The sequence below is a fragment of the Argiope bruennichi genome, chromosome 4 (assembly GCF_947563725.1).
Source record: "Argiope bruennichi chromosome 4, qqArgBrue1.1, whole genome shotgun sequence".
NCBI classification, from domain to species: Eukaryota; Metazoa; Arthropoda; class Arachnida; order Araneae; family Araneidae; genus Argiope; species Argiope bruennichi.
In genome coordinates, this window is record NC_079154.1 from 64,540,342 (window position 1) to 64,684,520 (window position 144,179).

Genomic DNA, 144,179 nt, shown 5'->3' on the forward strand with positions numbered 1-144,179 from the left:
ACAAATATTACTTTAAAACATAATAAAAGATTACCTTTAAATTGTTTTATTATAAGTAGGACTAAAAGAAAATTAAAGGTATGAAAAACAAAATTTATGTTTTTCTTATTAAAGAAAACAAAGTAAAACATGGAACTACTTATTTTCTGAAGGAAGGAAGGAATTTTATTTTAAACTGCTTTTAATTTTAATTCTTATAAAATGTAATCGGCGATGAATTTCATATATTTCAAGTTTGTCATTGTAAAGAATGCCTAGTAAATGTGTGAAATATTTTATTATTTCACACATTTGCCTAAAAAGGAGTAATAATTCTATAGATTGCCGGTAACAAATACAAAAAAAATATTATTTATTACTCTAAACTTGTACAATAATTTAAGTATATAAAAATTACCTACACACACATTTTTTCAGTCTTAATTTATAGACAGGTTTTGTAAAATAATGAGTTTTAAAAAACGTTAATATTGAATTATACTGATTAAAAACCTAACTGAAATCTTGGGAAAAAAACCTTCTTTAATAAGTACCTATTACTTAAGAAATAACTATGAACTAAATTGGGTTGTTCTAAGTTTAACGGGTTGCCCTTGCCTTTCAGACTTTTTTGTTCGTTTTTTTCAGATAAGGTGGTATTACATAATTTACAGATAATATCTAGCCTATATTACTATGTTAAAAATTCAATTTCAGGCGATGTTTAAAGAAATGTACCAAATCGTTTCAATTTTTTGAATATAAAAATTTTTTAATTCATATTTAAAAGCAAAGTTAAAGGAAATAATCAAAAGAAAACTTTTGAACGCAATTCAAATAGTATTTATATCTAGAATTCAACACTTTTATAAAAATTATAAAGCAATTATTTTCAAAAATTAATTAATCAACTATTTTTAGCTATCAAATAGATAATATAGAAATCTCATAAAAAAGATAGTCACTTAGGATTATTAGAATAATATTCTAACATTTAAATGATACTTGATTTCAATTTGAACGAATTCAAGTTCACGATTCTCTTTAATTAATTGAAAGGAAAAATTAATATCCTCAGATAAAGTTACAAGAAATAATTTTTCAGGCTTTTCTTAATGCTGTATCAAATAGCCACTGCCTGTTTGATAACCTGATCTTATTACGGGCTCATTATCAGCATCAATTAAGTAAGGAGGAAAATAAACAAGACTGAGCATTACAAATTTAATAAGATGCAAATTCAAAATACCACAACAATACAAGAATTTAGTATAAAAGTAGCCATTTAAAACGTACGCAGTAAAACAGAAGCAATGACAAACAAGAAAAGTATCAATAATAAACATTTGAAGCTATAAAAGTGTAAGCTCAAAGGACCCTCTGATGTATAACATGTAACAGGATAACATGTATATGATTATTGATATGTTATCTACATATCTTCCTTTTTTTAATTCATTTCACTGCCAAAATGCACATTGAAAAAAAAATTTAATCCCATGACGAACGATTTTTTCTACATTCCAATTCAGAAGACATATCCTAGATGGACATTTAATTCGATATATATCTATACATGCTGATATATCTATTTAGACTAAATAAGATATATGCTGATATATCTATTTAGACATGCTGATATATCTATTTAGACTCTCATTATTCTTCCTTATCTAAAAAATATGATAGATGATTCCCATGCAATATATTTATTACTTTTCAATCTTATCATTACGAAGCTTATAATTTTATAAATATTTATTACTTTTTGTCTTAAATTTCGTTAAAGTAATATGAAGATTCATAACTGGTAATTTATTATAGAGTAACTTGAATTATATTGTAAGGTAGAGAGTAGCTCAAGGGTCAAAAATGTGAGTTTTGTGAAATTTAAGAATATTGATATGTGATTGTGAAATTTAAAAATATTGATATGTGAATGTAAAATTTAAGAATATTGATATGTGATTGTGAAATTTAAAAATATTGATATGTGAATGTAAAATTTAAGAATATTGATATGTGATTGTAAAATTTAAAAATATTGATATGTGAATGTAAAATTTAAGAATATTGATATGTGAATGTGAAATTTAAAAATATTGATTGAAATTTATATATAGATATAAAAAAAGGAATGATTTTCCAAAATGCATGAATGCAAATTTTACTAATACAAAAAAAATGATATTTCGGTATCTAATAAATTTCAGTCGATTTCTTAGATTGTCATGTTTATTTTCTACACTGCTGCTCCATGGTTATCATATAAAAAACTAATTTTTCAGCACTTTAACAAATATCATAATCTTCAAATTCTTCATATCCATGATTGCTATTCAAAAATATTAAGTAGTAAATTTCAAAAGAATATTATTAATCAATATAGATAAATTAAGTACAACTTAAAAGTAAGTAAGACGAACATAAGTGCCATAATTAGAAGCTCTTCAAATTAAAATTTATTCGCTGATTTAAAAAATCTCGAATTCGCTTCTGCGTTTACTATAATTTTTTTAAAGAAAAATAATCAGAACTGTTTTAAGATGACTGATTTTTGTTCTGAATAATGATTAAAAAATTTAATTTACAACTTTAACTGCAAGGATATCCAGAAAAAATTCGGAACAGTTTCTCCAATTGAAAAAAAAAAATCATTATTCGAGAAAAATACTCAGAAACAGTAAACAAAAAAACTTCAGGAAAATATTATTATTCAAAATAATTGAAATTAAAATCCAATAATAACTAATATAAATGAAGACGGTACAGTAATAGTTAACTTACAATATTTAAAACTTTTAAAAATTGAAACATATTTTTCAATATAAAAAAATTAATTTTCTCCAAACTTTTTAACAATATTATCAGCAAAATAATACACAAATAAATCAAACTGTTAAAAAAAATTCTGAGCTAAATTATAGAAATGTTAAATTTGCTACAACTTTAACTGTAAAGGTATCCAGAAGATGTACGACAGAAGTGTAAAAAAAAATCCATGCATTCCACAAAGCACTTACCTTGTCAATCATTTTGTTAGTGTTTTGAGTTGCTGAGAGCACTGCCATACACCGAATGGTCCTCTGTTCAAGGAATGGTCATCTTTTCTTTGATGGTTAAAAAATTCTAAACTGCCATTTAGAGTGACCCCTTTAGTCCGGCGCATGCGCACATCTCCCTAACACCCCCCTTTTCTTTAACTCAAAACCTCTTCGAACACTGATCGCTTGAGTAAGTTTGCCATCTTGATTCTATTATCGCCAACAGTTCGCCAGAAAAAGAGTAAAAGTTTTATGGCTTTCTCTTTATTAACATAAACCGATAAGAAAATATCAATGGATGATTAACGGTTGGCAAAGATGGCCACCATGGATTATTGCAATTATCGCCACAATCAGAAATCTGCGGAAAAAGAATAGATCATTATGGGCTTCGATATGAAAATGAAAAAAAAAAAAATGATGTGGTAGAATGAATGACAATGAGCTATGTGCCTCGTGGAATTCTAAGTTGCGAATGTTGAACAAATGTTTGGCTAGCTCTTAATTATTTAATTGCTTTCTTAAGTTTACTAGCAATTTTTGTTCTAAGACAAACAAAGAAGGATTTTTTTTAATGAAAATTAGAGAAGTTATTTGTTTCTAGAATATAACACATCATCAAATGTCTTATCAGTATCACTTACCTCAAACATTTCTTAATAGTGGTGCTCGCGTTTAACAGTGTTGGCTTTAAAGTCACTTAATTCAAATAAAAGATATTCTAAGACATATTTTAAGTAATATTTAATCGAATCTTTTGTTCTATTTTTAACCGAAGCTTATCTTTATTTTTCGATTAATTCAAAACTGTATTCTTTTATTGGTCATTTATTTATTTTCATTTAGTCATTTATTTTTAAACATAAAAAAAAACTTACAAGAAACTTATCTGAAAGTATTATTTTTGAAAGCCTTTACGTATTTAAAATTGATATAAAATGATTGTTTAAGAATTCATTTACTTATTGTAGGTTAAATTTTCTAATTTGAAGACACTTAAACGAAGTATATTTAATCATCATTTAAGTTCCAATCTAAGGCTTAAAAATGTATTAATGCCGATCTTTTTTTAAAAGCATTATTACTGATATTCTTCCAGTTTGTTTAATTTATTATTTTTTGAAGCATATTTTTACAGTTAAAGTTATATATTATAGATCTTTTCTACTAACTGTTCAGAATACTTTCTAAACGGGTTAAAAAAAGTGGTTCAAAAATAATAAAACTTAAAAATGTTTATTAAAAATAGTAAACATAACTTTTCCTAGCAGAAATTCTATATTACCAGTATTGTATTATTGGGAATAAGGGTTCAAGTCTAACTTGTTATATGGGAGTATTCCACTATTTATGAAAACATTAAAGTATTAAATATATGTTTTCCAAAAATTGTTTCGCCTTTATAAGCAAAACGTATAATTTTGTTGCATATTTTTGTTAGAGATGCTGCTTCATTATTTATCTTTCAAAATGACAATTATGTTGTGTAATAAAATCGATAGATTTCTGTTACTCAAATTTAAGATGGAAATATATTTCAATTATAGTTATTTAATCTGAATAAATGTAAAAAACTTTTTGAGCTTCTATCTTATCAACAAGAGCATTAAAATTACTTGTTGGATTTAGTTTCAACAAAGTCTCAGGCTGAACTAGAACATGATGAACAATTTTTAAATTGCTTTCTTTTTTTCATAGCTACAGCACTGAATTATTCATACGAATTATCTTCAGGACAAAAAGTTTTAAGTTTCAACTTTTTGATATGCGACAAAGTTTCAGGATTGTTAAAAAATTTCTTGCGATGAAAGATACTGAATTTCTACGGTTCAGATTATTTATCGCCAAACCTCGCTTCCAAGATGTTTGAAATTTGTAAAACATGTCTGAAAAATTCTTAGATATTTGCATGCAATCCGTAAAAATTATACTAGTGACATAATATTTAAAATTTCAATTTACGAATTTTTTTAATTATCTTCTCGTGTGTTATTCCAGGTCGAATGTAGCAGCAGAGGTATTATAATGAATTGGTCAGTATACTTTCAATACTGAGAAACGATCTTTATTTATGATACACTGCGCCAATACCGCATGAATAATCAAATCAAATATTCAAAATTGTATCAGAAACATTTATAATTGACAACAATAAAGCAACGGTGCTAAAGAGGAAATAAATAACAGTTTAAAAGTCATGGGAAATTGCAGCATCTTTCAAGAATATAAATATATTCAAATGAGATTTATTTTTTAGAAAATACCAGTCAAAATCATTATAAGGAAAATATTTAAATAAGTTATGTTAAAGATGGCATAAGGAAGAATGAAATAGGATGATCTTACGGTGATTGCGGAATGGAAGTAGTTAATCAAACACCAAGAGTTTGGACTTAAAATGTTATTTATGTATATGCAAATGATATTAAAAATATAATGTCGTCGAATAGATCAAGTGGATCTGTTAGTAAAATCAGGCTTTACTGCTTAAAGTTTAACCACTGTGAATATGCATAAATACAATTAGTTTGTCTGTTCTTCAATAGTAATTTATGAAAAGAAGTCTTAACACTCTACCATTCGCTCGTCTAATCGGCATTCTTTTATATGGCACCGGTAGGAGTGGTTCAGATCGTTTTAATTATCATTATATCAGATAGTTTTCGCGGGTACCAACAAGATGTCACTATACAACATAATTTTAACATCGACTCTAAGAAAAATATGGGAAAATCTGCGATAGCATAACTTGTCCAACGCCATTGCGTGAGTGGGCTAGTAGAATATTGTCACGTAGGTTCTTTAGTGAGGAACGCAATGACACACATAAGAAGTAGAGCTAAACCAATTTATTAACTCAACTCTGAACTGAGAATACAGTGACAGACAAATCTTCTGCTTTTATACTAGCAGGGAAAGTTCCAGAATACTTTTCTGGAGACAGTAAGAAAAGTCCAGAACACTTGTCTGGTAACTTAAGAAATGTCTAGAATCTTCTGGAACATGAAATAAAGGGGAACATAAAATCAAGGAAATAAATATTTACACAAGCTGTGAATCACATTGTCTCTAGCTGGATTCGAACTTACAATCTCTTGATTACGAGATCAGCGCTATGACCATTCGGCCATGGAGAGTCGACTGCCTATTTTCAATGCGGCAGTATAAATGCCACGTCTACCAGTTTTTGGAGGAACACCACAATATTATTTTGCGATTATTTTATGTATTTAAATCCAGAAGAAAGCAAATGAAATAGGGTAAGGGCGAAATATAAATTCAATAGTGTCATTTACTCTTGTTATTTCATTGTTTCTGCCTATTCATCATCAAGTGTACCTAGATCATTTCATTATTTTAAGTATTTACATACAGAATTCAACGAATGAAACAGGGTGGGGACGATACATAAATTCAAATACAAGAGTATCATTTACCCTTGTTATGCCAGTGTTACTACCTATTCATTATCAAATAAACATAGATCACAGCACTATTTTAAGTATTTAAATACAGAAGGCAATGAATGAAGCAGGGTGGGGTCGATATATAAATTCAAATGCACCAGTATCATTTACCTTTGTTATGTTATTGTTTCTACCTATACATTATTACGTTAACATAGTTATGCAATTATAATACATGAAAATCTATGTTTTTCGGCATCAAGGCAGAAAGTCACTTATCACCGATTTTTAATTAATACGGATTTTGCTGGTCAATCCAAAATACGTCCCCTCAACGCCATTTTTCCATACTTTTGTTTTCTGAAAGAAAAGTAATGGTCTCAATTTCTGCATAAGCCAAAATTCAAATTTCGAATGTAATATTTATAAAGATATAATAATTATACAGATGACAATAGAAAATAGTTCTCCTTCTATAATTATCATTTTTTGAATATTTTTATTTAATTTTATTAGTTTTATGTTTGTAAAGATAGAATTTTGTAATCAATTTTTTAGTCATTCTCCGTTCAGCTAGACTTTTGAAATTTTATATATTTTTGTATACTCCATGACAATATACTATCTGAATATTTTTAAAGCATAATTATGTTTCACTCTGTTAATTTAATTAAGTTTGAATCCATAAAATTGATACTACTTGGTAGGAAATTTGAGAAAATTTGATATCAAGAATTTATAATATTCATGATAAAGAATTATAAAACTAAATTTAAAAAATGGAAAATAAATGAAATTTTAAAAAGTTTAATGTGTTAATAAAAATGTATTTTAGAGATTGATTTTATTAATTTATAAAATGGACCAATAATTCATACCTCGAAAAGAAATAAATTGTTCTGAATATCATATAAAAATAATTATTTTTTGAACAATTCTATAGAATCTAAAAATTTAATATTTTTGATGTTATACATACTTGAAAAAATTACACACTGGAAATATTTCCAATTTATATATTTCTTAGGCATTAAATACTAAATCCTTCCAAAATTAAGGATGATTAAGTTATTCTCGATCAGATTATTATAGAGAAATAATTGCTTTTCATAAAAAAGCTAAATCTTGGTGATATGCATTTCAGATTAGAAGAAATGAACAAAGTAAAAAAAGGGAAAAATCAAACATATTTTTTAAGCATTTTTAATTTAGTTTTTTTATATACTTTGGATCTTTTGTCTTTAGCATTGGATCATTTATTATTATGAAAATCGTTTGCATTTATTGCATACCTAAATCACTCACAATTCATCATTAATATTCCGATTTAGAATAGATTATGATACAATTGTTATCATATTATATGCAGGAGATATGCATTTCAAACTAGAAGAATTAAGTAGTCCAAAAAAGAGAAATAATTAAAGATATTTTTTTAATTTTTTTAAATTTAGCTATTTTTTTATATTTTGGATCTTTTGTCTTTAGTATTGAATCATTTTTTTCCAATATAAAAATCGTTTGCATTTATTGCATACCTAAATCGCTCACAATTCATCATTAATATTCCGATTTAGAATAGATTATGATACAATTGTTATCATATTATATGCAGGAGATATGCATTTCAAACTAGAAGAATTAAGTAGTCCAAAAAAGAGAAATAATTAAAGATATTTTTTTAATTTTTTTAAATTTAGCTATTTTTTTATATTTTGGATCTTTTGTCTTTAGTATTGAATCATTTTTTTCCAATATAAAAATCGCTTGCATTTATTGCATACTTAAACCGCTCACAATTCACCATTAATATTCCGATTTAGAATAGATTATGACACGGTTGTTACTATATTATTATCATCAGATATGACTGATGTTTGTCATATATAGGGCTGCTTCCTTTAAAACCAGAAAACCACAAATAAATTTTTTATTTCCTTGAAAATGATTTTTTTGTTTGAAGTTTATACCATCTATTTCCCCATATTTTGAAATGCATCCCATCGAAATATGGTATTTTTATAGCCATTGTTTTTTTATGTGCGTTTATAGAACTGTTTGTGGAAATATCAGCTTTAACTATCTTCTTCGGAAAAAAGTATTGCTATATACGTTTGCATTGAGTAATAAAAGAATTATAACATTTACATTTCTTCAAAGTATATTTACTTATACTATACACTTTAACTAAATAAATGTTTATATCAGTGGTGCAATTTTAGAGATTTAAGAGCAATTTTAGAGTTTAAAGGTAATTTATTTTTAGAGAAATTTGCGCGAGCTTCAAAAGGACTCAAAGTTATTGTCTATAATTTTAGAGAATGCTATTTATTATTGAATTAGATTAATGCTGTTATATACGTAAATTTAAAAATTCACAGTACAACGCAATGTATAATATTACAAATTCATCAAAAAGAATTCATAAAATTCAGCTTAAGATAGGTTATATATTTTTTGATAGTTAAGAATTGCTTTTTTTATCTATATTCATAGATATAAGATTACTTTTCCTGTTCTATTGAAATATTTCAATCTTTTTCTCTTTTTATGATATTTGTTACCTGTACCAAAGGTACTGAATATATCATATATCTGTGAAGAAATATGGATTTAGCTAGATACCTCTTCCTATTCTCCTCCTTCCAAAAAAGTAAATTATTTCAAAGTTTCTTTATTATCTCTTTTCACCTGTAAAATGGATGTAAAGGAATTTTGCTGCTATACTTTTGTAAATTTTTTTTTGATAATTTCACTTCAATGTTTTAGAAATGTTCAATGTTCTAGTTTCGCAAAATTATAGATGTTCTCCACTGAGTTTGTATTGCCACAATAGAACGTTTTTTTGCAAAATATTCTCAGATTATTTCCAAACAAATAGTTTTAAAGAGCTGAAGGATTGAATATCTCAAAGTTAAGCCCGGATAAAATGCGAGATCAGTGGTTGGGTGCCGGGTAATAACAGATAAAAATTTTCTTAACAGCTAGAAACACTTGCTCAAAAGAGGAAAAAAGGATAGGATAGGAGATTTGTAAAGGATTTAACAGAGTGTAAAATCCCTTACACACTTCCTAGTTAAGTTCCGTGACAACAGCAGTTATAGTCATGAAAATGGTGTCTTAAATTGACTATGCACTATATGATGAGATATAGAGACACATGGAGTTAGCGTTACTATCTCAAAGACAAGTACAAGGTAAGTGAGGCAATCAGTAACTAAAGCTGCAGAATGCTATCGATTTAGTACAAAAAGCACTTTTGTATATTAATGGTCAAAACAAAAAAATTCAAAGTCCACATTCTTTTGTGACATCACAGCATATTTTAAAAAGCGAAAAACAATAAATTATCACAAGGTAACTTTATTTCCGTAGTTCAAACTGCTCTACGTCACTTGAAATACAGATTTGGACCATTTTTTGAATTTGATTTTGGGCACTTTCTATTATATCGGAAGGTGCGCCATTACGCTACAGAACGCCATGACCTGCAACGTTGATAGAAGGGTCAAATAAACCTAATATTTAAATTGTTCCTAAACTAAAAAGTAAACTAGGGTCTTTTTTTAATCCAAAATTTTACATTTTCTCCTTTTATCCAATTTTTTATTTTTATTTTTGATGTCACAATTGCGGAAAATACGAATAAAAAAATAAGCATTCTGCTCTTAGTATTAATGAATACAAGGTATCTTTTTGTTCTTAATGATAACGTTCCATAACTTTGTACCTTCTATACCTTCTACTACTCTATACCTTCCACCTATCTTACATCGTTTTCGAGATAGAGGGACACTAACTTCAGAGTTTTCCGCTAGGTGGCTGTGTCACATTGCCAAATGCATAGCCATTTTACTGTAACCAGACATCATTTACATGATATAATTACAATTTGAAGTGTGTTATATTATATGTGTGTGTGTGTGTGTGTAATGATATCTCTTAATTTAATTTAAATCTTAATTAATTATGTAATTTCTATCTTAACTTAGTCCATGTTAACTTCATTCTAAAATGTGCTCTTATTTCTTGATGAAAATCCCACTTTTTATTTAATTGTTTCTAACACGCATTCTAAAAAATTGCTGACTGTTGTTTCCCACGCCATGAGAAAAAAAATTCTTAACATCTAAGCATTTCGCTCAAAGATACCTGATTTCCTTTCTTATGACGATACGTATCAAAGAAAACCCATCAGAATCTCATAGTAAAATCACTAAAGGGAAAAATTTCTGTTACTATATGTATATATATCTTTGATAAAACACACATTACCAAACTTGTGTCAGCTATTTATCTTTTAAAGAAATTTGGTTTCAATAAATGTTTGTTGGGTAAAAATATTTTCTGCTAAAGTATTTTTTCTTTTTCCGAAAAATGTGATATAAATGAGATAAAAAGCTTGATAGCAGAAAAAAAATTTAATTTTTTTGTTGTTATTGAAATATATCAGCTTTATAATAATAAAAATATTTTCTTCGCGCCTTTGGTGAGATGATACAATGCATGTAAAGTAAAATGGAGAAAAGAGAGAATTATTCCCTTATGTTTCTATCATTGTCTGGATTTCAAGAAACAATACAAAAATGTCTGCAAAAACGTAGTATTAAACCAAATCGGGAAGGAAACGATCATAAATTCGAATAATTTTTAAGAAAAATGGTTAAAAATTTGCTAATGATTTTTTTTAATTCTTAATAATTTTCAACGAAATGTTCATTTTTGTTTCTGAAACTTAATGGGTCCGGTCTCTAAACTGGATGGTTTACAACAGTTTTCTAAAATAGTAATTTATTTCTGATAACTGGTTCGCTTTCCTTTTTAAAAAATAACCGAATCGACGATGCTGATGCGGAAGACTCAATGACGTTGTAGCATTAAATGGTGCCAGGGACATAGTATTATTCTCGGGGTATTTGATTTCACAAGTCGGCTTCTAGTTTCATGTCCAAATAAATAAAAAAGTATTGTATTTGCGTATTATAACCTCACCGCTTAAAAAAAATTGTTCAGATTTTATTTTCAACTACACAAAACTGCTAGGCCCATTTCCAAATAGCTGTCGTATTGCTTCAAAGGCAGATGACGATGAAATTAATAAATATATATTGTTATCGATGGTTATTTTGGATTTTTTTCTGTCAATTTAGCTTTTAGAATAAAATTTTAAATTATTTTTTTAATAAAATCTTCTCTTATTTTCTTTTATCAATATCATTAAATTTGTTTTATTCTATACTGCTACAAAGCTGAATGGCAAATTTGATGCATTTTAAAAATTTAATTTTCTATTTTTAAAGGGAAAAATTCATCAGTTTTTAAAGATAAACCAGTAAATAATGTGAGAGCACTGGTTGAATTGCTGAATGTATTTTGAAATGAAATCTAAACTCTAATTTTATATAAATATTTCATAAATATTTTTCATTAATTTTTATAAATTTGGACGAATTATACGAACAATAAAAAAAAGAATAAAATGAATTTTGCTTCAGAAATCAGGAAATGAATATGATAATGAAACTGAAATATATTTAAGGTATTTTGCATAAAAGTTTCTCGTTGGCATTGTATTTTGCAAAATATTATTACGATTTATTTTATATTATTTTATTTATTTATTATTATTATTATTGAAATTTCGAAGAAAAAGTCTTCGAACTTTAATTATTTTCGTTCTTTTGCTCCATATCAGAAGTACGAAATTTAACTATTTAAAGATATGCTTTTTATATATTTTAAACATGGACTAATATTATTCTTAATTCCGCAGAAATGAATACGGAAACGCACATATAAATAAAAAAAATAAACAAAAATACAATTTAAATTTTCGGTGGAATTCTTCGAGTTCATTTACCTCATGTATGCAATTTTAAATATTTATTCAACAGGTTTATAATATTTTCATTTTAGTATAATGTCAGATATTTATAAGTTTAGAAATACTTTTTTGTTCAGCTGAAAGTACAATTAAAGAAATCGGGTGAATATTTACGTTACATGAATTATAAAATGAAACATAAGGACTGATAATCAAATATCAAGTTTAACACAAACAGATTTTTGAGATTTAATGAACAACAATAATTTATCATGTTCAAGTAAAATGAACAGAGAAAAAACACACTACATAGAAAATCGGAAAGATCTAGAACGAGCAGATTCAATCAAATTTCGGAAGCTTATTTTATGATTATAACACGTTCTCTATATATATTTAGTATGCAAGAAAGTTACATTATGAAATAAGTAATTAAATTTTATTTACAAAATTTACTATTTTATGATTATTATTTAATATTAGCTTCGAGAATTGTTTTCATTATATTAATTCATTAATTTTGTTAAAATATGTAAATAAAAATTCCTTTTTTAAATCTTATTCAAATGTAACGCGGGAATTATTTCTTTATCCGACTGCCCCCAAAAAATACCATGTTCATAAAAATTGAGTGATATTCCAAAATGGATATGGAATCATTTTTTTAAAGTAGCATTTATTATTATTTTTTTATGAAATGAGAACATTTAGGTTACATAGTGTGGTTTACTTTTCGGATGTTTTTGTTTAATCAGTAAAAAAAAAATCAAATTCATTTTTATTACTTCATATTCATTTTGAAATAATACTTAATATTCACGAGCAGTCTGTAACTTGTTTGAGTTAAAAAGTAAATAATTTCCTCTTAAATTGGTATAATTTGTAAAAGTTATACTGATCTTTTTCAAACTTTGCATGAAAAATATTCAACGATATTTATTCTTTCTCTTTGTCTATCATTCATTTTCTCAAAAAAAATTATGATTATAATAGCTGCTTTTAGAGATCAGTTGGTTCGTCAGGATTAATGGTTGCTAAAAATTTTAATTAAATATTTTATATAACAATTTTATTAGCTTCCTAAGCAAAATATTTACTTTCCTCTTGACTTTGATAAATATATAATTAATAATACTTTAGAAACTTTAAATCATTTTTTTCATTGTGCTATACATTTCTTTGTTTTCTATCTATATCTTTAACTAACCAATTGTGTAATAGGAAAGAGTGAAAGCGTTTAAAAATGGACACACTTTTATAAATTTTTCATCTTTGCTTGATTATGAAACCAAGTCTTAATTGTATGTACAAAAAAGGAAAGATTTTATTGAAAGCACGTTTTATACTGAAACTCTGTCAACATAGAAAAATAAGCAGAATGTTCATATTTTGATGAGTAATAATGGAAAAAAGTCAAAATGAAATATTAGTAGCAACAATTAAAATAGTTTGAGCTTTCATTCAACGGTGAAATATATTATTGGAAAACACGCTTAAAATAATTATATTTTAATGTAATTGAAAATAAAATTTTAATGTAATTAATGTAATTGAAAATAAAATTTTAATGTAATTGAAAATAAACTTTTAATGTAATTAATGTAATTGAAAATAAAATTTTAATGTAATTGAAAATAAACTTTTAATGTAATTAATGTAATTGAAAATAAACTTTTAATGTAATTAATGTAATTGAAAATAAAATTTTAATGTAATTGAAAATAAAATTTTAATGTAATTAATGTAATTGATAATAAAATTTTAATGTAATTAATGTAATTGAAAATAAAATTTTAATGCAATTAATGTAATTGAAAATAAATATAATTAAAAATAATATTTTTTATTTTAATGTAATTGAAAATAAAAGGAAAGGAAAAAAAAATCGGTTAGAAGAAAAAATGTGAGCTTTAAGAAGACTTAAAAATCATTTTTGTTCTGTAATGTTTTCTGAAATTTCATGATAAATTATTAAAATTCCAACTAATTTTTAATGAATTAAAATATCTATCGAAGATGCACATTTTTACCTTTCAAAGTATATATGTGTCCAGTTATGAATTCTAGATCAAACGTTCTGGCCTGTAAACCGCAACACACACACAAAAACATTTTTTTTTTGTTGTTGTTAATAATAGAGACAGCGGTACTCTTCCATGTTCTGCTTACCAAGAAAATTTATTATTTCTGTAAAATCAGTTTTCTTCTCTACAATATTCTAAATAGAATTATTTTAATTCTAACCATTCAGTATTAAAAAAAGTTTAATTCTTTCAATTTTATGACTTTTAAATAACAAAAAAAAACACCTATTGGGAGAATATTTGTCCAAATATTTAAGTCATAATTATTATAAGTTATAGTTATTATATCTTAATTTAAGCATAGTATTTATGTAGGACTCAGAAATCACTACTATTTTAGAACGCACATTTAATTACATTTAGGACGATTAGGACATTTAGGATATATATATACATTAACATAAAAGAATTGAACATTCAGTAGATTTCGTCGAATACGTCGCATCTCGTCTCGTCTTTACTTTCGTCCAGATCCGTCTGATCTGACACGTCTTCACTCTCGCCCAGATCCGTCTGATCTGACACGTCTTCACTCTCGTCCAGATCCGTCTGATCTGCCACGTCTTCACTCTCGCCCAGATCCGTCTGATCTGACACGTCTTCACTCTTGTCCAGATCCGTCTGATCTGACACGTCTTCACTCTTGTCCAGATCCGTCTGATCTGCTCTCCGTCTAACCAGCGTCAACTCCGTCTAACAACCAGCAGATGGCGCTCGCCAACAGGCGCTCGTCACTACATTTATTGATATAAAATTTAATATTATAATATTTATTTATTTCTCAAATATAAATTAATATTTACACTAATATGTTCGAAAGTAATGATCGTTTTGAGTTTCTGATTTGTACACTAGGTTTCGCCTTTCTACTCCAATGATTAAGAGATCAAGATAATAGAAGAAAGAGACAATCATAAGATTTTATCGCTGAATTAGACAATTTGTCCGAATTCAATACCAAATAATTAAACTGCTTTTGTTTACTCTATCAATCCTCCCCCTCAGTTTTTTTAGTTTCACTGTCAATTGTTTTCGATATTCTTTAATGTTTTCTGGTTCATCATCCGATTGTTTACCTTAATCTTTCACATATTTCAATCAATGAATGCTCCTGTTATTTAAACGTGGGTAAATAATTTTTGTTTCGTCATACCTAGAAATGTTCAGGAGTTTTTATCTTCTGAATTGGGATTCTATTCTTTGATAAAAGCAAATGAAATCATTTCAATGGGAATAAAATGTAGGAAATAAATTTCAAAGAATTGTTCTTGCAATTCGAAGAAAATTATTTTCAGTTCTCTTTGAATGTGCATTTAAAATTGTACTTGAAACATTTATATTAATTAATTTTTAAACTGTCATAACTTTTATTCGCAGTTTAACGGATTTCTAATAGGTTCAACAAATAATCTAATCCCTAATTAAAATCTCTATTTGACTTATGCCTTTCTGTCGTTAATTTAAAATTAATTAGAATGATATATAAAATTCGAATTCATATTTTATTACTTAATAGCGCAAAACATTTCACTTTTTTTATTTTCAAAGCGATAAAATAATATACTTTTATTCCTGGTAGAGCATGTCTAGATTGTCTGTTTTAAACAACATAACGTTTTTAGGCAGGTATATTACCTATAAGTTGTGTGGCATCAAAATAGTTAAAAACATCAAATTTTTATAAAGCAAACCATTTGCATCAGAGACTAAATTAGCAGACTAAAGTAGCAAATTTAGTATTTTCGGCATCGGTTTTTGGCTTTCCTCTAATAAATAGTGAGTAATATTTATATTAGAAATTGGGAATTAAGCTTTAGGAATAATTAAACTAATTGACATTAAATATTTATAAAGTAAACCATTTGCATTCCTGTAATAAATAGTGAGTAATATTTATATTAGTAATTGGGAATTATGCTTTAGGAATAATTAAAGTTTCATTTAATTAAAAAGCAATCAAAATTTTACCATTTTTTCTTTATTTGACAAAATTAGCATCACTTTAAAATTTAAAAAAAATTCAGTGCAATTTTTTCTTGGATTTAAAAAAAACCTTTTTGGATATTTGTCATGCAGCACACTTTTATAATTGACTTTATTGAAATGCTCTGTTAACTGCTAATGGAACACTCTATTTTCACAATATAATCTTTTATTCAACAGAACTTGTTAAATTTGTATTTCAGAAATATTTGATTTTCAGGATTTGCTTATGTACTTACGTTCAAATTTTTATAAGTATTTCATATTTTTTAATATTTTTTTATAATTTCATAAATTTGTAATTTATTTAGAAAGAATGCGAATCTGTATTATAAAAACGCAGTCGATAAAGTATGTTTTGTATCAAGATAACATTAACACATCACGATTCTTCGGACTAGAGATTTGATATTTTTTTTTTCTTTTCCTTTCCTTTTTTCTTTTCTTTTAATTTATTGCTAATGAATGTATGCGCAGAGAAAATGTATGCATTTTCTTTGGTTTGTTTTGTCTGCTTTAATTAATAAACATTCTCTTTCTTTCACGAACTTCAGCCATTATATTTTTCATTGATTTAATATATTATATAATATGCTATTTTAAACATTTTAATTATTAGATATAAATATTAGGTATTTCATTTATTTTAATAATTTGATCATTTAATTTCTTTATCTTTAGGTCAACCTTTAGTTTTTATTATTGGCTCAAATTTTTAAAAAGAGCAGTATATAAACAAAATATCAAAATAGTTTTTTAATTTGCCGTAAAAAAACTTTGTTTATTTCTTATAATAAAAAAAGCGCACTTTAAGTCGTTGCAAGCATTGAAACAGTTAAATGAAAAGTATTAAAAATCAAGCTAGCACTATTTAAAAAGTGTCTCAAAATCATTCAGATTGAATTATTTAAAACAATGTATTCTTCTTATGCAGTAAGAAAGGCTTGAGTATGGGCAACTAATTTTTCTTCATAAACTTGTTGATATGAGCAGAATATTATATATTTTAGAAAATGCTAATTGAAGTGACATCTTTTCTGGAAAAAAAAATTATTATCTTTAAAAAAATCCTTAAAAAGAAAAGCAATTGTTTGCTTATTTAATGGCAAAACTCTTAGAAAATCAATGAAAATTATAGAACTGGCGGTTCTACAACATCTATTAAAGATTATATTCCTCGAAATAAAAATACTTAAAAATTATAATATTCAATTTTTTTCCTTGTTATATTTATATGCGTGGTTTTGTTTATTATCAATAATGAAAAGCGTATGAAACAATAAAAAACATCTTTCGAAATCTGTTAGTCTATCCAGAAAAATCAGAAAATTATTACCAGAAATCAAAATTTTAAAAGAGCAAATTCTTCTTCTTCATTATTTATAATCCTTTTAATATCCTGAAATTTAAAGAAATTTCATTGAAAATTATCTAATTATTGATTTAAAAAATTTGCGAGTTTATTTAAAATATTTAATACGGAGAAGATTTGATGACAGCTGATAACATAATGCGTATCTATTTATATCATTAATACCAAATATTTATATATTTTTATTTCTCAGTTCTACACAAACAGCATATGATGGTGATCTACAAGTGATAGTAATTACTTATTTTAGAATATTTTTTTTTTATTTTGATTTAATAGAAAATATTTTTAATATAATATTATAGAATTTTTAATATAATTTAATAGAAAATATTTAAATTAGAAAATATTTTTTTTATTTTGATTTTAATAATCAGTGTATTTCCGTATCAGTGTATTGGTTTCTTATATTTTTCTGCTATCTTTTGTCCATAGGCCAAAGCTAATTCGCTTTTTTTATAATTATTATAAGTCTATTTGAAAGGCATGTCTCACAGATTGTAAAAAATAGCTTTGCCATTATTAGCAATCCCAATTTACCCATTAAAAAATAATTAATACAAGATGTTCATAGAATATTAAAAGGAATTCTTACTCTCCCGGTTTATTTTACTAATTATTCTTTGAACTATAAATAAATCATAAAACTTTCTACAAAGAGGCTTCAAAAATAGAAATTCATTCGATTTGGCGTCATCTTTGGCGCTGTTTACTTTTAGAGACACTTTCACTAATTGTCAGCAACCCTTGCTACAACTTTCCGCAATCAAGATACCTAAGTCTCAGCTGAACCATTTTCACACTCAAACAGAAAAGACAGCAAACAAAAGACCCTAATCCTTACGCGCTTTCTTCTGCAAAACAAAAGATGGAACTTTTTCCCCCGCCAATTCTCATCCAGATAGAGATCGAAATAATGTGACCACTGGGGCAAAAGTTCCCACACGTGTTTTGTTAAATACCCCCTTTTTCAGACCCGTGTTCCATTATGGCCGAATGCCATTGCATAATGCGGGTTTTTTTTATTTGTTGATTATTTTTCTCGCTGGCAAAAATCAGGCAGAGAAAAAAAGGGGGGTTCCGTTAATGATTGGCCATAAAAACCAGAAGCAAAACCCATTGGCAAGATTCCTAATAGCCGATGACTGATGGAAGTGGTGATTGTTTAGATTTCCTGCTATATACGGAAGATGTTACAGGAAGTAGCCTATCATTGTTGAGGTTCTAAATATACACACTAAAATCCAAAAGAGTGAAAGTATGTTTCTATTCTGCTCGCATTGTCTGTGTGTGGTAGCTTTTGCCTTTCCTTTTATTTCTGGTTGAATAGCAATTTCCGCAACTTTCAACTGGATCAGTTTCCTGTTAGGTCGCAAAATATATGATTGATGATTGAAACATGCATTTCATATGGATGATGAAGAAAACAAGAAAAAGAAAATAATGTCATTTGTTTGCGATAAATATCGTATAGGAACACGCAGGAATTTTAAAAGAAATCTTTTATCGGAAGGTGGATGGGTGTCAAAGCAGGCATTCCGAAACAATGAATGCAATGAACCTTGACTAATGGATTCTTGTTTCATGACATGGGATTTTGATTCAAATTCTAATTCGGGGAAAGGATGAAACCATCTACAGTGTGAAGAACCTTCAAGTTCTATAGGTATACCGATCAGATGACATTATGGAATTCTAATTTTCTAGTGCAGTTTTTGGTTGTCTAACTACGAAACTATTGTACAAAAACTATTTTGAGATTTCTAATATCTAGAAGAACCAAACTTCGTTTGGCAGGGTTGTGTGTGTGTGTGTGTGTGAAATTGTTTTTTTTTTTTTTGGTGAAAATATTTAGATACAAGTCACATGCTGATTGCATATAAACCTTTTCCAATCTTACATGCATGTAAACTGATCATTTAAATAAATAAAAATATGAATGTATTTAGTTTAACATGTTATTCGAAACCATCTGCTATATGACAATATTCATTTAGTTTATCTATCATATTTTTGAGCTTACATTCAGTTAGCATGCTAAAATCGAGTCCGAGATGGCACTTTACGACATTGCTAGCATGAGAGCAGATAGAAAAAGGCTGTAATAGTTAGTTATATTTTTTTTGGTACAAAATTGCGTTTTTTAGGAAATACACCTACTTATATAGATAAACTAAATACAAAAATATTAAATATAAATTACATAAGCAAAAAATAAAGCAAAAAGCGCAACCGAACCAGGACCTACGTCATTCATATTGTTCTGGCTACTATACGGCACTGCCCGCACTTCGAAGCAAAAGTTACTTATTCAAATATTGAGGAAGAGTTCTTTTTTTGTGTGTGTGTGTGTGTTTGTGTGTGTGTGTGTGTGTCTGCGTGTGTAAAATCGCGTTTTTTCAGGAAAATAGACAAACTTAAAAAGCAAAACTTTATCTAAATATAAAGTTTGATCCAAATCGTTAGATCTGTTCCCGATACACACGAAATAAACTTATATATATACAAGACTTACTCTTTTAAAGTTATAAGATAAATTGAAACTTGTATTTCTTTTTTTATTATTATTATGATTAGAACATTTTTTTTTATTCTTAAAAATTTAAGATAAGAAAAATTTGCTGTTTCTTATTAATTATTTTTGTTTCTATTTTTTCCTATTGAATATTTTTATAATGTTGCGCAACTTATAAGAACACATTAAAACTAAAAATATTTTAATTTTAATTATGGAAATCATTTAATTACAACCAATGCAACATTTAAATTAATTTAAAATATCGATGCATTTCGATATCACAGTCACGAACTTCGCATACAGTTAGTTCCCAATAATGTAAAATTTATAGAATATCAGTTCTACTCAAAATTCGGATGGAATAGTCAGGAACATGGATGATGTGCATTTCACTTCTGAGAGGGGGTAGGAGGTGACACAGTGAAAATGATAACTCTAGAGATGAACTTTCCCAAGTCATAAACTAATATACAACGCTGTAAACACAAGTTTGGCGAATTTTGCAGAGTAAATAATTTTTTTTTCTTTCAAAAAAATTTTATTTTGAATAAACGCCAACAAATATCCTTAAAAATACATTCTTGGAGTTAAAAAAAAAATTGTTCTTCTTTTTAATACTGCGTTTATATTCATGAAAACATCCTCGGTGAGTAGGGAAAAAAAAGAAGAAGAAAACCGTTTGATTATGTCCGTTAATTTTAACTGAATGGTGAATAAAATATCGGCTTGGGAAAAGGAGGAGTACTCCTCCCCCCCTCTCATTCACCACATCTTTGAGAATTATCTATTACTTTAGGATTTATAACCAATTTTAACATCTCATAGCCATTTGCACAGATATAGTTTCTAAAAAATTTGTTTTGGATTTAAAAAAGTATAAAAACCATAAAAAGGATACTTTCTGAATCCGAAATAAAAGTTTAGAAACTACATACATACAAATCCTTATAGAATTTTCTTTTTTAATACATTCTCTATACATTCTTTTCTCAATACATTCTCTCTTCAATACGTTCTTTATGTACACTTCGTATATGAGAAAATTAAAATAATATATAAATATTTCATTATGCTAGTTTTTCTTTTTATGCGTCGTAAAATACATAAAATAAAATATGAAAGAGAAATATTTTGTCATTTCCTAGCTAACTTCTTCTTAGGATTATTAAAAGGATAATTATCATAATATAAGGATAATTATTATTATAATATAAGGATTATAATTTCTCTTAGGAAAAATTAATTAATTAATATATTGTTTTAATTATGAATATTATATCATGTAGATATGTTGAATGCTGTATTCGAGTCAATAATAAAATTTTCAGTTTTTAGACATATAGAATTTTTTTAAATTATTCAGTTTAAATATCAGGCCTATAAATTTAACCTGAAAATATTAATAAGTTTGTATGTCTCTATATAAGATATCTCTAGCACAGACGGGCAGACCTCGAACTACCAAATTTGATATGTAGTTACTTTGTCGAATAGGGCGCAATCATTAGGGCTGTGTGGCCTGGTGGTAAGGCCCCGGCTTTGGAGACGGAGGGCTTCAGGTTCGAGACCCGATTCCACCGAAGAACCGTCATATAAGCGGGTCTGGTGCAAGTTAAATCCATAAGGGTTCGAATTCCTTTCATTAATAATTCTGATTGTATTTTAAGCTTCTTTAAATACATTTTCATTGTATTTCTATGTTGTCTTTTTTCATTATAATGATAAAAAAGACGGTTATGATTCTTGAAATGTATGTTTTCAAATTCTCTCTTAAGATAAGAAAAAATATACAAGAGTTATTAATAAGATAATCTGATAAATAACTTTAATATATTCCAGTTTCGAGAAATTATTTGAGGTTTCATATGGTATAAGGAAATACTAAAAACATTAGGAAAAACTATATTTCGCCCTAACATTGACTCTACGATCTTCTTTTTCTGAATAGAATTTACTGACACTTTTAAAACACTTCTGGAGTTCTTTAACTTAAAGACGAAAAAATAAAAAAAATAAAATAGGGTTGGGTTATCCATTCTTGCGTTACCCATTTAATGATATACATTGTCAATAAGCATGCAGGAAAACAATTAGATAAGAGAGTGAAGATATTTATTTACAGAGCGGTTAGACGATCCCAAAGTTTCTTTTGTACTAAGATGGCGAAACTCTTTAAATTTAGTGGTATTATTGCAGTACCTGGCCTTCTATTTAAAATAAAAGCACTAAGAAAATTTAACTAAACGAAAATGAAATGTACGAAATAAATTCTAAGATCCAGATAACTTTACAGGCTAACATAATTTTCGAAACAAATAAACATTCATAGAAATATGTTATAAAAAATTTTTATTCATTTTTTTCGTACAATTTGTATACACTTTAAATATTTATAATAATTAAGATATTTGTCAAAATAATTTAGTAGCAGTTTTTTTAGCATAAAGGAAATCGAAAATCAAATTCTTTTGAAATTGCTGATAGTATTTGAAAAAAAAAAAAAAAATCCGATGAAAATATTTTTTTTCTTTTTCTACAATTTATATGTATATTTTCTTTATATGCTTTAATGTATGTTTTCAACATTAGATGGCAGCACGAAACTTTTTAAATTTGGTGTTTTTGTAATAAACATCATAACTTTTCCCAAAATTTAATTTAGTTATTAAATTAAGAATCATTAATTATCCACTTTTGATTAAGATTTGTACTTTTCAGATATATTTCGATATATCTGTGTTGTAACTATAGTTTGTAAACATTACTAGATATAAACATATCTAAAATATATTGAAATCAAAATAAATAGAAATTTTGATTTTTAAGCAGCAGTCGAATCATTCTTATAAGATTCATATTATTTTTTAAAATTTTAGTTAACAATGTTATATCAAAGACATCAATGATAGAATTTCGAAGATTGTTTTTTTAATATTAATAGTACCAGATTATACAAATACGATTTTAAAAATTCAAAAATAAAGTAAGTTTTGCAAATGAAAGAGACAACAGGATATAAAGAAGTAATACAAATTCTTTAATTGTTATAAAAAATTAAATAAGAAAAATGTTTATCAAAATGATTATTCGAAATTTTTTATTTTTTAATTTAAAAATAAAATGGAGATTTTAAACCGAGAGGGAAAAGTGTCTTGCTCGTTATTTGCTTTGATTATAATTATATTTTAATCAGTATAAATAGGTTTCGAATCTTTTTCATGAAGAATATAATATTGCTTATCAATTTCGAAGAAAATTCAGTCAAAAAATTTTTATGTTAAATTCGATTAAATTTTTTTTTCTCATTTTTAAAAAATTGTATTTTTATCTTCCAGCATTTTTATCGATTGAAGATTTACTTCAGCTTCATAACAAAATCACTTTCTAATATCTATTTTGATGATGCTGATTATTTTGTGATAGAAACTAATTTTTAAACCAGATGTTTACAATAATCAGACTTTAAAATTGAAAAACAAATATTTTCATTAATAAAATTGTTCACATTTAAAAAGAATTTCTAATATCAGTTCTATATATTTTGTTATTTCAGCAAATATTTGAATCATCATCGCCCATCAATATACAGTTTTGGGAGCAATCCAATAGAATATTTTTATACAAAATAATCCAAAGAAACAAAATAAAATTTTAGTGTGTCCCCAATTTTGATTCTTTCCAGTCTTTATTGAAAGTTTAATCTTTGGTTGGCGCTGCCGTGGTTGTAACATCTGTGGAGTTGTTACTTGTTGATGATTCTACTGCAGTTTCCACATTACGAGACTCGCCAACTTGCTCTGGATTGCCATCTATAAAATTGTTTTCCGTTACTTCGTTCAATCTTTCATTAGAGGCTGCAGCTTCAAAGTCGATGGATTTTTGGACCATTTTGCCGCCTTCTGTAACTTCATCAGTGATTGCATACGCTTGAGTATACAATGGCTCATCTTCAACAACAAGGTCTTGGACAGAATCCTCCCAATTGGCAGCCTGCTCTTGATGTGCGGTTTCGACAGGCACCTGCTGATGAGCGTTACTGAAGGTGAGGTATGGAGCTTCACCAGAGAACCTGAGGCCAGGGATGGCTACTCCGTAGATGTTGGTTTTGTCGATTCCGAAGAATCCGTTGTGGCGGTGGGAGTAGAGTCCTGGCTCGTTGCTGACGACGTCCGCGCGGTATCCGTTGTGGTCGGCGACATAGTTGACGATCCTGACACGTCCATCGGCGACTCTGAGGCCGTAGGAACCGATTTTGTTGCCGTATTGGTCGCCGGTTTCTCGACGGAAAGAGCCTCCCGAAGCGTGGTCTTCGTTGTAGCCGAACGTGTACTGGCCGAGCGTCTGAAAGATTTGAAATTTTTTTTACATAAAATGAATCATCAATAATTCATTACAAAAGAAACCTCATTTTACTGTGGAATATGTCAGCATTAGCAAATAATAGGACCACTATAAGAAAATATTAAGTTTAATATGTCCTTCATGAAAAATTAAAGAATAAGAAAAAGTAAGGAAGGAAATATTGAGTTAGATTTTGTTCAGTCGTTAGCAAAAAAAAAAAAAAAAAAAAGGAACACCTCTGTAACTTTCGTATTTAGTATCGCATCTCCATAAAATTGGTGTCGATGGAAATGGCTTAAAGGGACAGATTTGTTGAGATACACAAACTGGTTAACCGAATTAGTAAGCATAGTTAATTAAATACTATCTCGAAATTTTTCCATTACGAAAATCAATATTTTTCAATAATTCGATTCATCAGGTCTTTTTATGCATGTGTATCAAATTTCGTTACAAAATTCGTAGTAGTTCGTGAGATATATTTAATTTGGTTTGCTGAAAATTTCGCTGAAAAGGGGCTGATCCACCGAGGACCTATATTACGTCTCAGCTTGTAAATAGAAAAAATAAAGACTTTTTTCGCGTTTTTATCCCGGGTTTTTCGGAGGAGCAAACCACATAACTCAGATTAATTTTTAATACGAGTATTTTTTTTCCTTCAAAATATAATTTTTTTTTTCTTTTTATTTAAATATTGAAGAATCACCACCACTTTTGATTATTTAGTTTTTTTTTAATTGATACCGCCCTAAGAAATTAACATACATAAATCTTCTCGAATTATGAAATTAAGTACACTTGTGTTATAATCGATGACAAAACACTTGTTTTATATTTTATTTCTTTACATTTCATTCTTTTCTTTTTTTTTACTTTTTATGACAATTATCAATTGGTAATAAATTAAATAAATTTTTGGTCCATATATGCGGTAGCTCCTGGTGAGTTTCTGTAACAATAGATCTCAAGATTGGACCGCAGAAGATAATTAAAATAAAAATTTATGTTTAATTCATTAATAAAATAATTTTTCTTTTATATCTTAAATTTCTATGAGAGGAGGATGATGGAGATCATTAATCATTTCATTTTCTAAGACCCATACTACCGAAATTCAGTAGGTTTTCTTTTAAAATATCATGGGTAGCGATATTTAAATTATAATCATCCTGTGTTTACACAAGCAGCTAACTCGGGATTATGATATTCGAAAATAATCATTTTATAAAATTTTCTGCCATTTTTTTTCAATAAAAGGCATTCCAAATCATCCTAATTCAATACAATTTGTTCAAAAAATTATGTGCGCTTGTAATAGGCTTTCCTATAAAGGAAAAACAAATGTTTATTGCTACTTCTTCTCAATATAATAAGATTTTTACACTTCATATTATAAATTTTTAAAATTATTTCATAATTTTCTGAGATTTCTTATGAAATCTATTTTTGAGATGGAAATATAAATGCTTATTTCTCTGCTGAAAAAAATAAGCAAGCTTACGTTTTCGCTTTTGTACTGATCGCTGAAACCTTTCTCGGGTATTTGGATTGTCTGCGAGTTGACATTATTCCACAGGAAAATGCATGCGATGATAAACTTCCAAAATATCTGTTGAAGAAAAAAAAAACTTGATATTAGCAAGGCATATATATAGAACAATTAACTTCCTTTATGCAAAAATGAACGTATGCAATGAAAGAATATATATAACGAGCTAATAATTGTAATTAAACAAAATAAAAGGGTTTAAAAACAAAACATTTTTTTATTACAGCCGTATTCTTTTTTCATTCATAATTCAACATGTTTATCAATCAGAAACAAATTTCAAAATATGCATTTTTAAATATAATTGTTTACACAAAAAATCACGGAAAAATTCCGATGTTGATTTTTTTTTATATTACTATTCCATTTCAAGTTATCTGTTACATATTAATTTTAAAAATATTCTATTTTACATGGAACATTTAAATAAAAATTTTAATACTGAACTAAAAAGGCACAAAAAGGCAATTCATTGCATAACTGTAGCTTTATTAAAATTTGATGATAAAATGTATTTTCTTCATATTAGACTTTCGAATGCATATATCGCCTGATTTACGGGGATTGTGAATTAAATGTTCATCTCACTCTTATCTGAGAAGTTCTATTAAAACAAATATGTATAAAAAAACCGTGCGCACTAAGTTTGAGGGGGTGAAGCAAATAGTTAGCTAAAATTGTAAAAAGCAACTATGATTAAAAAAAAAAAAAAGGTGAGATCTACTCTCAGAAAAAGCATATCAACAAAAAAATTACTTTTTATTGCAAAATAAGTAGCAATGCAAAGAGGAATATGCCAATAATGCGATTTATAAATGGCACAATTCGCTAAAAAGTATGATGTGGAAGTTGCCACAAAATTACCATAATGATATCAGAAGTATTGCAATTCCTAATTCAAATGAAAACCGCCAATTCTTATTAAAATTTCGTCAAATATTACGTTAATAGTAGGAGTCATTTAGTTTAACGGGTGGAGGTTTTTTTTTTGACAATATTAATATAAGCCATTAAATACAAAATTGAATTTTTTATTGTAATTTGAGTTTTGGGAATTAATAAAGCAGAGAGTGATGTAGCAGCCAAGGAAAACGGAGGAGCAAAAATAAATAATCACCAGACTTGTAGGATCTACGAAGACAAAATATTACGGAGATTTTTTTCACTTTTTGAATATAATTTAATAAGAAAAGAAAAATAGTCAAGCCGTGGGGAATTATTAGCCGTTGTTATACTGCTGGATACGAAAGTTAGGAATGACTACCCTTATTTATACATAGTGTAATTAAAGGAATATATTCGAAAATTTCTCTCATTTATTTATGGTATCATAAAAAAACATGCACAAAATAAGATTTATAAATAATCAGTGAACAAGCAAAATTCCAAGATAAAATTGAAACGTATAAAACGGAATAAAAATAAGGGGAAAAAATTATCGTTTGTTTATTATGCATTAAAACGCTAAAATAAAAACAATAAAAATTATATATGATTACAATCGTTCATAAACATAATAAGTAAAAAAATGAAATTATATTCAAATATTTCAAACTCTTCTTCATTTTCTTTTATATGCCATGCTTAAAATAAGATTTCAAATAAATTTTTACATAAGATAAAAGTGCTGGTGGTAAAAAAAAAAAAAAAAATAAGGAATCAAAATTACGGAGTAAAATTTGCAAACTGCATGTAATGCGTCTAAATTCAGAAACAAAGAAAACAAATAATTATTCATAAAAAAGAACATATTTCGTATAATGAATGCCACTATCTTATCTCTAAATGATAAAACTTTAATTTGAGTAAAGAAAAAAAGATCCAAGTTAAAAAAAGCAAGAATTAATGTCATGAAAAAAAAATTTTAAACGATACACAGAAATAATATAAAATATTACAATATCGATGAGTTATCATACAGATAGAAAACATTAATTATAATTGTTCGATCAAAAGAGCAACAAACCTCCATCTCTTCCGTCAAGGAACAGAATGTTTACTTTTTCCCAAAACCCCCCTCAAAATGTTTTTATAGTGGAAAGTGGATTATCCACTTGATTTGAATCCTTCAAATTGGCCTTCGAAAATTTTCCTGGATCTTCTTCAATTCCTTTTTTTCCCATTGTTCTAGTGGTGTCCGAGGAATTCTTGGCTTAAACAGAAGATTTCAACTGCGACGATTCAATACCAAATAACGGAGTTCGAGTAAAACGATACACTGAAGCATCTACAAAGCGAATTGTTTACTTTGGAATAACGGGAATTAGATTTTGGCAAGGAAATATTGTTTGCGAGTCTGTGGTGTCCATTGTTTTGAATAGAATTAAATGGGCTGAAAATTATTTGGGGAGTTTCTCTCTAAATATCAACTGGAAATTCAAACAACTAAAAATAGTTTTTCTTTTTTTTTAAATGGCTTATCGTAAAAAGGAAGGTCAAACAAAAAAAATATTTTTTTTTTCTCTTCAAATAGAAAAAAATAGGGATATGATATTTCCGTCAATTTTCTGGCACACGTTAGGGTAACGATTTCATTTAAACTTAATGTCCAAAAATGATTTTGTTTGCGTATTATTCAGGACAAAGTAGCAGTTCTTTGTTGACATGGATTAAATCTTCAAAAGGTTTCAAAACCATCTTTCCCATTAAAAGTTTGAGTGTATATGTTTGTCATAAATTAAGTTTTTCTCTGTTTTTTAATTAATTATTTTCTAACCGCTTGAATTCATACTTTAACTTCTAAATTATTCCAGGTTCTGATTTTCTCACTCTCACTCTCCTCACTGCTTTAACTAAATGCTCAACTTAAAGCAACAGTATCATGTGAAAATCACGGTGCTAAAATGTTTTTATACGCATTCTTTTTTCTTTCTGGTATATTTTGATGAGTCACTCACTGGTTATGATTTAAGAAAGAACTTCTTTAAAAATATAATCACGAACGGAAATAAAATTATATGATATCACGAGAACTTTCCATCAGCTCATTTGCATGCATATGAATATATATATATATATATATATATATATATTTACTATGGTCAAAATTAAGAGTTTGAAATATCATTATATATATATATATATATATATATATATATATATATATATATATATATGATTATATGATATATATATATATATATATATATATATATATATATATATATATATATATATATATATGATTATATGATATATATATATATATATATATATATTGTTTCGTAATATCCCGAAAAACTTAACCCCGTAGTTTTTGAGTAACCTCCTAAGATCAAAAAACATATTTTTTTAAAAATTATGGTTCCGTTAGTCTGTTTCTGAATATAATAAACGACTTAAAAAAACATAAAATTGACGGATGATAAAATTTGGCACGTGATCTCCTTATCAACTTGTAGATTTTTATAAAATTTTAGACTGATTTTTTTAAATATAATAATTTCTAATAAAAGTATTATACCAGACAGCACCTTGCATGACTTATAGTAAATACGAAATATTAACCTTTGGCGCGAATTTAGCATTTTTACTGAATCTATCGTGTCATCCATGGAGATTATTTATTTGGCGATTAAACCCTAGCATGAGGGTAATAGCATTCGAAAATCGAATTTGTATTTTAAATGCGTTTTTCGCAATCGATTGAAATAAAAATTTGTTAAAAATCTACAATTGTATTCACAAAATCCCATACCAAATTTAACATATTTAGCTCATTAAGTTTTTTGAGTTATTGCATTTATAGGTTTCTGAAAGTATAGACCGACAGACGGTCAACCCTAAATTAGATTTGGCTCAAACTTTGACAGGTATCTATGTTGTAGATGTTAAATCTGTGTAACAAATTTTATCTATCTAGTTCTCTTCGTTAGGTAATTATCGCATTAACTTGCATTCGAGCAGCCGGACAGACGAACTTCCTCTAAAGAGATTTTGCACAAAATTTGATAGAAGGCTGAACATTTGGTGCAAAGATTGTATACTAAATTTCATCTCTCTAGCTCAAAGCGTTTTTGAGTTATCTTTCTCATAGATAAACAGACGGACATTCTCAAAAAATGTGTTTTTCGAACTCGAGGAGTTTCTAAAACGTGGAGATTCGTCAAAATTTCGAATTCGAATTTTTTTTAGCGATTACTATGCTTTCTCTATACTGCGTTAATATCTACTATATATACGTGAAAGTAAAAAGGTAATTATTTTTTTTATTTGAAATATTTTTATTAAAGTCAATAGAGAGCATTAGGTTGCATAACATCAAGGTGAAATTAATTTTTGGCACATGCTTTATGCAAAGATATTTGAAAATGATTCTCGATTCTTCATTCATGGCCAAAGTGACAACCGTCCTCTAGATATTCCTTTCCAATTAAACAATTTCCTTGAATGAAACGGAAGCCGTTCCATTATCATAAATTAACAAACAGTTGTCACATCTAACATCGCATACCATCCGCTAATTAGGAATCTATATATCAATGACACTCCGCACTGGGCTGGCCGCGTTTTTCTTCTTCCGCGTCTTCGTGCCCTGCGGCCACCTGCATTCAAGATACTTCTTTATTCTACATTTATAACGGGATTTCGATTGCAACAGGTAGATCAAATGACGTTATCGCATCACTTTTCAATTCATCACGAAACAAAGAAAGAGCCGACCTTCGCCTGCGAAAAAAGACACACCCCTTAGGGGTTGTGGAAAAGATGGATATTTTTCTAAAATCGAGCTTTGTTTTTTGCTGGATGGAAAGATTTAAGAAATGTTTAAGTATGCATGAGACACTAGAGGTTTTTATGTGTTATGTAAAACAGTGTTAACAGCAGTTCAAATAAAATATGTGACAGAGCTAAGAAGTAAGCTCTTCTTCCCATGCTTACAGGTAAAAAAGTAACTTAAAAAGCAAGGGCAGTCATTTTTTTAAAATTATTTTACTCTTACTATTGTGAAGAATAGCTCTAATTAATATTCTACAAAAATAAACTAATAAATATCATTTTACATTAAATGACGTAAATTAAGTAAACTTTCGAGGGGTTTTTTTCTCCCCTCTCATTATTACGCCTTTATTTAACTTGACTTGTTTCATATTTGCAAAAATGAAATTTTGTGACAGATATTTTTACTCTCCTTTACAAAGTAAAAATCTGAAATCCTAATCATTGGTACGTCTCCTGTGAAGAAGAAAATTCGAATATTTTTGGAACTTCATTTTCAGTTCATTGATTTATTTTAATTACATTTTGATTCTATTCTAAACGCGGTAGTAAATTTGATAAAAAAAAAATGAATAACAAGCTTCACAATACTTGTACTATTTAATTTTTAAATATGTTAAAGATTGAAAAAAAAAGAAAATGGTAAAAATAAATACTGTACACAAGAACCCAATACTGTACCAAATTTTCTGTATACCAAAACAATGCATTTTTAGAGAAAATATCTTGTTATTAAAAGTTTTAAAGCAAAATCGTAAAAGTTCAGGTGCTGAAAACCTCGCTATTAGAAAATTAAGCCTTGGGGAATACCATAAGAAAAAAAGTCCTAAACATTCATTAAATATCAATGAATGATATGATTTAGATTGCAATTGCTATTCAGTAGAATATTTACTCAAGGGTAGACATTTATAAAATTTTGTTTGATTTTCTTATAAAAAAATTTATTTTCTATTTTTTAGTATAGTAATAAATGCTTGTTTTAAAAGAATTTTATTTTTTATCTTCAATATTGAACACTATCACACAGGATATGAATTATTGGTGCTTAAATTGAAACTATATTCAAACATACCGTTCCTTTTAATCGAATGAATCATATTTAACAATTTTTTTACTTAGCATTTTAATCCACAGCCTTTCGTGCTGTTAACTTCAACTGTCATTCACTCTGGGCAAGTTGTTAAAAAAATCTTCATATGATGTAATTTCTATCTCTTTTAATAATAGAAAGTATTATTTATTTGCGCTAGTGCTCCATAAGCAGACCGTTTGATCTAGACTTAGCAAATTTAACACAATTAAAACTTGGAGAGGCGGAAATATACCTTTCGGTGTAATTTTTTAAAATTTTAATTCGAATATTAATCAATTGAAAATTAAGTGAAATAATTTCAAATAAACTTTTTTTTTTATCTAAAATTAATTTTTACACCATTCTAAAATAAAAAAATAAAAAAACTTTTTTGATCTTTTGTATTTTTTTAGATACGACATATGTTAACGCTCTACAAAATAGATCATTTGACTTAAAACTTCCAGATTTGCCATAGATATAGTTGGCGGGTGAAGATGTGCTTTTCGGAATTTTAAAAAGTAAGAATTTGATTTTTAAAAAAGAGATTTTTGACATTTAACTGCTATAAATTCCAAAACATATTGCTATATAAAGCATTTTTGCTCCATTTTAAAACCTAATAAGTCATCTTTTTAATGATACCAACACAAATGCCGTGCAAATCTCATAAATTTTGGAAAGTTTTTAAAAATGTTTTTTTTGTGTGATTTTTAACAATAGATTTTATTCTTACAGTGAAATTTAAATGGTTTTCAACGTTTCTTCATTTTGTTTCAAGGAAAAAGCAGTGATTCAACTGGATTTCGTTTTCTTTCACTGTTGAAAGCGTAAGAAGAAAGATTATATCTGTTTAAATGAGGAATCAGAAAAAGAAATAGTATTGCTGCAAAAAGTCAGCATTCAGTCAATAATAAATAACAATTATACATTTAAATGCAAATATGATGTTATGTAATTTGACTTCATTTAACAGCTGCACAGAAATTAGGAGGTACACGTGTCCGCAATAAGCATATCTAGGGTTATTAAAGCAGCATAACTTCAATGTTTATCATGATTTGATGTTTAAAAATACTTTGGTAATTATATCAAGTTATGCATAAGAAATTTAATTAAAATTTAATATAACAAGCATTCTTATCGAACCAGTTGATCGTTAAAGGAAGTTCAAATGTGGAATATATGCAAAATAAATTAAAAGAATTGGTTCCAAATATTGATTTAGCGCTCTACAGGTCAGACCGCTTGTCCTATAACTGGCAGAATTGGTATATATATACCTTGGAGGGTGGAAACGTGTATCTAGGTGTGATTTTTTTTCTGAAATTTTAATTAGAAAATAACTAAGTGGAATTTGGGTTGAGTTGAAAACCAGACCCGAAAGACCCGAATATTTGAAACAACCAGAATATTTTTATAAACAAAATATATAAAAATTAAGTGGAATTTTGGAGATAACTTATGAAAATACCATTACACAAAAAATAAATTTTACACCTTTCAAAATTTTTAAAAATGTCTTTCTAATTAAACCAATTCAATAGTCAGACAAATTTTTCCTGAATTTTGCCAATTTTTTAAAAAATATATTTTGTCTAATTTCCAACAATAGGTTATATTATTTCCCTGAAATTCAAACCGTTTTCATTGTTTCATAAAATATTTAATCTTAACTATGGTTCTAAAAATCGTGTGAAGCTAAAAAAGAAAAAGGATTATATTATTATATTTAATATCTGCTGGACGAATGAAAAAGTTATGTTGCAAGACCGTGGAATTTTGAAGACATATGAAACGGACATTTGCGTTTTTAATACTGCTATGATTTCCATTACAAAAATACATGTCTAGAATGGCAATCTGTATCTTTATAAATCACTTGCAAGCTTCCATTTTTCAAGAAAATTCGGTATCTCATATTCAGAAAAGCTAGGAAGGAAGATAAAGATTCGGTTTTGTCCAAAATTGCCAATAATTTCTTATAATAATAAAAAGAAATTTAATTCATCTAAGACGATCATAACAGCAGGGCTTTAATGTCTGAAAAATTCACATAATCATTATCATGAAGTTTTATCTAAGCAATTTTAGTTAAATAAATAAACCAATATAACCAGTGAACCAACTGGAGATTAGTCATTAATAATGCCATCCACTGATAATTCAAATTATATCAGGACATGGGAGATTTCCTGCATATTTCCAAAGATTTTGAAGAATTCAAGAAAATAAATGCATTTGTGGAGGAATCTGCACTGTTTACCACTATTTAAAGGAATGTATTGAAATTTCGGAGCTAAGAAAAAATCTGAAAATTATAAATAATGACTTAAGTACAGTACTGATGGTACCAGGTAATCTTAAAACTCTGAAGGACATGATGTCAAAAATTGTCAGTTTTTTACCAAATATTTGAGAGTTTGTAGATAAGGAAGAACGAAAGCAATTGACCACTTTGTGGCCAATTACCTCGAGGAGAATGTCAGTTTGACAAATCGGTCAATGCAAGGATGGACAATGCTCAAGATAGCAGTCGGCCACAACAAATCCGGTCGATACTGCTACGTTCAGTGGTGGCGAGGTGGTCGGCTGTACGCAAGAAGAAGAAGTCATTAATAATGATCAACGTTACGAAGCTTTACTGTGATAAAAAAAAAACCCACCATAATAATTGTATTTAGACTAAAATTATTGGAGTTTCATAAATTTAGTCTCAAAATTCAATTTTTAACAAATAGAATTTTACACATATTCTAATATTGCTGCATGGTAAACAATGATCACTTAAATTTACATCATATACAGTTTGAAACTATCTTGGCTTAAAATATGCTTTTGTAAACAATAATTAACACCATTTATATCTACTTCATTCTTTACTGTAATAAGCTTCAGATTAAAAATTAATAATAAGGGCGTATCCAATAAAGAACAGTGTGCTATTCATTTCATCCACTGCGGAGAGGGCTTTGTGCTGAAGGTTGACGTCCACAATTGGGCAATTATGAAGTCACAAACCTGCGATGCAGTAAAAATTCACGTTTTGCCAATAATTCCACGTCCTTCATTCACATCATTTTGAAAAGATTGATTTTTCTACATGATGGTGATGAATTTTCCTGTCTTTAAATTACAATGATCATGGATAAATCTCAAATATAATAATTTTAGATCGCATTCCATGGATTACTTTCTGAATACCTTCTTTACCTCCTTGTAAATCCTGGTAAAATTTTAAACCAAATTAGGGAATATTAAGAAATTTTTAATTATATATTTCATTTAGCTCTAATGTTACTTAGCAAGAATGTATAAGGTTCACTTACACACAATAAAACACTGAAAATGATCATAAATAAATATTAATCTGAAGATATATTTATTGCCTTAAACATAAAATTAAGAATTTTATTATTATTTCTTTTTTGAAAAAAAGGAGGGATTTTTTTTTCTCTTATTCGGTAATAACGATTTTTTTAATTATATTTCTTTTAAATTTTCTCCATTAAAGATAAACTATCTCGGCACTTTTAAGAAATAAAGCTATAAAAAATATTTAGTGATTATTTTATATAATTTTGTGAAGTAATTATATTTTATTTTATTATGTCAAAATATAAGGAATTATAATTCAAAATGAATCCATAGTATGTAATAAAAACGTGTGTGTGTGTGGGGGGGGATGCGTACGACAGTTTGGCTGATATTTTTTGAATTTTTTCTCCAGAATAATTCATTTCTGTTCGTTTAAAAAGTGTAATTCACAAAACCATAAATATGGAATAGCAAAAAAATTCTAATAAAATATGGAGATGGTCCCCTAAAAAGCTATATAAACAAAGTATATAAATCTTTCACTGAAGAATTTTAATTAAATAATTGCATTTGAATGTTATTGTACTTTTCTTGGTATAAAAGGACATCTGATTTCTTCATTTTCACTTCTCGATTTCTCATACATCTATACATAGTGATATGGAAGGAAGGATGGTTTCAAAGGTAAGACTTTCTAGAGTTTAGTTGTATCATCTTGCTTTATCTTAACTGAAATATAATGTTTTAGATTCTTAAAAATAAATTAAAAAACATATTAAGCTAATAATATTTTTTCTCAAAATATGGTATTTATTTAACAAGCATTTTTTCCACTCTTTAATATTAATGTAATAAATTTATTCATTAAGTATTTTATACATAAGTAAATTATGATTTCGTTTTCTTTGTACTTAAATGTGAATAGCTTATTATTTTTATTCTGTTATTTTAATTGCACTGTGAAACATGAATGATATAAGGCAGTTCAGAAAAGCATTGTGGCTTTTTTTTTCTGTAATAAGGCCCCTATTTTAAAATTTAAAAAATTGCGATTTCAAATTTTTCAAATACTTTCGTTTATTTATACATGAAATCCTTATGAATTTCATTCGCTAATATTCTTTTGTTTAGTTGTCTTAAGTACAACAGTAAAAGCTTTCTGTTTTAAAGTGTCTAAAAATACCAACATTTAGTTTTTCCTAAACACAAATTTATTGATTAAAATATTATATAATTAAATTTCAAAAATATTTGCCAATTTGTACTCAAATTTTTTTTTCGATTCCGATGATTTTTTTCTTAATTAAAATTCAAACAAAATATATCGATTCTTGAATCGTATGAAAATACAAAAAAGTATTTTGTTGACAATTATTTATTAATTTAAATTAGATGATTAGCAGACGAAATACTATAAGTTATAAAATTCTTACTCGTAAGTCAATAATTCAACGCATTATGATGAGGAGGCAATATAAAACTTCTGCAGAAAACAAAATATATAACATTGCCAAAAAATTCCCGATCACTTAATTGAAATAATCAAATTTTCCTCATAAACATTTAGAATAAAACTTCCAAAAACTAAACAAGTGCAATATAATATCATAAAATATCATAGTAAGTTTTAAACCCCATGTCCTAGAAAAAGAAATGAATCTTAGATTCTCTAACTTCATTTTTGATATGCTATTGTGGTAGCATGACATACTGCTGTAAATATAACTGTCTCTAATTATCATATTTAATGTAGAATTTAAAAATAAAGGATATCAAATGTTTGATGCTTGTTGAAATTTAAACATTATTATTTTTTTGTTTCTGAAATTTTTATTTTTATTACTAGGCTATCGTCTTTCTGCTTTTGGTAGCAACTTGCAAAGCAGTACCTGTGTTATTTAATGCCTTACCAGAAGTTGGTGCCAGCACACAATACAAAACTGAAGATGTAAGTCACACTCTTTTTTTTTGAAGTCCTGATATATATTTAGTTGATCTACACTCTACAAGTCTGCACTGTTTTGAAGTTTGGTTAATGGAGTCGTATCATATTATGTTATATAAACATGAGAAACATAATATTAATTTTTATATTGATTATTTTAAATTATAATAATTTTAATATTAAGGTTTCTTGGACTCTACAAGTCTGAACTGTTTTGAATTTTGGTTAATGTAGTCAATTCATGTTATAGTATATAAACATGATAAACATAATTGCTTATATTATTATAAACAGGTTGTCTGTAATATTACGTGTTTTCTCGTGTTATAAATTGCTCAATGAATTCCAAAAAATAAATAGGGTCAGCAGATGTGGAGAATGTCTTGCGAGCATGAATTGACTGCATTAAAGGAATCAAGTTATTTTTCTGAAAACGTTTATAGTATTTCACCTTCTACTGTTTCACGGCATCAGAAAGAACTAGAATGAAAACCGAGAAAAATGTAAATAGTGGGAAATTTGTTCATATCCAAAAATTATGAAATTCTGAGAGAACCAAAATAAATTATTGTAAATGGCAAGAAAGGGGAAGTTAAAGATGGGAACGTCAATGCAGGGTCATATTATATTTTATTACACTATTATACTATATATTATTATACTATTTCATTTAAGATTAACAACAACAAATCTCGCTATGTCTTTTGCTCTATAATTAAATTTTTTGCACTTTATTTTATTATGCTGATAGTTTATGATCATGGATAGGATGTAAATTTCATTAAAAGTCTTCCTATTATAGAGAAATGCTAAACTAGATTGTTATAACAAATATACAATAAAATATATCTTCATAAATTGCATGATAGCTGTTAAAAATAGATCTAGGCAAAGCAATGATATTTCTTTTCTATCATAATTACAAGTATATGGAAGAACTAATGGCTGTGGTCTCCACAAAACTTTCTGGCATACTCTCTAATAATCTTATCATTCTAGAGAACGCCTTACACAGTTACAATACAATACAATATCTACAATAGTTACAAAATATTAACTTTAGGCGTGAAATTAGTATTTTTACTGAATCTATCGAGTCATCCTTGGCGAGTTATTTGGCGATTAATCCATAGCATGTATTCATAGAAACCAAAAATCGAATTTGTGATTTAGATATTTTTTTCGCAATCAATTGAACCAAAAATTTGTTCAATTGGTCATTACAAAACTGCAATTGTAGGCACAAAAATCTATAACAGATTTGGTATATTTAAATCACTGTATTTTTGAATTACCGAGTTTGCTTGTTTTTGAAAGTACAGATCGACGAGCAATCCCCCCTTAGTTGGATTTGGCTCAAAATTTGACAAGAGTCTACACTATAGATGTAAAATATGTGTACTGAATTTTATCTATCTAGCTGTCTTCATTTAGTAATTATGCCATTAACTTATATTCGAACAGCCGGATAGACGGAATTTCTCTGACCCGATTCACAATTTGATAGAAATATATAAATCTGGTGTAAATATTATGTATCGAATTTCAGCTGTCTACCTCAAAGCGCTTTTGAGTTATCTTTGTCACAGACAGACATTAGATTCGTCAAAAATCTCAAGTTCGAATTTTTTGACGATTACTATCCTCTCTAAATATAATCCGCATATGGGAAAGAAAACAAAAATGATTTATCGAAGATCATGATGATTACTTAAATTTTTTCATTGTACATTATCATCAAATTAATGAGTATTTTCCAGATGACATAGGCATAATCAGTGGATATCTTTTGTATTTACAGAACCATGGTAACTATGCTTTTGGATATTCAGAAGACCACACCAGTGGAGGTAGTTTCAGAAACGAAGCAGGCGATTCACTAGGCAATAAAGTTGGATCCTACGGTCTGCACGACGCAGACGGTCGAGCCCGGGTGGTCAATTATGTTGCTGACGGAGCCGGATTCAGAGCCGATGTCCACACCAACGAACCAGGAGTTGACCCAACCCAAGACTCGGCAGATGTCACTGTCAACAAAGCACTTGTAGTGGCTGCTGCCCCAGCAGTGGTTACCCATACTAAAGCTGTAGTAGCTCCCGCTGTAGTTGCTCCTGCTAAAGCGGTAGTCGCCCCTGCTCCTGCCATTGTTTCTCATAGTCATCTCCATCCCTCGGTTGCCCTCTTGCACTCTCCCCTATATTCTGTTCATGCCCCCTTTGCTGTAGGGCCTTTACTGGTTCATGGACATCGAGTCATCTTATAATTTAATCAAATACTTCAAGCGGTGAATATGATTTACAGACTGGTGCTACAACGATCATGGACTTGAATATGCAATACAATCATAAATGGCAAAATCTTGCAAATTCTCCATTAAGATATGTTTTATCTTATTGTGTAACTGCTTTTAAATTTCCCATTTCTAGCAAATATTTTTTTCTCTCCTGATATTATGACTGCTTGCCTATTCTGAATTTGTTTTGTAATAATATTATCTTAATTTAATTCGGAATCAAATAGCATATGATGCCAGTAGATATAAAAAAGGTAAAAGTTTATACTTGCTTGATATAAAAAAATAACGAGCACATTAAGTGATGTTTACATATTTTAATTTCTTTTTCTTAGCATAAAGATTGAGATGATAATTGAAATGCAACTTTTTCTCAATATTCGTACTTTTTTATAAATATTTATTCTGGATAAATAGTTCCAAAGTTATTTTTTCCTTAAAAATTAAATTCAAAATCATTTTTATACCTAATAGATGTACTACTGTACCAAAGCGAATAAATACATTTCCTCGATTATAAATGCAAATTTATAAAGCTATGCAATATATTTGGTTTTGAACTACAATCTGTCCAATAAGTATTTAGTAGCGGTCATTTCCGAAATAATACAAAATAATATTTTAAATATTGAATAAGCAAGTTCTTTCAAATTGCAGTGTACGATGTTAACATTTATGAGGTTAATATTTGTAAAATAAATATTATTAAACTACTGTTAAATCTTTGGGAGAAGAATTTAATGTTATAAGGTACATCAAATTATTTCTAATGGTGTTATTTTTATTTGGTTTATATGGATGTTCTATTAGCTTCTTTAAGGTGTAGGTATACAAACAAACTTCTTACTTGAGTGACATGTCTATATTTATATTTTTAACATTTTCAATAGAATGGTGTTATAGTTACTTTGTAATTTAATATTGTATGTGTGCCGGGGCTTTCTGATATATACATATGTGTATATTAATTTGTTGCAATGCTAGATGTTTTTGTCAAATTGAAAATTAATAAAATTGAATTGCAAACCATATTTGTTGTTATTATTTTCTAAACAACATGATGATATCATTTGAATGTTTTAATTTATAGTAAACAAACACTGCTCTTTTTTTTTCATTTTTTTAAATAAATCATTTGTAATGAAGAAAGTAAATAAGAACCCGTATCAAGTACCCTAACAATTGCAATGATTCCTCCTTTTGAAATATATGCCTTTTCCGACTCATCAATATCGAAAAATCCTTAAATCTCTCTATATAAATCATAACTTATTAGAGCACTTGACGTAAGCGTCTGTGTGTGCACACTTAAGTATTTTCAATTGTGTGTATCCCAGTATCATTTCCAAATGCTTAAAATCTATTTTGATGAAATTTTGTCATGTGTTGTTCGTCATCAGATAAGATAGAAGATAAATATAGAAGTTAATCCACATTCCACCCCACCTTTTCAATATAGAGTGAAGATAAGATATTTAAATTTATATAACAAATAGATTATTTGTTATATGTATTTAAAGAACTTAATGAAATCTGACTTCCAATTCACAACCAGTTTAGTTAAGAGTATAGCGAGGCTAAATCTTCTATAGTAAAAAAGAACCTCACAATGATAAAAATCTACATTGCATCCTCTTCCTAATTAGTTGATATTGGATTCAATGTTAACTCACTGCCAAGTTGTTCACTTTGGTTAAGCGAATACATTATCTACATTATATATATATATTATCTACATCTATATATATTATCTACATTTATCTATTCCATTAAATAATATAATAGTGATGCATTCTAGACCATACAGATGAACTGAACTAGATACCGTTCCGAAATTTCTATTTGATTCTTTTTCCTATACAAAGAATCTAAACATGAAATACATTTGCTCATTTTTTGGAAATATACCAGAAGGCCAAGGGAAGATTAATTCCCCCAAGTTACCATTCCCTAAACTAAACTAATTTCTATATCGAAGAGCGGAGGAAATATGCATGTTCCTTTTAAGCACATTTAAGCACTTTAAGTCATGTTATGCTGTTTAACTAAAGATTCACTGCATAAACAAATATTCATGGAAATTTTACAAATCTTATAAATAGAATAAAATTAAATTACTAAAAGATAAATTGCGTTTTTACTATTTAACTCTTTATTTACCAAATTATTTTATCATCATTTTTTCAAATCTATTTTTGAACCAGTAGTTAAGTTTTGGTTACAGAATAAACCCAGGAAGAAGAAAAAAGCTTTTTTAATTAATTAAAATAATTCGATCAATTAAAATAAGAATAAAATATTTTTAATGTTACTTTTTAGTTTATTTAAAAGATTTTTAATGTTATTTTTTAATTTATTTAAAAGATTTTAATGTTATTTTTTAGTTTATTTAAAAGATTTTTAATGTTATTTTTTAATTTATTTAAAAGATTTTAATGTTATTTTTTAGTTTATTTAAAAGATTTTTAATGTTATTTTTTATCAACTGCTTTCTATTGAATTTATGTTCTTCGGGTTCTTTCAAATACTGTTAGAAATAATAGTCATATTGTAAAGATATCAGTTGGATTTAAGCGGTACTTTAAAGTACCATAGGTAAATAAAGAGTTAAGACTACTTATTTTTACTGTCCAAAATTGAAAATGTATTGTTGTAATTAGGGTTGCATATATTTGCTGTGATTCCAATTATTAGGACGTTTTAGAAAAACAGTTTTATTTACAATTTAACTAAAGAAAGTAAGCATTTGATTTTTACTACGAGCTTCGCCGAGGCAGTGCGCGAGAACGTTCCGAAGAGAAAGAGAGAGAATAGCTTTTTTTTAGAAGTATACCTGGATGATGAGCGGCCGGCAATTACTTCACACACAGCCTCGACGGAGCCTGTAGTTTATATATATCAGATATGATTTATTATAGATATATATGATTTATGGCAGATACATATGATTTATGACAGGCATTCACTACAGTGTCTCAAACATATTAACATTCAGTATGAGGAAAATCGGATAAACTTTTTCAAATCATTTGATGATTTTTTTTCAATCTTTTTTATGCTTTACATTTAAAAAAATTATAACTTGGTTAAATTTTAAAAAAATTAAAATAATTTTTTCGAAAAAAATTTGAAGTCGATAGCAACCTCTAATCAGAAGCATTACATCAAGTTCGATTTTTGTATCTTAAATTAATTCTTAATTTAATAATAGCGATAACGTACACTCAGAAAAATATATTCAATAGCATCGCAAAGCATTTGTGCATAAACGCAAGAACTTAAATATTAAAAAAAATTATTTAAAGCTATTTTTCAAAAATTTATAAAGTTGGAGAAAATATTGCTCAGGAATTAATTAAAAATCATTGAAACGTTAATTTTTTAAAAATTTTAAACTGCTATAAAAGCAATAGTTTTGCAATATTGTCGGAAGCTGTTGATGAAAAATATAACAATATTAATTAGTATTTAATAAAAATGTAATTAAAATTATGAAAAATTTCTTTGCAGTAAAAAAGTTCGAGAAATGAAGCATTTCTAACTGAAAAGTAACTAGGTTCCAAATTTGATAACTCTAAGCACAAGCGTTTCGCCCTGTAAAGTATATTCACCGATTTTTGCATAATACAATTTAGAATTAATTATCATTTTAAAATCAATCAAACATTGTCATATCAAAATCAATCGATCAAATATTCTTTATAACCATTTTATTCCAGAAATTTAGAAAGATATCATCACTAATAACGATTACTTAGAAATCTGTGACAAAACTCACTATCACTTCCATCTTCGACTTCACATTATCTAGAACTACCCACGAAGATATAACTCAGGCTTAACTCAGCAGATTAACCCAAATGAAATGACTCCAAAGGAAACGAAAGTGAACCATCAGAAGAAAAATAATCAACGAAACCGTCTTGTTATGTAACAATCCAATCACCCCCTCTTGGCGGAAGAACATCATCCCCTAATCCGAAGATTTTGTCAAAAAGAACCGGGTGCTTAGCATTAATAAGGGAAATCAGATTAAGAATTAATTCCTTTTTTGTAATTCTAATGAGTTACTAGTTCAACGGAAGAACTGGTTTGATATTCTGAAATAGTCCCGGCCCCTCTTCTCTGAGAAAGTATAAAATCCGAGTGCCGAAGTTGAGTTGGTACATTCAATCGGTACTCCGAATCAAAAACATACCATCCTCTTCTTCCTCAGCTGTCTAATTATGAAGGTAAGCATAGTTGAAATTAGTAATCTCGATGTTTTTTAATTAAATTTTTAAAATTATTTATCTAATGTTTAGCTTATTGTAATCTGTACACTTTCTTCAATATTTTTGTGGAATAATTGATTTACTCTGTGACTCGTAGCTTGTTCTTTTTTGCTCTAGGAATAAAGTAACTAAGTATTAACCATTATTCTTAAAAAAACTGCTTGAATGAACTTGCAAACGAATGATTATCAACATTTTTTTAAATGATTTCCTTGATTTGTTTAATTAGTTTTAATTTTTCTTTTTAAAAAGTTCCTTATTACAATTATTCTTAATAAATAAGCTAATGTCAAAGACGCATTATGGAAAAAAAATGCAAAAAACGAGAATTTTAATGAATTTTGGTAATTAATTTGTCTGTAACTTCTTTTCAAAAATCAGTGATAATTAATTAAATATATCCAATAAAAATAATTCATTCTTTTCATCTAGAGTAATTTATTTAATTCTATATGATAAAAAAATGTATAATATTCTAGTTATCAAAAATGCATAAAAGAAACAGAATCTTTCACAGAATTACTTTTTTGCAATTTTATTACAATTAACTACCTTGTTTAATATTTTTAATCATAAATCAATTGTAGGAATGAGCTAAGACTTAAAATTTCTTAAACAAATATCAAAGTTGGTAAAAATATATTTATGACCATAAGAATATCAAATGAAGTAACAGAACCATAAACTAAGCTCTATTCAGATAGTGATCCTCATAGCAGATACGAAATTCTAACTTTAAAAAAATGTTCAATAAGTTCATTTTAATATCTAAAATAGACTTATCGTGCTTATGAAGATAAAAAAATCTTCGGGATAGTTCTGTTTAGTCTATAACGGAAAGAATTTACAACCACTAACAGCTTGGATGATGAAGTAAATTTGTTCAAAAGTCTCGGAAAAAAGCAAACTCTTCCAAACAATTTTTTATCAAACGATAATGCATGCAGTCTTATTTTTAGATTAAATATTAAATGAATAAATTTATTTAAGCGCCAAAATCTTTTTGAAGAAACTACTTCATAGAAAAAAAGATACTATAATTATTAAAATGAGAATTAAGTTATTAAAATAACAGCATTACAAAATGATCTATTTTTTTTAAAAAAATTCAGAAAAGTTTAAAATTAGACGAAAAGAACCTACAAAATTTGAATTTAATCGAATTTATTTTAATTAGAATACAAATAGAATCCTTCACATGATTTATTCTTTCTGTAAAATCCCAGAATATGGTCTAATGTAAAATTTAGGTACTTTGCTGTTAGCCGGGCACAAGCGAAAAATCGCCAAATAATGTAGAATTCCGCCAAATTTCTTACGCCAAATTCGCGTATGGTTCACAATTGTTGACATTTGCGCCCGACTAACAAAAAAGTACCAAAATTTAATTGATTTTCAATGATTTTGCTTCTAAGTTTCAAACTTAAAAATAGTTTAGAAATACATATAACCAATAGTTTATGTAATATCTATGTTCTACTATAGAGTTTGTTCTACTATGTTCAACTATATGTTCTAGTTTATGTAATATATATGTTCTACTATATTTCAGTCATTTACGTTTATTATTTTCCGCAGATTATTGCAACTCTCCTCGCCCTTTTCGTTGTTTGCTGCCATGCCCAATTGCCACTCGACACTCCTCCTATGCTCACGACTCGGCTTGGAGAAGATGGAACTTCCTCCATTACTCAGTACAGTAGAAACGACGTAAGTTTCGAACCGATGCCATCGCTTTTCTTACAAATCTTCATCAAAAGAAAATCGTATTATTTTCAATATTCTTTTTTAGTTTAACAATCTAGAAAACATTTCCCAGTCTTTTTTTTTTTTTTACCAGAGTATGACTAATGAGTAAAAATATAATGGGGAACAAACGAGTATTCAATAACCCAATTAGCTAATGTTGTTGATAAAAGAAAAAGCGAGAGAAATAGTAATTTAAATGAGATTTATCTAGCAGAAATTCTTGAAAACATTAAACTTAAATACACATGTTTTTCTTTTAAAAAAAATTGTTCGCTTTTCAAAACATCCTTTTATTTTTTAACAGAATAAGCTCACACTTAATATTCATTCTAATTTCCGTAATAAAATTTTTCAAATGATTTTGTATAAGACTATTATTGTGATAAACAAACGATGCCTTCCTTTGAGAAAAAGATGTATTTTTAAACGAATATATTTTCTTATATTGCATCAAAATGATGTAATAAAAAATGTGCTGATACTGATTATAAAGGATGATTTTAATCTATCATCTAATAGTTATAAAGGCTATGTACAAAGAAAAAAGTTGCATTACTAACTCTGAATATTTCAGGACCCAAGCCTTCGTATCAGCTTTAATCACGCCCAATGCATTTTTATTAGAATTATCACCTTTCTATTGAATTTTGTAATTTTAGATTACTAATATTCATATATACTAATTTTGTAAACCCGTCAATATCCTAGTGGATAAAACATGACAATATTGATGAATTTGTAAGTAAGGAAAAACGCTATATTCTATTATTTGAAGTTCAAAACTATCTTTATTTAAAAATGATAGATCAGTTTTTAATTTAGTAACTAATTCCTCGTCGTAGCCCAGCATTTCTCAACCTTGAAGTAATCATATCTCCAGAGGTACATGAAGCGGTGTCAAAGCGTACACGACAAAAAGAGATATAATGATGGGCACTGATAGACTGAATATAAGAGAAAAGAGAGTAGGGGTAGCGTACTGAGAGAAGTGATAACATGTCAAAGTGTACGCTAGTAAAAGAAAACGTTGAGAAATGATACTGAAAGCTTTCCTGGTTTGTTTTCAAGCAAAGCAGACGAACCAAGAATGTTACCTTGTTAGTAAGTAACTACTATCAATTACCTCTCAAATCTTGCAGGCAGGCATTTTACAACCATATGGTGGTGACTAAAAAAAAGCTACAAATTTTACTAGATGATTTAAGCCCGTCTTCATCACACTTTCTTTCTTGAAGAATCCGTTATTCACATATTTGGATACTTATGTTAAGAATTTAAAAGATTATACTTTTCGTTTGACTGGCATGTATTTGCTTATTTTTAATGATGAAATATCTTTTTCAAATTAACATAATTCTTATTTTCTTATCTTGATTTCAGTAATAAGTTTTTAAAATCTTTTCATTTTTTTTTTATTCAGCTTCTTATATTGTCAAATCAAAGACTTCTGGATAATAGCATATCTCATATTCTAAACGTTCGTAAGATAAGAATTTCGATACCACTAATTATCTTATTCCTGTTTTCAGAACCAAGGCAACTACGACTTCGGTTACAACGAGGGCCACAACGAAGGGGGCACCTTCCGCAGGGAGCGGGGCGACGCCTATGGCAGGAAGATAGGCACCTACGGCTACACCAATAACGAAGGTCTCATCCGAATCGTCAACTACGTCGCCGACGAGAACGGATTCCGAGCCGAACTCAAGTCCACCGAACCTGGTGTCGACGAGAAAGAGCCAGCTTCTGTCATTGTCTTCAAGGAAGACACACCAACCCTCATGACCTACCCTGGACCTGAAGCAGCCTCTGTGCCAGATGCCAATGGCAACATTCCAGGAGTACCAGCAGCTGCATCACAGCCTCAGCAATATATAGCTCAACCTCAGCAATATGCAGCTCAGCCGCAGCAGTATGCAGCTCAACCCCAGCAGTATGCAGCTCAGCCCTTACAATTCTCCGCCTCAGCACCCTATCCAGTTGCAGTAGCCGCAGCAGCTCAGCAAACTGGCAATGTCCGAGTCAATATGAATTTTCCCTATGGAAGTTATTCCTATTCCTACTAAAAAAATGTCAAATGAAATCGACTGTTACTGTTTTTTTGTTCAATAAAATTAATGTTTGAATGAAATTCTGGTTTAGTGTTTCGTAATAGATCTGACTACATAAAAATATCTAAATTTTTCATAATTTTGAATACATGCAGATGTAATTCGATGCAGTTTACAATGTAGAGTTGTTTATTACATTTGGACTTCCTTTCTTTTATCAGTATATGGATAAAACACTTTGTATTAATTTAATTGAAAGAACTAATATAATTGAGTTCAGTTCTTTTCTATACTTTGCAAAATGTCTATTAATCGAAATTCAGAAATTCAAGGTTTTTATGTTTAATTTTAAAAATTGGTATTTTAATAACTATTCCATGTTATTTTAAAAATAATTCATTCTTTAACATTTTCGTTTGCTTGATAAAATTATTTCAAATTTCCTTAATATGAAACCAACCGTTATAAACGATAATCTAAATTTAACTGAAATATAATATAAAATATAAAATATATATGATAGTTTAGAACAGAACTTTTTTTGTTTTTTTAAGATAATTTCTTTAAAGATTGCTAATTACAAATTCTTTGCAAAAAAGAATAAAGTATAGATTTTAAAAACAATAATAACATCCTCTTTCAAATTATTATATCAATTAATATCTAACCGCATGCTTGCATTAATAAATATAATTCTCTACACAAAAATATTCAAAATTCTTGTTTGTATTGTTTTATAAAAGAAGTATTGAATAATTGTTATTTGATGCTTATTTAAATAAAGTTTTTTTTTATGGAAAACATATAAACCTGCATTCGATTTTGCCAAGAGTAGATACTTTTTTATGTGTTTAAGCACATAGTATCTACTTTTTGGAGATGCACGAATGCTTGAATGCTGCATCACAGCTGATAATTTCACGCAATTTTCATTCATCTAATTACGAGTACAGTTTTATTCCTATCTAAGTAACTTCAAAGTGTATAATTCCATTGAAGAAATGTTACAGATTTATAAAAATAAAACAATATTACTTAAAAGGAATATGGATACTTTTACATGCTCTTTTTTTCGCTTTCATACTTATAAATCTGGAATATTATGTTTATTATTTGTATTATTTTGTCATCAATTTTTCCCTAATTTTTTTAATGTACTAGAATTCAGAAATTTTGTAAAGTTATGCGTACTTTGTAACAATACAAGCTTTTAATATTTTCATAATTTAATTGTCCATCAGTTGCTTCATTTCATATATTTTTTCATCACGAATAACACTGTTTAATTTAAATATTTAGAAAAATTGATAGCAGGCTTCAAAATAGTTGCCTTAATAATATATTTTAATTATTAAAAAGCATGAAATAAAAACTTTTTTTAGAAACAAACTTTTACATACATATTTTGAATTGTCATGAATAGTTTAAATCGATAACTGAGAGTGTGGTTAAAATAAAATAATATAAGCGAGGGGTTATATTCCTTAATCCACTCGCCATGTGAAATTAACCCAAAATTATGAAACAGTTACTAACAGTTATTTGCAATGACCATTTAGCTAGAAGGAAATAATTTTCTTTAATAAAATCAATGTTTGAGGGTTTATGTTAAAAAATGAATTATCACTATAATGATTAATTAATAATTTTTTTAAAAATTTATACTATCATCCTATTTAATTATGAATATAGATTACAAAATTTACATAGATTACAAAATTACAAAAAAAGCATGCATTTTGATGTTAGAATGGTATTATACATATCTTATTTGAATTGCTGGCGATGAGTCATTCTTTTTTAAAAAAAGAAAAATATTTTTCATCAAAACTTTTTTAACCTTAATTTAATTAATATTCATTTTTTTAAAAAATTTCGTTAATATAGAAAAAAAGCTTAATATTTGCAAATGTATGTCTCAAATATTTATTTTAATAGTATTTGTATTTAAAATGTAATCAAATATGTATCGAAATTTGAAATAAAAAATTTTAATATATATCCGGATTTCAAATTGTTTCCTAAAGAAAATTGTAAAATAATCCATCTAATTTCATTTTTTAAAAATAAATACCTCAACAAAAAAGATAAGTTTTCCAAAAATATTATAACTTTATTATGAAAGTGAACAAATTAAAATCATCTATAAATTCCTTCAGAACTTTGAAATTCTGAGTGAAATTTTGCACATAAATTTTTAAAAGCAGAAGGCCTCATTCTTAATTAAAAGCATTCCCTTAAAATAACATGATACTGTATTGTATTTCTCCGATCATCATAAATTCCATGTAAAATATTTTTAAAAATCCTAAACCATTAAATATTTATATTTATTTTATACTAATACTATATATATATATATATATATATATATATATATATATATATATATATATATATATATATATATATATATATATATATATATATATATATATATATGTATATATATATATGGAAATTCTTTCAGTGGTTCACTTTTAAGTAATTTTTTTGCTTTTTATTCATGAAACCCCTTTTTAAATTAAATGTTTTTAGTACATTTCTCTTACATTTTTCTGTTATCTCCAAACCGAATTAAATTAAACACCTACGATTCAGATTTAAAATGGTTGAGTTTACAATTTCTTCTGGAAATTTTAAAATTTATTGCGGAGAATCATTATTAAATAGTCGTAAATATTTCTACAATGATAACAAAAATTTGATTCAGGGTACCTATCTAAGACACAAAAAAAGTATTAATATCAATCATTAAAAAAAACTTTCATCAACAGAATGTCTCTGATTTTTTAAACTTTTATTTTACTTCTAAAATACTTTTAAAATTTGAGAAAACCCACTGATTAACCGAACTCAAAGAATATTATCAAAAAATTTATGTTGTTTTTATTTACAATAAATTTTATGATCATTAATAAAAGTAAATGTTGAATCGTTCTTTTTTAATCATGAGATTTTTTTAAGTTATAATACTTAATTTGGTTATTACTATCATCATCAATGTTATAAACGTCATTATACAACTCTTAAGTGTGTTCAAATCGCCATTTGTAAGAAAAGATCAAATTTAAGTAGAAATTCATGTAAATAACCTCACTTACATGTAATCGCATCGTCCTCTATAGCTGGAGGAAAAAAATTGTGCGTACTCAGTATCACCCACATGCGATCATCTATCACTACTCTCATCAGTGAAATTGGAATAAAACTTTTAATTTTTTCTTATTTGAGAATTCTTTCTTCGCTCATTCCTCTTTAAATGGCAATTACTAAATTCAGAAAGACTGTGAAGTGGAGTTTAAGAAAGGTAGTCAGTATTAGTTTATTAATTTTTATTCAATAAGAACCATATACAATTATTTAGAACAATACATTTCACTTAAAACAATAATTAAAAATAGATATGTAAGGTTTTAAGTACAGTCGCTGGCATGTGAACATACTGCTTAGCAATAGAAATGTAATTTCATAAGTAACTATAATGTTCTTTGGAATATCATATCATTAATCAGTAAAATACATCTAGAACTGCGATTGTTTGCAATTAGAACAATCATATTTATTTAATATTTCTCAGCATTCCTCCCTTTGAGCGTATTGTGAAATGCTATCTTAGTGAAGCAATTATATAACAATCTAATACTATTGAAAATTGAAATTTAATTTTAATTGTCAGAAGAGTCAGCGGTAGTCAGAAGATTCAAGCATTTTAAGGCTCTAGGCAGTAAGGTAGTATAGCCTTTGTAGTGAGGCAATGTATCAGTGGGCCTTTTTATTAATATTATAATCAATTTTTCTTCGTATTTAAGCACCGTTTTAACTAAATTAACATGTTATTATTATGTTGAAGGCTATCTTTTTTATTTTGGTAACTTTATAAACATATATATTTCCTATTGTTTATTCATTTATTATGATTCCTAATTGGTAGACATTAGAGTTTGTACTGTAATGTTATTTAAGTAGACGCTCAGTGTTTATACATGCTACAATAACTAAGTGGATGTAATCTGCTAAATTGTCAAAAAAAGGCATTATTTTATAATTCATAGAATTTATAATTTTTACACCTTTCAGTTGTTAATTAGTTTAATAATATCTTTTTTAATTTATCTCCGACACCCCTCAGCCCTCCGGCCTTACACCGGTGACTATTTGAAAATATGCATTTGAGAAGGGTTTAGATAAAAAAAAAAAACAAATTCGCAACGAAGGTTTTCGCATTAGAAAAGGAATGTCCTATCAGCAACTGTCTTGTCTGTGAACAACCAAAGATTATTTCAGAAATAAATACCCAAAAAATCCTCCATCAAGTAATTCATTCAGAAATGTTTAAAAGAAATCCATCATAACTTTGACTTCCTTATAACGTTTTCAATCATTGTCTCCTAAATAACATATTGATATTGTCCAAAAGGAGACCCCACATTTACTTGAGCAGAACCTTGACTGCCACCACCACTGGCCACCACATAATCTTTTACTGGATCACTGTCGGACACATAAGTAACTGATGAACTGGCAGCAGGTGAAGGTGACTGTTGTAGTGGTACTCCAGTGGGTCCGAGAGCCAGTGCAACAGGGTCCGGCTCCTGCTCTTTTGTTATAATTACACTTGCCGGATTGGAGGCAATCACTCCAGGCTCGTTGGTGAGAACTTCAGCTCGATATCCGGCTTCGTCAGCGACATATGTAACAATCCGGATTAGACCGTTTCTTGTGGTGTAACCGTAAGATCCGGTACGGGTACCGTTGATGTAACCTTTCTCTCTATAAAATGATGCCCCACCCGTCAGCTGGTTCTCGTTGTAGCCCATGTCATAGTTGCCCTGTGCCTACAAAAGAATTTATTTATGTAATAAAAACAAATAATTTGAGACGCACAATAGCAAATAATTTTGATTCTTCTTAGATATCTCAATATAAACAAAGAATAGGAATCTTTTTTTGAAAAAGGAAGCGTTAAGATGGCTTATGCAGGCTCAGTACAAAATGATTTCATTCATTTAGCCTTATATTTATAAAAAAAAATGTTGTCATGTGCCAAGATTTTAGTATTCAACATTGATATCTTAATAATCACACAAAGATCGATAAACTTTTCAATTTTTTATGATTTTATTTCTAATTTTTTTAATGATAATGAATTGCATTAATCTACTTTTCATTATCAAATGAGTTTTCTTTTTAATTTAGAAACGTCATTTTTTTTCTCCGTTCAGTTTTAATATGCATGTTATGACTAAACTTTTCAGCAGAAAAATAAAATGTCCCTTTTAGTGCAAACTTTTGAATAAATTATAGAAGAGATTACATTAGAATTGACAGTGAATTAATTATACAGAAGAAGAAAAATGTCCATTAATTTGGGGGGAATTGTACCGAATCTTTCTAAATTTGCATGCATATCCAAAAAGATAAAATATGATACTATATTTAGGAAAAAAACTGTCCAACCTTTAAGATTTTTGAGAAGAGACTCCTTTTACTTCCAAGTATGCAGTTACGTTATATACAAAAGGTGAAAACAGGTACATAAAGAAATAAAATTTCTTTAACCTACACACAAAAACAAATTACTCAAAAAATGCATAAAAGAGTTTGAATTTGAATTAATGAAAAAGAATAAGTATTAAGCTATCAAAAGCATTTAAAGTTCTTTTTTAATTGATCGAAATTATCCTTTCATTAATATGTGTGTATCTTAAAGACCATTTCAAAAATAGAAAGAAAAAAAAAACAGAAATGGATTCAACCACGTGGTCTTAAAAAAAATTTGCGTGTCCTGGGCTAAAATAATTTGACGGCCCATCAAAACTGTAACCCTGAATTTGGATATCTATGATCCAATATCCCACAAAAACAGTTGTGAAGGAAAACAACACGACCTATTCTCTGAAATTATGTCTTGAAACTTTATCAGGAGACGGCTTTTCAAAATGAGATTTTTTTATCCCTTTTGACAACCCGACCGTATAAATAATTAATGTCAAGGATTAAATTAAAATAATAATATTCATAAAAATAATTTTTAAACTAATATTTGTATCTACTTAGCTTTATAAAATAGATAGCTTTATGGTTACAATTCTTAATCGCATTTTAAATTTAAACATATTTAAAATTATAATAAAACTAATTTTTTTAATTCAAAATTAAAATGAAATCAGTATAATAAATTTTTATGCGTCTTTAAAATAATAGCACTTCTAAGCTACCGCATAATTAACCATTTGGATATCAGGTCCTAAACTCAACACTTCAGATACACGACTTTTTTTTTTTTTTTTTGCTAGTAAAAACTTTGGTCTTTTTCTCATAATAATAGTAAAAGAATGAATATCTTTTATATTTGTTTTAAACATACTTCCTATATTATGAAAAAAAAAATGCGCATACAAATAAATGGGCATAAAATACATATAAAATATTCACTTAAAAATATGTATATAAAGAATTTTCTCATATGCGTAAAATATTGATAATGTGAAACTATAATTTTGACTTCAAAGAACTTACATCTATATTTCTAATTGTAGTTAACGTATCTTTTCCATCTAGACCAACAGGTATTGTCATTTCTTGAGTTTTCACGGCCACTACGACCATAGCAAAGCCTAAAATAAATACTTCGACCTAAAATAAAAAGAAACATTAGTCTCATAGAATTATTTTAACAGTCATTCTTTGCTACAGAAATGTTCCTTCAAACCATTAGAACAATTTAAATTTTTTTAAATCTGAAAATGGATACATAATTTGAATTTAACACTTCAGTGAGATATTGGGTTTAAGCTTAATATAAATAAAAGCTTTTGTGAGTATTTACGTATGTAGATTTATATGTATGTTCAGCATCCCCCCCCCCACCTTTAAATAATGAACCAATTTCATAACGATTCGGTATAATTCGATTGTATTCGGTATAATTCGATTTGTATAATGATTCTTCAATACAAGAGAAGGAATACTATCTCATTTTTAAAGAGCAAAAGTTAATTAAATATTCAATTAATTAGAAATTAATAGAAATTTTGCAGTTTATCTGCAGAATTTTGAAGCAAATATTGTTGCAAGAAATAGTTCAATACTCTCTTAAAATTCTAAACTTCACCATTCCAATGATATCAATTCCATTTCTGTACAATATTTTTTTTTCAATTGTAATTAATTTTTTTTTATTCAAAGAATAAAAATTAATAATAATATTGAACTAATAACATTATTTTTTAAATTTCTGTTTATTTTAATATATATTTTTATCGAACTTTCATTTGCTTCTATGCAGTTATTTAACGATACCTAAACGTTACGCATAAGTCTTTAACGAAGACAAGAAAATTAAAACTCTAGAGGAAGTCCTCACAAAATGCAAAATATAAACATTTCAATGATATAAATTTTATTTTTGTTCAGTTTTCCTACAATTTTTATTAATTCCTTAGAAAATTTAACTCAGATAGTTTAGAAATAAGGAAATTTGTCGTACTGCTTTACGGTACAATGTTAAAATTTTGAACTACTCTAATTTTTTTTTAAATCTCTCTTTTATTTTATACATTATACATTAATCTTTTATTATTATTTCAAATGGCATTAAAATAGTGATTTAAAATTGTCTAAAAGCAAACATAGGTCAATTGCTCATATGGAGGCAGGAAAAATAAGACTTTTCTCAACAAATGAAACAAACGCTCAACGACAACAGCAACTTCAAGTTATGAGAAACAATCAAACTTTTGATTGTTTTCAATAATAACTTCGGAGGAAATTATTCCACATAAAACATTAATAAATCATCTTAAAATTCAAAATGGTTATCTTCCCAATTATATTAATTTCATTTCTGAGCAAATATTTCACTCGATATTATTTTTTCTTAATTTAGCGCAGACGATTCTGAAGTAAGAAAATTTATAAGTGCACCTCTTTCAAGGCAATGTTAAGACTTCGAACTACTCTACCACTACTTTTTTAAATTTCTTTTTTATTTTAATACATATCAGTTGACATTATTTTTTAAATTTTAAAATAGAGATTTAATGATACCAAAAGAAAGCTAAGTACCGCTTAAATTCAAACGAATGCTCGAAAAATAATTTTTTCATGAATAAACGAAATATATTCTAATGTTAATGAACAAGAAAATATATATATGAAGAGCTATTAATAAAACAATGAGCGATATTTTAAAAGAACATTAAAAAAACAGAGATGATTTAACAATTTGTATTAGAAAATTATTGACTTAGTTTTTTTTCAAGATTTTTATTAATAAAAGAATTAACTATTTAACCAATGATTCTTTAAACCTTTCTTATATTTCAGCATTAGTGAACAAAATTTTCCAGACTAATATAAAAAATAAATTTACGAAGAAAAATCAGTTATTGGTTTTTTTTAAAATCGTTTGATTCATTGGATATTTTAATTTTAATTAAAAAGCATTTCAGATAATAAAAGCATTTTCTTATATTAACGCTGTGCATAGACAGATTTAGTACTGCAAACGATAAAAAGATTATAATGTTTTATATAAAAGTAATTTCTACATTAAAAGAATCATACAAGAAAAGATTTGAATCCGAACAATGCGGTAGTTATTTATAAAATATATTTGGCAATCTTAATTTAATAAAACTTTAGGTAGATAATTGCAGCCGATAGATTTACGGCATGAATTATTAAGTGCTCATTGAGGATGAAAAATTCTGATCTTTTCGAAATTTTACTCCTTGTAATTTACTGATCATGTGGATTTAATTATTCAAAATAATGCACAAATTTATCATTTCTAGTTTTAAAAAGAACAAATGTAAAGAAGATTCGAATTTCTAAACCGAAATATCGCAGCATGATAATGATTAAGATTGTTACTTTATTTTTTACCTGTCTTTATTTTTTAAAACGTACTCTTAATTAAGTAGCATACTTAAAAACATACATATGTGAAAGTGCGTATTGTATTTTTATTAGATTTTAATTAAAAAAACTAATTAAAAATTTGGAAATTCATTTCTTAATGAACATCACTACTCCAGAAGTAACTGCATGCCAAATTTGTTAATTTAGTCTTCTACAAATTACTGCACGTGGAAATTAAAAAAAATAAAAATTATCAAAAATAAAAATTCTATATCAGAATTAATATCCAAGGAATTATATTTTGAATTTAACATTAGAAAACTCAATCTATATAATAATTTAATGAAACCACGAAATTGATTTGAATTTTATTATAATAATAGAAACATTGTTATTACTTGTGTATCAAATTAAATTTTAAAACTTTTCGTGAACTTAAATCAGTTGCACTAAAAAGTCAATATTTCTTTACGTTTTAAGAAAATGCAGAGATCATTTTTGTGCAATAATATTTTCGGAAAAAATAGTAGAAAACGCCAAAAATTGCATATTTTTTATTAACACATTTTTATTTGAAATAAATGCCGGCGTCCTGTTCTGGGAGTAACGCGTCTTCCCCGTGATCTGGGCGTCCTGGTTCGGCCATGGTTGTTCTTCACCATGTGTTCTCACTATGAGGTGTGTGAATGTGCCCCCCTGTAAAAAGGGGTTGTGCAAGTGAATATGTGAGTTTCATCTTCGTACGAGCTAGAAGTCAGACTTCTGCCCTCGGGTGTTCAGGGATCTTTACCCTCAGAAGCTACTGCACCCCCTTTTTTTTTCTTGGCATCATCATCATCATTATATCCTCATAATACGACATCATCATCATCCTTATATGAAATAAACATTACATGCTTGGAGTAATCATAGAATTGAAATAAACATTGCATGGTGAAGAAAAAGAGCGAACTTTCATCAAAATTTTTAAAAAACACAAACTGTACACAAAGTCATGTAAACATTCATTCATTTATTTTATATGTTTTATACCCTATTAGCACGAAATACCCACCAATATTGTTACGACATCCTAACAATATTGCCTGGCATTCAAAATACTGAAGAACATTGTAGAGATATCGAAAAATATCATGTGTTGATAGGGTGTATATATATATATATATAAATAAAGATAGATAGATAGATAGAATATAGAATAAGTGCAGATAGACAGAAAACTTTGAAACTGAAGTTGACAACTGCCATCAAGAGTCTGAAATGAATAATTCTTTTTAAATATTTGCAAAGTAAAATGAAACTTAAAATTGAATAACAATAAATAATTTCCTTATTCATATTTCTTTTGAATGTTAAAAATCATCTCGCAAAATCGGGAAGCATAAAGGATGAAAACACAAAACAACCATTTTGTTCTCCATTTTGCAATTAATTTATCTAACATGATTCATACGATCGAAATTTCTAAGGATTCAAAATACATCTACATACCTTCATGTTCTTCTGGAGGAATCGCCTTCTGTATTTCCGAAAGTAATCGAAAGATTCAAACGTCATTATAAGCAGGATGCACCTGACAAGACAGATCGATGTTTCTTACCTAAGAGTGGGATTTCACCACGGGGAATAAATGTCACCATAACTCAGCATCATGTCTTCATGTTCTCGTTTACAAATGACCCATTGATTTACAGAGATGTCCAGGCATTGTGGTTAAGCAATGCCAGATTTCGGAGATCTCGTGGTTGAAGTATGACTTTTTTACTTCTAGAAAATACAAGATTATTTGCACTTAATATCGTGATTCGCATTCTATTGTATTGCTTCTATATGAGAATACAAATTACCTGCAGACAAGTTCGGAAACATAGAGAAATGTCTACTTTTATTTATTTTTAATGCAATAATAAATGATCAACTTTTAAAAATAAGTAAATAAATTTAATACAAGATATTTTGCTATTATATCAAAATATTGTTTGCAAAAAATGCCTTAATTCATTTTGATCTTATGAGCTTTTATAGTATTATGACCAATTCTTATTTTAATGCAACATAAAAATTTCTTTAAATTTACCGGGAAAATAATGTGCATTATTTTAAGTAAGGTATGGCCGAATTTTTTTTTACAAATCTAAGAAGACACTAATATCCACACTAAAGCGAGCAATAAAAATGATTTTTTTAAGAAAAGGAATTGCTATGTGAAAAAATTTACTTAAATCAAAATTAACTCATGAATTATATATTACGAAGAAAAAAAATTCAATGTTATCTGTTAGAAATGCTAAAAAATCTGTTAGCAGAGTAACTAAAGTTTCAGCATTGGTAAGCAACATTTCCCAATAATTGGGTAAATTATATTTGTCTGTATATTAGTTCGAACAGTAAAACAGATTTAAAATACTGAAAGTTTGAAAATGTTTGACTGAATCCATCAGTATTGTGCTGCAACCTTTTTTTTCAATTAATCTTTCAGCACAGTACATATTTTGAAAGATTCGACATCTTTACTTTAAAAAAAATAAAAAAATACTGGATGCGACCTTTGCTTTTATTTATGAATGATCCTTAATAACCCTTTATGAATTATCATTAATGAATAAAATATTAGATAGCATAAGTTTTCGACAAAACCATTTCTAATATGATAAACCTTTTCCATAGAACAGTCAATTATATTGAAGTCAGGAGCACCAGTTACTCCGTAGACGGATCAATTTTGAGAACTTAAGCCAAACTTGGGTAGATAGTCCTCAACGAGTTCGTCTCCTGTGATGTTTTCACAGTAGATACACTTATGAGCAATTCTTCTGAAATCAATAAAAGGATGTATATCCATTATATTAAATTGCTGAAATTATTAAAATTCTTTCAGAAAGTTATTATTTAGCCATTTAAGAAAATTCCACATGACCTGAAATATATGAAAGTTTGATACATATTGATTTTCTCAAGAAAGAAGAATGAAGCAGGCAATTATTAAGTACAGTTGCAATGTATTTTAATATGCATGTAGACGCAGAATGCATTTTTCTTAAAATTTTCCTTTTAAAATTTAATTTGTTTTTCTTACATGATGGTCCTTCATGATTTGTTAAGGACACTTTTTAAAAATTGTGATGATTAATAATTTGAGTTATTAATGTTTTTTGGTCTTTAAGTGAATTGTAGGGGGCATAAGATTTACTATATAACTCTATTGTGTGCACGCGCGCGTGTGTGTGGCAATTATTTTTTTACTCATTTCAATACAAACTCCGTAATTGCGAGTATTTCCTTTCCCAAGCTTCAGAGTCTGAACGTAATTGAAGTTAAAATTTCGGAAATTCCTTTTTCTGTAGCTTCATAAGCTCCGGATCCATTTCCTGTCCCCCCCCCTCCATTTTTGTGAGTGTGTGTGTTATCCGCTGGTCATGAGTTTAAAAAAGAGACTTTTAAATTTAAATTTAGACTTTTTAAACAATTCAAAAAATGAAGCATTATTTTCAATAATAAAAATGACATTAAAGATGTTTAAAGAGCACTCCGCCTTCCACCTTTCCTGGAAAAAAATGAATTTTATACATATAGACTTGTCAAACAAAAATTGCTCATAATAGGTTTGCTTCTAAATGCATAATTCTGAACTTTATCGTGCAAAGAAATCATTTGGTACTTAAAAGTGAATTTTCAAGCGAAAGGAATCCGACATCACACTTTGTATGCTTTTATAAAATAATAAAAATTGTATTAAATCTTGAAATAATCAAAATTCCTTTTGAAATTATTCTAAATTTCATAAAAACAATTAAAGTAATTGTATTGAAAAATATTTAAAGTAGTCCAACTGAATAGCCATAATATCCAAGCCATGACTATAACCATGATATTTGCAAACCATCGAATATCATGGCTTGTCAATCAAAATAATCTGTGTGTCTGAAATATGAACTTTTATATGAAGCCTAGAAGGGCTTTGAACTGAAAACCCTTTTTTCAAATAATTTTTTTGCTTTGGAAAGCGCATTTATTTTTATTTACTTATATACAAGGGGCAAATATTGCAATCGTCAAAATATCCGACCTCGAAGCTTCGATTAATTTTCACGTTCCAAATCTCCTTGAATTAAAAAAAAAAAAAAAAAAAAAAAAACATTTTTCAACTATGCATCTCTATCATTGAACGAAATGACTAAAAACTGTTTGAATCTAGAAGAGTTTAATTTGGTACATAGTCTTTACAATAAATCTAAAGTTCTCTATTATACTTTGAAAGAAATTCATTAACAGGAAATATGAATGCACGTCTATTCGAGTAAAAGTAAGCATAATATCTACAAAACGCAAGGAGCGATAACGAGTACTTGTATTTTGTAGTTACGCAAGGACCGTTTACGAGTACTTGCATTTTGTAGTTATTGTGTTTGCTACAAAACAGTGTGTTATTGTGTTTGCTACAAAACAGTGTATTATTGTGCTTACCACGAAATTTGGTTGTCAATTTTATCATCCAAAGTGTAGAATATACTTTCTCATGGACACAAATACAACAATTTAAAAATGAAATAGATAGATGAAAATTTGTATCTTGTTACTAAAGTTATAAACCATAGGCGAATTTTGTTTACAATCGGTCGAAAAAAAGCGTCAAAAATGCATACTCAATTAACTTTACTGACTAAATAGCACAAAAAGTTCCTTTCTCGGGCCTCTGAAAATAAAATTCTGAGTACTCATAGAGTTTAGAATCTTCCCCAAGATTCCTATTATTTATGAGGAGATATTTTGGATAATATTTTATCAGGGAATATGCGAGAAAATTTTGAAGATGTCACTTCCACTAGTTAATTAATTTAGTTGTTATTAAATTTACATTGTTTATAAATTTTAAACTCATTTTAAATACATTTCTAAATTATACGGAGAAAAATAGTTCTTGGTTCATTTAATGTTTTGAAATGCATTTTTTTTATTTAAAGATATTTTTATTTTATGACATGATTCCAAAATATATATAAAATGAGAGGAATTTAATAATAATGCTAATGATATGACCAAAATATTATGTGTAAATATACCAGTGTTCCTTCTATAACAATATATTCTTATTTCAAATGTACATGGTGAGTTAGAACTATTTCAGTTTATTTAAAAAAATTCAGAAATATATATAAATTTTTATGGTTTCGCATTCAAATCATAGAAATTTTTTCTCTTTATTTAATAAATGGCAACTTATGAATATGGACATTAAATTTGATATTTTCTATCAGGAAACGAAGAAGCACTACGAAATATTCTGTTTTTCTTTTTACCCAAGTTCATTCTAAAAACAAATCCTTTAATCCGATTGCAAACCAAACGCAAAACCACATCGTAACATAAAAAATACGGCCATTAATATGGATTAATGAACTTTCCACTGATGGCAGGAATTAGCAAAATTGCATCAGTTTTCGCAAACGCACATAAAACTGCTATGAAACTAGTATAAATACTGAACCCAACTCAGAGCAGACCACATTCGAATCTCAAATTCTTCTTATCTTTGTTTTCCTTGAGGAAAAGTGATACTTTGCTCTTATCACCATGAAGGTAAGTTTTCTCGAATTTTTACTTCAAATGTCTTCTAGAATTCTAAATTTTTAATCGAATTCTAAACTTTTGGCGCTTTCAATTTGTATCTTTGTTATTGTTATGCCTGAGATTCTGTTCACTTCATAGCAACTTTAAAATAAGGTCTTAAATTCGAAATAGAGTTGATATCTTTGCATGCCTAAGATTCTGTTCACTTGATAGCGATCTTAAAATAAGATTTTAAATTCGAAATATAGTTGATATCTTTTTATGTATGAGATTCTATTTATATACCATTTTAATGCTAAGAAATGCCTTCTAGAATTCTAAATTTTTAATGGAATTCTAAACTTTTGGTGCTTTTAATTGCTTTAGATTCTGTTCCCGTCATATCAAACTAAAATTAAGATCTTAAATTCAAAATATAGTTAATATCTTTCTATGCCTGAGATACTATTTATAGCATACCATTTTTAAGATAAGATATTTATCTATTCTGAATATTTTTAAACTCTAAAAGTTAAGACAAAAATTATCTATCAGATTTTCACCAAATTATCAGAAACTCCAGTTCGGAAAAACACAAATTAATTTTTTAACATGTACAAATAATTCAATCCTCATGTTTCATATGGACTTTGTATATTGAGTATAAATAATATCTTTCTCCGTTCGAGTGTATTTGCTCATGAGATCGCCATTATTAATAACTATTCTTCTTTTTCAATTGATAATTTCAAATTTTATGGCTTGAATCAATCAGAAAGTTGTTATATATACTAATTTGAAAGTGAAAATGTTCACAATTTTATAACTTATAGAATAGAACTAATCCTAAAGCCATATTTTTAAATATTAAGATTTTACAAACCAATATGGTTCTCATTCTCCTTAGTATAGTAACGACATACGCTAATAAAGCATTGGTCCACGGAGTTCGGTTTATTACGGTAGATTAATAGACTAGGCAGTTTGAGTGGGGTAAGGATATACCTTTCAATATTTAATTGAAGTGAATGTTCCTATATGATATAGGAAATACATTTCATTTTTCTGTATAATTCGATTTCTTTTAACATTGCAACAATCAATATTTTTTCACAAGTAGTATCAAAAGATGATTTTTTAGTATACAGCAAAGACCACTAAACTATGATTTAACCGCCATTTATTATATGCTAGACAACCTCATTTTATTTTTTAAATGGAAAACTTCATTATTTTTTTAAAAGATTCCATTTACGTGTAATGAATCCAAGAAAAATAGAAGGGAAACACTTTGTTAAATTTCAAAGCAAGAACTATTATTTCACAGTATGAATCAAAGAATTAGTTTTATATTTGTTGTCAAAGATCTAGCAAAATTATTCTAAAAGAAATGAAAAACTGTTACCTTTCTTTAATACGAAACTCTTCTTTGGTAAGAAATTAATAAATACTCATCATTTTTTTCAAACAACGACATCACACATATTTCTTTAGAATATTAGTTAAAATTTAATTTAGAAAAATTCTAACTATGAATCGTTTTTAAAACAAAATTATTTCTTTAAAGTAAAAATAAATCATCATAAAATAATACAAAGTTGAGTATTATTAATGATGGTGAAGTTTTTTCCACCGAAATCTCTTGTACCTTACGAAATATATCTTTAAAAAAAATTAAGACCTCGAATTGGCTATGAAAAGCGAGCATTTGATTCAAAACCTGCCAACTTTGCATTAAAATATAGGATTAAATAATATTTTTATCCCATATTGTCCCATATAAATAATATTTTTATCCCATATTATCCCATATATCTTCTACCACTAATAGGATTTTCAGACTAATTATCCTACATTACACCTTTGATTTTAATATAATGATATTAAGTTCAATATTATGTGTTGTTTAGTTTAAAAAAGGTTCGAACTACGAGTTTCAATGAATAAAAAATATTTTAAATATATTTTGAAAACTATTCCATTGACTTGAAATAATAATAAGCAATACTTCTCAATATTCATGACTTTAATAGACGAAAATACTTTAATTATATTCATTTAATAATTTACAGTCATAAAAATTTATATATGAGCAGTTTTTATTACAAAACTATTAAAATTTTAATTTTATACTTGAATAACAAATTCACGAAATATTATAAAAAATAAATTTTATTATTCAACGTTGTTCCTGACTATAATAGCACAAAAGGCAAACTTTCAAATCACTTCTTAATATATTGAGAAAGAAAGATTGAAATCATTAACTCAAAACATCGAACAGCAATAATAAACAGAATTAATATTAAAAATTGTTGCAATTTATTAAAATATGTCTTTGTAATAATGGTTCTCTTATTAGCAAATAAAATGTTAAATTGTATGTGGCATTAAAATTAGGGTAATCAACACTTCTTCATAAACTTAAAATCTGAAACGTTGAAACCATAAAACGTAAAGATGAAATTTTAAAATATCATAGGAACAAATTAAATAATTTAATTGATTAGCAAATTGCTTATCACGATACTTTTACCATAAGAATTTCTAGCCCGCTATTCAAAAATAAATATAAAACTTCTTCAATTCGGAAAATAAAACATTTTTTTTTCTATCAATAAAAAATTATATTTTTACTTGCTCATAAAAGTAGCCAAAATTGTCTTTCAAAATTTATATTTTATAAAGTCATAATATGTTCATGTAACTGTAAAATACTTTATTTTATTCCCTTTTCTGATTTATCCGTGCGCCACACGTGTACCAAATTACTATGTTATTAAACTATAGTACTCTCTTTTATAACTTAAACTATACCTTTACATTATAATACAATAAAAAAATTACATGATCTATACATACATCTCAAGCATTCTGAGAGCTTTAAGATGAATAAAGCGATGGAAAACATCTAATAAGATTTTAAAGAAAAATAAACAATTGTCTGTTTAAAATGTTGTCACTCATCAAACGACTTTTTGCAGGTCCTAATCGTCATCTGCGTTCTCTTCGTCGCCGTCCAGGCCAACCCTCAATTCAGGGCCTTGAGAGCCCGTGCTTCTGGTCTTGGAGGCGGATCTGCACCCCAGGCAGCTGGTGGCTTTGGAGCCCAACCTGCCGCAGCTCCCCAACCTCAAATGTTCCAGCCTCAAGCCCAGCCCCAGTTTGCCGCTTCCACCAACTTTGGAAGACCTTTGCAAAACCAGCAGCCTCAGTACCAACAGTATCAACAGTTCCAACCTCAGCCACAGTACGGACGCTTCCCTCAACCCTAAGGCTGCTCTACTAAACTTACTTTTGTTTTAAAGCAATTTTCAAATATTCTTTTAATATAAATGGAATTGCAATAAAAGTATTTAAGCATTTTTATATGGTGTTTTATTTCTTCTTTTACTGTTTTGGTATTTATTAAGATGATGTTTATAGGAAATGAATTGGCATTGTGAGGTTTTGCCGAATGTCTTTGAGACGAAGTACTGAAATTACTTTATCGCATTCTTTATATGCATTTTAAAATTAAAAAGGTTTGGGATAATATTTTAACCAAACTTCGGTTTATTCCAGGCCACAGCACTTTGAGCTTATTGAATATACAAGTTGTGTATATCACCAGTGAAATTGTAGAATAGGCCACTTTTTTATAACTTCAAACCGGGGAATACCCTTATTTTGAAATGTAATAAATAAAAAAATATCCAGCGATTTCGAAAAAGTTTGCTCGAAGCTTGAAAACAGATAGTAGAATTAAGACAACAGGAAATTGAAAAAAAAAAAAAAAAGACTACAGTTTTTATTTTAGAAGAGTAATTGGAAGAAGTTTTTTTACATTAACTCTTTCTAAGACCGTGGGAAGTATGCTTTCCACCAAATTTTTCAATCTTTGTATGAAATTATGTAGGTTGGCATAAGTTCTGACAAATTTTTTTTAGAAAGACAGAAACTTAGATGCTTTAGTTCTTTATCTCACACAAAATGATGTGTCTTGGTTTGTCACTTAATTATTAATTAATCAAATTAAATTTATCTAATAAGCTAAATGAATCCCTTTTCTTATTCTAATTTCAAGCCTAAAAATATTTTAACATAATATGACTAGAAAAAAAATGGCCCTCTAAAGGGTTAATATAAACTTGTTCAAGTACTGTAAAGGAGATTAATGAATGCTATTGAAATTCATATCAAATATGATTTTAAAATAAATAGTTCTTTAAAAAAGACAAATATTCCGAATTAATTTGGCTGAACATGAAATGGAATTTGAATCTTTTCTATGCCCTTAAAAAAATGCAATTGAAATTAAATGTTGATCATTTTATAAGAATATTTAATTATTTATAAAAACGTAACATTGATTTTGATTGGTAATTATAAATGCAGAATTTTGTGTAGAAATTCATATATATATAAAATTTTAAAAAATATCAACTACAAACAATAATAAGAAGAAATATTTCTCATTTAATAAAGCGTTTAAGTTGAAAAAAAATCAAAAATAAATTATAGAAACGAGGTAATGAACTTGTCTAATAGAAATGTATATAATCTATATAATAAAACATATATTGTAACTGCAACTTATCCATAAGCAAATCATAACCATTTGTTTACTAAAATGGCATGCGATCCATAAAGTATCCTTCTTTTCACTAATTGTAATAAATTTCAAAAATATATTGTAGAATTCCTGCAAAATGATAAAAACTTTTGATATAATCACTGAATAAAATCTTTGATACTATGTGAAACATATAAAGGTTTGCTAAAAATATACAAGAGCAATTTCATTGGTTTGAGTTCTTGACTTAGCTATCCAAAACACGTTTCTAAGTTTTCACAAGAATATGTTTTATAACAAGAGAGGAAATGGGGAATGAGTCACTGGTTTTTCGCATTTAAATAAAAAGTTATTTGTCTGAGGAAAAAAAGTTTAGACTAAAAATTCTACAGATCTATAAAATATATAAAATTTGCTGTTGAATGTTATAATAAGTTAATTAGATGAAAATCAGTTTAAAAATGAGCAAATCTGGAAGCAATTTTTTTATATATATATTTAACTTTAAAATTTTTGGAATTCCTTTTACTTACTTGCATAGAAGAGAATAGCTGGTAAAAATTTAGGATCAATATTTGGATTAATTATTTTTATTTTTTAATAAATGTCGAAACTCAGTCTTTTGTTGATAGATATTTCAAAATAGTTGAAAAGATTTCCAAAATTACTTGAAATTAATTCCAGTTTAAAGCACTGAACTTGAATAAATCTTTTTTTTTAAACTTTTATAAGATTGTTAATTGATCATATTTCATATTTTATAATTTCATAGGATATAAGACAAATTTCGAATTGATTAAACTGGAATCGTCTGCCTTATATTAAATGAAAAGCTATTATATTTCAATTCAATATTTAACCAAAATTTATAGTTTAATATTAATTTATATTATTTAGAAAGTATAATTCTTTTAAATACCAAGTTATATAAAAGAAATGCACTCAGAGTCTGAATATTCACAGCAAAACATTTTACTAATTTTTAAGACTCATTTACTTTGACTTAACTTTCGCTTTCTTTACTAGATAATCATACTACAAAATCTTTTCATTAGCAAGCTTTGTATTGATTTTTTTTATTTGTATGTATTTTTCTTTAAATATCACTATTACTTAAAAAGAACATAAGAATTCATAACTTTTTAACTTTAAAAGAACATAATACATAAGTATTCTTATATAGTCAGATCTCATCTCCTTTTATGAAAAAGTAAATAGGTTTTTTTCCCTTGCTTTTTCAAAAAATGACAACTTTTGTAAAGAATGCAATAGAAAAATTTAAGTATCCAAAAAAAAACCTTTATTCACCAAAACTTTTTACACCGATAAAGCAGCATTAATAGCACTCCAAACACAAGCACAATTAAAATAGAAAATTTTAATTACTTTAATGTATTGTTAGGTTTGTCTTCTTAAATCATTACAAGGTAATAAAAATAATTCACCAATCTATAGTGCAATCTGAACAACCAACTTTCTTTGAAAATTACCATAATGAAATAATTCTTCCAATTCCAATCTAAGAGATTTGTTTTGTTCCAAGAATTTTATTTACTGATTGAAAAAAACATTCACAAAAGCAGAGCAAGCTTACAAGCAATATTACAGAGCATTTCGCATAGAATTAATAAAGATTTTTCATCCATATAAGCGAAACATAAGACAAACTTTTGTTTAAATATTCAAATGCCATATTCCCAAATCGCAAGTAATCCTTGCAGAAATTCTAAACAAAAACACATTGACATAAATATTCTATTAGTAATAAAAATACATATATATCCTACTAATAACCTTAGAGAAATTCTTTTAAAGTTTATTAATTTCAAAATAATATAAATTTACTGGCGGAAAAACAAGGCTATTCATTAAAACATGGAGTAGTAGTGAAATCTTCAATCAGATTTCCAATTCTGTTGGAAATCATAAAATCAGGATCCTTCCTTTTTATCCTTCCAATTAGTCGTTCTTTTGCCGCTTACAAAACGTGGCTGTAGACGTATCTGACGAAAGGTGTCTGCAAGTGCTGTCGAATGCCAGCTCCACCTTTGTACAAGGGATCTCGACTGTAGACAGTAGCATGAGTCATAGGTACAGCTCCGCCATTGTAGACCATGGCAGGTAACAGCGGCACGTTTTTCAATCCTGAAAATTTGATGAAAAAAAATATGAGAGATATATCTTTATAAATTTTTCAAAATTTGACAGATATTAAGGAAAGCAGTTAATTTTAACCTTTAAGAATTAACGATAAAACTTTCCAACATACAATAATTTTAAATTAATTTTAACTCTCTATGCTATAGATACCGAAAATGTTTTTTTTAAAAAGCGTGCCTTACCAGAAACTACTACAGATGATGAATGCATAGCTGCACTTTGAGGCAATACTACGGGTTGGGCTCGGTTATCAAAAGCTGACAATTGCACAGCTCCTTTGGATACAGAATGGATCTGGATGGATGGCTCATCCCCTTTTACTTGACCTTTTTGGCTGGTTATTTCTTGGTCCAACCTCTTGCCGTTGAGCTGCTGGCCAGAAATTCCTGCGGCTTGGACGTTGTATGTTTCTCTCTGATCACGGGGTTGTTGTTGGAGGAGTGCTTGCTGCTTATCGTTGTAGAACTGCTGTTGTTGATTCAATGATTGTTGCTTGTCGTTGTAGAACTGCTGTTGTTGATTCAATGATTGTTGCTTGTCGTTGTAGAACTGCTGTTGTTGATTCAATGATTGTTGTTTATCGTTGTAAAATTGCTTCTGAGCTGGTGACTGTTGTTCATTGAAAAATTGCCTTTGGGCAGACTTCTGTTGCCTATTATCAAAGAATTGTTGCTGCTGCTGATCATTGAAGAATTGTTGCTGTTGATGTTGGTCATTGTAAAACTGCTGTTGCTGTTGTCTGTCATTCAAGAATTGGTCTTGGTTAGGGAACTGTTGCTCAGCGTTGAAGAATCTCTGGTCATTCAAAGATTGTTGGTTGTCGTTATAAGCGAATGGAACCTGGCCTGAATTTTGCTGCCTTCCATCGATGAATTGTTGTTGCTTGGGAGAATTTTGCTTGTCGTTGAAGAATGATTGTGGGTGTTGAGAAGAAATATCGTTGAATTGACCTTTCACTGAAGATTTAGTTGCTGAGGTAGTGCTTGCAGGGGTTCCGAGATTTTGAGACAAGAAAAGATTTGAGTCTCTTTGGAAATCGTTGGATGCAGGAGAGCCTGTGACGTGAAGGTCTTGAGAATGTTGGAACTGTCCTTGCTTGTTGTCACGAATTCCAGACACACTGGAACTTTCCAAAACAGATGGATGTGTTGCCTGTATTTGAAATGCATAACATTAAAGATATGAAATTAAGATAAAAACATCAGTATAAGATGAAAAAATAATAGATATCATTATTATATTTTATTTCAAACGATTCAGAAATACAATTTGATTTATTAATTTTAAATGCATTAGGAAAATTTCGTCATTAAATAATTATGAAAAATGATAGCCCATAATAGCAAAAGGAGTAAAATATTTTCCATAATAAAAAGTATAAATGAAAAAGGGAAGAGAATGTAAAGACATTTATATAAAAGACAAATCATTCCATAAAATTGTTATTAAAACAGATAATATATGTTATCTTAATACAAAAATATAATGTTATTCTTACAAATTAATTAAAATATACAAGAAGCAAAATGCTATGTTAACATTATTTATTTAAAATTTATTGGCAACAGAAGAAAACTACTAAAGTTCAATGAAATAGTTAATGCATTGCCCAAAACAGAGGCGGAAATTTAAAATATTTATGCTAAAAACTCCAAAGCCACTCATTTATAGAAAATATTTAAATTCAGAAAAAAATAGTTGCTAATTGTTTTCAATACGTGCTGTAGCAATTTACTTATTTAGTGTACCAAGAATTAATACACACACAAAAAGAAAAACAGTTTTTATAAAAAAATCCTTTTTTTAACTTACAGGAAAATCACCAGGTCGTTCAGTTCCAACTTCATATCTCGCAGTAGCAGCTCGAGCTACAGCTATCACACCGACAAGTAAAACCTGTAAATAAAATGGCAAAAATTATTTCCATAAGCTCTTTTCAAAAGTATATTTGAAAACTGGTATTTTGTGATTAAGAAATACTTATGAATACATAAGCAATTTTTCTTAAACACATTTAAATGTTAATTCATATCTCAATGTAAAAAGTAAACAAAAAAAGCATAAATCCATCCTTATTTTTGAAAAATAATTTTAAAAAACGATCATTAACATACAGAAATAAATATCATCTTGTATTCAAATATTTAATAAAATCAATACATACGATTCTTTTCTTTATTTACACTTTCTAGATTTCTACTCTGTATTTCAATTTATGCTATAAGATTTTAAATGTTAAAAAATAAAAAAATTGTATAAAATAAATTCCTTTACAAATAATAATTAGATCTTGGCGTGAGATTAGAATTTAGTTAAAAATGAAATTAAATTATTACAAGAAAATTGGGACCTCTTTCGATAAACAAATGCCTTTCAAAAAATTCCCAAAAACTATATTATTTATTTAAAAAAATTGTATTCTGTATTTTCCTAAAATTTTGAATAGCAAATTTAATGCCATACAACGCAATATTTTCCATTTTCATCCCTAATATTTTCACCCGTTTTTCAATTAATTTAGAATAATTAATGAACTGTTCAGCACAGTTATTTATTTACTTGAGTTAAAGTAGAAAAAACATATATTTATTTTTTTTCTTTTAAAATAAAGATAGAAAAGACTTTACTAAATAAATTTTAATTTGAAAATATTAATCAATTTAATTAAATATTAATTAATTTAAAATGCACATTCAAAGTTATTTTTCTATTTTTTTTTTCTGCATTTCTTTTGTCGAAGATTTTTTTTTAACTAAGCAGTGTAAGATTTACAAAAATAAAAAATTTTAAGAACTTCAGTTTTGATACATGATGTTTAAAATATTAATGGTCCAAGTATCTATATTGAAAACGAAACACATTTTAGGGAACAAATATGCATTTGTTGCAACAAATTGATAATTTTCTCGTTCGATTTTTAATAATTGATCATGTTGCCATTTAAAATAAAGTTAACTCTCTACATTTTGTTACGAAACGATAATATCATAAATAATTTAAGATTCCTAAATTGGCTAAACTTCAATAAAAAGTTGTACAATAATTTAAAACAGACACTTTAGATTCAATCAAGATTCTTAAAATAAGAATTTTTCTGATTACTTACTAAAGAAATCTTCATGATGTTACTAAAGGAAGAAACTCACGAATGTGATAATCGAAGAAAAGACTCTAGCTTTTATACAAATCTAAAATTTGTTAAAAAAATAGATCAAGCATTATCGTTTGATAATCAAATTTCAGATCAAATAACTTACGCTTCATCTCTTCTATTGTCCAGAAAGGAACAGCAGTTCATCTTAGAATAAAATTATTCTATCTAAAAGCCTTGAACTATCCAAAAAAACTAGTCCACGCTTGGTAGAAAGTTGGTCTTAGAGCTTCTTCAAAGCAATTTAATGCGATAATCTTTAATTCTATACTGTGTAAAATTGATACAAAGAGATTCTTCTAGTTTTAGAGATATTGAATGTCGGATTGCTTTTCCTTCCAATTTGCAAAGCCAAACATCGGACCGATAAAAAAAATATTTACTACTTTTCTAAAAGGCAGTTGGTAAGAGCCGTTAAATTTTTCATAAATGATCATTTTAAGAAATTAAGTGCGCGTGTCGTATCCCAAGAGACATTTAGGCTAAATATGATTTATATATTTAAAAAATGAAATAAAGAACAAAAAAAATCTTGCAATTTTCTGCATAAAAGGTTTTTCTTATTGAGACTGTTATGAAATAAAAACAAACTGAATTATTTCCTCTTTGATTTCCACATATTCTTATTGACAGATTGTCAATTATTACGCGTTGTCAAATATTGTTCTTATATGATACACAAAACTTTTTTTTTAAGTATCAACAATAAAATTCTAAAAATCGTTTAGTATTTTTTTGGGGGGGGGCATAACGATAGATTAATGTTTTTCTATATTTTCTGTCGACAACTTGGAAAATTATTATTTTTAGAAAACAATTTATATGGTTTCGTATGATTCAGAAAATTGTCTTTTTAATGATATCACTTCGACTGTTGAGTTAATTTTTGATCATTTTATCGGTTATTACGATGGCCTATGTAGCACATGCATGAATATACTTTCACAGCAAAAAGTGACAATGGGAATGTATATTTTAACATTTGTAACAATTTTCTTGCATTTGAATGGTGATAAATAAATAAATAAAAGCAATAATTAAGAATAATAATATTTTTAATTATTGTTTTATTTAATGGTTTTTAGTTAAGTTTAGTTTTACTATTTAATATTTTCGTTTAACGTGAATAGTAACAAGGATGACAAAAATATTTTTAAATAGGGCATTTATTATCGAACATATTCTCTTGCATTGTTTGAAATAATCCCCTCATAGAGCAACCCTTTGGAACAATTTTAATCTTAATCCGTAATTAATGCCATCTCCCAAACCTTTACTCCAATAAACTGCTTTTAGTAAGAATGCATTTCTTTTATATGTTTTCTTAACAGTTTTGTGTAACAATAAAACTGTTAAGTATCTCTAAAGGCCATACGCTTATAATGCTTTTTATAAGAATCACACGATTGTATTCTTAATGCACTCTTATTAACATGTAATCAGTTTTTTTTTCAACCTTTATTTTATTTATTTATTAGAATTTCACTTGCTTGCAATAAAATAATTTTGTTAATCACTGTATTTTTAAAAAGAAGAAAAAAAAAAAAACTCCTTCCCAAACAGCACTACCATCAACCTATAATGAAAACTTTTGATTTTTTTAACATTTTTATTATATATATATATATATATATATATATATATATATATATATATATATATATATAGAGAGAGAGAGAGAGAGAGAGAGAGAGAGAGAGACCTTTCCGAGTTCGAAAACACATTTTTGGCATTACGTCTCTGTCCATCTGTCTGTGACAAAGATAACTCAAAAAAGTCTTGAGCTGACTGATGAAATTCGAAATATAATATTAACGCCAAATTTGTGGATTTCTATCAAATTTTGTGCAAAATGCATTCTGAGGATGTCTATCTGTCCGAATGTAACTACAAAACGAAGGGAGCTAGATGTATAAAATTTGATGCACAGATATAACATCTAAAATGTAGATTCTAACAAATTTGAAACCAATCCCTTAAGAAGTGGTTGACTTTCTGTCGATCTCACAAGCATGTAAACACGATATCTCAAAAATGGAATTAATTAATTCTATAAAATTTATATGTGATTCTGTGATTACAGTTGTAGTTCTGTTTCAGATTTTGTTTTCATTTGAAAACAAAATCTAAAACACATCACACCAATCTAAATCAGCAGGAGTTCGTGTTTTATGATTGGAAACAATCAGATTAAGCACAAATTTGATTTTAGAATACTTACTGCTAAATGCCAGGGATTAATCGCCAAAGAATGTCTCCAAGGATCACACGATAGATACATTAAAAATGACAAATTCACACCAAAAGTCTATATCCGTAACTATTGCTTATTATTACCATGAAAGACATTTGCTGCAAGGGCCATAATCTATTGCGGGGGGGGGGGGGGGGTAATACCTTTATTAGAGTGTATGCAAGAAAACTTTGGGGAAATCACACCTGATCGTTTATGTTTATAAAGATGAAAAAAAAAAGTATTTTTTCACGATTTTCTTAATGTTTGCATTAAATATATCTATTTCTCCTTTCACTTGTACAGCTACTAATGCATTTATTTAATTCTATACTTGACAATTCTTAAATAACTTAAATACGAACGAGCCTCTTAAGAAATCTTCTAAACAAAATAACTAAAAGAATTGCGAGAAATTTAAATTAATTTAATTGCGCTGTTGTAATAAATGTACAATTAAACAAGATTTTAGGCTGCCAAAAATGTATATAAAGTGCATCATTCATAATACTCACTAATTTATCCACCTAAAAAAAATTTTAATCAAAAATAAAAATTTCATTTTTTTTTTTTTTTTTTTTTTACCCTTTGGAATTACTAAACGAAATAAACAACTAGTTTCTTTTTGTAATGGATTGAAATACACATCGCTTTAACACAATGAACATACATTGATCGTTTAATCAGATCTGATTATTGTATGTTCTCGAAAATATTGGTGAAAAAAAAACCAACCCTTCCTGTAATGCAGTGGCTTAGGAGGATTAGAGATGCCTAGATCACAATATAATTTTTATACATTTTTAAATAATTTTACTTGAGTGGTGTGCATTCAATAAAAATAAACGGAGCATTGCTTCAAGGAGCATTTTTTTTTCTTTCCTAAAATGGAGTCTTTTTGTATTTTTAAATTTCTTTTCTCTCAAAATCTTTCAAAAGCACTATTGCGATTTCTTCGTACTTTTGTCGGGGTTTTTTGGAATCGCACTTCTTTTCTGCTTTTCCAGCTGATAGTGAGCGCAATGTAAAAAATGCGCGTTTGAACTAAGCAAGTGAATCTCTCAACTGGCTTCTTTGTTTTCAACTCATACCGATAATGCGAATTTTTGGAGCGATTCTGGTGCAAGCTTATTTATGCTCAGAAAAAGAGAAAAATTACTATTAATGAGAGCTGCTAAATAAGTTATCATTGCATTAAATGGTATCTGAGTTGTGTTTGTGTGCTGTCTTATTTAGTGTTTCTTTTGCATTAATATTCTTATGGTCAACTTTCTTACCTTGATAATATTTAAAGGCCGGATATTTTTTACAAATTGTGTAATGTGTCAAACGTGATGCAAAACGTTCAAAACTCCATATGACCTAGAATTTCTAAATTTGCACAATATGTACTCACTAAGAAAGATTTTTTTTTCAAAGTCTAAATTAGATTTTCAATTAATAAAGTCTAAATTAGAATTTATAAAAAAAAATTCTGAATAACTTCACAGCATATTATGAAACAGAAACAATTTTTACACTTCAAAACGGAAAATATGTAGCTTTTTAGGAATATGAATATTATTTCCATACTGATATTGTAGAATATAAAATATATTCTACAATATATTTTATATTCTACAATATATAATATATTGTAGATTTCAAAAAATCTTTAAATAAATTTTTAAGTATATTTTGCGATAACTACCAATAAGTAAGTGGACACCTGTGATAAAAGAGATAAACGCAATTTATTCATATAAAATAGTTGGTAGAGCCTCCACCTGAGGCAGTTACAGTCTTAACCCTCCAGGCACAAGTATTGGTGATGGACATCGATATTTTCTTCCACTCGATTTGGAAAAGACATGTCAATTCTTTCACCGATTTTGGACGGTTGCTGCACCCTTTAATTGGGTGATCCAACTCGTCCCAGAGGTTTTCTATAGGATTCAAGTCTAGAATCTGAGTAGGCCAGTCCAGTCGCTTCACCCCATTGCCATCATACCAATCCATGGTGAACCTCGCAACATGATAAGTGATGTTGTCATTCTGGAATTAACAATGATCCAACCCATAAAATTTCCACAGCGTAGGAAGCACATTGTTGTCTAAAACCTTTTTCCACTCATTTGTGGTCCAATTTCGAAGTGCCTTGCACCACCTCAACCGAGCAACGCGTTTGGATTTTGTAATCAAAGGCTTAAGGGCGGCAGCAAGACCATGAGAACCTAGCAAATGTGCTTCTTTGCGGATGGTATTTATCGAAACAACAGTCCGGATCCCTGTTGAAATTCCTGAAGTATGTGAGCCATCGGTTTGGTGCGGTATTTCCTAATTTATTTGGACAGCACTTGTCGATCTCTATCTCTTAGTTTCGTGGGTTTGCCGGATCAAAGCGCATTCCAACAATCACCACTCACCTTCCACTTCTTAATCACAAAAGCCACTGTCGATTTTGGAATATTTAACTCACTAGATATATCCTTTAAGGATCGGCCATTTTTATGATATCCGACAATTACGCCTTTCTCGAAGTAAGACAGCTTTGAATTTCGTATCATCTTGTATGCGACTAATGCCAATACTGTTTCCTACACGATTTAAATACAGAAGGCGTAACGTAGATCAGGACCGCCTATATCCTTATTTGCATGGGTATCCATATCCTTGTTGGTAGATAGTGTATTTTCCTACCTTTGTTTTAATTACTGCAATTTACATTACTTTAAAATGAATTTGCGACGATATTAAACATTCTTTTTTTGAGTATTATTGTGTTTCACTAATGTTGCTACAGTTAAAAGCAAATTTGAATAAACAATTTAAAGACAGTTGAAACATGCCTTAAGTATCATGATTTGTTATTTCTGGCAAGTGGTTCAATTTTCTTTTTTAAAATTTTTTATTGGGGTAGTTAATTACCTAAACGATTTTTTTATTTTATTTAGATCACTTAAAAAAATCGTTTTTCCCCCAAACACTATCGCAGGAAATCAGGGTATTGTAAAAACTTAACAGATCAATAACAGATCTTCTCCAGCATTTTTTTTTTATTTAAAAAATTCGTTAGTAATTTTTCAGATATTTTGTTACGAAATATAGTTTTTACTTGCAGATAGTAATGAATTGAACTCACTTTTTTGTTGGAATAATCTATTCCTTGGTAAAGGTTAAAAAGCTCATGTTTAACTTGTTTCATATTTGTAAAGATGGCATTTTTCAATCAATTTCTCTCTCCCTACTGATGCTCTAATTTAAAACACTTCTACGTTGTTTAAGACTCTACATTGTTTTATTATTTCCAGAAGTTAATAATCACTTAATAATTAATTTAAATTAATTTTTGATTCTATAAGCAAGATGCACTCTGGCAGTGAATTAAAAAAAAACTTTTATCAAAGTTTTATAAAACATTGAATGTTATCAATCATAAATAAATGAACTAAAAACAAGAAAAAAATTTAAAAAATAAAAATAAAGCGATAAATAAATATTTTTACAGCAATAAAAGTGTATTTTCAAACTAGATTCTTTTTATTTACTTTTATAGACCGCACCCACTTAGCGATCATTGGCAATAGCACCCGAGTGGCATTTTTTCCGATCCTTCATCTTATTAGCTTTAAAATGTTACATAAACGCTCTAGTTTTGTTTTCATAACGACTCTGTATGGCTGGTGCATGGAATATCTACAACTCCGACATTCCCTCCGTTTCTCTAAGATACTGCTCCCAATATATATATCACTTAATATACATTCACTACAAGCCAAACTCGGACACCATAGGGGAAAAAAAAAAAAAAAAAAACGTGCTCTGCCAAAATATTTTAACTTAAATGAATCCTCAGAAATGCGAAAAGGTTATTTTAACAGCGAATTTATTGTACAGCTAAAATCAAACGCAATTCATAAATTATAATTAAAAATTTGAATAAAAGTAAAATTTGTGAAAAAGAGTCCGTAAGCCAAACATCTTACAATTAAGCACCAAATCAATGCAACCCTGGGTAAAAAATATTTCCACCTTTATAGTTAATTTGTTCATAGTATTATCTCAATTGTGTTATTTTCATTTGCTGTGGAAGTAAATATTAATTTAATTAAAATATAAAGATAAAGGAGCCAAACGAGCATTGAGTATGAAATTAGGTTAAGCATGCTAAAAATGGAAAGTATGAGCCAGAAATATCAGAGACTGTCCACAGAAGTCATTCAACAGTTAATGACATCATAAAACGCTTGGAAACCTATAATCAGGTGACAAATAAGATTAAGATAATCCATAATTAGATTTTCAAGGAATCAATATTTAATCAGAAAAGTAAAAGCAAATCCGTACCTTAGTGCACCAAACCTATTATTGCTGAAAAGGAATTAAGGAAAATTTTAGTCCACTATAAAAAAAAAAAAAAAATGCGCTCCATAAGGCAGATCTCAATAGAAGAAAAGCCAGACAAAAGCCTTTCATAAGTAAGCGAAATCAGTCTAAGACTTAAATTCGCAAGGAAAGAGAAAAAAAGGATTTTTCTTATTCGAAAACTTTTTTTATTTACTGGTGAGAGTAAATTCGACATTCTTGAATCCGATGGCAAGACATACGTTCGGAAAAAAATCTAATGAGGAATTTCGCATAAAAAATTTGAAAGCAACTGTGAAGGATGATGGTGGTTCAGTAATGGTCAGGGGCACGTTTTCAGCTACTGGTCCAGGAACACTGCATTTTATTGAAGAGAGAATGAATCAGAATATATACTTCGACATTTTAAAGAAAAATTTACAGCAATATCTGCTGAAACTTTCTCTTGGCAACAACTGGCGATTTTATTAGAATAATGATCCGAAACATAAAGCTTATCGAGTGCGTTCCTGTCTTCTATATAATTGACCTCCCCTCATGTACACTCCACCCCAAAGCCCCAATATAAAGTCCATCAAAAATTTATTGGAATACCCTAAAAAAAAAGTCCAGGAACATACCATGTCCTGTAAAGATGAATTGAAAATAGTGAAGTTGCAGGAATAAGAAAATATTGAACTTAACTTTTATGAAAAATTTGAGCAATCTATGAATAAATGCCTTAAAATAACAATTCATTTGAAATATTAATTTTTTTTTTAATCTTTTCCATCCGGGTTTGGCTTGTGCATTATTTTTTGTTTTGTTTTTTGCCATAATTTCTGGTTAAAATTAATTAATTTATATTTTTTGTTATTTGTTTTTATAAGGGCAATACATATACTATTGGAAATTCATTTAACTAGGTTCCTTATCATTTTTAGATTACAAATTTTGGCTGTATTAGTATTTTTTTCTATGACGTCCGAGTTTGGCTTGGAGCGACTGTATATCAATATGCAAAGAAATAGCATAGATTTAAAGCTAAGTGAGCCTCTGATTTTGCGCGTTTTTTATAAGTGCACTTGCTTTTTTATCACCACCATAATTTCTATAATACATCTTGCAGCATCGTATTTAAACATTTTTCTTTATTAATAGAATTAGTTACATTAGCGGCCCATTTTAAAGCAATACTATGACTATTTTGCGAGGAATCTCGTAATTTTCAATCGCAGCCAGATAACAACCTCCGCACCACACCAGCGGGATTTTTGTTAATGGAAAAACTGGAAGATTCAAATATCGAATGGTTTAATGTAAGATATCGTTTGAACTTCATCAGTGTTGTATTAATATCCCACTTCAAAGTCTACTCCTCTACATTATTATGGTTAGCTTGTGAAATTCGCATCAAAGATTATCGCTAAAGTAGCATTACCCCATCTATATTAAGAACAATACATCCAAACGTAGTTCTAATGCCATTAAATCAAAATTATCCAACAATCAACTCAATATATGTCATAAAATTTACTCCTTTCTAAGTAAAAGATTTATTGCCTTTTCTGTACAACATCTTTTGATAAGAATTATATCATTTTTCTAATATGCAGTATTTGATATTACTTTCTCACATGCAGTGTTCGAGAACAAGACCAAATACACTTGTAAAAAAAATGGGTATTTATATTCAAAGTTACATAGCGAGCGTAGCCCAGTAAATTGTATGAACTCTTTGAGACCAAATTTGTGTAATTTCCGAAACAAATAAGTTAATAAAATTTCATGTCTCATATTAATTCAAATTTATAATCATAAATTTCTAATTACAAATAATGAATAAAATAATAAATAACCAAATTCAGAAAAATCACATTTTGTTAGAAATAAGAGAATCACATGGCCTCCAGCCTCTCCGAGGGGTTAAAATAAATCCAATCGGATCAATAATAATAATCAATAAATCCAATCATCCCAAATAATAAAGCTGACGATGAGAACCAGGGAAAATAGATTCCATTACAAGTATCTCAGGCATATAGCCCTCAAGTAAAGTAGATACGTCCTATTATAGGCAAGAGGACAGTTAATCATTAGACAAATCATTATTGTAACACCACGGGAATCGAGAACCGACTTATTTTACAGCAACCTAGTATTCGAATGAATACGAGGAAAATTTTAAATCTTAACACTGAATTTGAAACAACCATTGCAGATCTCATAATTTTTGAAAACGGGCTATTTTTATTCCTATTTTCTTCAAAAATATTAGAATTTTCATTTCATAACACGCAAAAGAAGTTGAAAAATATCAAATAGAATTCGTGTTTGAAGGCAAAATTTAATAAAATTTGGGTTTCTGAGTTCTTCACATATTAACTAATGTATCCTCTCCCGTTATAAATAAAAATAAATCACTATTTCAAACTCTTAAAAAAATCTAATAAAATTGTGAAAAATTGAAATAATGACAAACAAGAGGTAACTGAAACAGAGGCGTTCGCAAGAGTTTTTATATATATAAAAACCCCTTTTAAATGTGCAATCAAAACGAGTTAAATCAAAAGCGAAAGTTATTCATTTCTGGGAAATCTAATACTGGACAGTGAATGACCTACAATATTCAATGACCACCTTGTCCTTGAGATAAACTCTTCTCATATATTTCTATCGATTTCACTTCGCATTTTAACGCTACGTCACTTCAAGATGAAGAGATCAGCATCAAGAAAAAGAATATACAAGTTTCGTTTTTGGTAATTTGTATAAAAAGGTCCGTTGGAACAGCAAAGTAGCAGAAAAGTTTCAGTCCATCAAAGCAACTTTTGCAATTGCTCCAGTTCCTAAGATCTCAAACCGCAATGAAAGTAAGTATTTGAGAACTTATAAGTTGATTTCTCATCTGTTACAAAAACTAAATTATGATGTCGGATTTCGCCAATAAATGGTTTTCTAGACTAGATTGTTCAAGTCTAAAATCAGAATTAGAATTTTTAATACCGAATTATTAAAATGTGTATCCGTTTCAAAGTTTCGTTAATTTTACATTATATTCATATAACAGAACTTCAGATATGGAAATAATACTTTATAATCTAGTCCCAGCTTTCAATTTTGTTACGCTCAATTGTTATTCTGCCTGATTAAAACTTCGAAAACTGTACTTAAAAAATAAATACTGAATTAGTTATAGTTATAAGTATGTTTTCTTTAAAAAAAGACAGAGAGAGAAATTCGAATAATTATTTATTTTACGTCAATATATGGTTTTTGAGTTTGATTTTATGGCGGAAAAGCTATTTTTGACCATGTTGCTACAAGTCGTAATAGATAAATTTCTGAAAAATTATATGAAAAGTAAAGAAAAACCAAATATTACAAAATAAATAGTTTTCTTCCATCAATTTTATTATTATTGTAAAAATTCTCTTGATTTCATTCAATGCTTAAAAATTTAAAGAATAATTTTTTCTTCTGAATTCAAAAATCCCCATATATATATAAACTAAGACTATTTTCGATATACAGAGTTTTAGTAGTAAGAATTAAAAATCAGAAGCAGATAAATCTAATACCATAAAAACAAACAAGCAGTGTACTATAATTATTTCGTTTTTTTCCTTAGCAATCTTTTAATGATAAAAATAAATGTCATCTTACTATTAATTTTATGGGAAGGATGCCTTGCATATAAAAATATGGATAACTCACATGAAAAAAAAATATATATATGCTAAGCCGTCAATTACTTTTTTATAAAATAATTGTAAGATGTTTTAGTAATAATGAAAAACGATTTACGATGATTGTTATAAGTAATGATAAAGAAAATTAATTCCATGTAGCTTGAGTTCTTTTAATACAAGAAAAGAAATGTACTTACTCAGACTTACCGAAAATATTTTCTATTCAGTTACCTGTCATAATTATCAAATATCAATCGGGTTTATTACAAAAATTCTAAATCGTTCTCTAGTTCTGATTTTTTCTCATATTTTGTTGTCAATTGCTGAACAGATATCAAAGTGAAACTTTTAGTATGTTAATATTAAAGCGCCAATATGCTTTAACCATACTCTGTAATAACCAGTATCCTGTCAGTTTCATTTGATGGCCAATTAAGTAGTTGAAATGCAGCGACGAACACCATATACCTTTGCATAAATTTTCCGATTTATATATTTCTTTCAAACGATATATAAATATATGTATTTTTTAAATATCGTCTTTGCTTCGTTTTAAAATTGATCTTATTTTATTTTGCTTTCAGGCTTACCTTATCTTAGCAGTAGTATTCACAGTAGCTCAGGCTACAACTTTGACGAATATACCAGTCAGAAATTACAGACAAAGCCAATTTCAGGTATAAAAAATTTTGTTTATATAAATACCGAAATAAATCGAAATAATTTACTTTTATAATCCTTAAGTTAACTTAAAAAATGAGAGCAGGGTATAAACAAATCAGTCGTACAAGTATTTAGTTTTTAGTCATAAAGAACCCTGGAAGATTGTAAAAATGTTATCTGCGCATATTCGTTTTCATTTCACGAGCATTCCTGATAAGAGTCTACGGTGAGATCCTGAATAATCAAATTAAAAAATATTTGGAAAAAATTATCTATATATACTCATTTTCAGTCTATATAAATTGAAGAAATTCTCATTTGTTGGTCATCTTAATTATTATTCATTAAAGTAATAATATAAAAAGTATATATTCATATTTCAAATGCATGATATAATCCAGTGCCCAAAGTGTTAATTGATATACAAAGGCATTGTTAAGAAACAAACCATTAAAAGAACTGAAGACTATAAAAAAATGGAATAGCATTCGAGTAAAGTGTTTTTGTAAATTCATTGATATAATCCTTTATTATTAGTTATTTACTTATTTTGGTTAGTTGGAAAAATTAAAGTCCCTCTACTTTCAAATGATTTATTAATAAAACAAGAAATCAAAATATTTGAGAATCGAAAATAACTTTTGGTAATTTATAAACGTCATCTAATATTTTTAACTTGTCTTAAATAATTATATTCGCTGTCTTTGCAAGTAACAGATTAAAAAAATGGAGAAAAATTCTAATTGATTGCAAAATCAAATAAAGATAATTAATATAGAAGTCTAATCTATGCTATCTTAACAAATCTTTCTAAATTATTCCATAAGTTGAAAATTTAATAATACCGCAATACTTTTGGAACAAAAATATTCATTAACCCCACCATGTAATTGAGTTTTAAAAATATCATGCAACTAAAGTTCCTTCTATTAAAGTTCAAATTAAGTAATATTTTTGCTTACATCACAATTAATGTTGTAATTATAGCAATAACAATATTTTCATCTTCTTTTTGGTCAGCCTGGTCAGCTAGGTTATTCTGGTCCTCGCGTAGCTATCGCTGGTCCTCGTGATGTTACTGAGAGCATTCACCAAGAATCAGGCAATCTGTATGCTGGACAGAGAGACGGACGATTCTTGACCAGAGACAGTACTGAAGGTAACTACGGAGAAATTCAGTATTCCATCCGTCCCGAACAAAGAGACTTCAGAGGCCAATTCCCCAACCAATACCAGCAACAACAAGGCATCAGACGATTCCAAGACAGCAGTGCCTATTACGGTTCTCCCCGTAATCCACAAATTTCCTACAGCGCTCCCCTGGCTAACACAAGGAGTTACAACCCTAGGCTGGATGCCACCGGAAATCCCCAGAATGAATACAGATTTTATTAGATCTGCACTAATACTCAAAAGTTGGAAAAGGAATTGATGGGATTGGAAGTATAATATAGTTTCGGCGGTTATGGTTTTCTAGAGTTCTATCTCTCTCTTTTTTGTAATTTTGATTTAATAAAATAGCATCGTAAAACCTGCACCTTCTTTCTTCAAAAAACAGCAGCACATACCATTGGAAAAATAGCTAAAATGATAACTCGTAAAAAAGATTATTTGCACAAATTGATTGAAAGAAAAAGATATTTTTCACTTGAATTGATGAATGTGTATTATTAATGTGTCCACAAATGTGTATTATTAAATTAAACGCAAGTATTTATTTTATGTAAATTCACCAATTATGTTATAAAATCATTAAACAATAAAATTATGTAAAAAACTTCTAAATCTTGAATAACAAAATGAACCAAATTTTTATTTTGATTTAAACTGTGCTTATATGTGAACTCTAAACAAAAAAATAAAATAAAATAATGTTACATTAAATTTACATAAGTATATAATAACATCATCCATAATATATATATATCGCCAAACTAGGCTGTTTAAAAGATAAGTTATTCCTGTAGTTTTAATAGAAGTATTTAGTACTACAATTTAATTATTTCTGTTAAATATTTTATGGAAGATCTGAGTACTTAAGATTTCCGATAATCATCTAATAAAACCATAATATGAATAAATTTTTTAAAAAATAATAAAAATCAAAAGCATAGTAAGCAGAACCTAAAATACTTTAAGATTTAAATAGTTTAAATGTAGTTTCTAAATTGCAGATGTTTATAAATCAGTTACAGATGTGAAAATAATTTAAATGGACATTTTAATTAATTGTAACAGTTTCTATAGCCGTTTCTATAAAATACAAAATTTATCTTCTTTAAGATGGGCAATTTTATGAAATCGGAATACAAAATCTATATTTTCTTATTATTTTTTGATAAATTGGAGGTGAAAATCGAAACAAATTTTATCTCAGTTCAATATTATGTTTCTTATAAAAGTTCTCTCAAGTTTTACATAGATATAAGTTTCAACATTATATGCCATTTTGTAAAGCACATGTTAATAATTCGATCTCATAATAACTCATTTATACAAATTTATATGAATCAAGCATAAAACTAATTATAATAAATATGTTCAGGTAATTGCTAATGAAAGACCAGCCTTGTTTGCCCTTTAACACCAGGCATTTTCTCATAACCTAATTTTCGAACTGCAGGAGTCATAGGAATGCTTTTCATCGTTAACGAAGAATCTAAAATAAATATTTAAAAACCATGATTAGTTTCAACAACATCATAACAAAAACTTCATATGAAAGTTCAGTTGAAAAATCATGAATATGAGAGCTTAAATGAGTAAAATGAATAAGAATCCAAAGATGATAAAAGAAATAATATACAGATGATGTAAGTAAAAATCCTAAACATCTGAAACCACAAAATAGCATGCTTTGTTGAATCCAATGAAGTAAAGATATTTTATTTGATTTATAATAAATCATATAAAGATTCGGTTTACTACAATTACTCTGAAATCCTCTCGTCTAGATGTGCTGTTCCAGAAACGTTTCGTCTTAATGATTTCCCTTGATAATTTCTCAAGGAAACCCATATTTCATAAACCGACTTTTTTGAAGATATTTAAAGTCGCTTTAATTAACAAAAAATATACATCGTTATTGATAATTAATCTCATACAGAGTGTCCCAAAAAAATGGAACAAGTGTCTATTTTCCTAAATATTGCACTTCAACATGTACTTCCAGTATAATGTATCATTAAATAAGATGGCAATTTGTATGAAAATTCTATAGCTTCTGTGCAGGTTAATAATAAAAAGATCAAAAAATTAAATTTTTATAGATTCTCACATCTGAAAATAAAAAATTAATAAAATGTGTATTTTACATTCATTACAAAACTTCATCTGCACACACACAAACTATCTATGAAATTGGAAGAGATATTTTAATTTATAAATTTAGAGACCTCTTCATAAAAAGATGGAAACGTTTATTTTCAAAATGCATTTTTTTCCCCATAAAGAACTATCATGCGCAAATATTTGTTTATTATTATATTATTTAATCATCATGAAATAAATTTGCTAATCATGCATATAATAGTTCACGTCTACAGGTCGCCAGTTGCAATTTAGACTTATTAAAGAGCAGTGAAATGTCGGAAACCGAACATTTAAGGTGAAGGAATTTCGAAGAAAACAAAATTCTTCATTGAAAATTGTGTGCGTGATGTCAAGCTTTCTTATGAAATAATGTATTTCACTAACATTTTGAAAGGCGGATATTTCTGCTGTATGTAATCATAATGCTACTACAAGCGTATATAAGTATTGTTCGAAGAATGAAACTTTGTATAGGTGCCGAAAATGATCATTTTAAAATGTTTTAGAAAACAATTAATATAACATTTGACCTTTTTATAATTAATAAAAGCTAATATATGCATTATTATTATTATCTGATTCTGAACTTTTAATAACCTAAGGTTAAATGCATGTTACCTCTGAAAAAGTAGACCGAGTTCAAATGTGAACTCAGGTATGAAAAAGTGATTAAATCCAATAACTTTACAGTTTAATCTCTCTGCATTTTTTATAGAAAGAAGTATTAAATTTTATATCAATATAGATGAATATAAGAGAAACTTTTTATTAATCGCCCTTTTTATACTCTAGAGGCAGTACAAAAATTTAATTTAATTGTTCATAAATTTTTTTATAATTAATTTCTATAAAAGTCAAAGTGTATTTATACAAATATTTACCTTATTTAAAGAAACTTGACTTAAAAGTATATGTTTATATTTTATATTTAAGAAAATAAATACTCGTTCCAGTTCTAACAGATATCCTGTTTTTAATATACATTTCAAAGCAGCCACATTAATACTGAGAAAATACTCTCAAAGATAAGTTGGGAATAAACTTTATTTTGTTTGTACAAGCATATTATTATAGTCAATAATATGCTTGACTATAACATCGTATAATATGCTTATTGTTGTATAATATTGTATAATTTATTTATTATATTATATTATATTATATTATATTATATTATTATATATACATATATATATATATATAATAAGCATATTATTGTATAATATGCTTGACTATAACAACATTGCATTAAAATTAATTTGTTAGTTGTTCTATCCCGCGTTGAGTTCTATCTTTTTTTTTACAAGACATTAAAATCATTACTGTTAAAATATTATTTCATAATAGATATTACACTGTTTAAAATAGGAAATGCTTTAGATAACAGGAAATAAATTATCAATTACAAATACCGTAAACTTAATTTCTACAACTGCTTATTTGCCAAACAACACAGCATTTTCAGATAAGAATGAAAAAAAGGTCTTTGAAATGTTTTCTTAAATTAAATATATTCAAAGGGGACACTAGAATTCCCTTTTATTCATTTGAGCAGGATGGTTTCATCACATCCTGAGATACAATAATAATAACGCAATAAAGAAGAAAAAAAATTAAATTACTACTTTGGTGCTATTCAGACATGTATCTGAAATCAATATTAAGGTATATTCTTTAGTCCAAGAACATTTTAACCAAACTGACTTTAACTCGAAAGTTAATTTGGAAATTAAAAAAAAAATGATAGAATAAAACATTCAACTAAAACAATTCAAAGTTCCTTAATATATGATACTTAGATCTTGTCGTCATTAATATAGGTAAAATACAAAGGCTACTATAATTTTAAAATTATAATATCAAAAATGGTACAAATAAAATTTTGAAATTATAATAATGTAACTTTAATGTAAAAAAAAATTAAGTGGATAAAATTTGAATGAAATTATACAAAATCCATATGTATAGGATTTAAAATAAGTGCAATCTGTTTCAAAAATGTACAAAAGATTTCAGTTTATCCTTTTATAGAGAAAGAAAATAAAATTTTATTTATTGTGTGTTCCCAGGGGATTTCATTATTTATTAATTATTTCATAATAGTAAAGATGTAGACATACCTGGCCACTCAGACTGCTGCTGTTCAAAATAAATATCTGCATCATTTCTCAAGTTAGATTTCACAACAAATTTTGTGTCAGGATCTTCAAAACAGTGCCCACTCTTCATAAAAGGAGACACTTTGGCTTTTCTAACATTTCCTGACTCACAAAAAACTGTATCTTGACTATTAAAAGTCGAAGGGTAAGCCAAATCCTTTTTGCTGACGATCTTTGAAATCATACCTTTTTGAATTCTGCATGACTTTTTAAGAGCAGGTGACGATACACAATCATTATTTGGAGATGAATCTTCAACCAAAAATGGCCTTTTCTTTGGAATATACATAAATTTTTCGAGATCTAACGGGGATTTGTTTCCATTTTGAGAATTTGGAACCTTTGAAATAGAACTGGAAAAAGGCTCCCGTCCAATAGTTGCTATGGTAGAGTTTTCTAACATATCTCTTGCATTCATTGAAAATTTATTACAATCATTATCTCTATTACTGCTGGCAAACTGAGAATTCAAGCTTTCAAAATTATATGAATAATCATTTTCCTGATATCTATTTTTTCTTGGGGTTACAATAGCGCATTTGTCAATGGAATATCCTGTTCTATTAAAGGAAGAACCGTCTCCGCTTAAATAATCGTTATAACCATCATATTCATGACTAAGTTTTAATGACATATAATCCAGATCCAGCTCTTGTAAAGATTTGTCAGATCCGAATTGTTCATTTGCTTTCTTACTTCCACGCAATTGGTGGTAATCACCATCTTCATCACCGTTTGCAAATTTCGAGTTCAAAAAATATTCATTGTCGTTTGCTTCTTCTAAATCCTCAAAATCTTGAGAATCGTTCAAATTTTTATGATAATTAGGTTTCAATTTAAATTCTGAATTGCTTTCAAAATTCAGTTCGTGATCTGAATCCGGAGTCGATACTAAACTTTCATCAGAAGCATCAGATTCTACAGATAAAACTTTATGAACAGCAGAATGAAAGCACTAAAAATAATAAGATTCCAAATTATTTTAAAGAATAAATTAAATCAGTATTTAAAGAAATTATTTTTTTAATTTCTAATTATGAATTAACTGTAACTCATTCAAGCTTAAATAAATAAATCATTTCAGTGAGCGTATTCGTTTTCATTTGTCTTTATTCCAAGGAAGAGTTATATACAGAGATATCTATATAATTACAAAACTACCACTTTTTAAAATTCTTCTTGCCATTATAGTTTTATATTTTTGTGCAATTTTAAATCTTAACATCTTTTCCTTTTTCGAACTTTCAGGTTGGTAATAATTTCTGGAGACTGTGCAATCACAATTTATAAAAAATGCTTTTTTTACATAGTTAGAAGTGTAAGAGGTACGAATGTCTTGAATACTATATCTTTTTTAATTTATTACATTTAAATCAGAAAATGTGGCAAAAAAGTGAGGGAGAAATCATTAAACTATATGCTATTTACTCTCCTCCTTATGCACAGAATCAAATTGAACTCTGTAGAGGCTCAGACTATCCACGTTCTAGGCCTCTTTTTCTCCTCCCAACTTCAGAAAACAAATACTTTACACAAACAGGTTTTAAACAACGATAAACAAGTATTACAAAGCAATAAATAAGTCTTAGTTCCAAGATAGTTGATTTTAGTACTACCTACATGTAAAAGAAATTTAAAATGAAAATAGAGAATTAATTTTTTAAAAACGTTTAAAAAATTATAAAACTTTTTAATATATTCTAAATGTTTAAATACAAAGTTCACCAGCGCTGTTGACTTATAATTCAGTCAAAAAATAGGGAAGGGGGGGGGGGAGGAATGAGATCATAATGAAAGCGAATTTGAAAATAAAATAGAATTATGCTGAAATTTAAATAATGCTCAAATTTAAAGGGCCCTTGATTTTAATTCGAATAAATTCAGGTACGTACTATAAACCAAACGAAATCATAAAATTAAATTATCCTGAAAATACTGTAAAAAAATCTCACAGTTTAGGAAATCCTAAAGTTGTGGATGTCTACACTATTGCCTACTTTACCTGTTTATAATCCAGACCCTATTATGTACTGCAAACGATAGAGTTGGATTTTTAATTATCTTATTAGCGAAAGATATGTGACATCTCCATGTTGTTGTCTGACATTTTGAATTGCCGACCAATATCATAAAGATATAGCAATGTTGTTGGGTATTTTGTGCTAATAGGCTGAAGATACTGAGTTACTGTATTCAAAGGATTCCTACCAAAAAACTAAAATGATTTTTTTAATGAGTTTTGTTTGATTTAAAAAGAAAAATTAGTACATTTAATTATATGAGATAACGAAAAAAATCAAGCAAGCATCGATTTTTTTTATTTATCAGCAGAATTTTCTTCCTATATAAGTAAAGAAAATGCTAAATGGTTGGGATGAAAACCAATGGAAATGTCCTCTTTTTGACATTTTCATGTACTTTCACAGTAAAACTTTTTAGCATTAGCTTCAACGTAAATAGAAGAAAATCTATCATATATTTTGAAACAGTACTTCTTCCCATCGACCGACCAGGTCTAAAATTAGACACTTATTTTCAATGTTAATATAAAGATCAGATTTCATACATTTTGCAGCATTTTTCAATTGTCTTGTTAACATTTCCACAAATAGACAGAATAATATACTATTTGATGGATTTGGTACAAATGTTGAACTCAATCTACGATTCTAGTGTGAACATAATCAAGAGAAATGGATTTCGACATGTTAAGATTTTCAATTATAACTTTCACAAAAATATAAATAAGCAGGACATAAATAGTCAAACTTTTAACAAATAAACCCTCTCTAGGTACATATCAAATTTTAAACAAAATCTTCTCAAAATAAATTCAAAATTTGATAAGGGATTCAGGGGCTAGTTGTAACAGGAATAATTTGTAACACACATATAACATTTTTTTTTTTAATTTTTAATCAGAACTTTCACTAAACATGATTCCTATAATGAGCCCAATTTTCGACAGCACACTCAGCGAGTATGCTGGCGCTCTACAGGCTAGGCCGCTTGCCCTACTAACACTATCTTTTGATATTTATATATATCTAGGAGATTGGGAATGTAGATCTTGGAGCGATTTTTTTAAAATTTTAATAATTAAAAATTAAGCTGAATTTTGGCGATTTTCAACGATACCTTCCGAAACTATTATCGCACGAAATCTACACCGTTCCAAAATTTTAAAAATGTGCCTTGTTTGTTACATGCATTTAACAATTGTGCAAATTTTTGCTAAATTTTGGCAAATTTTTTTAAAAAAAATTTCTAATTTCCGACAGTAAATCTCATTGTTGCCGTGAAATGCAAACTGTTTTCTTGTTTCATCAACTGACTGATTTTCTTCCATTGCCCAACATTAAAGGAGAGTTTTGTTTAATATCTGCAAAGTTTACAAAATAGATAACAAAGTGAAGTTGCAGCACTGCGAAATTTATTAGACGAATCACACATTCACATATTTAATAATGCTATTTTGTCTTGGTGTGTTGATTTAAATTAGAAAGTTTCATGAACACAATGAGAGATGCATATTCAAGACAAATAAAGTAACACATCTTAATTCAATGTATTATGGATATGAAGTTTAGATATAACTTTAAAAATCATGGATATGAAATTATATAAACTTAATAATTTTTTAATAAAAAAATGGAGTAATAATCTGTTTTGCATAACATTATATTGTGAGTAAAATGTCAAATTGTCTCTTAATTTTTAATTAATCACTCTGAAGTGCATATTACTATCTTCCAAAGTATATCTAAGAAAAATTTAGTAATGCTGAGTCAAACATCTAGATCAAAGCTCTAAGTTCAGAGCTAATGTACAAACATATATGCACATTCTCCTTTATTATTTGTAGAGATAAAAATGAAAATTGAAACAAATGCAAATTCAGAATTCAGCTCATTATAATTTTATAGTATTATTTTAAGACTTGATTTAACCCTTTAAAAGGCCATTTTTTTCTAGTCATATTATGTTAAAATATTTTTAGGCTTGAAATTAGAATAAGATAAGGGATTCATTTAACTTATTAGATAAGTTTAATTTGATTAATTAATAATTAAGTGACAAACCAAGACACATCATTTTGTGTGAGATAAAGAACTGAAGCATCTAAGTTTCTGTCTTTCTAAAAAAATTTGTCAGAACTTATGCCAACCTACATAATTTCATACAAAGATTGATAAATTTTGTGGAAGCATACTTCCCACGGCCTTAGAAAGAGTTAAAATGATAGTATAAAAAAAAGCTTTAAAAAGAGGTTCATATTCTTTTAGTTTTGTAGATAAATTTTCTTTAGTAACAAAAAATATCTTAAAAATTCTGTGTTAATCTTTTTAAAAAATATAAAGCCCATAGATTAAATAATGACAATAAATAATAAATTTTTATATAAATTAAAAATAAAACTTATCAAACCTTTAAAGATAATAAGTAATCACAAAATGTCTACAATGCTTTACAATTCAAAAGGCAATCTAAAAACTTAAAAATGAATATAGAAAAATAAAAAGGAAAAAGAAAGCTAATAACCAAGAACTCACTTTGAAAAATCGTTCTGATATGAAACACCATTTTTGTAATAATTCATCCAAAGTGAAATTTAAAATTTCATATAAACTACATTCAGAAATCATATGTTGAACTCTGCAATGATAAATCAAAAATTCAAAATATTTCCCTTCTAGAAATAAAAATTAAATGAATAATGAAAAATGAAAAATCCACTAAACATTACAATTATAATCACAATAATAATTTTTTTCTCAAAAAACAGAAAATTTAGAAAGAAAAAAAATGTTTAATATTAATTTGTAGAGATTTTTTTTTAATTGGAAACAATGCAATACTAACACATATGGATTCAGGGAAGGAAAAGATATCAGGAATGTTTCTTCCTAAATGAGAAAAAAATAATATTTTATATTAGAATGAATAGTTACAACTACAAATAAATATGTAATAAATGAAAAAAAAGGAAATATTAATGCAATGAAAAAGAGGGATTGAAAAGGAGATTTGATAATCATAGCATATTTTAGGTTTGATTCATTAGTTTTTATACCATTTTTTTAAATTTATGCCTATTATAGCAATAATAAGGCACATATGGATTAATTTAGCAACTAAAACAATAGAAAATATTATTGTAAAACATATTGAATATTTAAAAATTTATTCAAATTAGAGAAAAAAATACATGAAAACAAAAGATGTATAACCTCAAAACAATGTAAAAAAATTTATACATCAATATTCTCCAAAGATTTTGAGGAAAACTTCTTAAAATAAAAAAGAAGTTATCATCAGAGATTGTTTTAATTTAAAAAATCTGTGATGATACACTTTAAAATTTTTTTTTACCTTGAACAGTTATCATTAACCAAAAGAAAAAAAAGCTAAATAAAAAAGTATATTAATATAAAATAATAATATATATAATATATAATAAAATAATTATGTATAAAATAATATATTCTTATTAAATCAAAAATGCATTTTCATTTTAAAAAGTGAAACTTATAACAGATAAAAGAAAAGGAAAATATTGGAGAAAAAGAAATTACTTGAAATCATTATTCATAAAATATGTGTTCGGAAGGGGAGAGGGATATCATGGAAAATATTCCTAATAAGGTTTTAAAAATATATTGATGGAAAAATATAAAAATACTAATTTAAGAAAATATTATTAATCGGCAAAACAAATTTTAATAACAAAAAAAAAATGATTCCATAGGAAAATGAATAATTATAAAAGACATGTTTCAAAATATTTTATTATTACATTTTTATTAAATATTTAGATTAAGACTTACTTTAGAGATTTGACTAGTAAAAGAAATTGGATAATTATTCAAATTACGCATTAAAATATTTTTGATTAAATCCAATGTTTCTTCAATGCTTTGAGCATGTAACATCTGCAAATAAAAAAAAATATATATTTTCAAACTAAAAATAAAAAAAAATCAAACAAAGTTTACAAAGGAATTCACAATAAGACAAATAATTATCTAAAAAGTAACATATTTTATATATGACACAGGAAAATATAGCTAGTAAAAATTAATTTATAGCAAATAAACAGCATGCAATTTTTAATATGCATGATTTTTCTACTTTCTATCGACATTTAAATATCTATGACTTTATCTGTATAACAATAATATTTACATGTTCAAGAAAAATATTATAGAAATCAAGTAAGTAAATAAAGTAAGTTGTTTTAAAAAAGACAGTTACAAACCTTCACTTTATGAGTCGTAGAATTCTGGCAAAGATCTTCTATTAGCAAAAAAAACTTCCAGAAATTTTCATTTGATTTCATGTGCTTCAAGGTAATCCTGTAAGAGAAAAAAAAATGTAATGATTAGATTACTTATAACCTTATATAAGAAGACTAAGTTGCTCTAATATAAGAAAAGAATCATGAAAACACAGAAACTAAAAAGATGCATGTGCATATATGGGGATAAATAAATAAATTTTGAATATTTTTGTCAGCTTTTTAAATTCATAAGATGTAAAAGACTTAAAAAATAACATAGACTTCGAATTGAAAAATAGTATCAAGAGAGAGAGAGTTGAAAGACAAATTTTCATATCTTTATGTGAAACCTTTGGCTTATAATAAATTTGCTACCATTAATTCCAGAAAATTATCCAGATTACCAAATAAATAAATCTGCTTCATTTGTAAAATGAATAAAACTACTTTTAAAAAAAAAATGCTTTTACATTTATATTCAAATTAATTTGTAGTGCATTTTATTTAAGGAAAAAAATGGAAAATAAGAAAAAAAATCCTCAAATAATAAAAATTCAACTCTATTTATATGAAGTGTTTAATAATCAGTAAAGCATACTAAATAAAATTATTTCTTGTACGTGTATACCCAAATGTAATTAGTATATTGAAGTACAAGAACAAAGAACAGATATTAAAGGTGACAAAAATTGTTTACATAAGTCATCATTTTCAAATACTTTTTATCAACAATATTTAAGCAAATTATCTGAACTAATAACAGTGGAGTGAATGGCATTTAACTTCAGAGTTATTAGGTATTAAATGCTAAGGATCCCATGAAAACAAGATATTGGGCTCTTTGCAGCAATATTTGCTGTAAACCAGACCAGGAAAGTGACCTGGAATTTTAGAAACAAAGACTGTTAAGTATTCTCATAAAAAATGATTAGGCATAACAACTAGCTGATCTTGATAAATCTAAGATATCCCAAAACTGACTTTTTAATAATTATGCACATTAAAACTCAAATGAATTGATGCTTCATCATTTTGAAACAACAGTCATTTAAAATGGTTAGTGGTTATAATTAAATTCTTTAACATTGTTTTCAAGTCTAGTTGGCAGAAAATATGAACATCAAGGGATTCATTTTTTATGTGTTTATACCTCATCTAAATCTTTGCATTCATATATTCGTCTTACTATAGTGTCTCTTCCCCTATTTAAAGTGCCCCCATGAATTCTGAAACATCTTATACACATATAAACAGAGTATTATCAGATAAAAATTAAAATTTCTAAAAATTATAACATAATCTCGTGAGAACTTAAGGGCAATTTTTATATTTCTTTTGAATTTATATTATAGGTTCAACTTTTGAAATTTAACTCATTTTCAGATACAAATTTTTTTATCCAGAAATATTATTTAGCAATTTTACTTACAAGTTTTCTTTATATTCTTGAACTATAATCCAACAAATTTCATATTTCAAAAGCAGGAAAGAAACTTTCTCCAACAAAGTCTCTGGAAAATTATCCTCTGAAAAGGAAACATTGCTAACAAAAATCAGTGCAGATTTTTCATTTATGGCAACATCAGCAAAATGAAGATGAGGTAAAATTTCTTTATATTGTCTGATGCATATTGAAAGATTCAACCTTTAAAATAAGAAAAGAAAGGAATATAATTATTCAATTAATAAATGATTATTTAACAATGAGTTAATTTTGCAAATAAAAATTATATATATATTATTTTTATATGTATAAAAATACAAAAATGTGTTAGTTGCAAATTCATTTTTTATTACAAATTATTAAATAATAATCATTTTGTTGCTAATAATTCTGATTTCAAGTAGTTTAGCTCTTGATTTCTTCTAAAAGTAGAAAAAAATAGTAAGTAACTGATATTAATATTAATTTGTTAATATTAATATACTGACTTTGAAAAGAAATAATTAAGAGAATTATGCACTTCAATTATATTCTATGCAATTAAAAAACTTAAACATTACTGGAAATTTTATTTAAAATTTAAATCATGATATATTTTTTTTTATGACTTTGTTAACTGCAAGAACTAAATTTTGTTTCTAAGAAATAATAATATGAAAATTTTAATATATGGATCAATAAAATTATATAGTCACAAATAATATATAAATACAAATGCTAATCATATTTTAATCAAGTATTATTTAGCATGTAATAATAACAAAAGAATTTAGTTCTAACCTGGATTCTAATAAATAAAGAAGCTGATACTGAGAAGTTATAGATCCTGATACTATTAGAGATCTGACTGTATCTTGTACAGAATAAACAGAAGCTTTATCTAATAAAAAGAATATGAATAATTACATATATTAAAGAATAGTTACAAAGAATAATATAAAATTAATGAGACAACATATAATAAAAAAATCAAGGAATAAATAAAAAGTTAGAAACTTTAAGAAAAGAAAGATGACCTGTATTTTTAAGCTTTTGAATTTCATCAAGAGTCTTAAGAGGTAAATCAGCAACTTGAACAAAAGCATGAAAAACATTCTTCTCAGAACAGATATGCTTCCAGCAAGAATTATTGTCATGTTGAAATTCAATAATGAAAATTAAATCCTTCCAAGGAATATTTTTTGCAAGAGAAGACGGACTAACAAAGAACACAGTGTCTTCTGAACTTCTGGAGTAACAGGAAAAAAAATTTCAAAATAATTTTTCACAGGTATAAATTATAAAGGATTAAGTATCACTTATCTATAAAACTGTTCTTAGTGTTCATGAATTTATGGCTTGTAAATTAAGAATAGAAAAAATGTCAGGTAATAATTTATATTAAAAAGTTATTTATTTGCCTTAAAAAAATTTCACTTTCACCTAATAGTAAATAAATGATGTAGTTATTTATATCTAGATATATTTTACAGTTTATTTCCTAAAGGCCAGAAGCAGCAACTTCAATAAAAATGCATTTTTATAAAATTAATTAGTTAAATAAAAATGTATTTTTATTTTATTAATAAAAAAAGGATTTTTATCAAAAAGCTTGATTACTCTTAGACCAAAACAAATCTGAAGGAAAAGCCAAAACAATTTTTTTCACACAATCTAGGAGATTATTAAAATTCATTCATGAGAATAATGAATTTAAAAAATTTTAAAACATATTAAATGCAAGGTATTATAAAAATAGAAAATATTTTCTGATTTCTTTAAGTAATAGTAGTTATAACAAAAGTAAAAAAAAAAAAAAAATTATATTGAATAAGTTTTTTTCTTTCTGCAAAATAAAAATCTAAAAACTTACTTAAACATCAAAGTATTTTCATGAAGGAACACACTTTCAGGAATGAGAAAAGTTTTAATATTGCACATTTCTTCTTTTAACACTGACTCAAATTTTTTATATAACTCATTCAAATACTTTTTTATAATAATCATAACCTAGATAAAAAGAAAAAAAATAGTTTTAAAAATACAAAAATACTAAATTAAAATTTTAAAAAATTGAAAAGTAAGATCTCTTAATATATATATATATATTTCAAAAAAATAATAATAATAAATACAATATACAAAATAAAAGTTTAACAAAAATTTACAAGAAAATTTAATACAATGTTCAGCTAAAATAACAGCTTGGCTTACAATTTTAAAAAAAAATAAGCTTCTTTATTATATGAATGTAAAAAATTTATTTTATTGTTGCTATCATATACAGGGTGATTCAAAAGTTCATGAACAAACTTTAAGGACAGATCATGCATGCAGAAATAAATCAAATATATAATAGAAATAAGATCACAAATGCAAAAAAGATTACTACAATGGTTACCTTACCAATAATGAGGTAAAAAAAAAACATATATATATCATATTAGGATGTAGAATGCATGCTTAATGGAATACAAATTTACAATAGTGCAAAAATGCAGTTATATATATATATATATATCCAAACATTGCAAGTTCTTCAATTCAGCATAATAAATACAAAGACAAATAAGAGGAAGTATTAGTGTTAAAAAAATCCTTTGAAGCATTTAAGCTAAGTGTCTTTAAGTCTTAGCATCTGAAATAATATACACTTTGCAGCATATTATAATTCAAGTAATTATGTTCAAATTCCTGCTTTTTCATTATTTGCATTACATTATATACACAGTACATTTTATCTGTTATATCATTTCTTTGTATTTTATTTTCATTAACTGGCAAGGAACCCACAGTAGAAATCACATTTTGTTTTTGCAACCCTAATTTCATTGCAAATGTGACTTTTTTCATGCATACTTGGCATATTCTTTGAGTTTGCCTAAGAACTATTAAATCACCCTGCTTTTTCATTATAATGTTCTCTTTCATCAGATATCTAAAATTAAAATGTATCATGAATGCCTCTTTATTGAAATCACTTCCCTTCCCTTTATATATATAAATACATTAAACTTTTTTATTAAATTTGTTATTTTGTTAATCATTTCATGATTTATAATAAGTAAAAAATTTTATGTACTTGATATGTCATAGCCTTATTTAAAAATATGAGTTTTTCTATAGAAAATGTTAATTTAAAATGTTAAAATTTAATGCAAATTAGGAAGGACAGCTGAACTAACTAATATTTTATGAAATTTAATCTTATTAAAGCAAAAAATCAACAAATTTATTTAAACTAATTAAAAAGTATTAAAATAAAAACTACCTTAAATATGTGCCCTGTTTCTTTAACCAGACTCAATTTTTCTTTAAGAAATTTAGCCATTTCTCTTAGTTTTGGATGGATGTAATTAATTTCAGCACATTTATTCATTTCACTTTTGAATGTTTTAGCAATAGAATCATAACAGTCTAAAGAAAAATACCAGAAATCATAGTTAAAAATCACCATTTAACTAAAAAGTATCATTCTCAAATTAATTTTATTTTAATCAAGTAAGGTTCATCACTATAAATTAATATGTTTTTTAATACAATCTAGACCTCTTACTTTTCAATAATGCCAGATGGCGTTCTTCAAATTCTAGTAAATTTGATATTGCTAGTTGAACATCAAAATGAATAAAGCATTCAAATGATTTTAAGAGGCCATGAAATGCTAGCAGTTGGCTGTAATAATCTTGTTTTTGCCCTTCTAATAAAAATTTAAACAACATTAATATGAAAAAGTTTTGAAAATGGGTAAATTTTCATTAGTTAATATTCATACTTTCTTTTAATAAACTGATGTTATAATCTCTACACTGTTTTACTTCTTGGTTAAGCAGGAAACAAGTCTTGCATGGTGAAATATCAGCAATTGTGAATTTAAGAGGGAATTTAAATGTATCCGACTGTAATAATGATTGTAAAAATGGCACAGCATTAGCTTCATAAATGAGTACAATTTTAGTCATCTCATCTGTAAAAACAATTTTTGACAAAAATTAACTTTAGAAACAAACAAAAAAAAATTTGATTTGCATTAAATCAAATAAACTAGACATACCAGAGAGTGTAACAAGTAAATCTTCGACCTTAAATTCAGGTACATATGAATAAGGATTTTTATTCTTAGATGAAGACATTACAACATTCAAGGTACTTTTCTGCATAGATGTAATTTCAGAATCCTCATTTTCCTTATCTAAAATGAGAAAAACATCTTGTGCTTAAACTTAGGGGGGAAAAAATCTAAATATTGTTTCATTGAAAATTAACATTCATAGATTTAAAGTTCTGAAAGTCAGCATATTAGCTGTCAGTTAATTTAAGGGGAAAAAAAACTTAAAAATTAGATTATAAATAAACAAATAGGTTAAAACACATATTTAGAAATATATGACATCAAAATCATTGAAAAGCAGTCAAATAATCTTCAAGTAAAAATTTTATTAAAAAAATATAACAATACAAAGTTATACCCTTCAATAATTTCTGAGGTACATTGTAAATTTTAAACAAACACAAAAATTTGAAAGAACACTTTAATAATTAATATCTAGGTCATTAATAAATCTATCTATCTTAATATCTAGGTCATTAGATTATTAATAAAATATTTAAATAATTAAATTAATAAGTTTCAGATAATTAATTTTTAATATATAAATTAATTAATTAAAAGGATAAATAACACACAAAACTTTATTCAACTAAAAAAATTAAATTCATATCAAAAATTAAAGAAATATTTTATTTCATAATATTATTTATAATTTTCAACAGATTATAAATTTCAGTATATAATATAAAAGATTTTAATTAAAGCCTGTAAGATTAAAATCAAAATTAAGTGCTGTAGCATCTTGATAAAATATTTTTAAATAAATATAAATTACAAATTTAAATATTAGTTTAATTTAAAAAATGAAAGTAGTAATAAGAAAATGAAATTTGCTTTATAAAAAAAATTACTTTGATGAAAAATGTAATATTTACATATAACTTTTACAAACAAAAGAAATTAAGAAAAATTAACGTACTGAGTTTAAGATATTTGACATATTTTTAATTAATATTTTATTTATTTTTTCATTTTTAAAGTATTAATAGTAATTTCCATTATTAAGGTACCTATCAGTTAAAGTGAAAATATTAAAATCCCAAACAATTAACAAAATTATCACCAGATTATTAAACCACAGAAAATAATACAAACCTTTCAAATAACTTTTAAGCAGGTTAGATTTTGATTTTGAAGTAAAGGTCTTATCATTATTAGTTAATTTAGTAATGTTTAAGAAATTAGACAGTAGATTTACAGTCTTAGACGAGTTAGAATTTTGTGAAAGTGGCTGATCTTGAGAGAGATCTTTATTACACATAGAAGAAAGTGGAGAATTTGAAAATGTATCTTTTCTAACAGCAGTATAACTTCTGAAGTTTTTATTTGGTAAAACAGATAAACTTGCTGTTTCATTTTTTTTATTAATTCTTTTTTCAAAAGTAAGTTTAGAAATTTTTTCCATATACGAATTTTTCTCATTGTTATCAATAGTAGTAAGTTCTTGATCTACAAAGAAATTATTTTCTTCAAGCCATGTTTCTGGAAGGTATTCCTCAATAATAAAATTATTATTTTGTGAGCAACTGTTTGCGTTATTTGAATCAGAAGAATTGTTTAGGAAACTATTTATTTGACAATCTCTTGTTTTTTCATCAATCTGAGGAGAAGCAGTAATTTTACTTATCAGCTCATTTATATCACATTCAGAATTAAAGTTCTCCGGACAAACATTTAGAATAGTACCTTCTGCATAAGAATTTTCTGATGGATTTGAATTATAAAGACTTTTGTTTGAATCGACATTCATTTCAAAGTCATTAAATACATTGTCAACAATAGAAGTATTTTCTTTAAGATGAGAAGTGTATGTATCATCATCCACTTCTTTATGTTTGTCATTTCTAAAATTATTTTCCACTTCATCTTTATTGTTTTCTGATTTATAATCCCCACTACAATCAGAGGGCATTGCAAGGAAAGATTTTTGAGATTGATGTAACAAACCATTCGATGTTATATCATTCAAACTGCCTTGGCCTTGACTAAATTTCATAGATTCAGGTACTATTTTGGTATTCTTATTTACATTGACAATATCTAAGAAATTGTTCTCTTCAATAGGTAACTGCAAAAATAAATGAAATGAGTTCAAGCAATTTCTCATTAAAAAAATTAATTTCTGAAAAAGTTAAAAAAATAATCTGAATTATGAAATATTCATATAAGTTTTCATTAAAGCTTTATTGGATTTTTTTAATTGATGTTCTTAAAACATAAAAATGTTCATAAAATAAAAATATTATTTTTAAAAAGAGTAAGGATAATCAATAACTGAATAATATGAATATTAACTGAATATAACTAACTCTCAATATTACAAGATTCCAAAAAAAATGCAAACTACATACATCACTTTAAAATAATCATTACAAAAAAAGTTTATTGATGACATTTAATTAAAGTACTGTTATTTATCTGAAGATTCTGAAAAAATGTTTGAATAATTATATGATAGTTGCTTAAAAATTTAGCATAAAGAACAGAAGAATATGATGTAGACACTTAGAGGGCTAAAAAGATTCACTGTTAAATTTCACATAAATCTCTGTACAATTTAATATAAAATTAAGATAGTCTGTTATTAACATTTCTAGTTTGCCAAAATGATAAATTTAAAAAAATTAAACCTACTTCTGGTAAAAGAATTTCTTTAAATACATTTTCTGTATAATTCTGAGACAATTTCTTATCAGTATCCTCCAAATCTGTATCACTAAAACAAATATCATAATAATTGTTGTATAATAAATTAAGAAAATGCAATTGTTACTATAATTTTAAAAGCCATTTCAGTTATAAATTTAACAATTATAATGAATATTTATACAAAAATGATTATTTAATTGTGTACCTTTCAAGCATTTAAAGCAATAGTATTTTATTAAAATTAAGAGAAGGATAAATGTTTATTTAAAAATTACAAATAAGTATGTGTTAAAAAAAATTACTCTAAAATATTTCCTTTATTAATAAGATGAATTAACTCTTTTGAACTATTTCATTACTATTAATATCATTTAATAATTAGAAATAGTAGTTTAAAAATTTTCAAAGGAATCAATAATAATCCATTTTCAATATCAATTCACATTTTTTTAAGGTAGAAATTTTAAGTCAAAAATAAAATAAACAAAGATTTCAAAAATTAAGTAAAATTTAAAAATAATTTATTAGGTTTGTCAAAAGAATTAGTATAATTTAACCAAAAATAAAACTGTTTTAATATTTTTAACAAATTGCATACCTCATTCACTTAACAGCAAGAATACAATGGTAAAACCTCTCTTCAAAAATATGTTGCAAAAAAATAGATAGCATATCATTTTTTAAAAATTTTTTAGAAGTATCTTAAATCTAAATTTTTATAGAATATACCAAGTAACTTACAAAAACATTTCCATATCTTCAAATGGAAAATTAGAATCATTTTCAAATACATCTTCAACTTCCATAATTGGCACTTTTTTCAATAAATCAGTCAGAAATGGCCATTTGAGAGCAACTTTTGGTAGATTAAATGGAATATATGGAACATCAAGTAACTGAAATTTACCTAGAAAAGATTCAACAGTAAGAAAATGCAATTATATACAAAATAAAAGTTCGAAAATTATAATTAAAAAGTCATAAATCAAAGTCATAATTCAAACATTTTACTGACAGTAAGTGAAAATCATAAACATAAAAAAAACGATCCTGTATCTTTAACTGCATACAGATAGAGAAAGAGAATAAATTCAGAAAGAAAAATTTACCATCTAAAGTGTTTTCTTTAAAAACTTCAAGATCCTCATCAAAAATGTTTTCTTCTTTCACAGAAATTTTACCATCATGAAAGCAGTCATCGTTATTACAAAGCCTAAAATATCATATTATTTAAACTAAAAAACAATTCAATGTAAAATAATTTTATAATGGAGGTCTTAACACAAAAAAAGTCAAAATTTAGTGGAAATTTATCAAAAGTTATGAACTCAACATGGAAATTATTTAAATTAGAAAATTTATATTGGAAACTAAAGATCAATAATTTAGAATATTTGAAATTTTTATTTTATCTATAGAAATTGCACAAAAAAATTGGCATTTTTTACTTCAAATGGAATTTTTAAAAACTAAATAATTCACCAATGAAAGATATTGTGTTGAATATAATATATGTTTTATATTCAATTGGTTAATCAAAATTAGTAAACCTATAATATAACTTCACAGCAGAAATGTTAAAATTTATGTGCAAGACATATAGGCAAATAATAATTGTAATACAGGCAGATTATAGTAATTAAATGTAATATCATAAACTGAGAAATACTATTTTCGAATATTTAATTGAGATAGGAAAAGATACTACCATGAAGGTTCAACTAAATTTAAATAAGTATCTCCCCTTATATCTGATATAGATTCTTCAACTTTTGTTGCTTCATCAGATAAAAAGTTTTCATCATATTGAACTTTAAAAGAAAAACAATAAATTCAAATGAATGTAAACGATAAGAAAAAAAATTAACTGGAAAAGATCCATATTACATAAATCTAAATATCTAATAATCAAGAAAATTAAAAAACACTAAAATAAAAAATATATGAGGAGAAAAAACATTAATTTTATTTTTTATGGTATAAATTCAATGCACTTCAAAATATGATTGGAGGTTAAGTAACAACTATACTATTTTTTTTAAATAATAAGAATATAATTTTTTTAATTAAAACATTTTCTAATAATAAAATTTTTTAATGATTTTAATTTTTTTTTCTAATGAAATTTTTTCTGTATTCACAGTTAAAAATTGTATAAAATATTCAAAAAGTCCTTCAATAAATTCACTATATTGAATGAAAATTTAAAAATTTGAATTAGCTGCAATCATTTTCTTCCATATTTTAGATGCCTGCATCCTCGAAAAAAATAATGCTGGCAAGAGAAAGAATTGATATAAATCAATGAAATTAGGTAATTAATAAATAAATATAAAATCAAAGATAATTAAATATTTTACAGAAAGATGGCAGAATCAGTATATAATAAAAGTCTGGAATAAGAATTTTTCATAAACTAATCTTTTTAAAGATTCCATTTAGTTAATATGTTTTTTTTTAAATAAGAATTATTTAAGAATAAATGAGTACTTAGATATTTAATTCAAATTTTGAGCATCTTACAATCAAGAAATACTAATATAAAATTTACTAATACATTACATATTGTCAAAAATAAAAAATAATAATTTTTCACTTTTAATTTGATTTAATTTTATTTTGCACTCAAATTTTTAAACATGTATAGTAAACTCTTGTCGGCTACTGGATAATTTAGTACTTATCTTCTATTGTTAAAGATTATTAGAGATCCTTTGATTTTAATAACTGGGGTCCTTTTTTTCTAATCACACAGAAACCACAGGTCCCCAAATATAAAATGTATATTTAAATAATAAGTTACACAGTAAAAATATCATGACAAAAAAAAATCAAATCACATTTTATATATCAGGAATTGCAGATATAAAGGATCTTATTTACTTTTTTGCCATGGCAATCTGTACAGTTTATCTATATTTGGCAGAGTATTCAAATTTTCATTTTCAAGAAAAGTATTTTCACATATAAGTGCCTCAGTTAAACAATCCTCAAATGTATTAGATATCTGAAAATCAAATATTAATAAAAATTTAACACATTTAAAACTTTTTTATATAAATTTTTAATTAATATTCATATCAAAGTATTGCATGTAAACAAATATAATAATCAAGTTTATTTATAGGCAATATTAATTAAGGTAAAATAATAAATAAGTAGTGAAAGGAGTGAAAAATAAACTAAATAAATAACATTCTTCAGTTATAATCCAATTCATAAACTTTTGAATAGCAGTGCTTGCTTTTTTTAATAATCTAAAACATTCTCTATAGCTTTTTAATTTAAACTATAATATATTGAAAAAAATATTATTGCAATTTTAAAAAAATAACCAAAAAAAATTTTGCATGAAAAATTTTATTTACCATTCATAACCATTAATTTAAAATATTATGTTATAATGAAAAAATATCAATACCTTTATTAACTATACTAAAATATTGTGGTTTTCCATAAATACTTGATAGTATTTATTAATAAGTAATGCCATTAAAATATATAATAATGTACAGAATATTTGAAAAAAATATGAAGATATTTACAAAAAATACAAATAACAGTTCATAGAGAAAAGATGTCAATATTAATAAATAAAAATTCAAAACTACAAGAAATTGATGTAAAATAACACTCAACATAAATAACTTACCTCGTCATAATAATTGATAGCAAGAAAGTTGCAAGCTTTATATACAGGATATGCTTTGCATGTCATTTCAAAAGAATTACGTATGCGCTTAAATAACGCATATAATTTAAAAGAGTCCTTCTACTCTGAAATCAACAAGTTATGATAATTTATATAAATACATAAAGCATTAGTTGTAAAATAGTAATTTGAAAAATAATAAAGAACATAGAGTTTTTTTGATATTAATAAATCATGTAATTGAATGCTTTTCAAAAGGAAATAAAAAGAAAAGATTTCGAAATATTTAACACAATCAAACTAATAAAATTGAATGGTTTAATTATTTCAAATATAATACAACCTATAAACATAATACCATTTATTTATTTATCTTTCACCATTTTATTAAATTACAATTCAAAAATTTTCAAACAAGAAAAAAAACTTACCATATTATCAAGCAAAAAGAAATTTATAATTTAAAAATTCTGAAAGCAATTTCTACAAATATCGTCTGCAAGGCTTGCGGCTGCTATTATGGATAAAATATTTCCTATCACAAAAACAAAATTAAATAATTTATCTTTCGAATTTATAATCTGTATGAAAATTATTACAAGCTACAAAAAAAAAATTCATTCAGCTCGTATTTATTTAGTTAATCAAAATTATTTATTCAGCCAAAACATTGAAATTATTCTTTAGAAATATAAAGGGGAAAAAAATGGAGTCGTGCTGCCATCTACATTCATACTTATAAATAAATGAAGAGATGAGTGCAAATCAAGCAGGGCAATTCGACAGGAGGAAAGTATATTTTAGAAACAGGAAATATTTTCATCGTGTCTCCTCACAATAGCCATTCTCTCTTCTGTGTAATATCCAAGATTCTTCAATGATATGTGCACCGTCACAATGAGTAAAAATAAATCTTGGATAAGGCTGAAATATATATATTATTAAAAAAATATTACGCATTACTCATAATATCACCAATAAAAAAACAGCAAACAAGATCATATCGATTTATGCTATGCATCAGGTTAATATAGTATCTCGGAATAAGGTCGAGAAGATTACCAATAAGTATCAATCGAGTCCAAAAGTTGATACAAAATACTTAATACTTTTTTTTATTAGTTTTGTGTTTGCTTCGTACTTTTTCGTATGTAATACAAAGTATCAGATTGATATTGTATCACCCAACACTAAATTCAGTGGCTGAATGATCATTTCTATTTATCAATGAAAAGTGGATCTTCTGCACCTATCAAAATATACGCCCCATGAAGTATGTGAAAGAGAAAGGAAAGAACTTTCTCTAATAGACCATCGTGAAACTGAGGAACCAGTTTTTTGAAAAATAAATTCACTCGTTTTTTAAAAGTGTTTTTCTGTCGCTAAAACTATTAATATAGGGACAAAATAATGATATAATTGTGCAACATATCATATCTAAGTGATGACACAGTGAAGAAAATTGATATCTAAAGCTTGATATGATTTTCACCTCCCACCTCCAGGTCATCAAGAACAGTGTAGTAAGCATTCGGCATTTGGTATTATTTTTTTCACAGTCATTAAAATTTACTTTAAAAAGACACATAAATGCAAAATTATATTATTTTTCTGGGCGTCCTTTAAGACATCCCCTAAAGAAACCTAAACTTCTTACTCCCTATTGCTAATTCACTATATCTGGGAATTCACATCTATTTTTAAAATTACAAGTTCATTGAAGATTGTTAATAATGATAATCCATTCAGTGAACTATAATTAATATTTTTGTTTTTACGAATTGCTATGGGATAATATCATGTAAGTGATTTTGCATTTCATAGCATTCCAAGCACACCTTCAACATAACCATTTTTAATACAATAATTGATAAATTCTTCGTCATGAAAGACAGAAAAAAACAAGTGTAATTAATAGAAGTCTCTAATCTCAACTTTTATTTTTCTAGTTAAATCTAACACTGCACAATAATACATATTTGCATCATTTACATTTTTTTCTTTTAAAATTAAATGACCAATTAAAAGAAGAGGAAGCGCAAGATTAATTTTTTGTGTAATACATAGGGAAAGCAACAGTTTTAATGTATCTAATTGATATGGGGTTTCTTTTATAATTACGAAAACACATTCTAACATTAATTTAAGAATTTCAGTGAATAAAGAATTTAAATAATTAAGTCCTGTTTACCAAAGAAAAATATTAAATTCAGGAATTTGCTTATTATTTCTGTATTTTCGTCCAAAATAATGACAAACCTAATAGAGAAAAATAATTTTTTTCTTTATCAATTATTTAATAAATGTACATTTTTTTTCACACAATCTATATTCAATTGATAAAGAATATTATACTAAACTTTAATTAACACATGTTTTGATGAAGGGGACATGTCATTTGCGTCAATGGTAGGTAACAAGTATAATACAAATCATTTTTTATATCGTTCTTTCAACAAATTAAAATAAGCCATATAAAGAAAATAAATTATCTTCGAAATAAATTATTACAAATAATTTTGGCATTAATTTGGCCTAAATTTTATCACATGGAAAAAAATATCTAGTTGTTCTACTTAAAAAATTATTTTTTTAAAATTTAAACTAAAACAATGACCTGTTGGAGAATTAAATAATTAACAACATCTACATTCAAACTGTCACATTTTTTTGTATTCATACCATTAAAATAAATTTAATTTATGAATTTACTATCGTGAAGCAACAAGTAGCTTCTCAATTATGAATTCGATTCTGTCTGAAAGTGACTTCAAGGACTAATGTTGCCTAGTGGAACGAAATATAGTTGAGTTATAACCACTGATATGAGGATAGATTAATAATCATTTTTCTCCTAATAATTTGTAGGTTGGTTGTATGGATTTCTATTGAAGACACCATTTTCTTAAATTATAGCAGATTTCGGATATATTGTTTCAGACCGTTTAAAGAAACTTCGAAGAAGTAAATATGATGGTGATAATCTCAATTTGAACAAGATAATATACCTTTTTTAAATTTTGTAATCTAAATGTGTACCAAAAGATGAAATCCATAGAAAACTTTCTACCATATAAATAGAAACACAATTCCATGGCGAAGTAGTTACCAGTGAATCGAAGCTGGAATCAAAGCATGAAAACTAAGCGAAGACTAAGAAATGACAAAACATAACGTATGTTTCAAACTTTCCAGAATCTGTGTTTCGAACCGCAGGAGCAATCTACATGCATAATCCTATCTTTATTTCGCCTTTAAAAAATATGTTGTCTAAATATGTACCAAGAGATGAACACAGAAAACGTTCTACTCAATAAATAGCCAACTCCTTACCGTGATTAAATAGTTACAAGTGAATTGAAGAGAGGAACCAAACATGAAAGCCAAGCAAAGAAAAAGAAGTAAAAAAACATAACATATCGTACAAACTTTCATAAATATGGGCTTCGGACTATAGGAGCATTCTGTATACAATATTGTCTATGTTCCGCAATTTTTAAAAAAGTTTTGTTGTCTAAATGTGTACCAAGAGAAGAAATCCACAGGAAACTTTCTACTCTGTAAAGAGACAACACCGTACAATGCGTATAGCTAGTTACCAGTGAATCAAGGCGGGGGACAAAGCATGAAAGCTAAGCTAAGAATAAGAAATCAAAAACATAATATATCGTTCATACTTTTAACATTTGTATTTCACTTTGTAGGATCATTCTGCATAAAATCGTCAATTTGCTTCCTGTTAAGAAGTGAAGGAAGCGGTACATATTTGGCGCGTGCTAAATCAAATAACAAAAGTTTTTGTTTTTTTAGGACAAAAAATTCCGCAAAGATGAATGAAATGTTTTTAAAATTAGAATGATTGTACGGAAGATTAAACTATCTAAATTCTGTACGATTGGTGCAATAAATTATAACAAATGAGAACAAACACTTATTGATTTCCACTTGTATCATATCATTTGAAGAAATAATTGAATGAAGCAGTAAAATGGGAAATATTTTATTTGGATTCTTCTCAATATTTCTGCCCTAATTAATTCATATATGCTGTTACAATAGATTTCATTCTTCATACGTATCATCCTCTTCATCATCTTTCTTGGAGTCTTTTCCTGAAGTGAACAGATTATGTGCAACGCCTGTCATGCTTTTTATTGCCCAATAAGTAAATTGCACCCTTCCATTTTTTCTTTCTGCATTGATTCCAACAAGCTTGCTTAAAAAAGCTTCATCTGTAATTAAAAATTAAAAAAAAATATCATTAAAATGCTTTCCCAAATATTTTAATAAAATGAAATTTATGAAATTAAAAACTTGTATATTAATTCCTTAAGCTTAATTACGTATTTGTAGACTTATTTAATCCGAAATTATGAATTTTATTATAATTATAGCTAACTATAGTTATAATAATTATTATTAACTTATTAGATTCTTTCATAATGTGTTAAATACGAGACTAATTCAATATTTTCTGACCCTCATAGTAAAATTATGAGTTATAAATTGATTTCTGCTGACTTTGGTTCCTGATGAAGAATCAGTCGATATTTCAAAACAAATCAACAACTGTAGCAATAGTTAAAAGATTTGAAAAGCAGTATTTTTCTTTACTACAAAAATTTGTTACCACTAGTTTATAAGTTCGAGTCAAAGACGTAAAATAGTTTCAAATCAATCTCAAATATCTAGTCCGAAACATACATTATGATTGTGCTTTATTTACATTAACCGTTATTGTTTCAAAAACATTTAAATAATAGTATTTATTACACAACAAAAAGTGACTTTATTAGCAATAGTAAAAATGTATCGATTCAAAGAGGAAAAAAAATTTCAAACGAAATTTAAATATCTAGAACGGAATTTAGTTTTACGACAATACTTTACTTTTATTCCATTATTTTTATTTTTGAAAATTTGTGTAGCAGCATTTATTAAGATACAAAAGATTATATTATTATGACTAGAAAAACATCTTTAGTAAAAAATGAAAAAAATTTCAATAGAGAATCAAATATCTAATCCGAGAATAGTATTATATTACTTACATTCGACTGTTTTTATCTTTTGAAAACTAATACAGTAGTATTTACAGAACTATAAAAGTTGACTTTATTATCACTAGCGAAATCTCTGAAATCGAATTTATTTTAACTAGATTCAAATATCTGGTTTGAAATATAATACCATGATAATGCTTTGCTTTCATTGCAATGTTTTTATTTAAGAAATTTGATTAGCAAATTTTACTGCACTAGAAAATTGACTTTATTATCACTAGTGAAATGTTTCTAGTCAAAGATGTAAAAAAAAAAAAAAAAAAAAAAAATCAAACGAAATTCAAACATTTATTTCAAAGCATTGCATTACGACAATGTTTACACGCATTAATCTACATTTAAAAAAATTTGAATAGCAGTATTTACTGCACTAAAAAATTTGACTTTATTGTCATCCATAAAATGCAATCAGTAAAATATGAAAAAAAGTTTCAAATGATATAAATGTATCTATTTCATAACATAGTATTATGATAATGTTTTACATTTATTCGATTTTTTTTTACCTAGAATTGATTCTAGGGTTTACTGCATAACAAAATTTGTCATTATTATTAATAATAAAATGTTTCAAATCAAGAATATAAAAATTTTCAAATATCTACACCGAAACATTATACACAAGTTGATCAAAATTAAAACACCTTTCTTCGGAGCTCTCTATACATACTCTTATACTCAGTGTAAAGCTTCTGAAATTGGTGAACATATTATTCAAGACATAGGGAGACGGATTGCACAAAGAAAATAATTCCTGAAACATTGATAGATGGCACTGCACAACAGAAAATATGCTAAAAAGATATAAAGAATCACACATAAAAGCATGTGGTATGGAATTTTTCCTTTCTAGTTTCTATTGCTGAAATGAAAAAAAAAAGTGAAGAAACTGAAACTGTTATTGTAACTGCAATTTCACACTGTAAGCACAAAAATTAGCATAAACCCTTGATTTGCTGCTGCTGTTCTAGGCATAAAAGGAATAAAGCTGGGAAATTGTTTTTCTTATCACTGATGGCTTTGTGATTTGATTAGGAAATTGTTTTATGAAAACAAAGGAAATTCTGCAGTTGCACTTCGAGAGTATCGTCTTCGTGAGAATTAACACAAAGGACCAGTATGTGCCAAACATGCTCGAAATTTTGCTGTACCCCAAATACAACACCCAAAATATCTGTCAATTATCAATTTGCTGTACCCCAAATGTTTTGGTTCAATTACTTTTCTGCAAGATGAAGCGCCTCCACACATTGGACTCAGTATACAGCAGTTTCTTCGGTACCATTTTACTAATAGAGTAAATAGTGCGTTTCCGGCAGCCTAATCCTCTCGTTTTACACATCTTAATCCCTGCGATGGGATTTTGGCTTTAGGTATAAAAAAGTCTTGTTTATCGAGGAAGTCCGGTAACCTTGGTAGATTTGAAAGACAGTAACACTCTGCATGTGAGAAGCATCTCAATCGGTCCATTAGAATCTGCAGTTGAACAAGTTGGTAAGCCTAGATAATGTCTTTGTGAATGAATGTTTGATACGTTCGAATAAAATGTGTTACAAATGTGTTTTTTGAGTCTTTTCAACTCATTTTTTTCTGTACAGCACCATCTATCGGTATTTCTGGAACTAATTTTTTTCGCGTAATCAGTCTTCCCATGTCTTGAATACTATGTTCATCAGTTTTCGAGTCTTTACACTAAGTAGTTCGCTGTATAGAGAGCTCAGAGTAGGGATGTTATAATTTTGATCACCTTCTATATAAATTCAACAGTATTTTTTAAAAACATTTAAATAGCAGTATTTGCTACACTACAGAAGTTCTTTTCATTATCAGTAATAAAATGTCTCCAGTCAGAGCTGAAATTTTTTCAACGCAAATCATATTTCTAGTCTGAAATTAAGTATTATGCCTAAGCTTTACATTCATTCACCTGTTTTTGTTTTAAAAATTAGAATAGCATTAGTAACTACATTACAAATGTTGAATTCATTATCAGTAATATAAATTCTTGAGTCAAATATGGAAAAAAGGAAATAAATAAAAATTAAGCGAGATTTAATCTAAAACATTTAATTGTTTCAAAAATTTTCTTCCATTCCACAGTTTTGTATTTTCAAAAATTAATAGGTTGTCGAATGAAGGGAAAGAAAAATTTTATTGCATTACAGATATGGAATTCATCATCACAAGTAAAATGTTTCAAGTCAAAGATGGAAAAAAAGTATCAAATGAAATTCAAATATCTACTTCAAAAAATTTCATTTTGTTTCATAATTTTTGTTTAACAAATAAAATTTACGCTTAGTTATTAAATAGCTACAACAAGTACACAAAAAAAGGATATTACTTCATTTAGCTTGTTATTATAGATGATGAAGTAGTAGTGATTTCAATAATTTTATCGTCTACATTTCGCACTTATCAGATGTTATATCATTCTCTGAATATCATCATAATAAAATAATTATTTTATGAGGTAAGTAGATGTAATATTGTTTGGCATATTGTGATGTTTCCCTGGAAGTAAAAATTCTGTTTTCAAATCATTTGAAAAATATCTTAAAAAGATCGTTTGATGATTTAACTTTAAAAGAGATACTTGTCAGTTATATTAGTAGTATACTTACATTATACAATATTATATGATTTTAAACAATATTCTAAATTTTATAGAATATTGTTGATTAAGGAATCCTATACTATCGCACAATATTACACAATATCTTATGATATTAAACAATATTCTTGATACTACATAATGTTAAATATTGAATAATATAAAATTGTACAATTTTGTACAAAAGGTTTTAGTATTTGGATAATGGTTTAGAAGGTAATGAAATTTTGATATGTAAGCAAAGAATTATTAAATCAACTAGTATGGCCATTTCCTTTCGCAGATTCAAATTAATGTATCATATTCTATTAAATTTTTGCTTATAATAAAATTGTAGATTTTTGTTATGAAAAATTACATTTTAAAAGAATACTTGCAACAATAAATGGATTGAAGATTTGCTGAATCAATTCTAAACTCCAATTAGCATCCAGAAATAAATACTTTTCTAGCCATTTGTGTGCAATAATCAGAAGTCACCATAGAATTAACATCATGAATAAAGTTTAATTTTCAGTAATTTAAATTAAAAAAAACTCTCTTCGAGAGGCATATTCTCACTCTTCAAGTTATAAGTATGCCAAATTTGATAACTGTTGGACGAATGGTTTAATATGTAGATTACCAACACACACATACACACTTTCAGTTTCATTATTAGTAGAGACAGTTCATAATAATTTTCATGTAAATTTTAAGGACTCTTTCTGTTAACTAAATATAGTCATGCTTTAAAAATTCTTGATCTCATGTTAATTAATGGATAGGAGGAATACCCATTAATATAATGTTGGTAAAAATTGGTATTACTATATACAAAAAAAACAACAACAACAAAAACAAGTTGCAAAGGATATCACTACACAATTACTATCACTGGACTACCATTTTCAAGAGGCTTTTGATCCCTTTTACCTTTAGGAATGAATTTAAAATTGAAAATTTAAAAGAGTGTTAGATAATTTTAAAGCAAATTGCCTTAATTACTTTTTTTCTTTTCAATTAAATTGATATTAAGAGAAAAAAAATATTTCCTTACCTTTAAAGATTTCGGCACGATATCCGTTGGCATCAGCTATATATCTAACTGTTATGTGCCTTTTCGTGTCTTCTCCAACTGCATAGACTCCTACCACCGTTCCATTTTCAAATCTTCGTTGAATATGAAATTGTAAATCCCCATTTGGTTCTTTCACCAGATAATCAAAGAAAATTCTGGTAATCATGAGAATTCTGGGAAAAAAGTGTAAATGGATTACACTTTTCGAAGATCATTTCTAAATAATTAGTTTTAGAAAATAATTTCTAATTATTCAAACTAACTTTATAAACTTCAATTGAATGAAATGTTTTCCGATAATTGTCTCGTTAATGTGTTATATTTGCTAATGCTGCTCAATATTTTTAAGTCAAAAAAGAATATGATATTGGAAGTAAATTGGGGGATTATTCTATTAGGATGTCCTATAAGTTTATTTTCTATATCTAATATGAAATGAATACACAATATTAAGTGTTTAAGATATTATGTATTTTGTTATATTGCTCATTGCGAAGAGAATGTTTTAAGGACAGAAAGAAATAATAATCAGATGGAGCGAGATCTGGTGAGTATTCAGGATGCGGTAAAACATCCGAATGAAACTGTAAGAGCTTTTCTCTTACGACTAATGTAATATGTGGTCTGGCGTTGTCATGATGAAAGACAACACCTCGTAGGTTCATTAATTCGGGCCGTATTTTTTAAAAAAAATTTTTATTGTAATGGTAGCTTTCAACTGATCCAGTTGATGAAAGTATTTCGTAGAATTTATTGTTTTACTTTGAGGAACGTGCTCGTAGAAAATTATGCCTTTCCAATCTTATCAAATGTACATAAGAATTTTTTTGGGGGTGCAGTCCCGGCTTTGCGACGGATAAAGGCTTATTATCCTTACACCAAGGACGTTTTCTGTGAACTTTTTCTTATAAAATCCAAGTTTCGTTTCCAGTAACAAGCTTCTTCAAAAACGGCCATTCATAGCCCGATAAGAAAAGAACTTTCGGGACACCCAAATATTATGGAATTTTTACGATACAATTAATGTGAAATGTTTATTAATATATTGTTAAAATATTTTATTATTATTAACAGAATTTTACCAGAACCTACTCTTGAGTACCATTTGTTTCTGTTGCATATTCTTCTGACTCTTAGATTCACCCTGAAACATTTCATAATGTTACATACACGATTTAATTTAAACCTCTCAACTTAACAATTTCTTGTAAGAAACGCAAACGATGACTTAAAGAAATCCTTTCAGTTGCTTGTTGATCTTTAATAAAATTAAGAAAAATAATATGGCATAAAAATAAAAAGTGGGCTTGTATTTTCAATTCATCATTTTACTTACAGGTTTGTTCTTTTTTTTTTTCTTTTTTTTTCTTTTTTTTTTTTGCTAAAAAAGATTGTTTAGTAATCTTCAGCAGTAATTTTTTCCAAAATAATATTAGCTTCTTTTTCTAAGAAAAAAATACTTCCATATTGCGAAATTAATTATAAATATAAAATAAAACAATTATCATATATGATTTTACTTGACACAAATGAATTTAATATTAGTGCAATAACTAATAATTAATTACAAAATTATTAATTATATTTCTAATTACCAACTAATTACATTATTAGAATGATTACTATTATTTAAGTCATCAAAAACGAAAAGAGGAAGTGAAAACAATTAAATATTTTAACATTTCAAAATTTGTTAAACTAATTATAATCATTCATGATATTAAATAGTATATATTTTACTTTACAGTTACATATTTTAGTAGTAATTTTTTTTGTTCTATTAAAAATATTTTATTTGAAACTTTTAAACTATTTAATTACTGATATCCTATTTTTACTCACACAAAATTTCCTTTTTATTAAATCTTACCAACTTAATTATCAATTGTTCAATTGTTTTAATTACTATTCTTACGTTTTTAATCAATTTTCCTGAGGAATTGCGGTTCGTTGCAGCTCGTATAAATCTTCCAGGTTCGTTTTCTTGATGTTTCTCAGAAAAATTTCTCTTTGTTTCAAATTTATAAGCAAGCTCTGACGATTCTCTCACGTAAGCCACAATGTTGTCTTTACTGTCAAATATACTTTGTTCTGCAGCCGAAGAATAAGTTATAAACATTAACAAGATTGAATTCTGAAAAAAATATATATAAATATGAATTCAAAATTTGGGTGCACTATATAGACATAGAAACAAAATATAATTAATCGAAAATGACTTGTTTATCTTAAATACTCATTTTTGTTACTAACAAAAAGATTTAAAATTTCAGCTTTCAAAAGATTTCCAACTCATATTAGTATTAAGCAGATTTAAATAAATGTGATTTTAAAATCATGTTGTTTTTTATTTTAACCATATTTCGCCGCTGTTATATATCTTTAATTCAAAGAAATTTTCTGTATCAATTCATTTACAATAAATACTACAAATTTTAAACGCACATGGTTATTAGAACTCAATATTTTAAAGATGGATTATTTGCTTGATTTTAATAGTTATTCTCGGTGCAAAAGTTTATCTTAAAATATTAGATTATTTTTAATGTATATTGTAATATATATGTTCAACAGCGCATATAATTTTATACAATCAAATATAAACCTTTAAATATAAAATCAAAAATCTACATCAAAAGTTGCTTCGAATTGATATGAAACAATAGAATGGTCTATTAATTAGGAATTTTTCCCGTGATTTGGTCGATAACGCATAAATCTCATATTAACAACTGTTTATGTAAATTACTTTTTGCTTTTCTCCAATTTTGTATTAAATTTTCGGAAAAATAAATACAAATTAAATATTTGAGAAAGTAATTAGAAAGCAAAAGAAAAAACACTAAAAGGCAAATTTAAACTTAAATTTAATCTTTACTTAATTTAACGATAAAAGTGCGTTTTAAGTTTACTACATTTTAAGCTACATTTTTTTGCATCCTTAAGATTCAAGGAAATTCCCCAGCGATCAATCGTATAACAAAATTGAAAACATTACATAAATTAACTATGAATTATAGTTTAATATAATTTCATCTATTTTGTTCATTATTAAATTATACTAGAAGATGGATAATTTAAATGTGAAGAAATTATATTAAAAATATGATTTTTGCAACAAAAAAAAAAATGATTCGAGATCGTAAAACTAAATTTAGTAAGAAAAAACGAAAAATTAAAATAGTACAGAAAACACTTTTCAAATATTTAATAGATATAACATAATATATTAATAAATAATTAATATATTAATACTAACTGCAGTATAAATTTTAATTTATATTATATAATTATTTATATTATTATATCCTTTAAATAAATAAGTAATTTAATATAAATATAGTAGATCACGTTTTGGAAACAGGAATTCTTTCGTAAGATATCAAATTAATAATTGCAACCCACATCTAATCCAGAGTTCATTTTTGCTTAATTGTATGCCAGTTATGTATAACCCAGTTAAATTCTCAAATGAATTAACGACTTTAAAAAATATTGATTTGAGCTCATTGAAAACATGAATCTATTTATAATAACAAAAATAGTTCAGAAATACCAATAATAATTTGAAATTTTTGATTCTGTCTTCGGCTATATAAAGTCGAAATATTTTAATTATTAATATTCCGTTAATTGGAAACAAAGTGACAGAGACAGATTTGGAAGAACAACCAGTGTTTTAGAAGGATTAATGAGATCTGGAGAAATTCTGCGATCGTACTGTTTAATGCAGCATATGTGATGTTTACATGTTAAAATTCCGTTAAAAGGAAGCAAAATGATAGAGACTAATATGAAAGAAAAAGCAATATTTTCAAAGGCTTAATGCCATCTCGAGAAATTTTTCGATCGCACTGTTTAATGTAGAAGATATGATGTTTTCATACGCTGTGTAGGAATCTTTTCAAACCATTATCCTTGATGTCTTTGTTGGAAATTATAAAAATTAAAATCTTTTAACATTTCCGATAGTATTTTTATTAACTCACTCAACATAAAATAAAATAAATATTTTTAGATAGATTTACGAATCATTGAAAGTATAACCTATCTAATTATTTAGAAATTAGCCATTGAGCTAAGGTTAGAGTGGGCATTCTGAATATTGACGATTATATATGTTAATAGGACAAACATGGAAGTAATTTATGAGCATATCAGTCAAAATATCACATGCAAACGCTGCATTTATGTATCAGTTATAGATATATAAAACGCTAGCGTTTTATATATCTATATGTATAAAACGCTAGCGTATGTGGCATAGAAATAGCTCATATTACTAATTATGGAATGGCAGCAATGAAATGTAAACATATCGATGTACAAAAGTTTCAGAAACTAGCGTTATTCAGCGTTTTTACAGCTGCACTGAATTCAACACTTCGCTAATTGAATAAAATTATTATATTAGAAATGCTGTTCACTGTGTCAAGCACTTCATTCAGTCAGAAAATGTAAAAGAAATTGAGGAATAAACTATAATTGGAAAATTTAATAATTGGGATTGAAAATAGGCTTACAGATCACTATGGATACTCGTTGTGGAACTGGTACCTATACCTACTGGAAATAGATGATTTCTAAAACTATCAATTTCCCAAAAAAGTTTCCACTATCTTAAAGCTGAAAAAATTATCTCTTTTAATGTCTTTCTCTTTTAATCTTATCGATTTCATTTTTCTATAGTTTTTCCTTTACTTTTATTAAATTCTTCAATTTTATTTACAATATTACGATGCTTTTAATGTTAGGTTTAGTTTGAAAAAAAAAAGCATTTTAAGATTAACGCTCACTTCAGTTGCTTTTTTTATGTTATGAAATTCAAACTAATCCATCAAAATATTCAATCGTGTGCTTTTGATAATGTTAAAACTAATATTAAAAAATTAATTTTTATTGTTAATTCCTAAATAGGATTTTCACTTCCGCTTATATTTCATAATATATACACTTTTAATTTGTGCCCACTATAATTTGTTGCAGAATGATTCAGTTAAAGTCCTTTTTTTAAGTCTATCAATTAAACAGAAATTTTTAAAAATGCCTTCTATATTAATCGTTTAAGAATTTAAAAAATCAACAATCTTGGTGAACAAGTTGGTCGCTAAAGGCGGCTAGTATCACATGTCACATATTTTCTAAAAAGCTAAAAAGATTGAAAATTTTTACCTTAATGAGTAACATTATGAACACGTGTAACTAATCCACATTCGAATAGATAACAGTCTTTTATATATTTCTAGAACTCTTATTGGTCTGAAGACATTATATTTCGCTGCTGATATCGAATTGGTTTGAAGACATTATATCTTAGCTTCCTTTATATAAGTGCTCAAAGGTTAATCTGTACAATAGAACAAACACTAATATGCAATACGCAAACACATTCTGATTCGACACCTGAAAAAGAAGTTTCCTTCATAAACTTAAAGGTCAGCACCTTCAGAATATGTAAAAATTATATTAGCCTTTTAAATCCGCAAGGCTTGACTAATGTTTTCCCAACTATATAATGCCTTTTTTTTTTGGTAACATTATGTCAGCTGTGGAAAAAAACTCTTTAAATTCTATATAAGAAATTGAACATAGATATGCCCTTTGAGAAAGATTGTTTCTGATATATGTTATTAATTTCAGTAAAAAAAAATGTCAGAACTAATATTTCAGTTAATTGAAGAAAGGAAAACACGTGACAAAGAAATTGAACATAGTTATGCACGATGAAAATAATTGTATGCTACTGTGAAAATAAATAAAAAAGTGATGTCGGAATGTATTTTAAAAATGAGAATCCTTCAGATAAAAATTAAAACGATTATGTATATTAAGCACATTTGTCTATCAGTTAGCCCAACGGGATTAATAGTAGCTAAAATTTTTAATCAAATATTTTATCTAACTTAGTTTCAAAGGCTTCCTCAATAAAATATTTTTAAATTTCAGATTTTGATAGATATGTAATACATACTGTTTTAAAATATTTATACTTTTTTTGTTCATTTTACTATGTATTTTCTTAATTTTCTATCATTCCGTTTGAGATTTGATCTTCCACTTCAAAAGGAAGTATAGAATTTTTAATTAATAGAAAATCTATTCTGTTGAAACTAAATATGTTTTTTAAAAATATGTGATCAGAAAATAGTGTCATTAAGTCTTATGTGTACTACCGAACATTTTTTATAACGTATTTAATATTATTAAAAATGTTTCTCTGATTCAAAATAGATTTCAATTTACTACAAGAATTCAACCCCCAAATTTATAAGAAAGATAATATTCTTATTCATACAATTATATCACATTAAAGAGCAGCAGTCTTAAATTGTAAAATAAACAAAATAAACGCACTTTAAATAAGTTACTTGTGAAATTCAACCTTAGTTTAGGTGCAACAAAGTTTCAAAAAGCACATTAAAAGTGCACTTGAAGGAAAAATCTAATTATATGGAAAAATAAGTCGTGTCTTCGAACCTACATCATCAATAACGAAAGAAAATTCTAGGATGAATATTTATAGAAACAGTGAAAACGACTTTTTTTCCAATAGGGAAATTTATTGGTAATTATGACTGTTCATTCTCTTTCTCTATGAAAAGTTAAAAAAACTGAAAAAAATATTGGCATAAAACGAAAGAATGTACAAAAAATTGTTTGAATCTTATAAGTTTTAATTTTAATAATTCCATTAAATAATTCTCATGGAAATGTAGCAGATATCACGAAGAATAATTATTGTCTGGTAAAATTAAAAAATAAACAATGTAATTTTTATCTGATATATCGAAATTTTTACAAGAACGTTGTAATTTTTTTATTGTTTTTTAATTGAATGTGTTCTAGTTAAATAATGAGTTATAAATGAAGCTTTTTGTCTTAATGAGTAATATTGTAGAGAAGGAAAACTAAATAAGACATTGTAGGTAATAAAACTAAATTTTTCGAATTAGATAAATAAATTTATCGTTAATGGATTAGAAAATAAAATATTGTGCCATTGTTAGACAGGACATGGTATTTATTGACAGCTAAATAAATACAAGTAAATAAGGTAAAGATAGTTTATAGAGAAAATCAGTTAAAAGGTCACAAAAATCTTTTCCTGAGAAAAATAATGAGTTATAAATGAAGCTTTTTGTCTTAATGAGTAATATTGTAGAGAAGGAAAACTAAATAAGACATTGTAGGTAATAAAACTAAATTTTTCGAATTAGATAAATAAATTTATCGTTAATGGATTAGAAAATAAAATATTGCGCCATTGTTAGACAGGACATAGTATTTATTGACAGCTAAATAAATACAAGTAAATAAGGTACAGATAGTTTATAGAGAATATCAGTTAAAATATCAGAAAATATCTTTTCCTGAGAGAAATAATGAGTTATAAATGAAATTTTTTGTCTTAATGAGTAGCATTGTTTACAAGCAAAACTAAACAAGATTTTAAAAGATAAAACTCTTCGATATATTTCGAGAATCATAGTTAGCACGAGGACTTTCTGTTCCTGCATGAGTTAATGTGATCAATGGAACAAAACTGATACCCAAACACAATCTGATTCGATATCCGGAAGTGTGTTCTCCTCTTGAATTTTAAGGTCAGCACCTTGAAGACATGTGAAGGTTAAGCACTTTATTCTCAAGGCTTGAGTAACATCTTTTGCCAAGTTATGACTGCTATAAAAAAAGGCACAGGCTGTCACAACGTAACATATTGAAATCGGTTTCCGAATTCTCTCTCCATCAAACATGACACATGGTTGCGCCTTTGAACAAAGTGTGCTTCTAATAAGAATGCTAATAGACAAGTATGAAAAAACTTTTGGAATCTTTGATTAGTAACAGGAGGAAGTGTAGGAATAAAAAAGTTGTACAAGAAATAATTGTTAGCTATTACATGAAAATAAATAGAAACGAAGCATTGGGATGGGTGTCAAAATTGAGAACTGCTCAAATAAACCTTTCACGTTCTCTCTCTTTTTTTTTTTAGAGTAAATTAGCTTTCATTTTTAAATAAACCCCTTTATAATTAAAAATAAAAAATAAATGCACTTTGCTAATCATACGAATACAATCATAATTTCGTATCATAATTATTTCAAGAAATACGGTTTTTTAAATATAAATATATATTTTTCTCTGTTGTAAGTTGCATAGATTGCTTTTATAGAATTTCTTATTCAAATGTAACAGTGAGCATTTTGAGTTTTTAAAAATTAGAGGTTGATTTTTTTTTAAAGTAAGCAGCACGATGATTAGATTTGAGGATTATAAATCAATATGATTTGAATGTAATACTTAATTCGTTTACATTTAATTAAGGGATAAATTCTTTTACTTCTTTCATTTACACAAGCAGTTCATCTTTTGTTTTAAACTGAGTAATTAATTGCTGATAGAATGTTAATGGGCAATGAATTTCATATTTGTTTCTTTATATATTAAATAATGCTCGAAAATTGAGAGCATGTGTAAAGAATAATTTCTCAATTTATCCTAATATATCTTTGATGAAAAGGTAAAAATATTCAAAGTTAAAATGAAAAAAAAATGGTCATCAATGAAAATAGAAGAACGTTGTTTAGTATTTATATTCATGTAGGGTATGTAATATAATAGTATATATCGTTCCCATATCATTATATATAGGAAAAACAGCTTTGCTCTAACAGTTGGATTTTCAAATTCTGCAGTTTGCGAAATGTATTATAATAGTAAAATCTGTTTTATTTCATCAATTTTAATATAGTACAATTACAAACAGTGGTGGATTTAGGTATTTTGCCGTTCTATACAGATAATCAAGCCCTTCTTTTAATAAACTGTCCAATTTAGTTAAAAATTTCATCTAATTTTTGATATGTTAATGTTTTTTTATCGATTCATTTTTTTATCTTATTGCCTTTATGCAAATGCGTTTGTTTTTATTTTCTTTTATGACTCCAGACTGTCTGGCAGTCTCGTTTCTGTTTCACATTGCGTTTACGGTATTTACAAATAATCTAACAACAAAGTCAATGTAATAAAACATATAAGAATCTGATTAGGGATTGCAATACCGGTATACCGGGATACCGAATACCGGTATTTTGAGACATTTGTACAATTTTGTAATACGGGTATTCACAAGTTTAAATACCGGTTTTTCGGTATTTACTAGAAATTTTCAAAATCGTCTCCGCTATATGTTCAGGTATCGCGAACATAACAAAATAGTATACGTTTTTGTTTTTATGTCTCCCTAAGGGCGAAATTAATTAGCTAATTAATGGCTTAATTAATTGCTTAAATCTGAATTAGCGAAGCATGGATTATCCCTGAAAGAAAATATTGTATCCATACGACTGATGGAGCAACAATTATGAAAAAAGTTGGAAAGTTGATTGGAAAAAAGTTGGAAAGTTGAAATCAGCAGTTGTGCTATGCACGTGGAATTCAATTAGGAGTAATAGATGTATTATACCAAAAAAATAAAGAACAGGAGAATCCAAATACTGTGGATATAGAAACTTCGGATTCCAGCTTAGAAAAGAGTAAGAGTGAGAGTGATATTGACAATGAAGATAATGACAATGTAATTGTTAAAGAAGATATTGCTAATGAGGATGAAATATTTACCTATCAAGAATTGCTTCCTATAATTTATAAAGTTCGAAAAATTGTTAAGATATTTAAACGTTCCCCTATAAAAAGGATATATTACTAAAATATATACTAACTGAAAATAAAACAGAATATATGTTAATATTAGATTCTAAAACATGTTGGAACAGTTTACTCCTAATGATGGAACGATTTTTGAAACTGAGAAATCCAATCCAAAAAGCAATAATCGACTTAAACCTGTAAATTAATTTTTCAGATAGTGAATTCTACTTAATATCCAGAACTATATCAGCTCTAATTCCAATAAAACTGACTATAGAGGCATTATGTCGGAGAGATTTTAATTTATTAACAGCTAATGCAACAATAAATTTCATGTTGCAGTCATGAAAGAACAGCACACATCACTATCTGAAGAATTATATATTACATTGAAAAATCGCCCAGAAGGAAGGCATACCGAAAAATTAAATGTCTTATGATATTTATATAATTATAATGATTTTAAAAATGAAAATGAAAAAGAAAAAAAAGAAAATAATCAATTCAAATCTGATTAAGTTTATAGTAAATTTCCTTAAAAGTTTTTACCCACAAACCTATCTACATTCAGAAGAATTCGGTTCGGTTATCGAAGATTATGATGATACTAATGTCGATAGTGAAAAGGAATTGTCTTTTGAACAAAAATTAGAATTAGCGATAAATAAAAAAATTTCAACAAACCAAAATACAATACAGAACTCAGCTATATCCAAAACCATCTGACGAGAAATCTATTTATTAGAAGATGAGGGATTTAGAGGTAAATACTTGGAAAAAGTATATCGCGCATTGCTAACAGTACCACCAACTAGCGTAGATGCCAAAAGATCGTTTTCGACAGATGATAATTTTTACACAAAATTACTTTTCAGGCTTAATGACAGTACCATTATGCATTATGGGTTTTAAGATCACATTTCAAAAATTTGTAATAGTATCACAGACTGAATAGTGATATTTGCACTTTTTCGTGATTTAAATAAATAAGATGTTTCTATACTTTTTTGTGATTATATACTGTTATAATTTATAAATTACAAATTATTTTTTGTGATATTTACAGTCTCTAACAAAACTGGCAAATAAAACAAAGAAACACCTGTGTTTTCTTTCTTTTTCTAAAATTTCTAATACCGGTATCCCGGTATTAAGATTTAAAAAATACCGAATACCGGTATTGAAATTTTGGTCCGGTATTGCAATCCCTAAATATGATCAATGAGATTTAATAAAATATTAATATTATCTTAATATTTTATAATAAACAGAATATTGACAAATTTATTTATTTTGGCAACTAGAAAAAACAGAGTCGTTTAATTGATCCGTTGCGGGCTTTTCTCATCCTGTTCACCCTATGCTGTAAATTGGAAAGCTGTCATTGATTACAAAAGTGGAAGTGCAGCCTAAAGTTATAGGGTCTAGTCGAAAGATTCAGTGCCATTCGTGCAATTTATTTTTCATATCTAACATATTCTAATTTCATACATAATAATGTTTAGAGATTGGCATTATATCTGTAATTTATAACATGCTGGATTTAAAATTTTGCAAAACACTTTTCAAGACAGATTGTTAAAATTAAAGCAACCAGACATCACAGATAGTTAGCACTTGGACGTTAGATGCTCATTAAGAAAAGAATTTTCAAACTATTAATTCAATTTTTAATTAGAAATTAATCGAAGAGAACTTACAACAATGACATTAAAAATTATTCCATGTCATCCAAGTGCCATCTATTCAATTGCTGCTGATTTAAAACCAGAGAATAGAAGATCTAACCTCATCCAAAAGCAGTTATGTTCGCAGGCATAGAACACTATAAACTCATCTCGCTGACTTGCGCATTGAAAGATATAGAGAAATCAGTAGGAGTAGTCTCCCTGAAACATTCTTGTATATCACTAGTAAAGTTCTTATTCCCTCCCCTCCATATAAAATCGGGGATGATGAGTAAAGTCTCAATTTATATCTCATTGCCAAGCAATAGTTCAGAAATAGAGATCTTTATCGAAAATTCGGCAGTTTCGCTTAATTTAGCGTGTTGGTGTGTATTTTGAAGATTTTTTATCTGCCAATTGAAACCGAAATTTCACACACAACTACAATTGAAGTCACAAGAACTTTGCTAATATCACAAGTCATTGCACTTATGAATTATTGCGTTAGCATGCCTGCGTCAAACTGTTAACCATTTGACAGATTTGATTCAAACTTGATGTATCTACATTTTACATCTTTAAGTACCAAATTTTTTCTAATAAATGCTTTGCGTTTTTTGTTACGGAGACTTGAAGTCAAACAATTAGACAGATGGTTTGTTGTTATCTGAATGTATTTCATTCTAAATTTGATAGATATACAAATCTGGTTTTAAATCACTATGCCGAATTTCATCCGCTTAGTTCAAAGCATTTTCCAAAGTCTTGTTGACAGATAGAATGCCTAAACGGAACTTAATAATCACCTTTTATTCATTCAAGGTAATATGTATGTACATCACATGACAGATATTTTAAAAGTGCTAGTTTTTAATTTGACATAATATAATGAACATAATTCGCTGGCACGAATGCTGCCGAGTTCCTAAGAGTGAATATGGCGTCCAATCATATAATAAATAATACCAAATATATGAAAAACATAGGAATTTATTACATTAAAAGCAAGTTCCTAATTACTTCAAGATACATATTGTACGGAGTAACAGAAAATCCTTTCCTATCTCTCAGCAGAAAATCGAAAAATGAAAATTCATTTTTTTTCTTTAACCTTTATATCCTAGTATACAAGAAATATAAATATATATGGTATCTACGGCGACAAAATAGAAATAGATCTGGACCTCGAGGCGGAAGAGGGGGGGGGGGAGAGATGGATTTCCAACATGCAACTATTATCTAAATTGGGGCTAGCTAAATCCTTCTGTTTTAAATAATTGGAACCCATCAATGCTGAAAGGGATGTTAACCGACTTACCGTCCCCTCGGTTCAAAATTACCCTAGCGTTGTTCAATAAGGTTGTTAATATAACTGAACTATATGAAATCTTCTTGAGTGAATTTCCATATTAACATTTTATATACTTTACCATTGTAAACTATGGATTTGATTTCTCCATATAAATTTCTATAAGCATATTTCGGAACATTTTTATTTAAAAAAAAATTATCATAAATAGCATCTAGAAATCTAGCTCAAAGAATTAGAAATGTCTCACAGAATTAGAATGAATAACTATAGAGAAAAAGGAATTTAATCAAGCCTATGAAGCTTAAAATCATTAATATTTCTGCAATTATTTCCTAACTTCTTACACATATAGCTCAACGCAGATACTTTTCTCCCAACACATAAAACAAAATGGCGGAAGTATTGTTCTCGTAACATGAAATTTTATTATGTTTTTAAAGCTTTTGACCTCAGAAAAAAACTATTTATAAATGACCTGATAAATATTCAACCTTTCAAAATTAAGATGTTCCTTTTTGGTTAAAATTAACTCCCCCTTTCTTTTTTCTGACATTTCCCGCCAAACTCCTATCCATCCCTAATTTTCTTTGTCCATAGTCAGGAAAAAAAAAATTCTTATTGTCCCATTTGAAATGTTTTATTGAAATATAATTTTTATATTTTGCTTGCATTTTCATTAAGCTATATTAAATTTACCTCCCATACAAAGTCATATTTTTATAATACTTACATTAAGTAATTCTACAAAAATTTAAAAATTCTTTTTGATATTAATTTTTCCCTTTCTCCCTCCCCTTACATCCCTAATTTGTATTATTGACAGTCTTACATTTGTTGGCTTGATAATAATTATTGATCATATTTTAGTTGTTAATGTCAACAGTCACTTTTGCTATTGTCAACAACAATATAACAGTTTAAATGTTTAACAAAGTTATAGATTCTAAACAATCTCACGGAATAAACAATGGATCCCAGTTCTGTTGTTTTCTGCTAAAATTCATTCACTGTTTTACAACCGAACGTTGTGCGACTTTTTTTGCTGAGTTATAATGCTTAGTGCGCTTTTCGGGAATTTCAATGAGGCTTCGGCCATCATTGTGTTCCTCGTCTTAATGACGATTTGGGAAATACTAGAATATTTCCTTACCCCCAATTTGCCATCTATTGGGGATGTAGATTCAAATCCAGTTTTGGATCTTGATACAGATGTATCATCTGACCCGCCTGTACCCCGAGTTGCTGTAGTGCGCTCGTTTGTCGTTTATAAGATCTGCCGAGCTCTGGAGCTACCTGTTGAATTGGCTCCCATTCAAGTCCAAAAGGCTGAGACTCCGATCGTAAAATCTGTCATGGTTTACGAAATGTGCTGTGCGTTAAAGTTGCCAGCACGACTGGCTCCTATTGGAGTGCCAGTTGTGGAGTCATTTGCAGTTTACCAACTTTGCATGGCCTTGGACTTGCCGGCTGAATACCGGCAGCGGCAGAATGCAGTTTAAGATCAGAACTGTAGTATCGATGCTGTCTTAAAATCAGGACTGTCATCGGATGTTGAAGGGAGGGTTGGCGGGCGGGGAACGAGAGTAGCACACCTCCACGTGGTGTTCCCTGGGCAACGGGGCAGTTCATTGGAACTGCAACGGCTAAGATGCTACTCAAATTTGAAAACATAAATAAAGAATTTATTGAAACATAAATAAAGAATTTATTATGTTTCTTTATTTATTATGTCAGACTAAATAATAAATAAAGAATTTATTATTTAGTCTGACAAAGTTTACACTCTTATTTTTATTATTATATTTGTCATTAGCCATTTCATTACTATTATCTTGTTTGGTGTAAAAATTCATATATAGTTGGCACACCATTATATTGTCAACAGATGCCAAGATTCCAATTAACATTAGTTAGTGTAGCTATTGAAATTCAGTGCCGTTTTATTGAAAGAAGGCTTACTATTCCTTGGTATGAAATCTCAGGACCAACCCTTTTTGCTTAAAAACATTATATCTGACAAAAAAAAATTCAGAATTTGAAAATTATTGATTTTTTTAGAAAAGAATTTATACAAGATTTACAAACTCAAAAAATAACAAGAAAATTCTAAAACAAAACCTTTAAAAAATTATGAAATAAAAATAGATTTCTGAACAAGCTTAGTATCATTTATAATAGTCAAATGTTGAACTGAAATTTAACATTAATTTTGAAACCTCAAAATTAATGTTAATTTTTGAGTGAATACTGAAGAAAAGCGATTTGCATTATATGCTCTTCTCTCTAGGCAATAGAATTCATCAGTTGTTCAAGTTTCTATCAGTTTCCATAATACAATAGAGTTCTTTAAATATTTGGAACTTGCAATCATTTGTTTTCAGTTTCTTTTCAAAATAGTCTTCTTTAAAACATAATATTTGGTAAATCGTCATTAGGAGTTTTAGTGTATTGGAAAAAAATATTCATTGTTACGTCCAATTTTGCTATCAGATATAAGTAAATGAATATAATCCATTCAAAGACGATTTTCTGATATTATCCTTATGTTATCATTGAATTTATTATATTTCCAATGAATATTTATTTGGAAATATAACAGTGAATCTAGAAGCAAATTTAAAATAAAATGGTTAAATTTTCTTATGAGTTTATTTATGTAAACATGCACTTTGTTTGAATTCCGTTGTGAGTATAACGCCGTATACCACTTTCTTTAGCTCTATAATATTAATAATTTTTAAACCAAAAAAAAGGCTGAAATACGATTTCAGAATGTCAATGTACCCAAATGAAAACTGTAGCTCATAAAATTGTAAGAAATTCAATATTTTTTCAATATCTCGTCAAAAAAAAAAAAAAAAAAAAAAAAAACTTTTATAATTGTTAAAATAAAAATCTTACACTTCTGATTTTCGATTTTCTTTTTACCGGTTTGAAATGAAAGCGTTTTGTGACTCCAAAGCAAATTTGGGTTTTTCACTATCGTTTAGCCTATGGCTCTTACGGAAATCACCCCTACTGAGATAAGTGCGTATGTATCTCTCTACGTTGGCTTTCTACAGACTATACCGTCAAACTTAGAGTTAGTTACCAAACTTGGACCAAAATAAGAGAAAATACTTATTGCTCAAACATCAATTTGATATCATTTGAAATTTTTAAAAAAATATCTTTTTAATGATACCATTTGAATAATCGTGAAATTTTTTTCTGATTTTCAATATTTTTCAAAAATTATTTGTGTGCCTGATTTTCTACAACAGATTATATTTTTCACATGAAATTCCAACTGATTTTTATTATTTATCAAATATTTAATCGCAAAAGTTTAATCCATTAATGAAAGCAAAAAAGAGATGTGTTTCATATCTGTGAAGTTTACAAAACGAATAAAAATTGAATTTGCAAAATCAAGAAAGTTCGAAGAGAGATGAACCGGGCAATTGCGTTTCTAACAACGTTATGTGTCCTGAGCCTGATATCCATTTTCCCTTAGGAATGCTCTTGTACACAATGAATAAAAAAAAATAAGATGCACTATAAAAACAACATGGTTTTAATGTTTGACAGTTTGACCGAAGAATGGACATGAAATTATGTCTAAGTTATTTAAATGAAATTAAATATAGCCGGTATTCTTGATGAACATGCTGGTCACCAATACGGATAACATAAGAGTAAAATACAATTCAAATCATACACACAATGTGGCGTTTTTATTTCTCCAATAGAATTTTTGCTATTCGAGCAGTTATTCGTTCACCAAAAAAAGAAATATTATGAAAACATAGTCATTAACTAAACAGTTCCTTAACGCATAAAAAAAAATAATAAAAATGTTTCAAATATTTGCAATAAACAGACAACCGATACATATTTTCTTAATTCCTTAACATTTTAATTTATATTATATTTGTGGATGTTCTTATTAGTCAGAGAACGGAGGTTGTAAAGGCTCAGCTCAATCACCCTGAAACCCTGGTAACCACTGTGACGTCCCTTTTTCCCACACTCGATAATTAACATTTCTGGCCAGCTGTATATCATCAAGGTGTAAAACTCCCAAATTGTTAAGTGCCTCTAGATTGCCAGATGGGGGGACCTCCTTTTATGTATGGTCATCTGGCCAATGAGTGAGAGTCTAGATAAGAAACCACATGTGCGTTTCCCAGGGAAACAAATCATGTCTTCGAAAGGGGAGAGTGTCAAACTTCATTTTCCCATTTTGGAAGATGGATCATCAACGGACATTCTCACGTTCGACCGGAGACCATTCAGGTTTGTTGATTGGGTATCAGGGAGCCCAAGTGTACCAATGAGGACATGAGAGGTGCAGTCTGAGAGAAAAATAAAATGCGTGATTTTTCGAAAGGAAAGAGAGGAGGAAAGGTCAGAGAAGCTTCTTGTGAATCGGACTTCTGAGTAAAATTCTACACGAAGGAAATTCGGTGGATTCCGAGAGCTACCCCTGTAGTAGCCTGAGACACCAATAGCCTGTTAGCTGTTCTTGTGAAGGTGTTTTCTCCGAATTTGTTCGAGGAACTATTCTTGTTTAATTTTCGTGCTGTAAATAGAATCATTCATTTAACCTAGATGAGAAAGAGTTGTTTTTATGTAAATAAGGCTGTAAATAAAGAAAATTGTCTATAAACGCTACCCTTTATTTGATCGGACAGTATCAAGACATTAGAAGGTATATTATCTGGATATGAGATAAATGAAAATCGGATCTCCAAATTGTGAGATTATATGCATCTGCAAGTAATTTCTAGGGTGACAGATCTATCAATATTACATACTAACCGCCTTTGACGGTCAGTATGTAATATTTTGCTGGGATAAATTTCAGTTAAAAATTTCAAATGAATTCTTCCTGAAATATGATCCTAATAATTTCCTCACAAAATATTTACAATTTCAAATTTCCATAGGCATGTAATTCATACTATTTTAGTAATTTTACATCATTCTGCCATGTAATATACATTTCCCTAACTTTCTGCTTGTATCTTTCTACATCTACTTTACCCTTCCTTGGGAGAATTTCAGATGCAAGGATGAGAAGCGTACAGTAAAAGCGTGGGGTGGGCTACCCTTATCGATGACCTGAGATTCCTTCTGCAGGTCCTTTGATGGCCCTTAGGACTCAATCATAGTTTCCGCCCATGCTGTCGCTACGTTTAAATCATTCAATTTAATCCCTGTGCCTTCGTGCGATTTAAAATAGCCGCTTATGGTTATACATCTAATTACATCCAAGGGATCTGCAGCAGTGTTTATAAACGGCCCATTTGAAAAATTACCGCTACTTGATTCTGAAGTTAAGCTTGACTATTTATATCATTATGATATAATTATTTAAAATCTAGATTAATTTAGGGAAAATTCAGGAATGTCATAGAAGTTGCCATTTTCTTCGATGTAAGATATTCTTATGAGATGGAAAATAAGTCTATAATTTTTGAGGGCATAATTATGCTTTGAAAGGCTCTGCAAACAATCCCTTTGTGTTCAAGTTTATTTATTAGCTATCTACTCTCAAAAACATGTGAATATACTGGGATAAAATTTCATTATTATTCCAGTATATTCACAATTAGACAGAAATTCTCAGAAAATTGGGATAATGGGTTATACCTGTTCTGATCATAGAAACGAACTGATTTGAAAAGAATATATTTGTAATGATAATAAATTATTAACCTTTATTTATTATTATCTTTATTTTCCCACGCATTTTCAAGTACCCCAAAAAACTATTTTCTTAATGTTCGTCAATAAAAGGTATTATATTTCTTGAAATATTATATAATTTCTTTAATATCTTCGCTATAGAATAATTTATAATAATTTTATCCACAATTTTGTCGAGACAAGTCGAGAAATGAACCCGTATATAAACAGAAATGTCTGAATATTATGAGATACGAGAAAAAAGTATATAATTCTCAAAATTTTGCTTTAAAATTCCTGAAGAATTATTAAAGATTCATCACGCCTGTAAAAAGATATACATGAAGAGCAAAACTTAGATACTAGAGACTTGATCTTCTCATGTTTCAGATATTTTCTGCTATCCAGCATCATATATCTTCAGGCCACAACCCCCACCATTTTCAAGTTGGTCTTTTTTCAATAATGTTGGAGGGATAAATGCATTTTCTCTATTCTCTCCAAATATGTATATGTCCAGAATTGTTAATCAGAGAAAAATTAGCTTTAATTAGTGAAGAAACTCTCACCTCTATTGCTGGTCTTTAGACTTTCTAGTACACCTGGAAACTCGTAACTTAAGAACAGACTTTAATGGCACACATCATTCTGAGTGTCTTGAAAAAAAATTACCTCTCTTTATATGCTTTCTTTTGTGTGGGACAAAGTAAAATACAATATATGCTTACCAGCAGTCTGTTGTATGTATCTTGTGATTTCCTTCGGTTTCTCTTGCCTGTCTCTTATCAAAGGACAAGATGCCTATGGTACTACATCACTTTAATTCGTGGATAATTTAATATGGAAAATTGTATGGGCAGCATAGTAGCTTCAAGCTCGACACATAATAAGTTATTCTTCTGGAAATGCTAAACACACTTCATTTCATAATTCACTGATTCAATTTCGTTTAAAAAGAATGCAAATATCATCTGCAGAATTGCCCATTGGAGTAATAGGTAAGGAAGAAAAGTTTTCTTCAAACCTGTAAAAACCCGAAAATAGAAATCTAGTAAATATTAAACATACAAGACCCTTATGTTGTGGCCATCATTAGACTGGATATGATGTTTTTTAACAGCTAAATTAAAATATATAAGGGGAAATTAGATGCAGTTTATAGAGATTATTAATTAAAATATCAAAAAAATATTTTTTAAGGAAAAAATAATTAGTTATAATTGAAAAATTTTGTCTTAATGAGTAGCATTGTAGACAATCAAAACTAAATCTGATTTTAAGAGATAATTACTTTTCGATATATTTCGAGAATTCTAGATAACACGAGGACTTTCTGTTCCGGTAAGATTCTTAAGAACTTAATGTGATCAACGGAACAATACTGGTGCTCAAACGAAATCTGATTCAATACTCGAAAACTTGTTCTCTTCTTGAATTTGGAGGTCTCAGTACCTGGAAGATATGTGAAGGTTAAGCACTGTTTATTCTCAAGGTTTCAGTAATATCCTCTTTTGCTAAATTATGGCTGCTGTTGAAAAAAAAGGCTCAATCTTCTACAAAGTAACGTATTGAAATCGTTTGCCGAATTCTCCATCAAGAATGACACATGGTTGAGTCTTTGAACCAAGAGTGCTTCTGATAAGAAAGCTAATACATGCGTATGAAACAAAAATCTTTGGAATCTCTGATTAGTACTTAGGAGGAAGTGTATGAATTGAAAAACTCTACTAGAAATGCGTCATTATGAGGTACTAAAAAAAATAGAAATGAAGCATTAGAATGCATCTGAAAATTGAGAACAGTTCAAATAAACATTTTATATATGCATATATTATTATTTTTTGTCTTGCTTTTTGAGAGTAAATTAACTTTCATGCTTAAAATAACACCTTTATAATTTAAAAAAGTATACACTTTGATGAACATATAAATACAAGAAAATCAGTTTTCAAAAATTTTCGTAACATAGTTATCTCAAGAAATACAGTTTTTCTTTAATGAAAATGTTTCTTCTGTTGGATGCTGCATAGATTTCTTCATAGAATTTCTAATTCATAAGTAACATTAAACATTCTGAATTTTAATTAATTTAAAAGATTAATTAATTAAAAGTTAGAAACCAAAGGATGAATTAGCATGACGTCACTTTATAGAAACGACGAACACTTACCTTTTATTAATTTTCTTATGCTAAGAATTCCATAAAATAATATAAATTACAATTACATTCAATATTATGAATTTCTAAAAATTAGGGACTAGTTTTGTTTTTAAAAACAGAAGCAGCAATTATTACAAATCAGTATGTTTTGAATGCAATTCTCAATTCTTTAGCATTCAAAAACTTCTTTCATTTACACAAACATTTTATCTTCTATTTAAAATATTCGAGTTATTAATTGCTGATAGAATACTAATGTGCATAGAATTTTATATTCATTTCTTTACACATAATATCATTCTCGAAAATAAAGAGCATGTATAAAGAAGAATTTCTCAGCTTATCCTAATGGCTCTTTGATGAAGAGGAACGAATCCATTCTCAGTTCAAATGAGAAAGCAAACAAGATCATCATTTAGTATACAAGAATATTGTTCAGGGTCTTGGCGCATTATTTTGGAATAACCCCTGTACTCTAACAGATGGATGTGAGAATTTTGAAATTTGAGAAATTACTTGTAATTGTAAAACTTGGGGTTAGGGGTTGGAATTTAAATATAAATCATTGCAGATATTTCTGACATTCATCATTTATATGTTAATTAATTTTACTAGCTTTCAATTATAAATGCAAGGAAATTTAAGTATTTTGCGATCCTAGACAGATTATCAAGACCTTTTTTGATAAATAGGTAAATTTAATTTCACATTTCATCTCATTTTTGACATACTGATATTTCATTATACAATAATTTTTTTTATCTTATTAACTTTATGAAAATACATTTTTTTATTTATCCTTTGTGACTCCAGACTGCCTGGCATTCTCTTTTATGTTTCACATTGTGTTTATAAATAACCTAATAACAAAGTTAATGCAATGAAACATATAAGAATCTGATCAATTACATTTAATAAAATATTTATATTATTTTAATGTTTTATAATTCATAGAATATTTACAAATTTATTTATTTGGCAACTAGTAAAAACAAGTCGTTCGATTGACCCGTTGAGGACCTTTCTCATCCTGTTCACCCTAAGCTGTTGTCTAGTTGGAAATCTGCAACGGAGTACAAAAGTGGAATGCAACCAAATGTTATAAGGGTCTTGTCGAAAGAATCAATGGTAATCGTGCAATTCATTTTCATTATCTAATCTATTCTACTTTCACACATGATAATCTTTATAGATTGGCATTGTATCTGTAATTTATAACAGCCTTGATTTAAAATTTTCCAAAACAATTTATAAGGCAAATCGTTAGATCTGAAGCAATCTAACCAAATATCTGCGAATATCTTCGCAGATATTTGGTACATTGACGTTAGCAACTTATTAAGAAAAGAATTTTCAAATTATTAATTCAATTTTTAATTAGAAATAATTTGAAGAGAATTTACCTAATGAATTTAGAGATTATTCTATGTCGCCCTAGTGCCATTTATTCAACTGCCGCTGATTTAAGATCGAAGAATCGAAGATCTGACCTCACCCAGAAGGAACTGTGTGCGCAGATCTAGTGCAGTTTTGTAACATGCTCTTTTAAAGATATGGAGAAATCAGCAGGGATAATCTTCCTTTAACTTTTTTGCATACTTTCCAATAAAACTCTTACTCCCCCTGAAAGGCATAAAATTGTGGATTTTGAGTTTAGACACACTTTATATCCCAACAGAAAACAATAGTTAAGAAATAGAGAATTTTATCGAGAATTCAGCAGTTTCGCTTAATTTAGAGTACTGTTGTGTATTTTAAAGATTATTTTTCCCACCGATTGCAAACGAAATTTCACAGAAAAATACAACTAAAGTCACAAAATCACATGCCAGTATTACAAGCCATTATGAATTATTGCTTTTGCATATATGATATATTATCAACCATTTGAACGTTTTTGTTCAAAATTTGATGTATCTACATTTTACATGCTAAACTCAAGTACCAAAATTTGTCTGATTAATTCTTTGCGTTTTGTTTTTATCTAGTTCACTTGCAGTCAAACAATTAGACAGACGTTTGGTTGTTATATGAATTGATTTCGTTGTAAATTTGATACATCTACGAATTTAGTTTAAAATCACTACTGCCGAATTTCATTCGCCTAGTTTTCAACATTTTCCAATACTGCGTTCACGGATAGAATGCTGAAATGGTTTTTTTTACGTAAGGCAGACATAATGCCAAAGTGAAGATATTAAATAGTTATCATAATCTTCACTGTAGAATAATTTATTCCCAATTTTGTAGAAGAAAAATCAAGAGTGCCATTTTATAAAAATAGAAACGACTAATTTTATGAGATATGAGGAATGAATTTCTAAGATTTATAAACGCAGTTTAAAATGAATAGAGATTACTAGTTCAAGTTAATGGTAAAATGCATAGCTTTCAAGTAGAACGTTCGATATCTTATTCAATTAATTTTTTTCTTTAACATTTAAACATTTCAACATTTTAGTAAGTGATAGGATTAAACTTTAGAATGTGATATATATACTTTTGTCTAACTCTCGGAAATCTCAAACTATCATTATAGACCAAAATAAATGTTGACTTATTCAAATTGAGTCTGTTATATTCAGTTGATCATCGCGAACTCTTTCAATGCATCAAGTTACGATTAATGAATTTTCATTAATCGTAAGCTTTAATAATTCATTCATTCTGTAATCTGCAAACACATTCGATCAAAAATAATATTTACAAATAAGAAATGATTCTGAATAAAAAGTACTTCCTCCATATTCACAACTTCCATTTCTGATTTTTAAAAATTAAAATAATTATGTTCAAACTCTAATTTTAGCATTACGTTTGTCTATTACCTCTATATCAGTTCATTTGTTTTCTTCAGATAATAAATTATTCCAAATTAATAAAAAATATAGGAATGTATTACATTAAAGGCCTGTTGCTAAATGCATCCTGTCCAAATTATTCCAAGATGCATATTCCTCAGGAGGAAATCTAAAAACAAAAATTCTTATTTTTAACCGTTATATTCTAAGACACAAGAAATGTATATGCTGTCCGTAGTGGCCAAATAGCAAGGTCTGGACCTCGGGAGAGGTGGACGCTGACTAATTCCGCTTGTGCTAAATTATTGGGGCCAGTTCTGAAAGGGGTCGCTAATCGACTCACCGTCTCCATGGTTCAAAATTACAATTCTTACCCTAAAATAGCCTTAATGTGGTAATAGCCCAGTAGCCGAAATGTAGCCTTCAAAAGGGATGCTAATATAACTGAACTAGAAAATGCTTCTGATATGAATTTACAGATCAATATTGCATTTATTTTAACATTGCGAAGTATATTTTTGATATTTTACAGAAATTTTTATGGAAATTTATATTTTTATATAAATTTCTGTAAGTATATTTCTGAACACTTTTACTTTATAAAAGCTGATTATATACTGTGTCTAGAGATATTTTGAAAATTAGAATGAAATACTGTTTGGAAAAAGTAAATTAAAAAATTTGAAAAGTTATTTCAGTCATTGTTCATTAATATTTATCTAATCATTTCCTAACTTGTTACACTTATAACAAACCACAGATATTTTATTATCAACACATAAAATAAAAGGTAGAAAATGTTATTTCCAAATGTAACATGAGCATCGATTCAATTTCTTAAGATTTTGATCACAGGAATAAAGCTGCTTAAAAATGATTTGAAAATTATTAAACCTTCCAAAATACGAATGCTTTATTTTTTGGTAAAATACCAGCTCCCCCTTTCTTTTTACTGCCATTCCCCAGATCTGCCTACCTCCTAGCTATCCCTTACTTTCTTCATCAGTGTAAAGGATAGAAAAGAATATTGTTTCATTTGAAACGCCAAATCAAAATATTATTTTTAAATCTCGTACACTTTTTTCATTAAGTTATTTTAAATTTACTCCCATAAAAAGGCACATTATTTCTAATACATTTAAAAATTCTACAAATATTTAAGAATTATTTTAGGTATTAATTCCCCCAATTTTAGACTCCCCTTACTTTCCAAATCTGTATTATTTACAGTCATTCTTTTTTTGGCTTTGTAATAATTATTGGTCATTCTTCAATTGTTAATACATACAAAATATTTCAACAGTGACTTTTATCATTGTTGTCAACAGTAATGTAACAGCTTAAATGTTTAACAAAGTTATAAATTCTAAACAATCTAACAGAATAAACAATGGATTCTTATTCTGTTGCTTTCTGTAAAAATTCATTCACTGTTTTGCAACCAAACGTTGTGCGACTGTTTTTGCTGAGTTATAATGCTTAGTGCGCTTTTCGAGAACTTCAATGAGGCTTCGGCCATCATTGTGTTCCTCGTCTTAATGACGATTTGGGAAATACTAGAATATTTCCTTACCCCCAATTCACCATCTATTGGGGATGTAGATTCAAATCCAGTTTTGGATCTTGATACAGATGTATCATCTGACCCGCCTGTACCCCGAGTTGCTGTAGTGCGCTCGTTTGTCGTTTATAAGATCTGCCGAGCTCTGCAGCTACCTGTTGAATTGGCTCCAATTCAAGTCCAAAAGGCTGAGACTCCGATCGTAAAATCTGTTATGGTTTACGAAATGTGCTGTGCGTTAAAGTTGCCAGCACGACTGGCTCCTATTGGAGTGCCAGTTGTGGAGTCATTTGCAGTTTACCAACTTTGCATGGCCTTGGACTTGCCGGCTGAATACCGGCAGCGGCAGAATGCAGTTTAAGATCAAAACTGCATATCGATGCTGTCTTAACATCAGGACTGTCATCGGATTTGAAGGGAGGGTTGGCGGGCGGGGAACGAGAGTAGCACACCTCCACGTGGTGTTCCCTGGGCAACGGGGCAGTTCATTCGAACTGCAACGGCTAAGATGCTACTCAAATTTGAAAACATAAATACAGAATTTATTGAAACATAAATAAAGAATTTTTATTTAGTCTGACAAAGTGTACACTCTTATTTTTATTACTATAGTTTTCATTAGTCATTTCATTACTATTAAATCGTTTGATGTAAAAATTCATATTTATTTGGCACACCCTTATATTGTCAATAGATGCCAAGATTACCAAGCATATTAGTGTTGTTTAGTTGTGACTTATGGCATTTTATAAGCCCGCTAAAGTTATCTGTCAGCGAATTATGCCAAGTGAGCGTCTCTTGGTTTTTCAGTAGTGCCAACTAGGGCCATGAGTAAAACTTAGGTACTTCATGCATCACATTCGCTTGCGCAGTCCCTTTTTACAGGGGTGCGCATTCACACACTTCACAGATAGAACACAGAAGAATAACCATACCCAAATCGGAAGCTGAACCCGGGAAGCCCAGATCACGGGGAAACGCGCTACCCCTATGTCAGGATGCCTGCATGCATATCAGTAAAAAATGTCATTAAAATTCAGTGCCTTTTAATTGAAAAAAAAAGCATATTTTTCCTTGGCATGAAATCTGTAGACCAACGCTTTCTACTTCAAAAATTCTTATGTTTGATTTTTAAAAAATCAGAATAGGCAAATTATTTATGAAAATTATTGTTTCTTTTGAAAAAATGAACTATACGGGATTTTCAAACACTCAGAAAAAACCAGAAAAGGTCTGAAACAAAACTTTAGGAAAACATTAGGAAAGGTTAATAGATTTTTTAATAGGCTTAATAGCATTTATAATACTACATGGATATTGAACTTCAAAGTTAATACTTTGAAACATCAAAATAAATTTTCATTTTCCAAAAGTAAAATTACAATGAAGACATGAGCTTTGATTAAACAGTTCGGTAACCTATAAATCAAAAATCCGTTTCAAATATTTGCAATTAGCAAAAAAGCGATATAGACTTTCTTAATTCTAAGGAATTTTAATTTATCTTACATTTAAAGATATTCTTACTAATTAGAGAACGAAGAAATATTGTTTGGATATGAATGAAAATGGAAATTGGAAATCCGAATTGTAAGATTTTATGTATCAGTTTCTAGAGCGACATATCTATCAATATTACATACTAAACGTCTTTGACAGTTGGTTGGTTGGCTGAGATAAATGGCAGCTAAAAATTTCAGTTGAATTCTTTCTGCAACGTGATTTTAATAACTTCCTCATCAAAATATTTCCACTTTCAAATTTTCATAGTCTTAAATAGACGTTTTAGACTTTTCATATATTCCCCTAATTTTCTATTTGTATCTTTATACTCCTAATTTATCCCCCTTCCGAGGACTTCAGATGTGAAAATGAGTAGCGTACAGAAACGGTTTGGGGCTTGATACCCTTACCGATGATGGAAGATACCTTCTACGAGAAGTGCCAGTGATGGCCCTTAGGACTCTATCATAATTCCAGCCTGTACTGTCGATTCATTCATTTAATCCGTGAGCTTTCGTGCAGATTGGACTAACTACTTACGGTTATACATCTAATTAAAACACTGGGATGAAGTAATGCTTAAAAATGGATCTATTAAAGAAAATTACCGCTACTTGATTCTGAAGTGAATCTTTAATATTTATATCATTATGATATAATAATTTAAAATTCAGATTCATTTAGACTAATTTTAGTAAAATCGTAGAAGGTGATTGAAATGTTCTGATGAGAAGGAAAATAAGTCTATAATTTACATCATGCACAAGAAGGTTCTGTAAACAATCCTTTTGTATTCAAATTCATTTATTAACTATCCACTCTCAGAAGGAGTAACGTTCACTAATACTCCATATATTCATAATTAAATAGAAAACCTCGGATAATTGGGATAAAGGGGTATACATATTCTGATCATAGAAACGAATTGATTGAAGGGAATAGATTTGTAATTTATTATTTTACATTTATTTATTATTACCTTTATTTTACCATGCATTTTCAAGTATCCAAAAATAATATTTTCTTAATGTTCCTCAATAAAGATGATTCTAATTTTTAAATATAATATATGTGATGATATTTTAATTCTAATTTCAATTTAATTAATTTCCAAGATTTTATCTTAATTTAGCCCATAGTAACTTCATTCTAAAATATTCTCTTATCTCTTGATCCAATTCCACTGTCTCTACTTAATTCAAGAGAAGCTATGTAAAATTGCTGAATCGGCTAAAAGCCTAACTTTCCCACACTCCGCGTGAAGAAACAAAATACCGCTGATGAGACAAATTCTTTTTTAAAATCTCCCTGTGTTTCCCCTACCTCACCGACGCGTGTAACGAAAATCCCTATGAAAATCTCATTATATATTAGCACCATGAAGAAATATTTTCCCTATCAATTTCTCTGTTTATATAAGATCAAGGATAAAATGTCCAAGATCTTTTCCCTCATTCCTTTTCTGTGTCGTTCTGTGTGCTCATCGCTTGTACATATGCCTGCTTCTTCAAAATGAAATAAAACCACGTCACGAAAATGAAAGTATCTTCACTGTCTTCAAACTGCATTCTGCTTCACATAAAATAATGCTTACATATATACATTCTCAAATATGTTTAATATCTTCACTTTAGAGTAATTTATAACGATTTTATTCCCAATTTTTCAAGAAAAGTCAAGGAACGAATCCTTATATAAATAGAAATAGCTGAATATTATGAGAGCAGAGAAAAGAAATATATAATATTCAAAATTTTATTTTAGAACGAATTAGGACAATTGGTTCAATTTAATAATAGAAAATTGAGATCCCATTTCAAGCAAAAGGTCCAGTCACCATTTCAATTGATTTTTCCCCGACGCTTACGTGCACCTGTAAAATCCATTATGTGATAGAAAATTTTCGAACTCGAACTTCTATCGAACTCTCGGTAATCATGAACTATCATTAACCACTAAGACAAGTCTTGATTTATTCAAATTGATTCCCTTCAATGTTGTCATATTTATTTCACTACTATCAGTTTTCATCAATTCCTGAAAGAAATGAATAATGAGTTTTCATTCTGGGACTTTCAAAATAAATTTCTTCCCATTTCAAGTGAAAAAAAAAATCCGCAGCTGCGTTTTAAAATAATTATCCTCAAAATTCACAGCTTTTCTTATGATAGTTAAGAATTTATTGATAAAATAAATTCCATCTTGATTTATTTGTGAAAATTATAATACATTATTCCTATTGTTGGATTATTGTGTCTGACCTCCATCTGTTTTTATGTTCATCATTTTTTAAATAAAACTTTGAAAGAAAAAAAATTCACTCGGGCATTTTTTTAGTGATAAATATTTCGAATATCACAGAGAGACATACAGAAAGGAAAAAAAAGAAAAGATTCTATGCGTCTTCAGCAAAGAATAATCACGCCCTTGTGATTTTTTTCTTTTACAATCTATTGCAAATTCCGTTTGAAAAAATGTCGGAGGGCATTTATATGTTTTTAGAATGATTTGCGGGCCATTTAATTTATATTTAAGGTATAAGAACTGTTTTTTTTAAATATTCGATATCACACTCTGCATTTTAATTTACTGCATCTTAAGGCTGCATCTCAATTTACATAATAGATAGCCTTTTCGTTAAATTTCACTTCCTCTTTCGCTATTTTCAAGAGTCCACAATCCTGGTGGATTTGCACTTAGAAAATGCTCTTTTCAGCTGACCTTGAGTGAAGTGACCTTGAGACCATTAGTGAAGTATTAATTTATCAGAAATATGCTGAAAAGGTATGAAGACTGACACAGGTATT

At 27.5% G+C, this 144,179-nt stretch overlaps 9 protein-coding genes across 9 annotated transcripts in view; 4 read left to right on the forward strand and 5 right to left on the reverse strand.

Moving 5' to 3' along the window:
• Positions 1-3,044, reverse strand: part of LOC129966761 (mucin-2-like) — a 9,565-nt gene extending 6,521 nt beyond the window's left edge. The window contains exon 1 of the mRNA XM_056081320.1: positions 3,003-3,044. Within this exon, the coding sequence (XP_055937295.1) occupies positions 3,003-3,014 (12 nt within the window). The 5' untranslated portion in view covers positions 3,015-3,044. The remainder of the gene's footprint in view (positions 1-3,002) is intronic.
• A 20,301-nt stretch (positions 3,045-23,345) lies between these two features.
• On the reverse strand, positions 23,346-28,090 carry LOC129966822 (uncharacterized). Its single transcript, XM_056081400.1, has 3 exons — positions 28,068-28,090; positions 26,054-26,161; positions 23,346-24,552 (listed from the first exon to the last, which is right to left on the reverse strand). Exons 1-3 carry the CDS (start codon positions 28,071-28,073, stop codon positions 23,908-23,910), a joined length of 759 nt encoding a protein of 252 aa, XP_055937375.1. The 5' UTR covers positions 28,074-28,090; the 3' UTR covers positions 23,346-23,907.
• Positions 28,091-35,844: 7,754 nt separating this feature from the next.
• On the forward strand, positions 35,845-40,429 carry LOC129966621 (adult-specific rigid cuticular protein 15.5-like). The gene is made up of 3 exons (XM_056081119.1): positions 35,845-35,897; positions 37,060-37,161; positions 38,960-40,429. Exons 1-3 carry the CDS (start codon positions 35,874-35,876, stop codon positions 39,419-39,421), a joined length of 588 nt encoding a protein of 195 aa, XP_055937094.1. The 5' UTR covers positions 35,845-35,873; the 3' UTR covers positions 39,422-40,429.
• Positions 40,430-43,560: 3,131 nt separating this feature from the next.
• Positions 43,561-47,605, forward strand: LOC129966525 (adult-specific rigid cuticular protein 15.7-like). Its single transcript, XM_056080962.1, has 3 exons — positions 43,561-43,683; positions 45,304-45,435; positions 47,004-47,605. The coding sequence occupies exons 1-3, from the start codon at positions 43,678-43,680 to the stop codon at positions 47,538-47,540; spliced, it is 675 nt and encodes a 224-aa protein (XP_055936937.1). The 5' UTR covers positions 43,561-43,677; the 3' UTR covers positions 47,541-47,605.
• A 3,240-nt stretch (positions 47,606-50,845) lies between these two features.
• On the reverse strand, positions 50,846-57,939 carry LOC129966144 (adult-specific rigid cuticular protein 15.7-like). The gene is made up of 3 exons (XM_056080532.1): positions 57,885-57,939; positions 54,048-54,164; positions 50,846-52,363 (listed from the first exon to the last, which is right to left on the reverse strand). Exons 1-3 carry the CDS (start codon positions 57,888-57,890, stop codon positions 51,917-51,919), a joined length of 570 nt encoding a protein of 189 aa, XP_055936507.1. The 5' UTR covers positions 57,891-57,939; the 3' UTR covers positions 50,846-51,916.
• Positions 57,940-61,871: 3,932 nt separating this feature from the next.
• Positions 61,872-65,309, forward strand: LOC129966534 (apoptosis-linked gene 2-interacting protein X 1-like). The gene is made up of 2 exons (XM_056080974.1): positions 61,872-61,970; positions 64,925-65,309. Exons 1-2 carry the CDS (start codon positions 61,965-61,967, stop codon positions 65,213-65,215), a joined length of 297 nt encoding a protein of 98 aa, XP_055936949.1. The 5' UTR covers positions 61,872-61,964; the 3' UTR covers positions 65,216-65,309.
• Positions 65,310-67,778: 2,469 nt separating this feature from the next.
• LOC129966590 (putative cyclin-dependent serine/threonine-protein kinase DDB_G0272797/DDB_G0274007) lies at positions 67,779-71,805 on the reverse strand. Its single transcript, XM_056081076.1, has 4 exons — positions 71,762-71,805; positions 70,468-70,551; positions 68,838-69,807; positions 67,779-68,640 (listed from the first exon to the last, which is right to left on the reverse strand). Exons 1-4 carry the CDS (start codon positions 71,774-71,776, stop codon positions 68,474-68,476), a joined length of 1,236 nt encoding a protein of 411 aa, XP_055937051.1. The 5' UTR covers positions 71,777-71,805; the 3' UTR covers positions 67,779-68,473.
• A 9,321-nt stretch (positions 71,806-81,126) lies between these two features.
• Positions 81,127-84,112, forward strand: LOC129966331 (uncharacterized). The gene is made up of 3 exons (XM_056080751.1): positions 81,127-81,235; positions 82,639-82,731; positions 83,738-84,112. The coding sequence occupies exons 1-3, from the start codon at positions 81,230-81,232 to the stop codon at positions 84,110-84,112; spliced, it is 474 nt and encodes a 157-aa protein (XP_055936726.1). The 5' UTR covers positions 81,127-81,229.
• An 810-nt stretch (positions 84,113-84,922) lies between these two features.
• Positions 84,923-106,861, reverse strand: LOC129965999 (uncharacterized). Its single transcript, XM_056080327.1, has 22 exons — positions 106,735-106,861; positions 106,304-106,428; positions 105,535-105,658; positions 104,360-104,462; positions 103,761-103,864; positions 103,393-103,558; positions 102,637-102,718; positions 101,098-102,070; positions 99,946-100,083; positions 99,667-99,858; positions 99,448-99,591; positions 99,163-99,308; positions 97,765-97,901; positions 96,929-97,140; positions 96,693-96,792; positions 95,898-96,113; positions 94,448-94,544; positions 94,017-94,121; positions 93,052-93,095; positions 92,742-92,844; positions 88,150-89,143; positions 84,923-85,376 (listed from the first exon to the last, which is right to left on the reverse strand). Exons 2-22 carry the CDS (start codon positions 106,367-106,369, stop codon positions 85,270-85,272), a joined length of 4,353 nt encoding a protein of 1,450 aa, XP_055936302.1. The 5' UTR covers positions 106,370-106,428; positions 106,735-106,861; the 3' UTR covers positions 84,923-85,269.
• Positions 106,862-144,179: the final 37,318 nt, after the last annotated feature.

Coding starts and splice junctions, on each gene's coding strand:
- LOC129966331 (XM_056080751.1), top strand. Junction 82,732..83,737: donor ACAGACAAAGCCAATTTCAG/GTATAAAAAATT, acceptor CTTTTTGGTCAG/CCTGGTCAGCTAGGTTATTC.
- LOC129966822 (XM_056081400.1), bottom strand. Junction 24,553..26,053: donor ATCAGTACAAAAGCGAAAAC/GTAAGCTTGCTT, acceptor CAAATCTTTCAG/ACGCTCGGCCAGTACACGTT.
- LOC129966525 (XM_056080962.1), top strand. Junction 45,436..47,003: donor CTCAGTACAGTAGAAACGAC/GTAAGTTTCGAA, acceptor TCCTGTTTTCAG/AACCAAGGCAACTACGACTT.
- LOC129965999 (XM_056080327.1), bottom strand. CDS start 106,369: ATGACATGCAAAGCATATCCTGTATATAAAGCTTGCAACTTTCTTGCT. Junction 94,545..95,897: donor CAAGAATATAAAGAAAACTT/GTAAGTAAAATT, acceptor TTTCTCTTACAG/GATTACCTTGAAGCACATGA. Junction 93,096..94,016: donor TTACTAGTCAAATCTCTAAA/GTAAGTCTTAAT, acceptor TTTCTCATTTAG/GAAGAAACATTCCTGATATC.
- LOC129966621 (XM_056081119.1), top strand. CDS start 35,874: ATGGAAGGAAGGATGGTTTCAAAG. Junction 35,898..37,059: donor AAGGAAGGATGGTTTCAAAG/GTAAGACTTTCT, acceptor TTTTATTACTAG/GCTATCGTCTTTCTGCTTTT. Junction 37,162..38,959: donor CACAATACAAAACTGAAGAT/GTAAGTCACACT, acceptor TTGTATTTACAG/AACCATGGTAACTATGCTTT.
- LOC129966144 (XM_056080532.1), bottom strand. Junction 52,364..54,047: donor CTACAATTAGAAATATAGAT/GTAAGTTCTTTG, acceptor ATTCTTTTGTAG/GCACAGGGCAACTATGACAT.
- LOC129966590 (XM_056081076.1), bottom strand. Junction 69,808..70,467: donor AACGACCTGGTGATTTTCCT/GTAAGTTAAAAA, acceptor TTTCAAATACAG/GCAACACATCCATCTGTTTT. Junction 68,641..68,837: donor ATCATCTGTAGTAGTTTCTG/GTAAGGCACGCT, acceptor TCAAATTTTCAG/GATTGAAAAACGTGCCGCTG.